Here is a 144,179-nt window from a genome sequence, read left to right as displayed (position 1 = left end):
ACACTGATGTTTTCAGTTGTTGCTAAGTGCCCTCCTAGTCCAAGGACAGCTCCCGTGCCTACTGACTGAGCTAGGTACACAAGATGGGAGGGAACATAATCAGGACAGCCAGCCCAGCTGGCCAATGGGGTATTCCATACCATGTGACGTCATGCTCAGTATATGAAGGGTAGGCGTGATCCAGGAAGTGCCGATCGCTACTTGGTTATCGGTCAGCGCGGGTGGTGAGCAATTGCATTGTGCATCACTCATTTTGTATATTCTATCATTATTTATTATCATTATTCTCCCTTTTCTGTTCTATTAAACTGTCTTTATCTCAACCCACGAGTTTTTCTCACTCTTACCCTTCCGATTCTCTCCCCGTCCCATTGGGGGGGCGGGGGGAGTGAGTGAGCGGCTGCGTGGTATTTGGCTGCCTGCCAGGTTAAACCACGACAGTGAAATGGACCTATCACCTAGCTGTGATATGGATTCCTTGTATTAAAAAACCTTCTCTGCTTTGATAGCCTGGGGGAAGACAACTTCTCACTGATTCTCCAGTTGCCCACTATTCAGTGGTTTTTCTCCAGCTGCAGCTTTTGCCTTGCTCTTTATCTCCTCTCTCAGAACATTTTTACTCACAAGAACCCAGTGTCCAGGTTTGATGGGATTATTGACAAATTATTTATCATCTGGGAGGACTGGATAAGTGAGTAAGATCATATTCACTCAGATGTCTAAGATCTTATGAGTGAAGAAACAGTACTCAATTATTTATTCAATAGCTGATTATTTAGCTAAAACTGGGTCGCATTCTTAATTGACTTTAACATTTATACACACGCGCAACAGACAGACATGCGCCATGTTAAGGAGGACCTCAACAATAATTGACTACATTCACAACTCCATGAGGTCTTTGCTTTGCTTGGTCTAGTAAAATAATCAGCTTTGGACATTTGCCTGTGTGGAATCAAGAGATAAATGCTTTACCATCATCTCTGTCATCAAGGCACAGCTGTCAGGGATTCAGCCTCTAAATAACATAATCTGACCTGGAAGAATGCATCTATAGGGTCACTGTTGGCATGAGCACCCTGTTTGACCTTTCCTGTGCAGAATGTAGCAATTTATGTAGTAATGATTTTAGTGAACAACTGATCTATGGGTTAGCTGAGGTATTCACTTACTCATCTTTTAGACTTTTGCCTGTTGGGCTAGAAATTTCCAAATGCGTATGTCAGTAACTTTTTTATCTCTGGCAAAGCCAAGATAGTTGGCATTAATATGGTGTTTTTCTTACTACTATCAATATAAAACATTTCCCTAGAACTGGAAATGGACATGGTACATTACAGTCCTAGAAAAAAACATGTTCCCTGCTCTGGGAGAGCTGGAAATCAAAGTCATGCATCACACACACACACAAAATATTTTGGCCAGTATTCGATGACTTCTCAGAGCTCTCCAGAAACACTGTTTACCAGCCTTCTGGTTACTTCTTCAAGTATCTTCCGAAGGCAACAGCAAGACTTAATTCAAGACCTGGAGACCGCATTCTTCTCTGTAGCAACGTCTTCCAATATCTGTGGCTTTCAGTCATCAGACCAAAGTCACACATCTTCTTCTGGTCATGAAACAATAGGTTCAGGATCACATGAGTACACCCTATACAACTGTACTGAAGCCACCCGTCTCAGTCTTAGGCACTCACTAGATTTTAAGTTGCTGCTTCTCCTCAGTTCTACCCTTTTGGTACCAGAAAACAAACTGTAAGATGAAAGACAAACAATTGGGCTATTTCTTTCCTATTTATTTTGAGAATCTAAGATTTGCCTGCAGTTTCTGCTTTTGACTTAGAGAACAGATTCTTCAGGCTATGAAATGGCTGCCAAATTTAACATGAATGGCATTTAGCTGGCAAAGAGTGTATTACTGACAAATGCCTAACACACTGGGCATATTGTATTTGTACCATCTGGGAGAGTAAACAGTGACAGGAAATAACCACAAACAGGTGTTAATGTTAGCCCCTTAAGGGTCATTAATGAAGTATGGCAACTGACAGCATTGAAAGAGCCCACACACAAGTCCTGGCAACTGGAAAGGAGAAGGTGGGATCCCAGTGAGTGTAAGAGTGTATTAATTTGTCACACAAAAGAATCTGTTCTTGATTGCATCTCCCCTACGTGACCTCCTTTATCCTCTTGCCATACCACATCCTTCAGCTGAGCTCCTGTTGAATACTCCTTCCTTTTCCCCTTTTTTAGGCATCAAGCTCTTTCCTTACCCCAGCCAGCCAAGACAAACACAGTCCTGAAATACTGCTGTTTCTCAGAAAGCCTATCACCCTCTGAAGACAATTGCATGCCTTCATGCATTCTTCAGAAAAGAAATCCTGTCTCAATTCCCCTCTGGAAATTTTCAGAGCAATTTCTACCTCTACTAAAATAGAAGGCTTCTGGCTTCAAGAAAGTGTGATCCAAATCGCACTACATCAGTGTTTCCCCAGTGCACCTCCAAGGTTACCTCCCCTGTCCCAGAAGAGACCTGAGAAAGGGTGTGTGACAGTGACACCACCTGCCTTTACAATAGTATCACACAAATCCAGAGTAGAGAAGGTCCAGACTACCCCAGGGAAATGCAACAGGTACCATGAGGCAGTCTCATAGGTGAATCTAGCCTGATATATAACTACTCACACTCTTTAGAAAACACCAAAGCAGAAGATATGGAGTATTGCCCTTTATCCTCACAGAAGCTCACTAAATTTCCAAAGCAAATGTTAATACTTACGCAAGGTCATCCAAAAAAGAATTAACCATTTGTGATAAACAATGAAGCAAAATAGACTGATCTCCAGCCACTTCCCTACTCTCTGTCCCATCCTATGCCAAAAGGGGAATTTTTCCAGAAGGACTGTTTTCAAACAAATGTCACCTGGCTAATATGCAATGTTAATACTGCCTCAGAGGAACCTAAGAGAGGCAGAAAAGACACACAAGGAAGAAGAGACCATGGGGCCCTTTTCTTTATAAGGGGGACACTAAACCATGAGTTTCACATTGCAGAACTTCAGACTGTCTCTAATTCAGGCTGTTAGTGTGAAAAAGAATACTGGTGGGCATGTAAATTTAGCTATTCACTAATAACAAAGCCTAATTGATGAATAGATTAAGTGTTTCCAAAGATACTCTCATTGATTCTGGCTAGTGTTTAGGAATGGGAAAGTGAGAATGTTTTAAAGGCCAGAAAATAGTTCCCTTCTTTATGTCTTTGTTAAAAATATACATAGAACACAGTCATAGATATATTTACCCAATTCAAGAGATGACCATAAAATTAAGAAACGTAACAACTGCTCACTGAGAATTGCTGTCACTGTTTAACCCTGCACAGTTATGTACACACTCCACACCTGCAATCCTTGGGCTTTGCACCAGTATTTGTCAGAGCCCCACAGGACCAGGGACACAGCCATGCCAAATTCCATTTTGAAAGGAAAGAAAGTAAAAACAGTTGGAGAGTATTTGGCTTATTCAGGGGAGTCAATGGAGTTGTGTCTGCAAAGACTGTAGCCCCAAACCTTCAGGAATTGGCCAGTGCCAAATGCCTTGTCACTTGAATTGAAACAGATGCACACTTTTTTGCACTGGCCATTTTCCAAACTTAAGTACTTACAAACAATTAGGTCCTTACCTTTCTGTAAAATTGCAGCTTACCTTTCAGTTCTTCATGAATTATAACCAGGGGAAAGAGGAAACAAAACGGAACTTATAAGAAATGAAATTTAAAGGCAGAAATCTGTTTAAATCTCACCATTCCCCCAGCTAAGAAAGCTCTGATACCTGGTTTACTTCCTCTTCCAACAGGGTAAGATTTATCCTATATCAGTGTTCTGGTTTTCTTCAGTTAATCTTACAACCTCTTCTCCCTCTCCAAAGCTATATTAAACTAAGCAAAATCAAGCACTCTGCAGTCTAAAAACTTCAGTTAGGAGCTAAGAATACTAAAAACAGTATAAGAATACTGTTTAAACCTGGCCCCTTTGTGCATATGCTATCCTGCTGTTTTTAAGTATGAGTATACCCTATTTTTCCAAACAGCCTCTGCAAAATTCTGGGTGGAGGACAGACAGTCTGGGAGCGTAGGAAAGCTATGCAGTAAATAAGGCTGCTGTCTCCAGAATCCCTGAATTATTTCTTGTAGAATCTGGAGGACTCATAGGGAATAAGGCAAGGGGAGGAATGACAGCATATCACAAACCTGGAGTGCTTAACTTTGGAGTGTTAAATTTCGTTTGATGTTATTAACTTTGCCCCTTTACTGCAAAAATAGAAATTCCAGGCTATACGGATTCTCAGTTTGGGCTAAAAGAGCACTTGCTTATGCATGTGAATTGTTAACCTTAAACTGGATAAGCCAGTGCAGGAAAATATGAAACAACGTTTCGCCAGTGGATTTCAAAGCTGTTTCTGGCCGTGGAGAAAGATACTGATTCGAAATCCCACATTCAACTCCAAGTTCTGGCAGGAAGTGTTTTCTACCTGGGGAAATGATCCTTTAACAAGCTTTTTATGCTGCTCTCCCTTTCTCCAACAGTGGTGAGGGCTTCCCTGCCGCAGTCTAGTATCTAATCTGGAAGAGGCCCTCCACATACACAGTGGCAAAGTACTGAAAAATGCCCACCATGGAAGGAAGCTGCTCTGCCATTCTGTACTGGTACACAGGGCAGCTAGAAAGGAGTGAGAGAGGATGCAGCACCCTCACCGCAAGTGAGATCTCTAAGCTAAATTTAGCTCTGTGCTCTGAAAAAGCTTTTACTGAGCACGTACAAATCAACCTTTTCCAAAAGTTCCAACCTGGCCAGACGGAGGTACATTTGTGTAGGCTAGAGAAAGCACCAGCTGGCAAAAGAGCAATCTCCCCACCACATCAAAAACTTTTCTACAAAGCATACAAGTCTCCTCAACAACAACAAAGAATTTGTTTATCCTCCTGTACATATTTCCAGAAATGGCAGAACTATTTGAGCTTAAACTTTAGATACGTATCAGCCCAAAGCAGATACGTAACACAGAATATTTCTCCTCTGAAAGCTGTGAACTTTTTGGCAACTGAAAACAGCGTCTCACAGAACAGTGGCAGGGATCTTGGAAGTATGATGTAGCTGAAGAAACTACTGTTCAAAATAAAGCTTTGTTACAACTTGCCACTGACAAAGTTTGTGTAATGTGTATTTTAATGAAATTTGTGACACACACTTTAAAATATATAGGTAAAACAGTGAAGAATTGGATACTGGAGTATATATTAAAGTAAGTTTAAGCAGAGAAAGAATGACAGAGTCAGCCTTTACAAAATTAAACCTTGTATACACTGAATGCGGAGATAAGAGATCACCAGGCTCATCGTGCATGTTAACCAAGTGTTCCATTGGCAATGCACTCTATTTTCATCAGTTTTGCAATATACTCTGTGCAGCTTTAATACATAATAGTCTTTAACACAGCTATAAAACAAGACATTTCTCCTGTAACGCAACATAGATTCTCTGTGCAGAATTTGCTCTTGATTTCTCAAACGTGGATTAACTGTCTCTGTTCTCAGCAGATCTAGTCTTCTTGTTTCACCTTGTATAAATTTTAAAGCCATTAGAAATCTTTTATCCCTTGTAGAATTGCAATTAATTTTCTTGATAAAATATATTATGAGTATATTTACACAAATATCTAGTAATTATTTTAAATCAGCTAGGTGAGTGTTGGTTAGAAACCAGATCAGAGTGATTCCCATACGACTGGCCACATCAATTGAGATCTCAAACCCAAACTGTCTGAAATCCTACCTTATAGCTAAGACAAAAAGTCTGGACTTCCTCTGTTATTTTGTAATTAGGGGAGTTTCAAGCTAGATTCACCAGTGAGGCTCAAGAAAAATCAAGAGACCTATCATTTTGTGAAGCAGCAGTTACTTCCCTCCTTTTGGGATGACAGTCAAGGAGTCAAAGTAGACAGAAGAGAGAATTCAGGAAAGCGCAGAAAGGCCTGGAAGGGCTGATTTATCGGAGAAGTTAAAAAGAACTTGACTCTTGTGATCTGTAGCTGGTGAACCAACGATTCACATAAAGGTAGCCTAATTCTCCACAATAACCAAGACAGTAGTAAATTCTAAAGGAATAAAAGTAAGTTATTTAGGGTGGTACAGAATGGCATAGATAGGAGGCACTGGCAATCGCCTCAGAAAGGCCAGGCGTTTATGGGCAGGGAACCAAAATACTCTCTTCTTCTCAGAGAGTTAAACTGTCATGGCATAATGTAGACAAGAGCATGTGGTGGCATAGTGTAGAGAAGTTTGACCCAGTATCACTTGTGTTGTTTCTGCTCAGTCATAAAGTAGAGCACAGCGGTGACTATCACACATTGCTTGGTAAGCAAGAGGTTCCTGCACTAGGCTCCCCTGTACGCAAAGCCTCACGCTGAAGAAAGCCCTTCTAGATTGGCATACTCCACAGCTGTCATCTAAAACCCTGAGGTCCCACTGCTGAGGGACAAAAGACCTGTGAAGGACAGCCAGCCCTCTCCAGTCCCAGGTCAAAGAACACTGACATTTACTTATAAACAACAACAATAACATGACATGAGCACATCTGAAAAACATGAAAACTAATCCAGATACATGAAATTGTAATTAGAACAGAACCCTTATTGTTCAGAGAGGCTGAGTGCCTGGAAGAGAAATGTAAAGCATTTTGTTTAAATTCTGTCCTTAGTTACAATGCCACCTGGATAAAAGTTTAGCTAAATTTAACAGACTAAAGAAACATCTGTATTCTGCTGCAGTACGTCCAGAATACGCCAACAGCACCACTCTGTGGATTAATAGTGATTGCTCTGTGAACTCTCAAGGCAGCTTCCCAAGCCTCAGATCAACCACACTAAAGACAGAAATGCAAATACATTTTTTATATATATATATTAGACTAAATGAGGGTATCAGTGGTATAAACCTAGCACCACTAGAAGTTAATGAACTACCTTACCTTTACAGTATAAATTGGCTTGCTCAGTTTGTGTATGTGGCATGCCCTCTATTCATTTCACATACACCATTTCTTTTAGCACCAGTGAGAGGTTACATGTGCTGAATTCAGAACAGATGCTTTACACTGCACCAAAATGGGAACTTAACTGTCTGAATCACATCTTAGATTTATACCTGTAGCTTTCATTAGTGGTAGCTGCAGCAGAATCCATGAGAGGCAGTTCAAAGTTCTGGAGGAAATCAGAAAATTTAAATACTTGAGTCAATCTTCACCTGAATTCCTTGGGTCTGCAAAACTGGCCTAGAAGGAGCTTTGCTTCCTGGTCTGGCAAGAAGTCAGGGACAAGGCCTGGATATGAAACTGCAACAACATGAGCAACTACAAAATCTTCCGTGCAGACTTAGTGTCCCCGACGTTGGACACCTCAGCCTGACAGCCAGCTGGCTGAACTCAATATTGATTTGGGCTGCAGATGTCAGCCAGTAATCCCATCTGATGGAGCTCAGTGGGATGTAAGAAATATTTCCTGCTTCCCCGTCTCTTGCTACAGCAGCTTCTAGTGGCAAGTCCATCAGAAATGAGTGCAGGGCTGCGTGCTGGCATGCTGCAGTCTCTGTGAATCCCACGGGGCCTTTTGCCCGAAAAAGAGGGGGTGGCTACAGGCATTACAAGGCTGTGCTTTTGCAGATAAATCTTACCACTTGTGCCATGCACAACTCGAGTTCAAAAGTGTCAATTACCTTAATAATCCAGGTGCAAAATAAGAGTTGTTCTGTGCCTCAAGCTTCTGGCTGTCTATCATGTGCAGGGTATAGTCGTATACCATTTGAAGTGCACTGTTACTTTCTGAGGTTTCAAGATCACAGGCAAAAATGACAGCAAGGAAAAGCCATTGTAACACTAGATCATATATGGCATTTTAGTTTCTGCTCGTAAGTTAGAAGGAAGTAGGCAAAAACCAAACCAAAAACAAAAAAACAAAACCATGTTTGATTCTGGTTTCAGTTTGGAGGAGAGTGGCCACTTCTTCTATTTCAGCTTGTCTCTGCTTCTCTGATATAAAAAATAAAAGTTACACTAGCTCTCACACCCCATAAGCATCTCTCCTGACATGATATATCTGCAAGCTTGGGTATTTCATCAAAGAAACAAAATGCCTTGCTTTGACTGAGAATATGTACAGAATATGGATAGCTCTCATCAAGGTTAGCATTTGATCCAATTTTTGTCCAAGGAATTATGACTATTTGCTTTACTCTGCACTTTGAGGTAAAAGTTGCTAAGAATTTTCCTAGGCCAGAACAATTACGAGTGATGAAGGACTGTGGGCATAAATACGTATGGGAGGAATGAAACACAGAGGAATTTTTTTGCCATCTTTATCGGCCAAGCATCTTTATCTGCTCCCTAGCCTACCTACTGTTTTCCCAAGTGCAAATACAAAGTTCACCTGTATCTCTCAGGAAAACCTGAAGGCCGCATCTTTTACGTCAGAATAGAGCAGACTGCCCTGGGCTCTGAGATGCACTGTGCAAAGGCAGTGCGTGGTTTTGCCTGGGATGCACTTTGTTACCAGCAGCTCTACCTGCTTGAGAAGATTAGCGTTCAAGCATGAAAAAGCAAAACCAGTCATGCCACCAGCTGTAAAAAAAGCAGGGGATCAGGGCCATTACCAGCCTACCCACTCCCTTTAGTCATCCTAACATGACTTTCATCTCATCCTTCCCATCTCCTTCACCAGCAACATCCTTGTGTGGCTTTACAGGGTCCCCAAAGCCCTCCGGAGGCCAGGCTGAACCCCTCACTGCTGCCAAGGGAGCGGTTTGAGAGCAAACGTTTTTTTGAGGCCGGGCCAAACTCAATCACCGATTCTTAATCAGTACACCGTTTAAATCGTAAATTACTACTGCCACGGCTGGCCCTTTCCCTGACACACAGCGATTCCCCGGCCGTGTCTGCGGCACCACAGGGACGGAGTCGCCGCTCCAGGCCCGGCCCCGGCCCCCCCTGCCCCCGCCGCCGTGAGCGCTGCCCGGCGCGCCTTTGGCAGCGGGGCAGGTGCAGGCAGCTATAGCACCCTCCCTCAGACCCCCCTTCGTGTTAGCGCAGAGTACGCCCCTGCCAGGAGGGAACGCGGGCGCCCAAGCAAGGGCGGGTTCCTCCCCGCCGCTCGCACGCCGCCATTTTAACGCCCGCGAGGTGAGCGGGGGAGGCCGCCGCCCTGTGGCAAAAGTGTCCTCACAGGAGAGGGACTGTTACCAGCTCGGTGGCTGTGATGGCCGGTTTTTTGCCCTGAGTTGTGTCTCGGCAGTTAAGGTAGAATAAAATAATGTTATTTCTTGGAGTGGCGCCTCTCCTGCTTTACTGGTTGGTCTGAAGGCTGCAGTGAGTTTTTCAAGGAAGGTTGCCTGAGGAGGGCAGCACGTCCCCCACATGTGCTGCTGTCATCTTTGGTGTTCCCTCCAGTTTTCTCAGTTTCTTAATAAAATGGGTGGCAAGGGGAAGAGCACAGGGAGGTACCAGCTTTCTGAACTTCTCCATGTAAATCACCCTGCAGGTTATTTTATAGGTCTCCTCTGAACTCCCTCCTGTTCTAAGGATCAAGACAAAAAGAAAATTCTACAAATGTAGTCAAATTCTATTCTCCTCCTCCTTCCATGAAATGCACAGCTCAGAACTAAGTTTATGTTTCTGCAGATTGTATTACAGCAATGATTTGAGTTAGACTTGGGGAGATCTATGAAGCACAGTGAGGGAGAAGATCCTTCCTGCACTCCTGAGGTAAATGGATTTTTTAATGGGGCTTCCTCACGTAGACAAGCAATAATTATATAATTACTCTAAATGCAGTGACTAGTTGTTCTTACGTATTTAAGGAAGGAGGGCTAGTAAGTCAGTGAAACCCATCTTCTCTCTGTAAAAGACTTTTTTTACCAGGAGGTTTTAGACCTGTATGACATAAATCTATACAGAAGCCATGTGGCCAAGCAAACATCAGCCCCGTGAAAATTCACAGTAAGGTCTAGACATCATCTGAGTTACAAACTTAACAAATTAAGAGCTTTGAACTTAACATTGCTATTAAAGTTTAGGAATTCTTAGCTATTAGAGAAGCACCTGTTGTGCTACTTAATACCTGCAAATGCAAGGCAGACCAGAAAACAATTTCCTGTTAGCGTACGACTTACAATGCCTGGGCTAGAAAGCTTAAGCAGGCTTACAAAAATCAGTTTCAGTGAATGGCTCAACCAAGTCATCTTGAAAACTCATCTGTTACTTCCTACTCCTATCCCTCGTCCTTTATCTTGCCCTACTGTTAAGTTTGTCCCTTGCTTTCAGTATCATAACCCCAAGTGTGTTTTATGCAGGTTTCCACACTACCATTTCTTTACAGCTGCTAATTACAGATCCCTCTGAATAAAGCCTTCTGCTTGAACAGTTAGAGTGCCCCTCTGAAAGGCCCTTTTGTGGGTGACCATCTTCTGTGGACCACAACAAAGACAAGGCACTGCTGAAAAAACAGTTTTACTTTGTAGCCACTTTGCTTCTCTCTGTCTCAAATTAAGGGAATGGATTACATTAGCACTCCTCTGTTTCCAAGTGTAGCCCTCTGGTAAGGTGAATGGAGCTCTCAGGGAGTAAAACTACAGCGCACCCTCACATCAGCCTTTACCAATGAGGCAGACTATAAAGAGTGGTCCTAAGAGGTGATAGCTGGTTAGGGGTGACGTGGAACTCAGGTGACTGGGACTATAATTCCCGTCCTCCCCACCCCAACCTCCTGAAGTACTAGCATTTCTGTTACACGTTGTTAAGAAACAGGCCCAGAGTGATCCTCGCATTGGTAGATTGTAAATCAAATACCATTAAGGTTATTTTGCCTGAAGAAAACCAACGTTCTAATCCATGTGTTTTGTTGACTTGATAATCATTTCTTGATGACTGTTCCTTGTCCTGCGTATGCTTAAACTTTCCCCTATATGCCTGGATACCTTAGCATGTGAACATCTGCATTAGTAGCAGAGAGGCCATATCTGTCTGAGTCTATGTGCTGGTGTTCATATTAAAACTGCTGAATTTTCTCCATGAATGAACTGCTCTTGAAAACAGTGCTACAGCAGTGTACAGTCAGAGGCTATACTGAAAGACTGATGAAATCCAAGACCTACATCTATAGGGTTGTACGGATCAATACCTTATGCTTGTGGCAGGAGCATCATAGAAACAAGTTGCCCTGGAGATACCCCAGCTTCTCTGACGAGTGTACACCCGTGGAGCAGCCCTTTCGGAACCCTCCTGAGAACAATTCTCTGCTTGCTGTTGCCATCGTTCTTCATGTCTTGCTCATAGAAACTAATATGGGTATAGCACAGTGAGTACTGCAGCCTTCATTCATCCCAAAGGCAATCATCTCTGTATTCTCTTTGAGTAAATCCCCGGGGATGCATAAGTTCATCATAATTTACATTTGCTCTTGAACAGCATCTCTGTAGGGTTGTTGGAATTGCATGTTATATTATTCGAGTCATCTTAGCTCTAGCTGAAGGCCGCAAAACTCAAAAGGTTGCTTCATATCAGCTCTTGGCCTTCCTGCCTTGCGTCAAATTTTGCTATTAAATATATCAATGTAAAATGACTTTTGGCTACAAGTGAATTATACTTATCATACTCAGATCTAACCAGGAACAGGAATTGACCTATGCATTTTATTGTCATGTCCTCCATGTATAAGTAACCTTTTGGACAGGAAAATTCATGCATGTGGAGTATAAACCCCTCTGGGGCCTTGTTTTTATTTTCGGTGTGAGTACCCGTGCTGCACTGATTTGATTTGAGCATATGACTGCAGGATATTGTTTCATATCATTCAAGTCAACGGGGATCCTGGAGTAAATTCAATTGTAGCAGGACCAGGCTTTGAAGAATGTCACTCTCCAGGTAAGGTGACAGAAAAAAGGCATGTTTATACAGCCAAAAGCAACCAGTGCAACACATGAGTCTGCATACTGAACAGTCACTCTGTCCCCACTGATAACAAACATTACTGGCAGAAATCAACTGGGATGTTTTTTCCGTGCAGAAAATTAATGGGAAAATCATAAGCCTGCTGACAGACAATCTGTGAAGAATGAGAATGGTGAAGCGGATCATATTAATTATTCAATGTAAACTGTTCACCCTGCTCTTCCAGCAGGCACTGTCTCCTCCCACTCTTTTTTGCTCTGCCTGCATCTGCCTCAAGTCCTGACTGCACAGCGGTGCAACTGGCTCCACCGAAACCTTTTCCAGCCACCTCTGCTTATTGCCTTCACGGCTTAATATTCAGCATACTCATAGTTCAGCAATTTTTGTGCTTATCTGGTGTCTACAAAGGCAAGATGCTGATAAGTGTAGAAAATAGAAGAGCACAACTGCGGGGCGGGGTGGGGGGGGCAAGGAGCAGGATCACCTGTAGGGCTGCAAAACCCATAGCAAGATGCAGCTGGCAAAGAATCATGGAGCCTGATCAAGCACTCCATTTAGACACATACATGTGTCCCAAGAACTTCAGCGGAATAACCTGTGTGATGATGTTTTTTCACACAATTAAGAGTGTATTGGGTTCTTAAACCTCTGTATAATCCAATAAAGAAAAAAATCAAAAGCTTTGATAAATCCCCTGCATTAGAAGAAATCCTGCAACCTAGCTGTTTGGCTCAAAAAGCTCTTTGCAGTGACTGATGCTCATGTTTCGTAAGTGTTCCCTAAAGGCCATTATTCATCAGCAGAGAATTCAGCACAGGCAGATGAGAGACTCGCAGCATGAAGCTATATTTCTGAAAAATCTTGCATGATCATTTCTCCCCTTGACCAGTTAATATAACTGACCCAGTCATCTCTCTGTTGCTGTCTGTCCTTGCCTCCTTGCCCTTCTCAGCCATGCACCACGTGGAATGATACATGAGCTGACAGCAAACCTAGATGGGTGTCACTTCAGTAGCATCATTTGAATGAGTTACTCTGGCCATGAGACTTCTGTTTCTCTGCTAGGAACAGATGAAGTAAGTATAGATACTTCCATGCTCTTACTGCACTTCGTGCTGCAATTTCATGGCCTGTGGTTAAAAATAATTTGCTTTCCTTTCTCTCCGTGAAGCCAGTCATCCCTCAGTGCTAAGCTTGCATATTGCAAGAGAAACTCTGCCTTGAATGTGATTGTTACTTGTGCCAGGAGAGATACCAGTGTACACTCTAGTTGTGAAAGTGACAGATTGCTGTGTGCTGAACAAAGTCCTACCTCCAAGTCCTACCTGCTAGTTGTACCAGGTGTATTTAAAATTACTACAAGTTAGTTTGGTTTTTATCTCAGAGGTTCTAAATCTTTGAATAAAAATAGCAGTCATAAAGTGGCCGTATTGATTTCTCAAGTGATACCACACTTTCACAAAGGGATTTCTCAGACTATTTCCCTGTTTCCAGGCAACCTTGCTGAGGAGAAAGATAAATTAAACATTGTGTTAACAGATTGACATATAAATTTGACAGCTATTTTTAACAAATGTAAATCTAAATTACTGCGCCCAACAGCTTCATTCAAAATCTGTGATCTCGGCTACTATAATACCTCTAATTTATTTCTTTTCACTTTTGCCTGAGACACACAATCCACAGAAAGCAATCCAGAACTATAATTATTGGCATGGTGATATGGGCAGGCATAGTGCTTGTTAAAAAAATACTTCTGACAGCTCCTTCCCCAAGATGCTGATAATCTGAACTATAAAGACAAATTGATTGTGCAAGTATAGACAAGTGAAGACTTGAGTGGATTCAGTCCAGAAATGCTGAAATTTAGTTCCTTTCTTCTTCTACAGACACTTTGGAGCTCAACGTCTATACAAGTGTGATCAGTCATAGGTGGAGACAAGGGAACAGCTATAAAACCAGTGTCTAGATCAAACAAAAGTCCCAATTCCCTCCAACACAGGAGGAACAAACATCAGTAGGTGATTCACTACACCCACATGATTTTGTTCCCTGGGGAGCACACCTACTTTTTCCTTCTTCCTGGACAAACAGTTTCCTTCTGCCTGCTGGCTTCTTCCCCTTGATTTTTTGCTGCGCGTACACAGCTTGCCAAATAATCCCCTAATGCCTGTTTGCAATGAGAAAGCCCTTCTGCCTGTTGCCTTAGATGGTGGTCCTATTGTTTCAGCTCTGTCCCTGTCACTGTGTAAAGTCCCGTAATTGTTCTTTGTGCTGAACTGGAAATATGAATGCTTAACATATGTTGTAACCGCGTCTGTGATTATGAGCTGACATAGGCTGTTGTTAACACTGGCCAGAAGTGTTTTTACTTTTACTTCAGATCTGAAGAGCAAACGTTTCTGGGTAACTGAGTGTGAGCCCAGTCAGCCAGCACCAGTTCCTGACCTGTCTGAGGGGCCAGGCAGGACGAAACAGGGATCAGGAACCCTAGTTGAGGCTAGGTTTCTCCCAGTGTTGATGCAACTAGAATGTCTCAAATAAAAGTATTAGCTAGTATAGTATACGGTGCTATATTAAAAATATAATAATGAAACATAATACAGTATTTTATTCTGATGAACACTTGATCCAAAACGACCATCTGGAATACTATGTATTGTACCTGAGTATGAGTCTTCAGTGCAAGCAGTTCAGCATAGGTGATCAGCACCAAAACCAGTGAGTCTGATTCTGTTCCTTCTGTACTGATGGCAAAATTCCCATGAAGTAAACCCTAGGTGACTTAATTAGCACCCGATGAAATTTTGTATCTTCTCTACCCTGATTTTCGTAACTTCTAAGTCTAGCTAAGGAACAGTAAGATAATTACTGAATGCAAATGAGCTAAAAAGGGTGCTGCTTTGGAGCAGATGTCAGTGAAGATAAACTTCACAAATCTCTCCTGATCTGTTTCTGGTAATGTCATGATACAATATTTTCTCCCCGGTTTTGGCTTGTTGTGGTGAAATCCCTGGGCTTTTCAGTGTTTAGATATCTTACCTTTACCTCAGATGTGTTAGCAGAAATCTGCCTTTGGCCTATTGAATACCACTTGTGCCCTATTGTATGTACCATGCTTTGATAGACATTAGCTGCACAGCCTCCATACTGAATAATACTTCAGAGACTAAGATAATCTCATTTCTGAATAGTTGTCTGGTCTAATCAGTGACACTGGATGACAGGAGGGTGTACAGGTCTCCTCTTCCCTCTCCTGTGATGCGACAGTTCACAGCTGCAGGTCCTGACACTCGGGTGGGTGCCTCAGTGCTAATGTGCAAGGATACTCCATTCACGAAGGTCCCTCAGCTGGTGGTAGTTGAAGCTGCTCCTGGGATCCCATCAGTGCTAATATGTTTTAGCTGAGAATCTGACTTACATTTTTTTTCCATCTCCTTTTTCTATGTTCATGAATAGCCTGTTCATAGTACCAGAGTGTGGCAACATCTTGATCTTTTTCTTCTTTGTCCCTCTACCTCATGGAAACTGATTTAATGTAATTGCTTCCAAGTAATACAATGAATGAGAGAATGTCTAATATGACCATCATTAAAAGGAACACGCTCTTCATTATTCCAAGAGGGAAACACAGAGCTATCTGTTAGCCCTGGAGAATTTAAACCACTTAAAATGAGGGTCAATTTGGTGGCTATGGAAACTATAATTATTCTACCCTCTACCCTATTCTACCCTTTTATTAAAGGGATATACCAAGCTGTCGAGTTGGCTGGATGACTGCATGCTAAGACTTACCATACTTCATTAATGAAAGCAGAACAGAAGTGTAAGCCATATGTGGGGGGATGTTCTTTGGAAGGGTCTCTTCAAAGGACAGGTTATCTAATAAGACAAGAACGGCAATACTTTTTGTGCTCTTTAATAGTACTCTTCATATAATGATCAGAACATGAATTCAGGAATGAGCACTTTTGCTTAAGTGGTAAGGGAGGATGAGCATCTGATGTCCATGAGTTATCTGGATGTGTGGCTCTCGTTAATCATGGCAGAATATTGGATGTCCTTCATAAAAAGCTATGCCCTCATGTAAGCATGGAAATATGGGGTAACGTATTTATGCTGTATATTAAATCAAAATCAGTGATGATCACATTCTTTCCCAGGTTAAAATAGAATCTGTGAATCTGTTAATTGCTTTTAATATTGGGGAAAAGGTTTTACATTTTTATGTAAAAATATAGAAGCTTTCCAAAACATTTTGAGTGCATAATAGTTCTGTTTCAGTAGTATCATTTTAATTTTCAAAACATAAAAATAACTTGTGAAGAGTTGGAAGTGCAAAAATGGGCTTTGCTACTTAATGCTTGTGCTTCCATGGACAAGAAAACATGGTCTGCAACATGCAAAACATAGCTGTAAGACATTAACACAGAGATTGCAAAGGCAAGAGAGACCTTTCCAGTCTGTGGAAATTCCTTTTCACACATTTGGTATTAGCTCATACAAGCAGGTAAGTAGAACCCAAGGCCTTTAGCATATGCAGCCTCACTTTCGATATCTGTGAAGTCAATCCACAATTAAATACCTAAACAATGGTCTTAACTTTCCAAGGCACAGGTCATTCATAGCTCCCTTTTAATGCCAGTGGGAGATATTCATCTCTCTTAAATATGAGTCCAAATATGTGGGAAGTTCAGCAGTCCAGTGGTACCCAGGGTAGATGTGATCCAGGTAGGCTGAGTGCTGGATGGCTTCTGTCCCACTCCTTGAGCAACGCTTTGTTTAGACAGACTTCTTCATTTTGTAGAAGTACAGATACCATATTGAAATGATGCTTCATTTGCTGTAAAGTTACTTCAGGTGGGCCTGTATGAAAATCCTTTTGTTCTTCCGCTACGCTGTCTCCATCAGGAATAAAGAGGCCAGTGGGTGGCAGAGCAGCACATCGCAGGGCAGGACTCAAGCAGCATGGACGAAGAACGGGCGAGCTCAGGCTGAGGCAGAAAGTCCCACGTGAAACATGATTCTTAAATGGATCTGTGTGTTCAGGATTCAGAGAAAATGATACTTTGCACTGAGTATCCAGTTTGTTTCATCATTATTCTGAACTGGCTGCCTTATTTTTAAGTAAATTAAATTTTTTTAGACGTAAGTCATGGTTTTAAAAGACTTTCTTCCTTCCATGACTTACCTGCTTAATGAGACAAAAAGATAGGCATAATAGTAGGTTTCCTGGGAATCTAAGGCAGAAAAATATTGTGAGATACTGTTTAGGCTATATCTTCCGAGTTGTTGTTGTATACGGCATAGCGTGAAGCCCTCTCTGTGTAGTCAGTCTTGTTTTTGTGTGCTGAGCAGAGCGGATTGAAGGTTTTCACAGATGTTTTCTGAAATAAATTCAATTTTTGTGTTAAACACTGAAAATACTAGTTTTTAGACGCTCTCATCTATATACCTGCAGGAGGAATATTTTTAGTGGAAATCCACATTTTTCATTGGTACAAAAAAACCCGCTCTACCTTCAAACCATAAAATATAAGAGGATCCCTTTTATCTTTACCACAGGCAGCTGACTTTCTGCACCTCCCAATTTCTGTGGAAAATATTAGCTTGAGTCATAGTCTCTGTCTTTTTTTTTTCTTCTGTTGCTTAAAGACTTTTAGTTGTTCCTCCTAATCTTCTTTATCCTGAAATATGTGGTACCTGGCAGGGTGCTTTAGTAGCAGAGAGGAAGAAGTTCAGAAGAAAGACTGAACTGGATGCATGTAGTAGTCTACAGTGCTTTTTAAGGGAGTGAGAAAAAGCACCTTGTATTTCCACAAATAAAAAAGATCATTTAACTGAGAAGTCTATTCTGTTTTGGAGGGAAATCAGTATTTAAGGAAGGAACAGAGCTACATTTCTGCGGGGTAGAGCTCTGACATTGCCCTGTACTCTTCAAAAATGTCTTCACAAGATGTGTCTGTGCAAAGACAAGAGGAAATGGCCTCAAGTTGCACCAAGGGAGGTTTAGATTGGACATTAGGAGAAATTTCTTTACTGAAAGAGTGGTCAAGCCTTGGAACAGGTTGCCCAGGGAAGTGGTTGAGTCACCATCCCTGGAAGTATTTGAAAGACGTGTAGATGAGGCGCTGAGGGACATGGTTTAGTGGGCATGACAGGGTTGAGTTGAGGGTTGGACTCGATGATCTTAGAGGTCTTTTCCAATCTTAATGATTCTATGATTCTATGATTCTAAGATGTCTGTGAAGAACAGTATCTTTACCTTACACTAGCCCTGTAGACAATTGCAGTGCACAGGCTGCAGCCCTTGAAGCAAGACTGCCCAGGTGCAAGTGGAAAATGCTACATTTGTCAACATAAATCATCAGCGAAAACATGTCTTAGTAAAATAATTTCAGTAATGCTAAGTGCCTTTTACCCAAGGTTCATTTCTTAAGGTTGTTTCAGAAGGCATTAAACAAGGATACTGGTTTTTTCTCTTTCAGTGTTGAAACATGTAAATTTCCAGTAATCCATGCATTGAGAAATCAACTTACAGAGATCATTAGGAGCAAAACAAACGAGTGTTCTTGGAAAGCAGCTGTGCCATGCAAGTATCTGTGCTATGTATTTAGGTCAAACTGTAATAGGAATTTCTAGTTTCACTGAAGTTCTTCTAAAGAATCATCATGAAATTTGGAAACAGATTTTCCTGGTTTGATATAAATAAAAATTATGTATCAGAAAGGAACCAGCAAAATAATGAGAAAAGTATTATGAAAACCTAGAGATAATAAGAAAAAAATGTGTATATATCACATCACATATCCTATCATATTATATTATATTAATTATCTGAAAGCAGACTCTGGACCATATGACGTTGCCAGCTGCGTACAGTTAGAGATGCAATGACTCAACTCAGTGATCACTGTGAGAGCAGAATTGCTATGGGAGATCCTGTACAGGGTAATACATATTAATGACCAAAAAAGGGGACAGTTTAGAAAACATTGATGTTCTTGCCTGAGCAGAAGTCTCATTGGCACTCTGACTAACAAATCAAATGCACTAAGCCATGCCATGGCTGACTCATTTCCAGGGGAAGGATGCAGTCTACAGCAAAGTTTGTATTTTGAAACCAAGAATTCCCAAGTTTGTGTAGCTACAGCTGAAGACAGCTAACTAATCCAGTAACCTGGATGTTACCTTCCAGAATTGCCATGCTTTTCACTTTAAAGAAGTTGCAATTAATGAAGCAAGACTTTGATGTTCCACTTGCGTTAAAGATTCCTATTAAAGTCCTATAAGGAGGGAGGCACAATTTATTGGTTAAAAACCTATACGGTCTGATTTGCATTTCAGCTAAAGAATTTTATGCCACCCACTTTCACACTGTAACAGCACAATTAGCATACCTTACAATGAAGCACATAAAGAAAGACTATAACATGAAGCCAGAGAAAACAACAATACTATCTGAAAATATGCATTTATTGAGGAGTGCAGGCCCATTGAAAAGACTGACATAATAGAAACGTGCCCCTCCAGTAATCTCGTGGCTTAAAAATTATTTGCATATCATCAGCCACCATTGCCAATGGCAAAGATATGTTGCCATGACATTTCAGTTGTCCTTTTTTATTCTCTTATTGCCTTTTGGCTATTTAAGGAGCCTTCAATATAACATTAAACAAAAACAAGCTTTGGCCCATATAATAGCACACTGCACTTTGAAAATGTTGCACAAATATTCTTTGATTAACCCATACAGCAGACTTCAGAAGCAAGTAATTACTTGTATCATTTGCTATTCCAGAATGTGTAGAATCTGAGCAGGACATTTTAATTCCTAGCTGAGGACTTTGGTCTCCAGTTTGCCGATTCGCAGTTGTATATCCAATTTGTCAAGGCTAGAGATGCTCATACAAGGATTCTGCACATTAAATATCAGAAACTTAAGAAATTTTGCATGTAAAGCACCAAATGAGTGTGCAAGGCTGCCTATGACTTGCTTTGAGTCTAGATTATGAAAGCCAAGTTACGAACCCCATCATTCCTATAGCATTCTTGTGTGTATTTCATTATCTTTCTGAGCTGACAAGCCTTTTAACCCGTATTTTGCAAACTGAAAAAAGAGCTCTGTCTCTGCAATAAATGGCAATTATTAGCGGTGTTTCTAAAAAGGGAAAAATATCAGCTATAAATAGTCTAAAATGCTCTTCACCTTCAATTGTAACCCTTATATCAGCACATACAGCTCTTCTTTTAACCTTCCTTGTGCTCTGTCATGTGAAGTGAATAGGATAAACAAAAGTGCCTTTATATTATGTTTCAGGAAATTTGCAGTAAGGATCCCTAAGGCTGTTGGCTAGCCAGTCTGGAATATTAAAGACAAACCACCATGTGACACACAGAACAGATTCAATAGCTTTTGTCAGCTGTGGAACAGACTGTGACTAAAATCTACTGCAGAGATCCTGTTGAGGGATTGGCAGAAAGTTTTTCCTTGGAGCTGGGCAGCAGGATTAAAAGAGGGACAACCCTGGGAGAGCAGTTTACCATTTTGGTAGCTGTTTCAAACCTGAGTTGGGTTTTACTTTGTTAAACCGAGCCTTGTTTACATCTAGCAGTACATAAAATTGGCCAGGGACCATTCTTTGGCCTTGAGGACAACAGGCATGGCTTGGCTAGAATCCTTACAGCTAAGGCCTCTTATCCTCCGGAGTAATTTGTCTTCATCTGTATGGCCCCTTGAGAACAGTTAATGTCCTATGGTTATTCCAAGGCATGCCAAGATACTGCTTTGGAGAGAGCTAGCTTTCGGTGGCCAGAACCGTGTTCTGGATCTCATCAATGTCCAGACACACATGCCCTAGCCTTGTTCTGTGTACTAAATTTGGGGTAACCTTTTTGACCCATATCCCACTCTATAAGTGAATATAGTATATAGAGCGGATGCAGTATATATAGTGAATATAATATATAGTTCTTTTTTTTATCCTTACTTTTTAAATATTTTTTAAACTGTAAGCTAAAAAGCTAAGCGTAAGAAGGAGCAACACCTACTAATCTTTGCATTTGTAACCTTTATAGTCAAACTGAACATCATAAAACCGGCAACAAGAGCTTTTCAAAATATTTCCCCAGGGTAGGAGCCATTTGGCTTTAAAGAGCAAAAGTGGATAACTTTCCCTGTTGAAAAACCTCAAGGCAATCTTGCACAATTTTGATGTACTAAACCAGAATCTTGTGGACATATACAAGCTTTCACATGGGGATATGGGTTCCTGTGTAATAAATTCCAGCCCTCTGACAATGGACATGTTTCCCTCACCTTTTGCAGATCCTTAGAAATAGTCCCTAGATCTTCAAGTTTAAATTCTTATAGAATAGAAGAGAGTAGAGTAGAGTAGAGTAGAGTAGAGTAGAATAGAATAGAATAGAATAGAATAGAATATTTCATTTGGAAGGGACCTACAATGATCATCTAGTCCAACTGCCTGACCAATTCAGGGCTGACCAAAAGTTAAAGCATATTAGGAAGAGCGTTGTCCAAATGCCTCTTAAACACTGACAGGCTTGGGGTATCGACCACCTCTCTAGGAAGCCGGTTCCAGTGTTTGATCCCCCTCTCGGTAAAGAAATGCTTCCTGATGTCCAGTCTAAGCCTCCGCTGGCACAGCTTTGAACCATTCCCACGCGTCCTATCTCTGGATCCCAGGGAGAAGAGATCGGCACCTCCCTCTCCACTTCTCCTCCTCAGGAAGCTGTAGAGAGCAATGAGGTCGCCCCTCAGCCTCCTTCTCTCCAAGCTAGACAAACCCAAAGTCCTCAGCCGCTCCTCACAGGACATGCCTTCCAGCCCTTCCACCAGCTTTGTTGCCCTTCTCTGGATGCATTCAAGGACCTTCACACCCTTCTGAAATTGTGGGGCCCAGAACTGCACACAGTGCTCCAGATGAGGCCGCACCAATGCTAAATAGAGCGGGATAATCACCTCTCTTGACCGGCTGGCTATGCTGTGTTTGATGCACCCCAGGATGCGGTTTGCCCTCCTGGCTGCCAGGGCACGCTGCTGGCTCCTGTTGAGCCTGCTGCCCACCAGCACCCCCAGATCCCTTTCTGCAGGGCTGCTCTCCAGCCACTCCTCTCCCAGTTTGTACTTGTGCCTGGTGTTACTCCATTCCAGGTGCAGAATCCAGCATTTGGACTTGTTAAATTTCATGCCATTGATGATTGCCCAATGCTCCAATCTATCTAGATCTCTCTGCAAGGCTTTTTGTCCCTCAAGGGAGTCAACAGCACCTCCCAGTTTGGTATCATCAACAAACTTGCTAACGGTGCATTCAACTCCTGCATCCAGATCGTTGATAAACATGTTGAATAGAACTGGCTGTAGAGTTGGGCCCTGAGGAACACCGCTGGTGGCTGATCACCAGCCAGGTGTAGCCCCATTCACTACAACCCATTGAGCTCTGCCATTCAGCCAGTTCTTCACCCAGCACACCATTGGTGAGTGGATGAGGAGATGAGCAGGACAACTCATCCAGAAGGATACTGTGCGGGACAGTATCAAAAACCTTACTAAAATCTAGAAAAACTGCATCCAACAATTATGATCGAACACTTATAATCAAACCATCTAGAGGGTTAGGAATATGTGACTACACTGGACTGACTTTTCAAATACATTTTTCTGAATTAGCAGAACAAAGAAACCCTCATGAATTCATCACCCATTATGGTTTTTTAGGTTTTTTTCTGACATTGTGCTGGGAGGAGGGTCTGGCAATATTTTTCCCCAAGGTGCTTAGCTTTGATGTGTTTTTTTCTCAGGGAGCTATTTAATATCTGACTGTCCTTTCTTGTTTTTCATCTATTTTATTGGCCAAACAGATGCTCTCAGCCAATCTAAACATTCAGAGAAAGTTTTTTTGTTGGTGTTGATGCTGAAAGGGGAGATGGTGTACATCTGTATGATTGAAGAACAGGCAGGAGCTGGTTTGATCTCAGGCATTAACTAAGACACTGTGAGAACTGCTGAAACACAGGACTCCAGAACACACCTCTGTAGGAAATAAAAAAGTCTTCACCCATGACATAATAGAAATGGCTTTTCAGCATCAGCAGTAGACTTCCTTCATCAGCACTTCTCCATGCTTCCTTTGCATTTCTGATCAAGCTGTCAGAAACCAGCAGGTTTCTTTCATATTTTCCTTTCAGAATAAGATTCCTGTTCTCCTATGTACTCCTCATCTGCAAAACAAATTCCCTGATTGAAGGTAGGAGATGATTAAGCTACTGATGAAAGAAGGGCTTAAAAGCATAAACAGCAGCTTTTGTTATGTCACTCTGACCAACATAGTAGAAGCTTCTGGCAATATAAATTTCAATAACATACCATAGCACCTGGTATATTCAATTATTTTTAAAAGAGCCATCATTCTCCACAGTGAAGCAGGCAGACAAAAATTTGTTTCAGAAAAGAAGTTCAAGGCATTTTTCAATGCCTTTGGGGTCTGCTCCAGAGTCCTGTTGCAAAGATTATGCTAAATAGGCCCAGTAACACCCTGAGAAAGAGAACCCAAGATCAAGCTCAGTGTTGGTACAGAAGATAATGGCAACCTGTGTCAGTGATCCAAGAAACTGTGCATGCAGTTAAAACAAGGCATTGGTCTGCTGCTGATCTGTTTTCCCTCTTTGCTGGGACTGGTATAACAGAAGCTCATGAATGTTTGAAGTATTGCTCTTTTACTAGTTTCTCCCCAGCTTTCCCTTTTTAACCTAATTCTTCTGATATTTGGGTCCTCTGTCATGAGATATGCCACATGCCTGGCGAGGAAGAGCTACATAGCAGCCCTGGCCCGGCACTTTCTAATAGGGCCCCTGTAAGCATAGCTCCTGGTAGGCTTTGCATGGCTACAAGGCAGAGTGTGATGCATCCTCTGTTGCCCTGGGTAGCCAGGCTGCCCTATCGATGGTCTACTGCATTTGGCAGCATCCATAGAACAGAAAAGAGGATGTGACCCTGCAAGTACCAGGATGACTCTGGGCAAGGCAGCAAATATTTCTATCTATCTGCAGCTTTCAAGAAATAGCTGGTATTCCTGTGGGGTACAGGGAAGCTTGTAAATCAAAAAAAAGCATGGAAATGGAGACAGCATGTATAACAGGTCTAGCTTCAGAAGTACAGAATATGGAACAGGAATAGAGGAAATGGAGAAAGAGGAGCATGCATGGTATTGGAGTCATGGTTTAGAGCAAGGCAGGAGAGTGTGACTTAGGGTATGGTGTCTGAGACCAAAGCCTTAGTTTGGGAAGACGCAGCATATGTAGTTAGGGCTGACAGATAGTATTTGCTTTTTTTCACAAATATCTGTGCAAGCTAATGCTTAGCAGCAAAGCTTGCTTGTCAGCAGGGAAGTAGCCCTTGAAAGGATTTTGCTCCCATGAGGTTTTGTCTAACCTTCCTTCTATTGTTTTGGCCAATGACCCAAATCAGGAGGACAGATGATGAGCACTGCAGCATGAAGCCCTGTAAAATCACAGCTATTTTATGAGAAAGTAGTCTACAAAATACAAAAATAGAACAGTGACAGTACAAGTAGAAAGTAAAGCTATGTCCTTTTATCTGTCAGGATATGACTTCATGCTCAAGCTACATGTTCAGCAGAAAAAGCAATTTGTACCATGTAAAGCAGAAGCACTTGTGATGAAAGCAAACTATTTGTATGGCTTTCATCTCTCTGCAACGTCAGACCTTTCTTGCACTTCTATCACCTAACTCTTCTGAATTACTTTCTGTCCAGCAGGGTTTTTCCAGAACAGATCTGCTATGATAACATTTTGTATTGACGTGTACAAAGAATTTCATTTTTGTGATAATATCTCTTGAAGGCAAAGCACGCACAATGCTGGGTTTTTTCCATTTGCCTGTGTTTTTTAGCAATGAATAAAATGCTGGGGGAAGTATGACACTGGTAGGTCTTTCAAGGGGAAATCCCTAATCCAGTGAACATCTTAGTCCTTGCATTTATCTAGTAAACAATGAATTACAAAATGAGCGGTAGCTTGTGATTGCAATTATATGTGAAAGAAAACCTTTTGTAGAATATTACGCAGAAACATCCAGGTAAAATACAGGAGCCTGTGAAGCCATAAATAATGTTTTAAAGCGATCAGGCCAAAATACCTAGCCAAGAGCCAGGCAAATGTGTGCCTGCACCAAGTGGTCACTCTAAAAGTGGAAAAGTTAAAACTGGGCTAGAATGCGGAGTTAAATGGTGATAAGGCACAGCCGTAGTTACTGTTGCCATGGTTCCTGCTCAACTCTCACGGCAAGCACTCACAAGGCTTTCACACCTCCAGACATGCTGTGTCAGGACGGTCAGGGAACTGCTACAACTCTTGGGACGCTGCCAGCCAGAAGCCTCTGCCGCCTTGGTTTCTGCTCTGTGTCTCCCATCTTGTGAAATGACACATTTCCATAAGGCCTGCTGCTGGTGTTGATATCATTAGGGCAGAAGAATCTCGAAGTGCCACGTGATGGTTGACAATGTGGTTCGCCTTCTGTCATTGTTTTGTGTGCATCTTCTGTTCTAAATTGTTCTGTGCTAAATTGTTCTTACAGCAGTTTGCAGTAACCTGGGCCAACCTCTAAAAGAAGGACAGGATTAAAAAACAAGAGCAGACCTCAGCTAGTCTTCCAGGATAAAAAGACACAGACCGGGGTTTAATTACTAATGTAAAGCTTAACCCCTGTTTTGTGAGCTGGGTGGGTGGGGACAGAGCACAATGAGGGTTCTCTGTACTAGCAGAGACCTGCATAGGGACATCCACCCAGCCAAGCACTTCTAACAGGCTTGGGAAGCACATTGCAAAAGCTGGCTTGCGTGACAAATTTCGCGTGTGGGAAGCCAGGCGTCCAGCCTGGTTTGTAGGCAGCCTGCTCAGATCTCGCTGCCCTGCCTTTCCCGTGGCTCAGGGAGGTGGGAGCAGGTTGTGGTTCCTCTGTGGTGCTCCCCCGCTCCCTGATACGTGCACAAACTCTTTTGATGGGCTGAGTTCTAGGTTTGTCTGTTTGTAATTTTGGCTTTCTTGTCTGCCAGAGAAAAGGCTGGAAGATCTGAGGTGTTGCAAAGTTATTCTGTCTCTTTGAGATTTTAAGAGAAAATTATTCCTACCTGCTGTTTTTCTTCTGGAGTCAGCAGTCTCTGGCAATATTAATGAAGTGAATACACTTCTCTTCCCACATCTTACTAAGGTCTGACTTCAAAATATGACCTTGTTACAGGCAGATGCCTTCCAGAATGAAAGCTGCTAGCAAACACAAGTTATGGCAATGGAAATCAGACCAATTTTTAGAGCCAGGGTTCCCAAACTTTGATTCATGTGGGACTGCTTCCTGGATACTATGCAGAGTGGGCACCACATAACAGAATTAATTTGTAGCACAGCACCTTTTATTTAATGATATACTTCAATGAAAATGTTCATTAGCAAGCCACATGTAAATGCTTCTTTGGATGCAAGTGAAAGGCTGAGAAGTTTATGAGGAGAATTCAGGTGGGTAGGCAGATGGAGTTTACCCAGCCAGATCGCTAATGCTGTTGCATCTCCAGAAATAGATGGGAGGGAACTGCAGGGTCTCTTTCATGGCTATTGCTAAAGCATGGCAGGAAACAGGGGATCCTCTTCTCTTATGATATTAGCATGTAAGGTTGAGTAGGTTCATTGCAAGGCAATTTTTTTTTTTCTTCTTAAATCACAACATGCTTATTTACAATATTGCAGTCTTTTTTTGCTCAGTGTAAGCAAACAGCATCCTGGAAGCAAAATAAATTTCCCCAGCATCTTGGGTGACAAAACAGACACTCCATTATAAAATGAGATCCAAAAAGGAAGTGTTTCTCTACATTTTTATTGCCACAAATACTGTTCCCAATATGGTAGTTACAATGGTCACCATTTCCTCTCTTAAAGACAGGGAAAATGAGAAAAAGAATACATTACTTGGTATCCTCCAATAAGTCTGCAGGATGCAGGATGGTGGCTGAGGAAGCAGGACATGGGACAGCGACGAATACAGCAAGAATTCTTGGAAGAGAAGGATGGCAATGGCAGCACTGGTCCTGTCCTGTCCAAACACTACATTTGTCAGCATACATTGCTGGACTAGTGGTGTCTGCGCAACTGCTGACATACTTCTCTTCTTGAGCTTGCAGAGAGAACAAACTTGGCTCTTGAACTTCTGTGAGGGTAAGAAAAATTTCTCTGTCTGCATTAATTGTGTATCTTAAAATAAGCTGATCCCTTTGATTATGGTACAGCATATTTTTTTTAGGAGGAAGAAAATAAAATGTCTTGCCTATTTTGAAACTGAAGATTTGTGATAATAAGGAAATATAAACAGCTCTTAGTGACCCCTAATGCACTATTACATTTTTTAAAAAACAACTATGTAGGAAATTCACCATCATTTTAATTGAGGGAGACTATTTTTCCTGACAGCAGCTGCACTATATGTACTTACAGGTCAAAAAATACCCATGTTTTAGTGTTAAAAGATTCTACCAGCTTCACTTTTCATACAAAGTTATCTTACCTCAACAGAAAAAAAAATATTTTCTCTCAAATATTTGTATAAAAAACTTGTGCTTTCCTGTAGAGATTTACATGCCACTAATCTTCTCAAAAAATAGAAATAAATAAGTATGCCCAAATACTAGCTCAGATACAGTACTATTCCGTTTCTAGCGTGACAATTAGAATGCCAGAATTAAAGCATTTACTTAATTTGATAGGAGTATTGACTATCAATGTAGAGTGCACAACATAGGAAACAGAAGCAGCATTTGGCTGTGTAACTCATTCTTACTCAAATATCATTCTGAAAAAAGGATTTATCAATAACTCAGGAGAGAATATCAATTGTTGAAATGTAAATTAACTCAGCCTCAGTCTCTTTTAGTTTTAGAAGCAAGTTTGACACAATTAATTAAATTTTCACGCTCCAAAGCAAGGACTTGTGAAGAGAGTTGAAGGAATGCATGTCAATGAACACTAATGGAATTCACAACATTTTCTGTGATAGAAACTGATATACCTACCATCTTTAGTGGCAGGGTTATATACAGAGACAGAATTGCATAGCTGGTACCTTATAACAGCCAAACTGAATGGCAAGGGATCAGATAACCTCCATCTGTAGGAGAGGAGCCACAAGGTGAAGAAAAGTAAAAAGCTAGCTATCTGGTGTCTTTCTAGTAACCATGCTTTCAAAGAGAAGCCTTAAGGCTGATGGTTGCACAGGCTCTTTGGACCCCAAAAGAGAACATGCGGAGGGTTGATGCTCCCCATTATTTTCTTCCCTCTAACAAACAGACAGTGTCCACAAGACAGTTAGGGACCAAAGGACCAAAGGGCTCATTCCCTTCATTCATCATACTGGAAGGAGGCAGCAAGAACTGCTTATTGGCAGCAGGCAGAAGGAGACAGAGGGAGTAGAAAATACAGTAGGTCTAGATAGAAATAGCTCTTCCACTGGTTGACAGAGTACTTTAAAGCATGGAATAAGGAGTATTGCAGACACCTGGGCTTTTGCATCCTTCTCACTTTTTAATGCATGGAGGTCAGAACACCGTTTTTTATAAAAGCAAATCCTCCATCTGCAGTGAGCTCTGATTCAGGCAAAATCTCAGAATCTTCCTACGAAAAGGATTTTCTGAATTCAAACAGTATAAAATAAATATGTTCTTATATGTACTTATATAAGAGTTTTCCAGTTTTACATTAGGTTTATTAATGAAATGTTCTATTTACCAATTGTAGCAATTATAAGGCAATAAACAAGGCAACCACTTAGTAGAGATTGGCCTGCCTTTGTCCTTATGTTTCCTTTCTATTCATTTGCCCTGACTTCACTCAGGAAAAAGTGTAAAAACTTTCTTATTTCAGGTACCCATTTTCTTCAAATTAAGTATTTATGTAGTGAAATGCATATAAATATAGTCTTTGAAGACTTAGTTACTTGTAAACAACAGTCAGTGTCTTTAGGAAGATCCCAGGTAAGCACATAATGGCCAATAATAACTGTGTAGATTATTACATTAATCTACTAAATAGTAATTCTGTCCTGACAGTAGGCAGACTATTGTATCCATTTATTTTCATTATGTAAGAGTATGACTGAAATCATACCTCAATTGAATCCTGTTTCATTGTGAACTATTTCTGTCATATTTGCCAACCCTTGCTTTAGATTTTGGAAATAAATATTCGGCATGAAATTATAGCACGGAATAATCACACAAAAGTTGCCACTTCATAATAGTTCAACCTTTTCTAACCTTTGCATCTTCAGTAATGCAGGAAATGTTTTGGACTTGCATTTATTTTTGGTGTATTTCTTGTACTTTGAGAAGAGCCGAACACCATTAACGTGTACCCTTTCATAATCCTGCACAGCAAGCCAAAGAAGAAAAAAACAGCTTTGAATCTCCAAGATAAATCCTCACTCAAGAACATCTGGGATTTGTCCTGGACACTTTGTCCATGTACTTTGCTATCCAGCTATCCCTTTTCTGCCTGTTAAGTCTACAGTGGGATCCATAGTTACCTTGCACTGCAGAGATCATTTGCTAAGAAAGGTAACACGTTCTGAGACCTGCTGAGATAGTCAGCCTTAAACCAACTGTCAGATTTGGACTCGTGAAAGAAGATTTTCTCTCTTGTCATTGACAGGACCTTTGAGGAAGGGGAACGTTAGTTACAGTGCTGTGCTTGGCTTCTTGGGCACTTTTGGGGTAACAAATGCCTCCTACCACACGACCGACTGGACATGCAGGGCAGCGGGCTTGCTGTTTGAGGCAGTCACTCCCATCCCTTCCCTCCAGGGAGGCTCAGGAGTGTCTGTTTGCAAGCATCAAGGAAACACACAGGCCAAACTTTTCACAGGAGACCTCACTGACCTAGCAGTGCAGCTCTGCTTGTCAAGGTTAACCCTAGATGATCAAATGTATCACAATTTGCAAAGAGCAAGTCTTGTTGCACGTTCATTTGTGCCCTGAGCTACTAAACAAGAACTTGTGCAGAGTTCTTTTAGACATGGAATAGTTTTTCATAAAAGGCGTGCCTCAATGTGTCAGAAGATCTTAGAAAACAGTAAGTGAGCAGTTTATTTCTGCCACCTACATAGAAGACCTGCACTCGGTGCTATGCTTTACGTTCTTTCAGACCCATACAAGCACAGTGGGGTTTTTTCTTATCAAAGGAAGCACAAATTCAACAGCAGGTTTTAAGCTGTGGGCTTTAGGCCATGGCAATTTTTGAAACATACTGTGAATTGTAACAACAAAAAAGATGATGCCTTTTCCTCCTGCAAACCTGAGTTCAAATCTTTCCTTAGGCAACAAGCAAACATGAACATGAGGCTCTGATCCTGTTTTTTCTCTTTTGCATACATCACAGAGCTGTTGCAAACCAGCATGACTTGCAACTTCTATTAAAGGGACCAAATGCCAGAAAAGACGGGCAGTTTGTAAAGGGCGGGATGCAGCTGTAGCGAAATGCCCTGGGGAAGGTAAAGTAGGCAAGGAGGGTGGAGGTACAGGGAAGGATGTAGAAAGTAATTGCTTTTTAAAAGTAAATAGTAAATGTTTAGTCCTTTTCACCAGCCTTCCACAGTAAATGTTTAGTCCTTTTCACCAGCGAATAACCAATTTCACATAGGTCATATTTTTTAATCCTTCAGTCAACATCCAAACTTGAAAAATCTGTGCTGGCAGCAAATGCTGCAAATTGTTTCGCATTACAGAAACTATAGAGAATTTCCTTCCAAATTCTGCCTGGTAGCATTTAACTACTGCAAACATGAAGTCATGTGACCTTTCTGCATCTGGACACTAAAACAAACTTGTTAGCAATTTGCCTGAGAGCATCAGTTCTTTGTCTTGTTTCCTTATGTCCTGGGCAAACTATAAGATTAGGACTCATGTCTGGCCATCCAGAAGCTACATATGCATCAAATTGGATGTGCGCTGCTTCATAAGTGACTGTAGCATTTAAAAAAGATAAGGGAAAAAGCTGCTAGATTCTTCATTCTACAATTTATTGTAGACTCTTGATTTCATGTTATGGGAAGATCTAAACTTGAGAATATACATGTAATTATTAGGCCCAATACTCAAACATTTTCAGGTTCCCATCTCCCAGCAGATTTCAGCTATGTACCTGAAATACGCTGGAATGGGAATCTGGAACCCCCAAGAGCAGAATAGTTCTGATGAGAAGTAAATGGTATTTGGTAAGGAGTAAATGGTATTTGATGGGAAGTTTAGAGGGAAGAAAAAATGCCACAATGAGCAATTTTTAGCCATCTGCCCACCACCAAAACTTTCCCTCTTACGAGAATCTTACACTCGTCAGTGGAGAACAGGCTGAGCTCATGGGAATGGCTCTTCTCCTTATTTCTTACCCATCAAGGTGGATTAAAGGCTGCTAGAAATATGTTTTGTAACATTATATTTCATTATAAGTAAGCACTGGTGTTACCACGGAAATGGTATACGACGGTAAATGAGAGTAAAAGAGATCCTTAGGTTCAGAAAGTAAAATCTCTTAGTAACATAGTATGAACAAGTTTGAAAATCATGCTGTGCCTTTCCCCATAACTACCACTTGTCTCTCTTTTCTATAAAAATGCAAAGCAACTGCAGGATTGCATCTTGTCTCAACAGCTAACAGTGAAGACAGAATATGCTAAATATTTTCTTTAAAAGGCTGTTATCCTGAACTGAGGAAACGAATCCGATGGTGTAACACTAGGATTGATTCAGAAGCAAAAGATAGAAGCAGGATGACCCAGTTTCTGGAGAAACAACCACCCTCTTCATAGTGCACAATCTCATCAAAACACATCTGGGGTATAGTTTCTTGGAAGTCAAACCAACTACTGCTCATTATAGTCCCATGGGCAGGATGGGAGTCATGTGCCCCAAACCAGCACTGACAAACCTTTGTTAGCCTGGAGGCCGACGCCATACACAAACACTTTCCTTGGGGATCTCTCCTTCCCCTGCTATTGCCACCTTGCTGCATTTAACCTGGAAAAGTATATACATAACTCAGACATAGAACAAAGTGGTATCTAGCAATACCCAGACATATACAGGGGTTTGAACAAACCTCTAAATGAAGGTGATGGATCCCACTGCCACTACAGCCTCGACAGCCAATTGTGTTCTGGTTCCCTGTCTTATTTTCCATTGCACACATTTAAAGAGGTCTTACGCTTCCCTGGTGTAGGCACTCCTCGGTCACTGATAATTTCCCGGGCAGGAAGCAAAACCTTTGTGGCATACAGAGTTATCTGTGTTTACCCAGCCACACTTAATTATTGACCACGACAGCTTTTCTTTCAAGTGATTACCTTTCTTACATGGATTCCCCTGCTCCAGCAGGATGGTGTTATGCTGTGTATTAAGAGGTCTTCTGCCAACCTGGGACATAGGACTTCTTGAGCTTGGATAGCGAGAGGCTAACGAATGGCCCACAGTTTCTTAGGGCTTCAGCTTCCTTTCCACCTCCTGAGAAGCAAATACATATGTCTCAAAGCATCTCCATGGAAGACTGTTCCGTTACCCTTTCCTACTTCTCTGCTTCTTGTATCACATAGTTTTCTTCTCAAGCTCTTTTCAGCACAGAAGGGTACGGTGCCATCCCCTGTGATTCTGTGAATTTCAGATCTATCACAAGACAACAGAGCGTGGGAAGTTTGCTGGAAATAGAAAGGCACTGAGTTCACTGCTAGTGAATAACTCTGCAGTTGTAAAGTATTTGTCCCAAAACAACAACTAAGATTAGTTTTCACAGGAGGAAAGAACAGGGTGAGTCACCGTTGAAAGGCAAAGGTACTACTAATCAAAGGCAACTTCAGCAGCCCTGAAGTGCAGCTTCCTCAGAGAGCAATGTTCTCTCCTGCTGGGAGAGAATATAGAGCCTAACTTAATCTACTTCGTTTGGAAGTGAACTGTATCTCCCAGTCTGAACTGTACAGAAAGTAGAAGAAAATACAATGTAAAAAGTGTAGTCTAGCTGAAGGGAGAAGGAAGCAGGAGTTGTGTGTTGGGTTAAAGGATCTAAGCTGTATAACTGAGCTACCTGCGGTGGTGGTTCCCCCTGTCTTGTAAGTACCCTGAATCAAATGATGAAAAGACTTTACTTATCAAGCCTAACTACAAGGAGAAGTGCTCTGTTCCAACAGCCCTGTGAACAGGCATCAGGGGTCTCTTAGCAGCAAACCTCCTACAGGCTAAAAGGCTCTCATGGACTTCCAGGTCTGGAAACAGGTAACAACCATAGTCTCATCCTGGAAAAGAAAGACCTTTCCAGCTCCATCCTTTCCGCTTCATCACCCTACCTGATGAATGAAAGCAGATACCTGTTTTGATGAGGCAAGGCTTGTCAGCTCTTTTTGTAAGTGTTGAAACAAGACTAATTGATTCTGTTACTGCAGCCATTAGCTACACTCTCCAGCAGCAACCGCTCACAACAATCAAGAAGGTCAAATGTCTGAATTAGAAAGAACTGGAGTTAGACATTACTGTGCTTTTTTCCTTACAGAAGGTCCACTGGGAGGCTCTGCTGAGGAGCATGCTGTCTAAAGGAGCCCAGAGATGAAACCTGGTAACCATGGGTACTTCTGTTACCATGTTCTTTTATCCAGAATCTATATGGGAAGGCGATTCCTCTTTTATGGTCTGCAAACTGGGACCATGTTGTGGAAACAGCAGAAGTAATCTCTTATGTCAAGAATATTGTGTTAGCCGTTGTTCTTTTCTCTTCTTATGTTGGAGGCACTAACTTCATTCTTATATGAGCGGTCACATGAAAACATGAGGCTCCATGTTCTGCTGAACTGAGATTGCTCTTTGTGTCCTTTACAACTACATCTGAGGCAAGAGATTCTTCAAAAACTCTTTTGCTGTCAAAACATATATAACCATTATGGAAATCTGCCTCATTTGATGGATTTGTTTTTGTTACCAGCTTCCTGGATACCATCTAGTTTGTTCATGAGGCAACATTTTTTCCATGGTCCCAGCTTGTTGAACATCACCATTATAAGCACCTGTTTGTCTGATATCTATTTATCTGTCAGTGGCGTTGCTCCTGTGTTTCCCTTTAGATTCATGAAGAGCCAGCTGCTACAGTGTGCCCTCAATTTGCGGTCAAGGACACCAGCTTCATATGAGGCAAACAGGTTTTCAAGAGCTGTGAACAGATTATATCTTCAGAGTGACTGTTAAATGTCAGGGGAAAAAAAGGTCAGGTATCTGGTACTGCCACGCACTGCAAGGTCACTCTAATGAGCCCTGTTAACAGAGGAAATCAGAGATCAGGAATTCATCATTGTCTTCTGGAAATAATGACTGGAACAGCAGAATTAAAATAGGAAAGGGCACAACATGCTTTGTATCAGGATTTCCACAGAAAATCCAGACAGACACCCTCAGTGTTCTTTCTAATTTCTGGATCACTGAAAAAAGGAAGAGGATCGCAGGTCAAGGCTCTGAGTTCCTTGATCCCAGACCTGATAGACTGAGGGCAGTTTCTAATAGATGGTCTAAGGCTGGAGGAAGGAAGCACAGGGCTGCACAGGGCTGCAGCTCTGCCCCTGGTCTGTGGGATCAGGCAGCTCACTGAGCCCCAGCCGCCTGGACAGAGCCCAGGTGCCGGGAAGTGGCCAAGGCAGAAAGAGCCTTTAGCAACCAAAAATAGGAGGGTATGGGAAACCGAGCAAGGTGAAGAGATACGAGGGGGATCAGCCAAACGGGGTGAAAGGGAGATAAGACGAAATATACTATAGAAATAAAAGAACAACGTTTAAAATGAAGGAGAGTTACAGAGCACTAGGCTCCTCTAGATAGTGCACCTTAATTCCAGAGTGAAGAAATCCCAGTGGAGTCAAGAAGGGCACACGTTCCTCCCTGGAAGACTTCTGCCACCTCTACCAGTTCCTCAGGATGCCCTTACCTTGTTGAGAAACAAGAAAGGTAGTTCAGACTGTAAAGAACTGCAGCTTACCTGCCACAGCTATCTACAATAGCTGAGGCAGCAGATATAACAGACACCCCCATGTAGGTAAAATTGCGTAGCAAAATGTTTCTTTAACCAGTTTCACATTGGGATGAGGGGGAAAGAACTGCTAAAAAAACAGAGCTGTCACCACACCAGAGTGCTCAGCAGTGAAGTATGTTGGTATTTCCCTGGAAGCAAAACACTCGGTTCAGGCACAATCACCGCATTACTCACATCTTTGGTCTCTCTGTTAACACCACAAATGAAAGTGTGAAGTGTGGAGGTGGCTTGCACGCTGTATAATGGCAGGACTAATGTTTAACTTCCCATAGGCCTGAAATCCTGGAACGGAGGTTAATGCATGCATACATGGAGCCACAACCTATCTCTGCACAAGAATGCATAGGGTAATCTTTCCTGTAGCACTGACAAGAACATTTACCTTTCTTTTCGGGTTCTATAGTTGTGATCTGAAATTTTTTTTTTCAACTAGAATGATATTTTATGTCTGATCTTCATCTTTACAGTTAATTTCTGAATTTCTGTGATGTAGCTCTTCTGACTGCAGTATCAAATTTAGGTTATTGTCTAAACCTTAATATTTGAATCAAGACTACAAATGTTCAAGTTCCCAGCAATGGCAAAATACTCTTCATCCAGAGGAGGATGTACAAGTATCTCTGAGGCTTTTTGATATCTACAGCACTTTTTGCCTGGTAAGATTATGTGCTTTTGTCTTTGCAGTAGTATCTATGTTGCCATATATCAGAATCAGTAACTGAAGTTTAAAAAGGCTCTACTCGTTTATGAAATTTTATAAGATATTTAAAGTAATACTCAGGATAGTCATTCAACCCCTCTGTTTTATTTTACAAAAGTCGGTATGTTTTTATTGCCCTATATAGAACTTCAAGAGTTTAATGGATGTTCTTCCTTTTCAAGCCAATACCATCTAACTGCAGTGGCTTTAAGAACTGGTTATTTTCCATTTTGAACAAATGCATGAACTAATACCAATGACAGCAGAGAAAATGAAATAAGTAGAAATTTATGGCTAGCCAGTCGTGTTCTGCTTGGTCATAGTGATGATTCACTCTTTCTCTCCTTGTTCTCCTCTCGGAGCAATACTTGACACTGTGGTAGATTATATTTTCATAGGGAAACTGTTAATGGAAGCATTTTCTCTTGCACAGAAGTTTCAGGGCCAAATGAAAACAATAGCTTGACTAAAAGTTATAAGCCCAAGGACTCACACTGCAGTTATTCTTCTACACGGTATTGTCTTTCTGTGTTCCTACACAAGAGCAAAATCCAGCACCACCTTCTTTGTGTTTACCTGCCAAAGCAGAGGGTAAAAAAACCTCACTACATCGATCTCCCCCCTTTGCTTGCTTGGTGGGCCTGGTTTGGACCCAAGTCTCTGTTCCCAAACCCTACTGTAAATGGGAGGAAGTGGAGCCGGTGGGAAGTGTGTAGACCTGAGGTTCCCTTCTCCAACCTGAGAAGACGGCAGTGAGCATAAGCAAAGCAAATCGCTTTCTGTCAGGCACTGAAGGAATTTACTTTCTCCTGAGCCACCTCCTTCTCAGTGGTGGGGGCACGGTGACCTGGTGAGCACAAAGAGGAAGGCCAGCCACACAGCATTACTCTGCACGAGCACAATAACTCCTTAAATTTTTCCTTTTTCTTAGAAAAGCACATTTGGGAAGAATTGTTTTAAGTGATATTTCCTTATTTTCTGTGCTATCGCAAAACTAAGGCTTTTTATTATTAAAACTGCAGAATTGTCAGAAAACTCAGTGGGTGCTAATGCCTGTACAGGCATCTAGCACAAAGCGGTTCCTGCCACAGAGAACTCGGTACGAAAGGAGACGGTCCATCCCCCGTGGCTCACACTGGAGCTGGTGGGACCACTTCTGCAGTCCTTCTCTTCACTGCGGTGAGGAGTGGAAGGGCAGGCCCCACTCTAGCGGTGTTTTTTATATAAACAAGTCACAGAGAAACAAAGATCGTGATTCATGGAGGTTGCTATGATACCTGAATCACATAGACTCAGCGTCATTCACGGGAGTGCAATCCCTGAATGTACAGTAGGACTTCCTTCTGCAGCTCGCAGGCAGACAAAATTCCAACACTTTACACCGCAGTATATATTAAAACCCACCAACCTAATAATATGTTCATTTGCTGACCCCTAAACACTACCCAACTCTGCAGTAGTGTAGCTATGCCATATGGTGTGGATTATATTGTTGATTTGGAGTTAAAAATAAGAATGAGGATCCCATTTCTCTTCTCCTTTCTACCAGGGTAAAGCTGCAACGAATCCCCCCCATTGCAGTGGCGGTGGTGGGTAAGTGCACCACCATAATGGAATTCAGGTTTTGGATTGCCTTGTGGTCCCAGAAGAATGACAGCTATGTAAGGCAGACTAAATGATAACTTTTAGTAGTCCTAAGAAATGGACGGTGCTTCCTAACCCTTAGGGTCTACTTCCAGTCCCAATAGCTCAAAAAACAGCATTTATGGGAAATTCCTATGGAGTTCAACAGGGAATGGCAAGCTCTCTATAGAATGCTTAGAACAACCCAGAGCAATAAGGATGTAATTCTCCATTCAAACCTATTAGCTGCTAAATTTCTATGGAACCTTACTGATTTCTTGCCTGTTCAATCCAATAAGGCTTTTGCATAGAAAAAACCTGCACCTTTAACTGCAGCCTACACAGATACAAGGCAGAGTACATCTGTATTGTTTAACAGGAGGTAAAATTGCTACTTTTCTTTTCTGTTATATACAAGGTGGGAAGTCTCTGCTGCATAAATTCCAAGCATTTGATACGCAACAAAAATCAGTTCATACTAAACACAGCTTGTTTCAAAAAAGTATCATTATAAGTTAGACTTAACTAACAGCAAACTAAAAGTGCTCCACAGTATTCACAGAGGTCTCTCCAATAACTATCAGCCTTAGAAGAACACAGAGGCTGGATTTATGCCTGCCATAAAATTATTGCTTAGTGGAGAGTAATAGCACAGATGAATTTAGCTTCTGGTGATTAGTATTTAAAAAAAAAACACCACCTTTACAAAAACATTGTGAAGTTACTGTCCAAACACACAGAAAAGCCGTGTTCCTGTGAATATCCATTAGCAACACGAAAAGGATAGAAGCAGCTGACACCCCACTGCCACTGCAGGCAGTGCCAAGGCTCCAGCTCACTTCAGAGGGGCCAGGGCTCCTGCCAGAGGGCCTGCCAGCAGGAAAACTGGTAGTGGTGTTGTGAGAACAAGAAGAGCAAATAAATATTAAAAGTAGATGCCAGGCCAAAAAGGCGCATGAGATTGCCCCTGTTCTTTATGCAGAAGAGCTCTGAGACCAATTTTCACTTCTTCAGTGTCATGAAAATATAATTCACTCACTCTCCATCCAGATACAAGTGTTGCAGTTTCTGTGAGCAGTAATTATGTGCTGGAATCTTTGTCTGCTGGACAGAGTCCTTTGATTGCAAATTCATAATTTATAGGCAAGACACTTGAGGAGAGAAGCAAAAATCAGTCTAAGAAAATTTCTCAGCACCACTGCTCCTTACAGACGGTTCTGCCAGCCAAAGACTGCCACATCTCAATATGCCCTAAGAAGACTTCCCTCTTTCCCCTATCTTCTCATCTCAGGACACCCAATACATGCTAAGGTTTGTTTGCAGCCTTGTTTGACAGCAAAGATGAGGAAGTGGCTGCTACAGAGCTGTCTGAGTAAGGTCAATGCCAACCACAGATTCCCATACGCAACAGAGGTCCCCAGCCAGCTTCCCAAAATGGGCCAAAGGTGAGCAATGACTGGCAATCTAATTTCCTATACATGTATGCTAAATATAGTGAAAGTATGGGACATCAGTATTTCAGCACCTACCAGCCTGGTAGGTTCTCCTAAACTGACTTTTAAACAGAACAGCATCCTTGTCTCGTCCTATCTGCACGTTGGAAGGAAAAGCCCTTAGGATCCCATCTCGGTGTTTACCCTTGTCTTCTATCAAAATGAGTTCCTGGTTCTCTTTTGTTTCTTCTCTGTTTCTTGTTTTAATTTTGAGTTTGGTTTGTTTGTGTTTTGTGCAAACCAGTCATACAGAGAGAAATTGCTTTGTTTGATTCAATGCCTTTTGCTGTAGGCATGCTGCCTTTCTTCACTAAATTTGTAATTTGACTATCGATGTTATTGATGTTCCCAGAGGTTTTTCTGCATGGAGCTCAGGGTATCTCACAGCAGCAGAGATCTCTTTGGCAAGTTCTATGTCAGAAACAAGGTGTGAAAAAAATCATTTTCATTTCATATGAAAAGCCTGCAGATATTGTAAAATACATGATCAATATAATGAAAAAATGTAATTATGCCTGCTGTAGAGCTAAAATAGTGTAAACATGAGTGTGTAATTGAAATGAACATCATGTCTGAACAGGGAAACAGCAAATGTGATTACCATAATGCAAGCATTAGGAAAACAGGGTGGGATGAAGCCTAAAAGAACGAAATGAAGGTATCTCGAAGGGAAACAGAGGAGCAGATCTCGGGTACAGGCTAATCCTTGGCACATCTAGCTAGTAACTCATAATTCTCATTTAAACCCTGAAGAGGGAAAAAAACTCAGAACTGGTCACTATTCCTTGTGCCAGGAGCTTGTTTCCAATGGACTCAAACTGGTGATCCCAGGGGTTTGGCAGGCGATGCTGGCATGGAGCCACGCAGTATTCATCTGGCTCCCGGATTTCTTTTTTGGCCTTGTAACAAAAGGCCTTACTTCTTCCCGTAGAGGAGTGATTAGCACTGCTCCTTCATTTAATGTTACCGCAGAGCTTAAACCTTTCTCACGCAGAAAATGTAGAAAATTGCCTCCCTGAGCACCTATTCACCAGCCCATGCCACTGCAGTTCCTGAAGTGAAACGCTGCTGGCAGAGTGTCTTGTAATGGCCATCAAAACCTACTTCAGTGGCTTTAAGTAAAAGTAATTGTTTTCATTAATCCTTTATCTATATGGAATAGAAAATGGTGCGAGCTGAGTCCTGACCTCAGTTGCATCTTTCTAAATCTGGAGGAACAGTTTAATAGCTGTAAATGGAATGTAAACTGTAAGTGGTCTGTAGACTGAACATCAAGAACACCACAAGGATTTTTGCTGTGACTTCACACCAAGTCAATAAAGCTAACACAACAATATTTTATTTCATTTAGGGGAAATGTCTATGGGCCACAAATACTTATTTTTCATGCTTACACACCTTTCAGTAATAATATAAATGAATAAAATACAAGGAAACAGGAGAAAAGGTTTGTTAAAAATCTTATTTCTGCTTTTGTGATACTTTTGTATTGAACCCTATTTTTAAAAAAAACAATCTGTTCTTTGTTGCCATAGCAATAGATTCCCAGGGTGAAATTATATCATACTGCCTTTCTCTAGGCTTCTGCAATGTGCAATCACCACCCACTCTCCTTCATTACCGTCAATAATCAGCAAACCCTCCCCACCCCCAGCCTCTATTCATCTGTATGTTTTGGGGTGGAGGACATAATAGTTATTGTTTTGACAGGTGTAGAGAAGCCAAGTGAATTCTCAGCATGCTGAGGAAGCACGGGGTGTGCTGTCTGAAATGTCTCCAGTCCGGTCCCCTCCAGCAACGCCTGTGAGCGGCCGTCCATCCGCAGTCCCTGTACCTCTTCTGCACACACGGTAACTGCCCGTGTCAGCTCTACAGCACTGCACTGTGATCTGCTGGGAGGGGTGGGAGCAAGCACCTACGCTAGCCTGGCATTGCCAAAGCAATGTCAAGTTTGAAGTAGAACCCTAATTTCCTGAGGTAAAATGCTATTGCATTAACTCAGCGTGTCACCTCACCCTTGCACCACAACTTCAAAATGAACACCTCCATAGCAGATCGACAGGCCGAGCAGAGCTTGCACAACACGCACCACAGTTTGAAGAGTAGAACAAAATGCAGTGTAATTTAGCAGACTTGTACCATTAAAAAAAAAAAAAAAATCGTGGCCTTCATGTAATTATTCTGAAAGAATGTAGAGTTACCACTCTCTCGCTGAGTATCTAGTCCTGCATTTAGCTGTATGGGTATTTCTCCAAGGTTGGATTCACACATGCTTTTGTAACTCCAAATCCCCCAAATCACAGCAAGTCATTAAGCTAAACAGTTAATTCATGTTAAACACTGACCTGGTTCCATTATTATCCTGTTAAACACTGACCTGGTTCCATTACTTCAGAGGACCGAGCCAATTTATTGTATTGATTTACATCAGCTGAAGAACTGGCCCTGGATAACTTTTTGACATTTAATATCACTGAATATTTTTCACTTTATTTGAAGTAGAGGTTAGTGTTTCCTAGTGTTTCTTCATGTTCTCACTACTTACAAAAAGCAATGCAACTGCAGATTTACCAAGAGCATTGAGGGGACATGAGCTTCCTCCTTCCTCCTCTTCCAGTCCCACTCCTTTTCCATGAGCACTGCTTTTGCTCCAGAGTCAGAGGTCCTGGTTATACAGCTGAGCCACCAGCCTACCTCCCTCGCTCAGAGGGCTTCCTCTCCCCTTGAGCAACATTCACCAGGTTTTCAATAGTAATTTCTAGTTTTTAATCTGAATATCTTGGTATGTCTTTGTTGTTCTTTCACACATCCTGACTAGATTTTTCTCTCGTTGGCCAGCTTGTAAAATATTCTTCTTTTCTAAATATTGGTATTCTTTTGCAGAATAAAAATTGTTTTTCTAATAAAAATAAAAGTTTCTACTTGGCTAAATAGAATGTACCGTTAAAAAAAAAAAAAGTGCTTTGCACGGTATAAAGCATTAGGTCTTTGCAACAGCATGATAGCTGAAAGTCAAAAGAAAAAAAGAGCTGCGTGACAGAACTCTTTCTCTTTGCCTGTCAGTTAAATTAGCTGCTAAATATGGTTTCAGGTACAAGACACATCATTGCTAATGCATGCCTTTGTTAATTCGGGAACAAGATGTTTTGAATGCTTACTGCCCATTTAGTAATTCTTTATGGATACAATAGTGTCTATTTAAGCAATATGCATGTAAATAATGTATGATTTTTGTAATGTGATTATGAATGAATGATGATGCTACTTTATGCTGACAATACTAAAATAACATTCTGTATTTTAATGGTAGACAAACCCATGCTACTCCCTATGTCTTGAAGTCAGGAGAAGACTGAATTTGAAAAGCAGCCCCTTTATTTAGGCACATAAGTAAGAATTTCACCCTTCATTCTGCAGGGTGCTGCATGCTCGGATGCTCTCCCAGGAGAGTGATTACAGACTCTCCAGCCTGTACCTACGTGAGCAGTGGCTTACTCCACTCCACCAATTCAGAGTTCACAATGCTATGTCTAGCATCTAGACCTCCAGATGCTGCTTTGCCAAATCTCGGCCACATATTCTTGCAAGAATTTTCCATCCTAATGGGCAACTGTAACAATCACTAATAAAAAATATATTGTTTTTGGCAATGACAGCAGTAACACCACTTGTCACACCTGTTCTATTTGTAGCTGACGAGCCTCTAGGGTGTGTGGAGAAGGAAGGTCCTTGGCTCAGGATGTAAAATCCTACTGGGATAGTTGAGTATGTAGCAATACGGCAGCTATTTTTCCTTTGAAAATTGCACAGAAAGACAATAATCACCAAAACATAGAACAAATAATCCATCCATCCTAGTAGCTGAACTCATTAAGTAACTGGTTCAGCTTTATCTGTGATACAATAATAAACCAATTAAAGGGATACAATGCTAAATGAATTAAAGGCATGCTGAGAGGGATTAATTCAGCTGGGGAAAATGGATTCTAACCCCCTTTTAACACACTCTGCATCATACGACATGGGAGGTGCTTGCTGCTGGCCCTCCACTCCACAGCTGCATCCTGCCTTGCTTTGGAAAATATTATTTTGGCCCTTCCTCCACCATGTTTACTCCCAGCTTACTTGCAGCAAAGAGGTGCTATCAGGGAAACAGTCATGACTCCCTGATCCTCAGCAGGCTGCCGTAGCCATCCATAGCAAGGTGGAACATACTTCGATTGCATTACCTTGAGCTAACAATGCAAATAAGGGAAATAAAAGGGATGGGGAGAGATAGGGAACCAAAATTCAGCAGGCAATGGCCGGGCATCACAACCATTACTCTGTACGCCAAGTGAAGACAGAGATCAACCTCAGAAACTGGCATTTCATCAGGACAGATTTTTTCTATACTACAGGGAACTTCAACTAATTGGATTACAGTACTTGAACAATATACAATATCTGTTAATCAGCCCGCCAAAACTAAGTGTCACTTGCACAACATGAGTCTCCTGTATTTTTTTCCTTTTTGCTTGGTGAATCCACAGTTTGCAAAAGCTTAGTTATGCTCCTACCTAGCTCTCTGCATGGCACGCACACAAAAGTACTCTGCAGGATCAGAGTGTGTCATGGGCAGTACCTGAGCGAAGGAATCACATGCAAAGGAAACTGAGTGCCAACTTCAAATTTCTCTCTTCAGAAATTACAGCAAAAATGTTTCATTGCCTGCTGTACGTGTAGGCAAGATAGGCAGATGGAATGTATGGGCATGAAACATGCCAAACGTGATTACTCTATCTCCCAAACATCTAGATGACAACTCCATGCAGACATATTTGTTGTAGATTCATGCTTAGGGATGTTTTGCTTTCGGAAACATCCAAATACACTGAGCAAATGCTGCAAAACAGTCAAACAGACTTTTTTTTATGTGCTAATGATTTCACACACAGGCATTTCACCAACAGCTGGAGAGTGCTACTCTCTTAACACTCCCCCTGCAGCCAGTCAGGATGCCAGGCAGCTGACAAGTTCCTCCCACCCCATGGTTTTCAAACTGCTGCCCTTGGTTCCCCACTATTTGGAGGAACCTGTATCACATACTAATCCAACAAAAGAAATCTCCCACACTTTTACCTTTAAATATTGCCTGCTCTATCTGTTCTGGTTTAGCGCTAGTCAAGTCTTGCGTTATGAGCTATTCTACAAAAATTGTGATAGGCACATGCAAGCACCAGTGTGAAGACAGAGTTTTGGATCAGCACACTGTACAGATTTTGAGATTCCCTTGGTAAATGTTTTTTCAGAACAGAAGACGCAATAATGCTAGCTGTAGTAAGATTCCATCTCTGTCATGCCAGACCTACTGAGACAGGAAAAATCTGGGGCAGCAGTTAGAAGCATTAATGACTTCACATCCAGATTTTCACAGTGCATCCTCAAAGGAGACACCATCACGTAGGTGTCTTGGCTCACGGGAGCTGACAGGGGCAGTCTTAGGAACTAACTGGAATAAGGAATTAAGCGTTAGGATAGCATCTTTTTTCAGTCATCATCACTCAATTCAAGTGCGGTATTGTGCAAGTCGGACTGATCCTACAGACATTCTGCATGTACAGTTTAGTCATGTTTAGCTAAAAAGAAAAAAAGAAAAATTACTTCCACCAATTAAATACACATCCATGGTTTTGGGGTTAAACCTCATATCCAGCCTGCACTTCCAATGCCTTATCTGTAAAATGATTACATTAAATACTACTCAGCATTTATTTCTAAGGATAAGGCTATGGCTGCCGTATTACCATACTATGCCAAAGGAATTTGAACCCACAAGTGGCTTTGCCAGGCAGCGAGCCAAGGCCAGGTGTCAGCAAGCACGTTTCCCTTCTAATAGCTGACATCGGCAGGAAAGTGGTGTGAGAGGTTTGGCTGACTACAGCACCAAAAGATACTGCTACAGGCACTATCCCACCGACCTCCTCTGCCCTCCACGTGCCTTTCTCTAAAGCTGGTTCTCATCCCTGGCAAGTGCAGTGAGTGCCTGTTCAGCATCTACAAGCATAATTACTTAACAACCCTTGTTGCTACAGAGGTGTGGCAAAGGATAATTAAAGCAACCAATGTTTGCAAAGCATTTGGGGAGCGTTGAATGAAAGTTGTTATATAAATTTAATTACCCTTATTAACTTTTTTTTCTTTTATATATATACTTCGATTGTCTCGTGACTGGGATTGTAGAGCCTCCCTTAGAAAAAGAAAAAAGAAGAAATAGATATAAAGACAGGACAGCAAGTGCAACCTTATCCTGTCATCCATTACTTCTGGAAGCTTAGTGATCTGGGTAAATATGTTTTCATGGTATCATATATGACTGGTAGGTCTGCTGAACTTTTACATCTCAAAGCTGAGTGGCAGGAATTGTAGTGCATATTGTGCAAGAAGCTGATGCAAAGCCCATCATTTTATGATAGTAAGTGTTATAAATTATTATTATTAAACATACATATCACAATACTGAGATGTCAGTCAAGTTCAAGGTTTATAGTGCAACATACTGTACAAATAAGGCCTTCAGTTTCTCTGTAAAATTCTTGAAGTAGTTTGAGAATTACCAAGGACTTCCAGCAAGTGCTTTCTTGATTTCTTCTTTCAAATTTGGTTTGGAGTATTCTTTGGTCTGACTGAAGAAAATTTACCAAACATGCTGTTACATATTTGATTGGTTTTGTTTTGGTAAGAAATGAAATACATTCTTTGAGCTCAGAATTAAAAAGCCAAAAATCCAAAGGACTTTCTCATGCTACTTTAGAATATACATTTTGTCTAACTGAATATGTAATCCTATATGCAACATAAAGATATATGATACTATTAAAAGTAATATTTTAACTACATGTTACAAATTACACATTTACCTTACTGAAATTACATTAACAAAATTTTTGTCAAAATGTTTTGACTTGGAGTAAATCTTCTTTTCAGAAAGAAACAGTTCTGCCAAAAATTTAATCATTTGCAGTTTGTTTTCTATCAAATAAATATACAGTAACACAGAGACCAAACCTATATGGGAGAGTAGTTACAGGAAATCTAAGTCAAAGCGATGTAATTGCTATTTAGTTCTGATTGTGGTTCGTGGTTATTCTTAGGTCATTTGTCAGAGGCTTTCATAATCTTAATTCGGCTTCAGGGAAAGATCCATCCACTGTAGATGTCAGTCTTCCTTTTTCCATTGACAGCTTGACTTTTCCAGTGGAGAAGAGCTGCCCTGTGAGGGCATCGTCACAGGAAGAATGACATAGAGCTTTGTAACCCAAACTCCAGAAGTGCTTTGCCCATGGCTCTGGGTTTGGGCTCTGATTCAGGGAGATGCTGAAACATACGCATTTGTGCCCTCAAGTAGTTCAGATAATCTGCTAGTTGCTGGTCCGAGTCACGCATTCAATTAATTGCCTTGTCAAATAGAGGCTTCGTTGGGGGATGAACATGATATGGGCCCCTGATGAATAAACACATGAATTAGCAGATCCTAGATTAGCTGTAACTCTCTTGGGAGATGAAACACATTTTTTTTCATGAGGAACTGACATAAATATCTAGAGAATATAAGAGGCACTAATCTTTCCGTGGTGCTTTCAGAAGAGTGATGCTGATAACTTTCTATGAACCTGACTTCTATGTGGCTTCCAAAACACAGCAATTAAATGAATTTTTAGCAATTTTTAACAAAATAGTGTTTTGTTTATTGATTGAAATGCTAAGGAATAATTTTTCCAGCCTGCAAAATCTACTCTGCACCACTTAGTTGAGTCCAATTACAGTACTAAAAGTATTGCCTTGTGAAGCTACAGATCCTGCCTTCTTTGTCAGCAGCTTCAGGCGTTTGTGAAAGGAATTGATGGATTCAGTCTGCTTTCTGAGGGATGTGAGCCCTAATCACAAAAGTCATTGGCACATCTGGAGCTCCTTTTGTAGGAAAAATGCTTTGGGTTTACCAAAACTGAGTGGCTCTGTGACACTAATGGTCACCCTCCCATTCCGGTGTCATCCCTGGTGTCTCTGATGGATACGGAAGAGCAACTTTCAGGGACAGTAAGTAGGTGGCCTTGTGAGAAATCAAAATAGGTATGAAAAACCTATGAATCAGCACACAGAACATCACACACAACTCAGAAAATTGCTTTTATAGTCATGTCAAAAATAAATGCTCATCTCTTAAAAAGAAAACTATACACAGAAGAAATAATAGCCAGCCTAAGTAATTTATGTTCTTTGCCGTAATTAGTATCTTACATTATTAGGAGAGACATCTTACCTGGATCACAGAAACGAATCAAACAGTGATCTTGAAAAGATTTATCCTGAAACAATACACTTAATATGCCTCCTTGTCTGTTAACTTTATGTAGAAATGGCTGTGTAGATTCAGTAGCAAAGTGGCTGAAGAGCGCTATAAATCACTTGACTTGCAGAAATAATGTAGCTTTCCTTTCACTTAACACTGCTTGGGGATACAGATGCTTTCTGCAGATTTGAATTCTTTGTAATATTTATTGAGAAACAGAACACTTGTTTTTCTACATAGCAAAATACACATGAACCATTTGACATAGTAAGCTGGCAGGCACAAATCACTCCTTTGAAAACACATTTGTTGTTATTAATCTTGCTCCTGATCCTCTTTCACACTGAAATAATCTTACCAACATTAGTATCACTCCTGATTTACAACAGTATAAGTAAGGAGTTAATCTCACTTTATTTTTTCCGTTATAAACAAAAAACCACATTGGCTTGAAATCACGGAACCATGAAATCGTGGAGATTTTGCTACTGAGTTTATTAGGGTTGGATTTCATCCAATGTGCTATTAAACCTGCAAGCGTAAACCACAATCACAATTGCTGAATTACATTTGACAGCAATTTACAATTATTGTTCCCATTTACTATGTGTCCAGTCCAATATCATTCTCATCGAAGTAGATGAGCATTTGAACGCATAGCAATGGGGCTGGGTTTTCACCTAGATTAAGTGTTCCGAGGCTGCAAGACGAGTGCCACCACGAATAGGCAAGCCCTTTCAAAATGGACTGCATCAAACACAACTGGTTGAGTATTTCTCTGAAGAAACAGGAACGGTGCTTCAGCTGGCAAACATCTTCTTTTGTACCTGTGTATACCAGGGCACGGACGTGCCGCCATGGCTGTCTTCACTCGAGTGGAGCATGACTCCTCCTCCGAGCACACGACATGGTGATGTGTGCTGTTGCTGCTGCCACAAGAGTATTCAAACACTCAGGTCCACTGAGGGGCCTGAACAACAAAATTCAGGCATCCCAGAGCTAGATGGACAGGCAACAGGAGCAAGATTTCCCCCTTTGGATACGGTTATTAAATTAAAGGGAAAGAGAAACATTTTAAGTAATTCATTTTTCTGTTGATCCTATGCATCTCAGTAATTATCTCAGTTATGGTGTATTGATTCCAATGTGTGCGTGCTCTTACTTGAATCAATAGTGAAATTTCAATTGCTTCAGTTAAAGCCGGGCTGGGTCATAAGGAGTAATACTGAATTGTGTGTTTGAGTAGCGCTTGCAATGCAAAATACATACAAGCTACAATGAACGTTACTCTTGTATGAGCTCAGGACTATCATAAAAAATCCAGAAACAGAGAAGTGAAAAACATCTGAAGATCAAGTAAGGTTAAGTGCTTCAAATTTCATGAGCTGGCTCCAGTCATTGTCCTCATTTCCAGCAAAGGAAGAATCTCTAAAACCAAAATGAACTTTTGAACCTGTATCCAGTGTTTATTAAAAGCCTTGAGCTGTGTTAAAAATCCGACAACCTAAAGTACATGAGTCATGAATTTGAAAACCTGTTAGAGATAAATACATGGAAGATGGGCTGAAGACAAGGCACAGCATCATACTCCTGCATGTCTGGCCATAAATCAAATAGTGAGGGGTGCATAGTTCTGCATCTAACTAATTTTGAGGAGACATCAACCACACTGCCCTCTTTGAAGATGGCTTTATGTAACTTCACATCCAGTGATCCATTCAAATGCCCTCCCTTCATTTCACAGATGACATCAGTGGAAGCACAAAAATTTTTCACGCTTACCCAAGGTCACGCCGTGACTCAGTCAGAACAGGGCTTCTGTACTTGTTGCCCTGTACCTGAAGAAGGCCAGGCTCTCTCAAATGCTAAATCAAGTAAGTGTAAAATTATATGACTGCATTGAACTTTTTTTCACCTTTGATGAGCAATTCTCTTTCTGAGAGATCTCAGGAGTTCAGATGGAAGTTAAAAGCTGTTCAGTTACCTGACATCATGTACTCACTCGAGGCTGAACAACAGGAACAACACAGATGGGAGGAAAATAGAGCAACTAGGAAAAAACTCGCCTCCAGATGTAAGCAGTAGTCAAAGTTCCAACTTGGCGTGGGACCAATACACTGCGGAAAACATCATGCGCTGAACCTGAGCAGCAGCAGCCCAGGCGATGATAGGAAACGCTAACAAACGCCAAATATGAGATGCAACACCCCGCAGAGACAATTGAGTATCTTTCGTATTAAAAAAATGCTCATTGTTGTTGCCTGGTGATAAAAGAACACCTCCAAACTGTACTGAAACGCTTACTTTGTGAAGCGCCTATGGGCACCGATGGCACCAGGGCCCCTGCCGCCCGCTCTGCGGCGGGCACGCTCTGTGCGAGGCCGGGACCATTCAGTGCGCCCGGGCTGAGCACGCCTGCCAGGCGGCAGCAGGCCTCCGGCCCTGCCGCGGCTGGCGGGGGCCCAGGGGAGCTCCTGCCACCGCTGACGCGGGGCCTGCGGCGAGTGCCGGTGCGGGGCGGCGGTGGCCGCGGCACACGGCGCTCCCGCAGGCGGGCAGGACGGTGCCCTCCGCGGCTCCGCCCCCCTCTGTCCTGCGTGGACGACGTTTTGACAGAGCAGGGTGCCATGGGAGGAGGGCAGAGGCCGCCGGCCCCTCGGCTGCCCCCGGCCCCGCTTCACCCTACCCGGGGAGGGGGGCGCGGCCGCGGGCTGGCGCGGCCGGCGGGAACGCACACAATGGCCGCGCCGGGAGCCGCCCGCAGGCCCGCGCCGGCGGGGGGCGGGGAGGGGGCACGGCGCCGCGGGCTCCCCCCGCCGCCGGGCCGGGCCGGGGCGGAGCGGGGCGGGGCGGGGCGGGGCGCACCTGGCCGCGGCGCCCGGCGGCGGCGGGGCAGGGGCGGGCAGGCCGCGGCGAAGGGCGGGGGGGGGGGCGGTGGGCGGCTTCCCATTGGCCGGTCGGTGGAGCCCCGCGCGCCGGCGTCGCGCGGTGCCTGTGCGCCGGCCGGGAGCGGCCGCGGCGCTGTCGCCGCCTCACAGGTCGCGGAGCGGCCGGGGCGGCGCGGCGGGAGCAGCGGGTGAGAGGCGAGCGGCGGAGCGGGCGGCGCTGCGGGCGGGGGGGACCGGCCCCGCGAGCCTCTGCTCGGCGGCGGGGTGGGGATCCCCCGCCTCGCCCAGGGTCAGGTGCGGCGATGCCCGGGGTTTCCCGCCGCAGGCCCGGCGGCACGTCCCGGTGGACCGGGAAACGGAGCCACGGAGGAATGCGGCGGGCGGCGGCTGGGCGCCGGCGGCCGCCGCCCCGGCTGGGCGGCGGTGCGGCTGCCGCTGCCGGGGAAGGGCCGGGGGGCGCCGCTTTCTTCTCCCGCCGCCCGGGCGGGGGCAGGAGACGCGCCCTCCGGCCCGCGGGTGCCGCTTCCTTCGGCGGCGGGGAGGGCGGGGGGCGGCGGCAGCCCTGCGCCCGGCGGCGGGCAGGGGCGTTCACCTCCGCGCTCTTTCGTAGGGCGCGCAGCCGAGCGCGGGGCGGCCCCGGCGGCTCCGGGGCGCTGGTGATGAGGGCGCCGAGCAGGGGCTGAAGCCGGCGGCGGCGAGGCGGCGACCATGACGGTGTTCAGGCAGGAGAACCTGGAGGAGCACTATGAGACGGGCGAGGACCTCGGCAGGTGGGTGCGGGCCGGCGGCGGGATTGGGCGGCGGGAGCCGTTGCCGCTGAGCGCGGGGGGGCGAGGGCAGGCGCAGCTCCTGCCGCTTGAAATGCCCCCGCGTTGCCTTTCCATTTCGGGCTAAGACGGGAAAGGGAGTTGGGTTTTAAGCTACGGCGTGTTTGCTTTTTTAATACGAGTCTGATGGGATTTTGGACTTGGCCAGTTCGTCATCGGCACCTTCTCAGCTTGGTGCCCAGCTGGATGTCGTGCGGGCGTACCTGCCGCCTTCGGGCCGGAGGGGCAGCGGTGAAGTTGTAAGGCTTGTTGCTGTTAGCCGGGCGGGTGACTGGAAACGTGGTGGGTTGTAGGACAGAAGTTTGCATTGTGTTGGTGGTGAAGGAGTCCGTATGTGTTGCATGTCGGTTTTGCTTTAATAACACGATTAAAGAAGTGAGAGAAGCTCTGTATTTGTATTTCGTCAATAGCACTACGGTGAAGATCGCTTTCCAGGCATCACTGATGGAGCTGGATGTCAGATCAGGGGATGTGTGGCAGAGCACTGCAGGTGAAGCACTGCCTGCTTGAACCTTGATTCTTGAATGCTGTGTAGTGATCTCCTCCTGCCACGCCGTTTGTGTAAAGAGCTCAAGCTATTAGTCAGCCTTGTTTTTTTCAGTGCTTTCCGTGTTTTAAAACTGTTAGTTTAACACTAAATTGTGTTACGCACGAGTCCTTTCATCTTCCTTCCCCCTTCTTTATGGGGGAATCTGATGGAATTTTAGCACACCAGTGTGGTAGAATCCTTTTCTAGGGTTCATCTCGGCGATTTCAAAGCTTAGGATCAGTGTTTAATTACCACAGGGTAGTGTACATGGGGCAGATGATCCCATGTCTACTTGTGTGTACCTTTCCAGTGAAGGGTCCAGTAATAGCAAATGTTGCGACCAAGGCAGGAACTTGGAAATACACCACTTCTTCTTAAAAAAAAAACAACAACCAACCAACCAAAAAGCCCCCATATTACCAGAAAGTTCATTGGACTGTATTTAAAATAAACTTCACCCCGTTTATGTACAAGCTTGATGCCTTGACTTGTACAGGTACATGATGAATGTGTACTTTTAATTTCACATTGTTCTGGGTTGACTCTTTGATACATCTAGAATGACAGGCTATGTTGGACAGCGAAGTCATATGAACTTACTGGATATCTTGTTAGAAAAACATGTTATCATGCTAAACCACAAGTTTAGGTTGTATGGTCTAAATATTTTGTTTGGACCCATAGAATTGTCTGATTTGATTTCCATTCTTTTGGGCAAGAACACATAAAGTGTTCTGAAATTCAGGTTCAGATTTCTGGACTCTTAAAATAAAACTGCTTGTGCTTACAGGGACTGGTTCATGATTTACTTTATAGAAGAAAATAAAGAGACAGATCTAGAAATTACCTATTGTGTTATCTTAAGGTTCTTCAGGGAGAAGATGTCAGTATGCTAGTTTAGAAAGTGCTAAGGTTTATGTAACCTCTCTTGTATTTATTTTAAAGAGAGAGTGTTAGCGCAATGTTTGATCCCCAATACATATTTATGAATTAGAACAATTGCCCTTAGGCCAATTACGTAAGAAATGTTTAAATATATGGGGATTTTTCCAAACACACATGCTTTGGAAGTCACATGTTAGTTCCAGAACACAGCAGTGACGACCAAGCGTTTCATTTTTACAGTACAGGGAAGTGCAAACACTGAATAATGTTTTATAGTAAAAAAAAAAACCCACAAATAGAGTTTTTCAAATTGGCAGAATATTAGGTAATGGAGTTCAGTAAAACACTGATATATTAATGTGATCAATTATAGACAAGGCATTACAATACTGAGGTTGTTTTTATTCATCTTAATGCTGTATAAGCTTGGCATGCAGTCTAAACGTATAATACTGTAACAGTTTAAAAGAATGTCAAATTCTCTTGTTTTTCCTTGAAAAAAGTAAAGAAAACGAAGAACCTCATCAGTTTTACCTACTTCTGTGAGAAAATACCAGTGGATGGCAAAATATTGTGAAATGTTTGAAAGGGCTTTTGCTTTAAAAATGGAATGCAGTTATTTAAAAGGGCCAAAGCTTTCACTTCAGCATCACTTTGAGAAACCAGGATTATTCCACTGCAATGTATTGCTATAAAACCATGAGAGTAAGCAAATCTCAGGGTAGTTGTTGTATGGTTTACTTCAGTAGTGTTTTTAACTTCTTTTTAAACTTAAATTTCGAGGGTTGTTTGTAGTACTCTCTTGTAAATCTCGTCACTTTCCATTCCTCTTTTACTCCTTAGGTAGGTTTCTCGCCGTTACATTTGCATATAAATGTAGTTGCAAATGTCAACCCTGAGGCTCAAAGCTCAGAAAGCAGTGAATATTAAAAACACCTTTGACTTTAAAATTTCTTGTGTTCATTCGGGAACCCAAATCATGATTTAATACTTGAGCTAAGCAATGATGAAAGGTTCCATTTTGCAAAATCAACTTATTTTTCCCCTTCTTAGGGAAGAATTATTTTATTTCCTCTTACTTAGCTGCAGTCATGCAGCAAACAAGGTGAATAAATGAACAGATGAATTTTTATTAACAGAGGTGTGTTTGAATGAATGGATCCTGAAGTTCCTAGGCCAACCTGCCTTTTGAGAAAGCTGAGTAAAGATGCAAATACTCAGAAATTTTAATAATCTTCACTATTTTCCCTTGTAAATTATTTACTAGTCTTTATTACCTTATAATACTTCTAACAGTAACCAGAATAAAAAAATCATTTGAGTAAGAAAGTGATCTAAGAAAGGTGTCTTGAAGAAAGTAAATGGGTTGTGTAAATGAAATTTTTGATTTAAACTAATAAAAGAGGTTTAAATATTGCTTATCATAAAACCTAGAGTTGTTGGAAACAAGGAGAAGGGATAATGGTGTGCTTGGGCTGAAAAAAAATGCACTTTCTAGTTTTCTGGTATTTCACAGTGCATTTACAGAAAAAGTTATAAACAGTCCTGTCCTTTTACCAAAATGTTTGAGTTCTGTTCCATTCTTTGGTTTGTTTTGTTTTATGCCTGGGAAGAGTAAGAAAGAAGGAACTTGGGATTGTGAATACTGACAGGATGATCATTATTTGTCTTGCTGATGCGGGATTTCTTCTGACACGTTTATGGCTGTTCAGGTTGGTTTATCTTAAGGTTTTGTACCAAAACAGTCTTGTGAGACTTGTGGATCAAATGTTGTCTTTAGGACAGAACATATAAGAAGATTGTACTCTCGATCATTGTATATGTTGCGTTGCATGCACTCTTTTTCTGTTTTACAAATTTGAAGTGATATCACTTGTATTGTTCAGATGCAGGCTACCTACAGATGTCTTAAGTAATCATCTAACCATGAAATTTCAAGGGCTGATAGAGATTATCATGAAAGAGCAACAAATTCACTAAAGCTATTTTGTTCATTTTAATTCTGCCTGCAGTTGCAGGTGGTGTGACTGTGCATTTTAAATACCCTGCTGCAGTGCTTTTACTTCAGTCCACCCAAAAGACAGGAATTCAAGTTCATCAGTATTAAAAACCTCACCATGGCGAGCATGCAAGTAAAGACCTTGAAACCAGATCAAACTAATCAAGATATTTTTTTACCCTCCTGTGAATGGCCTTACTTGGGAGTTGCTACAGTACTGTGAGAAATGCGGCATTGCTTAAATAAGTATACGGAGAGGTACCCAAACAAAGCTATGGTACAGATACATACTATGTCTATTTATGTGAATCGAAGGGATTTAGTTCCTGGTCTTAAAAACAGCTCCCTCCTCCTTCACCCCTACCCCCCATCTGTGTTTTTTTTCTTTAAACTTTTATGTGCTTCCTAAAAGAGATGCGGATTGTTGAAGTAAAGTTTTGGAATTGAAGAATGGTATTTGCGTTGCACTGTGGTTTGCAACTTTTAGATTCGTGTTGATTCAAAAAGAAGGAAGAAGTATCTAACAATTTTAAACTTCAAGCTTGTTTGGACTTGTTGGACTCACTAGGGAAACACTTGCATCTTCTTGTTGAATAAAAGCTATGATGAATCTCAGCAGTTTTGGAAACCAGTCTGTTTCTGCTTGGTAGCTCACTAAGCAGAGGCGCTAACAGTAAAACGCAGTAAACTAACCCTGCTATCTAAGGTATTGATCGCTTTATCAGTTGTGAGAGGAAAAATGCATAGGATAACATGCTAAAGATGCTGGTAAGAGAAAACAGGGAGTTGTGCAAATGTGTCTTTACAATCTGAAAAACGTTCTTTTACCTTTGAGTGTTGAGTGAAAAGAGATTTTTTTTTTTTTTTTTTTTTTACCCTGGACGCTGGAAACTGATTTCTGTAGTAAGCAGGGAGTACATAGGCAGAACATACATATTTAAAAAAAAAAAAATATATATATATGCATGTATGTTTTTTTGGTTATTCACATATCAGTTTTCAGAAATGCTGCTTTTCAGAACTGCGAAGGCTGTCCTTCATCTATCCACACACCATAACTGTAACTACATTGCACTCCTGTGTTGGGAGAAAAGTAAAAACACCAAACAAAAAGTACCTGGATGGCAACTAGAATTTGATCCTCGTGGCCCTTTTCAGGCTTGACAACCTAAACTAATCTTGCTAACTAGCCAATGTACTAAAATTGTGTGAGTATTGTCAAGCTCTGTTGTGAAATGTGTAGGATGTGAAATTCGTTGGAGGTGATACTTTCAAAATGGTCACATTTAAAACCCATGCCAAACATCTTTAATAATGTTGTAGTATAAAATTTCTTCCTGTGAATTATCAGATTAGAAAGTCATTGGGGGCGGGGGGAAGGAGCAATGTGAAACATGGTCTGGTAAGGCTAAAAGTAGTGCATGTGAGGTATAAAATTTTTAACTGTGATACATTGAAAGTTCCAGTTTCTGTTTTCTTGGATTTTCTTGCTGTAACCTCATCTCCATTGCTCCATTAAAAGTCATGTGTTAACCTTCCTTTTCATACAAAGGTAAAATGCTGAAGATGCAGAAGGTGCAAACCTCTGCGGTACTGTTTCCTCTGTTATTCATACAGGCACAACGATAAATACTGCAAGTGTGAAATTCATTGCTTCTGTAACTACATGTATGCAAATTCCAGTAGAACATGATAATTAATTACTGTAAATTGAGTGACTGTATGAGTTTTTCAGGGACAAGGACCTAGGAAGGAACCCTGAAAACGTTGGCCACAAAGCCGCTGTTTGAGCAGGAAACCTGGTTGGTTGGTTGGTGCCTTTTTTTTTTTTTTTTAAAGGGTTGAAAATTGTGAAATTCAGATTACAACAAAGAACCCTTTCTGTGCTGTTTGTGAACCATGTAAATGTTGTATCAGTGTTGTCAGCTCTCAGAGGAGAAGTTGGTTATTCCATGCTTGCCTGCAAGTCCTGGCCTTGATGGTTGCGTGGGTACTGTAAAAGAAGGTCTCTTAACTGGAAAGTGTGGTGGGAGGAATTGCTCTTCTGTGTCTCAAGTCACTTTACCTCCCAGCCATGCCTCAAAATGCCTCCTTTTTGCAAACACATAATAACCTGCGAGCTGCTGATTGCACAGGCTGCAAGAGGCTGTCACCATACAGTGCTACTGGTGACAATTACTGCCTTATAAAATGTGCTGAGAGGTTTGCTGTATGAAAAGCGCAAGAGGCACAGATGCTTTTTGGGTATAACTGCTTCGTCCTGCTTAGTTTATTTCTCGCTCTCGGGGAGAATAATGCCTGCTTTGTAGGTCTTTTAAAACGAAGCGCAATTAAAACTAGAGCTTGCTGACTACTCTGTGCCTTCAGTTTAAATGCACAAATCTTTGTAAATCTAAACTCATCAGGAAGCAGATAAAAATGCTTGTCTTTGATTTCTCTTCTAGCCAGGCTCAGTGAGGCACGATCAGTACCAGAGCTGGTATGTTAGGGGTGTGCTGAAACTTTTCATTTCGTCTTTCTGGGCTTTCCTTTTCTGTCCTTCTGTGTTTGTGGGGGTTTTTTGGTGTTTGTTTTTTTTCCTCCTCATTATCTCCCTTTACAGATGTTTGAGTATGTCACTTCCTCTGCTGGAGCTGTGCGTACCTAACAGAAATCGGCCCCTTTAGTTTAGGAAAAGGGAGGCTGAGGCTGCGTTTTCGTGAGAGCTGTGTGCCAAGCACAGTCCACACTGCCAGTGGCTGAAAGGAGCAGTATTGCTTTCCTTTGCTGTGTGTTTCTGTGTGGGCTTTTGTTTTTTTTTTGATGCAGCAGTGCTGTCAAAGCGGAAAAAAAACCCTTTAATTTATGGTAGCAGTGCATACTCAGATCAGCTGACAGCACTGTGAAATCTCAGCCTGCGTGCAGTTGTGATTGCCGCCATAAATCTACCTCGAGCTAAATATGTAGGAGGGACAGAGATAAAGAGTCACCTTACTACAAAGGCAGAAGAACATAAACCGACGACAAGGAAGTTAAGGTGGAAATTAGGAGAACGACAGATGGTGCAGTGGTTCTGGAGTAACCTCGATGAATGGTTGTTGCAGTTGGTCAGAGGTATTCAAAGGTGTATCAGTTTTTGGAGGAAGTTGCATGTTTCCTGCGAGACCCACAGCTGGGCTTAATGGCCTTCTGTTTTTAACTGGCTTGGTTAGTAAGCCAGTGCAACAATTTTATATTCTGAAGAAAAGGTGCCAGTTAAAGCAGTGGCTCAGTGGTTTCTGTTTCCTGGATGGTAGCGGCTTGCATAGGAGCTCTGTCTCTAAGACGACTATTATTTCTCAAACTCTATTTTGACCCCATTGCAGGAAGATAGGTGACGCAAAGGAAGATTATCCAATAAACCTGAAAAGCGTTCATAGACTTACTGTGCAGTATAGTAGATCCTACTTAACCATCATTAGTTCATGGCTGAGCTAGGTCAAAGCTGAAAGAAGTGTGGACAGAACCTAAAGATCTTCAAGCCTAAACTATTTTGTTGCATGTCTTTGTTACGCAGTGAATTTTGGAGTAACATAAATGGTGTGAAATTCAGTAGAACTGGGTACAAAGGCCTGTGCCAAGCAGTCTAATATAGGTAATATAACTCTGAGATCTCATCGCCTCGGTACAGAAAGAGTGGAGTCTGCCTGTTTTGGTCAGTTGTTGGGTGACATTCCCGTTGGTTTTGGTGTAGTTATGGAACAGGCTAATACCAGCGATTAACTGTAGAGCCAGCTATTTCCCCATATCCTTGTGCAATACCTTGCTATGTCCTCCTCTACATGGTACTCACAGCTCTCGTCCCCCCATTTCAAAGAGATTGCTGCTGTTCTGTTCTAAAATGAAGAAGAGATGCCAAGGTGGTGAAGCTGTGGGAAGAAGCATCTTAAGAGAGGAGACCTAAGACTTTGGTACATTTAGCCTTGCACCACAAAGCTTGGGGTGGTATGATTTTTGAATACTCTGGAAGAACAAAAATGCTTGGGGAAGCAAAGAAACTTTAGAAACTAGATTTACATTTACAGTGTTTTGTAAATCTGCAGGCTGGAAATTGAAAGGCTGCTTGCTTCCAGGAGAGTGAACTTTGGGACTTGTCTTTGAAATGAAGCCAATGTGAACAGGGAACGTAAATTGTATTAAGGTTGAGCTTGTAAAATTAAAGGAAAGGATTGCATGATACTGTCCTGGGGAAGGAGGAGGCTGGTAAGGACACAGTCATTGTGGATATCTTAGATCAGTTTTAACACTGTCTTTCAAAGTTTCCAGGCATATTGTAGTTTTTAAGGATGTTGTCCTTTTGTGTTAGCGTGTTGGAGTTTGGTGGGTTTTTTTGGTTGTGGCACACATTGATGATGGGGAGAATGTCTTGTAGTAGGTGCTTTTCGCCCAGATGGAGTTCACATGGTTTAGGATCGGTGTAAAACACCACACTGAGTATTCCACATGATGGTCTGCAACCTTATTCTCTTGATTTTAATGTTTTATTCCCTTCCCTTTATTCCCTCCTGATGACACAAGCAAGCGTGGCAGACAATTTCCACTTTAAGAGGCAATACTGTTAAGGAGGAAGCATCATTGCACGGCTGCCCAGAGCACATGCGTGCATTGACCACCAGCAGCAGGGACCTTGCAGTGCGGTGGTGTACCATTCTTTACTAGAGCAAGTCTTCCCCAGTGTCGTCTGCCTGCAGGTGCAAGTCTGTTTGTTAGGAAGCTTAGATGGCCTTGCCTGTACTAAACCTAAAGAAAAATATCTCTTACTGGGTGGTCACAAACGTAAGGGGACATATCCAAAGCTTGGAAGAGTTCACCGTCAGTGTACATTACAACTGTGCGTACAACCTGATTGAAAGGTATAGTTTAATTTCATTTTCTGCTGAAGGATGCGGAGGAGTGAGCCTTTGGAAAGGAAAAAATTTGCTTTGGGCAGTAGCCTTCTGTCTGTGCACTTCTTGCTTAAACAGGATGCGAAGTTAGCCTGTAATTGAACTGATGTACTGGAAATATTTTATTTCCACTGTGTCTTTATTTGTGAGCAATTAATACTGTGTTTCTAAGTTTTCACAAGTTACTCGAGGAGCCCTACTTTCTGTCTGGTATGTAAATTGGCTTCTGGGCTCTTGTCCCTTTCCTCAGTTTTCTCTCAAGTATTGGTAAGTAGTCATTGTAAGACTTGAGGTGCTGGGTGGATGTGCCTGTAGAAGTGTTGACTTAGAGTACCTGCTCATGTGCCATGGGAGCTGATGGCAGAGGGACATTTTCCCCATCTCACAAAGTCTGTTGAAGCTGTGGTGTTTTGAAGTTGTTACTCTTACAGGACAGAGAAAGGGTGTTCATTTTTTGGAGTCTTTGGTGACTTAAACTGTCTTGTGATGGTATGGGGCCTCTCATCTATTCTCTTGTTTCTCTGTTTTCTGAAATTTATAGTCTCGCTGGCCATTGCAGGATTGCAATACAGCTTAAGAGGATTGGACTTCATTGCTGAGATGGTCTTCTGTAATCCTGTATTTCTAAATGAGGCTAAGAAAGCCAATGCTTAAAACTTAAAATCATGTGTACTCTGTGTGGTGTTATTCGGTACTGCACTTACTTCGCTTAGTTATGTAGGTACAACTAGATGGAGCTAACTTTTATGTTAATTGATAATATTGTATTCTGTTCAGCATGGTTTACAATTAAATTATTCTGCCAAGTTTAACAGAGATTGAGGTATGGGTTTTTTCCCCTTTATCCACAGAGGAGAATAATATTAGTGGGTATTTTACTTGGTCTAACAACATTGTGGCCAAGAACTCAGCACTTTCAATAGTTTCATCAACAAAACTGACAGTTTATTATTTCCTAAGAAAAAACAGTACATGGGAGTCTTGGATGGTAATAAATTTTAGCTTTCTTTTGATACCTTTCTTCTTGCTGACTCTGGGACACTTGGCTCCTGCTACCTTTGAAGAAGATGATGCAGATGTATTCCCAGAGATGGGTATTTCACGTTGTCTCCTTCCGCTTTCTTTATCTTTTGGGGGGGGTGCGGGGGGAGGGGTGTGTTGGTTTTTGTGTTTGTTTGGGTTTTTTTTCTGCAAGCATAGACTTCAAAGATTTTGGTATGGAAGTTAGGACTTTTTTGGTATATTATCTGTCTGGCAGTATTTTCTAATCTCCATGAGCAGGGCCATCTGCACAGAATTGCTGTTGATTCCCTAGGAAAGGAAAGCACATCAGGGAACGGCTTGGTTCCTTATGTCTCATCTTTTCTCATTGCTTTTTATTTGAAAGGGCCTTCTGATACTACTTACTTCACATTCCTGCCTAAAAGAAGGATCGCTTTTCCTGCTTTTGTGGCCAGTTATAACATTAACTGGAGAACAAACCATTCCAGATTATATCTTACAAAGCTGGTGCACTTCTGCTGCCCCTTTTGTTCCTTTAAAAACAAACCTTTACATTACTGTCCCTCCTAAGGGTGTGTTAGTTCCTGGTCAGCGCTGCCCTACCTGCCTGCTGGCCTGCCTGGGTGTTTTTACAGGGTGGCTAAACCAGCCTAATGAGAGGGCCAGTGAATGGGACGATCCTGTTCCTCACCCGCTGAGCTGCATTCTCTTGCTGCTTCTCCTGTGCTGGCACTGGCACCATCCCGAGCGCAGCCTGGAAGCAGGAGGGGATTACAGATTGAGCTCCCTGAACTGGGTCACCATGGGCACGTCGAGCAAATATCAGTGCCAGCCGCCGGCACAGCATAGGAATGCATGGCCAGAGGGATGGGGAAGCCTCCGGTTGCAGTGGATGCTGGCTCCGTCTACTAACCCACACCCCGTGTACTCTGCGTCAGTGCTGTGCAGGTGTGGCCAGCCAAGACCGCGTGGAAGAGCTGCTCTGAACTGGGAAGCAAAACCTGACTGTCGATTAACCCTGGACAACGAGATCGGTGACTGCACAGTCTGAGTATGTTTTCCCGTGGCAGCAGCCGTAGGGTAGCCAGACAAGCCCTCCTTTGCACGGAGGTCAGAGGGGCCAACTTGGAATATATTTTTTAAATGTTCTAAATTCCTAAGTGCCTAAGCTTGTCTGCTGCTGAGAGTGAGTAGTTGTGAATAAAGGCTGAAGAGCTGGGGAAGCGGTCAATTATTTGGCTGTAAATAGCAGCTCATAAAACCATAAGGTACATGGACAGTTACTAAGGCACTTGGTATGAGATTTGTGTATGTGACACAAACTGTGCTTTGTTTGTAATGCCGTGTCTTCTTAAAAAGCTGTCTTCAGTCAAGGAAAAGCAGTATTTTCATCTTTGGCTTAAATTTTTTGGCTTAAATGATGTGTTTATAGATTGTATTGCTTGGTGAGTTCCTTATATATTTGGCTAACATCAAATTAATAATTGGAGCAGAAAAACCAGAAATTTTCCTGTGCAAAAAATGACTCTGCCATCTTCTGTGGAGTACAAGCTTGAGGTTTTGTGTTTCTCCTTGTGCTCTGGTACTGAAAGGTTAGTAAGATACCTGTGGATTTTACAGTGATTCTTCGTACCTGATGGGAAGTAATGAAATGTGGCAAAATCTATTCCGCACCTTTAACTCTTATCGTTTCTTGGGAAAGCTGAGTCTTAACCTGTTTGTGGCTTTGCAGTCCATCCTCACTTCTGCTTTCAGTGATTAGATTTTACCCTTTTTCTAGCAAGTGTTTGGTGAATGATCCATACCCTATCACCGTATTAAATGATTTTTCAAATATACCAAAAAAGCAATATTTTCTTACATTAGCATCGTTTAATGTATCTAACAAGTGCAGCTGTGCTGCGAATGTCATGCATTTGTGTATTTTTATTTGTGGCCATTCAATGTAGATATCTTCCAGAGTCAAAATCTGCATAGAAATGCTGCTTAGAGACACATGGTTATTGCTCATTAAGATCATAGGTCATATGCTGTAAACCAGGGAGGTTCTGAAAAAGGTGAGATAAAGGGAAGCTGCTCATTGTGATGAAAGAGTGGGTGGCATAACTGAGAACTGGTAAGCATTATCACTAGACTCTTCTCCCCAAGCTGAAGGACAGACACTCACTTCAGGCGTGCTTCAGAACCCATTGCTACAGAAGAGAAGCAGGAAACTCAAAACACTTTATTTATAAGAGCTGCAACAACAGTCTTTAGCATCACCAAAATCAAACGTGTGTTCCGCTCATGTGTTTTAATACTCAGCCCAAGCACCTGGTTTAAGAATTTCTGGGCAAGTGATGACTGAGCTTTTATGTTCAGTTCTGAGTCAAATGTACGTCACGTACTTCTTTTAACATTTAGCAAGACTAACTTATGATTTAATGTTAATTGCTGAGCTGGTTTACAGATTTCATGAAAAGTCCAAATGAAGGGGAAAATGAAGTACTAAAGAACAATAGAAACATTAAGACTCAAACTCTCGCGTTAAGTACTGGCACAGTATATTATGTTCTTTATTTATATGGGTATGTACTTAGGCATTGATCCTTTAAGTACCTGTATGTGCATGCTCCTTTTTAATACTGTAAATGGCAGTGAGGGTAGCACTTTGCTTGAAAATCTGTGCATTTCTCTGCATTCTCCCACCTTCTTTCTGGCTTTCTCCTTTCCATCGTATTATTACTTGAACTGTTTAGAAGTGTGAGTACTCTGCTTTTCATACTATAACACAATTTCTGAAAAGGCTTTCGCAGTTGTACATGCATTCAGACCAAATGGGTTTCAGCCAGCTCCAGCGCAAGCATCATTAATAGGAAATGGCTGACATCCAGCTGCCTTGGAAGTTTTACAGCCATACATATTCCCCCAGCTTATACATTAAATACCAGTACATCTCAGCATGGACTTCACATTGGTATTTTAAACCACCGTGGCTATAAGGAGACTTCTGTCTGAAGCATTTTCTTGAGTCCTTGCTTTCGTAAATAAGATAATACCTAGTTCTTCGCATTCTGTAGTTTGATAATCACATAGGTGTAAGTGCTTGTGTTAAGGGACTTGAGGCATGAGACCTTCTCACATTTTCACTTTTTTTTGTTTTTACCACCTCCAAGTTTTACAAGAATGATACATCATGTTTAGACTGAGTTCACTTTCATACTGGTTGCGTACATCTTCTTATATTTGTCATGTGACATAACCGACACCACATTTAGTGAATTTTTTTTTTCCACTGCATATTGACAGAGGACCAGCTCCAAAGTTCTCTAGAACAGGTCACTACTTTTTCCCTTTTGCTATAGTGTTATCAATACATACGTCAAAGATCAGTGACTTGGAAGTGTTCGTTGGGAGAAGACCATAGAATACCAAGATTCAGTCAATCTGACACTATGCTTATGTTTTGTGAACTGTAGAGTACAAATGAGAGAGACAGTGAGAATGTGAAAGTGTGGTTTAGCACTGCTGCCATCTGTATACTAGGAAGCTAAGAGCTCTTGAGCTCTGTGGTATGGCTTAGTCTCATATTAAAAATAAAAATTAAAGGGATTGAGCATACCTTGGAGAAGACTGTTTAAAAACTAACTCTAAAGTTTTCAAACTGTATGTATAATACGGTACGTATAATACCTGTGCACCTAGGCCATCTCACGTTGAACAAAGATGAAATTTAAAAGCAAAAAGTAATTGTATGGTAAAATGAACTCCCAACAAGGAGACATGAAAAATTATTTCTCTCTTGAGCAGTGAGAAGTTTTTCAGCTCCTAAAGAGAGCAAATCACAGCATTTAACTATTGCTTTTGCCTACAAAGGAATAACCAACAACTTGATTTCCCCACCCCACCCCACCCCGATAATGTTGTAATTGCTATTCCTGCCTAGGCAATAACTGGATCAGAAAGCAGAAAAAAAACAGTGTCTGGCCATTGCTCAGCATGTTGTATAAAGTTTCAGTGATGTTGATAACTTGCATTTCTTGTCTCGTCTGCTGGCACAGTGACAAGCACGCATGTCTGGTGTTACAAGTGAATGTTGGATAGATAATATGAAACTGAAGACAGAGCTGAATTGTTTATATACATACAGGAAGCAGGGAAGATTTTGTCTGTGCCTGTCTGGTGTTTGCCTCTCACCCACCTATTCTAACTGTTCAAAGCACTATAAAAAGCAGGAAAGAGAATTTAGACTTACTTTGACTACTTTCAGACTTATTTTTCAGTGAACTTCTTACAGCAATCTGTAAAGTTGTTAGTATGTCTTTGTTTTGTATCTGCAGTAATTATGGGTTTCCAGGAGGACAGAATCATCAAACCTTCAGTAATGCTTCCAGCTTTTTCAGTGTGCCTTCTCTTCTGAACATCTGCTGCCAATGTAGACCCAGAGTAGTTTATTCATTCAAATTTGCATTCCAAAACCCAAATGTGGATAGAAAAAAAATCTGCCATCCGAATTCCTGCTCATGCAAGAGAATCTGTTTTAAAAAAACAGAATTACAGAACTCCATAAAAGCATGTAATATCTCTTTTTTCTGGTTAACAGGAACAAAAATCTGCTTATTTACCTGACAATTAAGCCACATCAATCCATTGACAAGAGTGTAATTTAGAATGAACAAGACAGTACTGGTGAGCACACTGAGGTTAAAGGAGTTCCTTTTTGTTTCTGTGTACAGCTTCTAACTTGGAACAACACTTTTTCTATTAGTACACAGATGCCAGTTTTTCAGTGCCAAGAATGTTCCTTTCATACACTATAAAGTCCTATCAACAGTGCAGCTCCTCTTTCTGGCAAGGGCTTTGTACGTGCTTGAGAGTTAAAATAAATCTTTCTACTCCTTTTCTGCCTCATCTCCTCCCCTGCACGCTTTTATTCCTTGACCTTCAGCTGTGCTAAACTAATTTTCAAGAGCACGGTTTGACCTAATTGCTTAGCAGAGTATGATCATGGAGAAATCCCATATATTGTCTGCTAACCCTGTGGTCATAACTTCTTTAAAGTCATGTGCTGCTTTGAAAGAAGACGACCACATTGATGGGAGGGAGGGCTGTGTGCTGGCGCTATCTGTGGAGGATTTAGCAGCTGCAAGATCTCTTTGTTTCTTTCATTGTCTGAAATACCATTGTCAGTGCCACCTTTTCTTCTTATCCTTAATGCTGCGTGGCACTTAAGAAAGAGACAAACTCTTGAATCTGTGCCTGATTGAATCATGAATCTGTACTTTCTTTTTCCATCCAAATGAAAAATACTTGGGCGTGTGTTCCTGCATGTTGTTCCTTAAAAGGCCTATGTGCAGGCATAGCGTAATAGCTCTGATATTTTGGAAACAGATAAATAATAAGAGACCGGGTGACAAAGTAAAGCAGCAGATTCAATGATAGCTATTAGCCCCCTTGTTCTGAAAACCTTCGAAGTGCAGCAGCAAGCAAACGTGGTGGGAAGAGAGGGAGTGCGACTGGCTTTTGTCTGGGTGCTCACACCCAGGGAGCCTGCAGTGCCTTCCTTATCTGCACCTCGCTGCAAACCTTCAGCCTTCTTTTCAATACTGGTGGTACTTTCTATCTAGCTCATCTGGACCACCTCTCAAAAACCTGAAGCTGTAGGCTGCTGCAGAGTGAATCCTCCATCTGTTGAAACTCGTGCTTCCTGTCGTCATTCGTCACAGCGATGAATGCAGGGATATGCTGTGAAAACTCGATTAACACACTTCTGGTTTAAGCTGTGCATAATGGTAACATAAATGAGAGTCAAATGAAGAAATGTTTTCTCTGGCTCCTTTGTGAGGCAGATGGAAATTATTTCTGAGTTCTGAGTATGTCTATCTGTACTAAAACAAGTCCCAAATCAAGTGGGGGTGCAGGAGTTTTTCTAGCCTACAGAGTAGCGTAGTGACAGAAAAATCCGCTTGGTAATAAGTAAGACCTTCAGTGTCAAGTGTGAAGTTTTTAAGGGTTATTGATGTTAACGGTCTGCAAAGAATTGTGCAAGGAAAAACATCAGTGTTTCCTAGCTGCTGTTGGATTCATTAGCTAAATAAATTAGTTGTGAGCTATTAATTTTTGTCTTTTTCTGGAGGACTGATTGTGCCTCTGTAGGAGACTTCTCTATCATTGTGCAACTCCTACTGAATTCAAAGCTCGTCTGATGTAGCACTTAGTAGTATCCTTCATACTGTCATCACGGCCCTGTTTTTTGAGGGGAGAAAGAAAGCTGAGGTGGGAGAGCTCTTGTGACTGCCACCTTCAGTTGAAAATTAGAATGCAAACTACACTGATAACTAACATCAGTATTAGTTATCCCATTTTTCTGTCTTTTTTCATAACTTCTTTAAAAAAAAAATGGAAAAAAAGTGACTGCCCTTTCAAATGTCACATGTGTACTGTATGCCATGTGTTGTCAAAGGTGTCTTTTCAAATTAATACTATTCTTTTTGTGCAATTCCATTGGTCTGTAGTTTATACTGTAAAGTTTTACAGCCCAAGGTCCTTGACCATACAACCTTAAGTTCTCCTGCAGTAGGTCATTTGGAGGTAATGAGAGGTAAAGGCAAATGAGAATATATTTGTGAGGCAGCTTACTCGCTTTTTTCTTAAAAACAAGGGTGGAGGGGAAAAGGAAAAAGACTTTGTGTGCCTGTTTGTGGGCACATACAGGATGTATGGTATTTGGGTTTCTGTGCTTGTTTTTTCTTCCATTTTTACCCCACACATAGGTTGTATTGTAACTGGCATGTTTTGAGAGGTCCTGTGTTTAGTTAGTTGCATAAAATGGCTTAATAATAAAGTTCTGTTCTCTCACCTAATTCTCTTGCTCATTTTGGGGGATTATGAATTTTTAAAAGCCTTTTAAGCTGTCTCCTTTGAACGCAGCTTTCTTATATCTACTAAGTAATGTTATCTTTAATAGTGTTTATGTGCTGGTGGTTTTTCATACCTTCTCAAGAATGACAGACTCTGCTGACATAGAGAAAAAGGGGTATCTTACAGAAACAATTTCTCAGCTACAGTTAGAGCTGAAACACTGGAAAAAGCAAGATAATGTAATGTAATGGTTCTTGAACTGAGAGTTGAATCCATCTTTCAGGGAAAGGGACGAGCTTTATGGATATGGTTAGTATCACTCTGTCGGTGGTTATAAAATGTGCATGCCTGTGTTTGGGTGGCAGGTACCTGCATGGAGGTAGTAGATAATGCACATGTATCAGATGCACCATGTAGCCTTATGCTGGAGTGAGAGCAGGTTTACTCTAGTTTTACAGTAGGTAAATGTAGTGGCTGTGTCCTTGTGCGATGTGGAACAGGGTGCTTACTCTAACAAAAGTGAAGCAGAGCTGCAAGTGTTGGGTGCTGACTGGAGGGGTGCTGCTCACCTTATCTTTTCAGTAGTTTCCCTATGTTTCAAGGTTGCACAGAGAGAGGCTGGTTAATCTTTGTAAAGTCAGACCAGGTTGTTAAGTACATTTGACAGCTTGTTTATGTGTGTAGCTTTGTTTAGATCAATTGTTTTCTACTCTTTCTTCTCCCTTCTCTTTCTTCCTCCTTGTATCAAGGTTCACTTGTTTCTGTATACCATCAGAAACAACACATCATTACGTTCTGGTCTATGTCTTGGGTGTTATCTTTGTTTACATTTGCTTTTTGTCCTTTGCACTTTGCCAGCTGTTCAATCTCAACATGATATTTGCTTCCTGCTCCTGGATTTTTTCCTTGACTTTATTTCCGAGTGTCAAAATGCACCATGCTATTAATTGCTTAATAAACACCCAGAAGTTGGGATTTTTCAGGATGTTCATAGTCATGAGAGGATGGCAGCATCTTCAATTTTAGTCTGAAAGCATCTCCGTTGTTTGTGATGTGCTCTTAGCCGATCTTTGTCCAGCATCCTGACTGTACCTTCTGCCTCAGAAAGTTGTCTTGTGTGGTGACAAGTTCGCCTTGATACATGGTGAATTCTCACTGGTTGATTTTCGTAGGGTTTTTTTGTGCAGTCATAGCTATTTTAAATGAAAGTTACTAGAATACTGTTACTTCAGCTTAAAAAGCAGTCATAAAACAATGGTGAAGCTGGGATCATCAGTATTAGAAGACATCTTACACTGAATTCTTGCATCCATCTTAATTACATTGCTCATTATTAATATTTATCTTGCTTATGCATATGTAACTGATGAAAAGTTTCATTGCTCTTTATAGCCATTTAGAATTTTTATTCTGAAAATTGTAAGGTAACTGTGTTTTTACATAGGGTAGAAAGATGTTGAGAAAAGAATTAGTGTAAATGTCTTAACGTTTTTCCCCTTCAAGTGCTTTTGAGAGGCTTCTAAAGGTCAATTTCCTGTCTCTTCCTTGCCATTTGCAGTAGCTGCACTGCTTTTAAACTCTTTTTTTAGGTGTTTAGGATGTGCAGTCTTTTGCATTTTAGGTTAGAAGAGGTTGCCCTGAACCTATATGAAGAACTGTTTCAGAGATGGGGCTATAATGTGGCCTTTTTATCTGCTCATAGGGAAGCAACAGTTGAATTAATAACTGTTTTTCTTTGGAGACACCAAAACTGGTCCTACATACGACCTCACTTGTCCATACAAACCTTTGTGCTGAAATTCCCAAGCATCCAAACTGCACACCAATACTTCTGTGGGATGAGGAGACTGCATAGTGAAGGAGTATTGTTATACATTTCTACTGGATTTTAGGTTACAGGGCCAACTGTGGGTTTTGACCATTCTGCTCACTTGAGGTGGCCTCCACAACCATTGCAATGTGACCCTTTTGTTTGTTTTCTGTGGAATTTGGGTGTAGTTTGCCAGCAGTGAAAGCTGCTGAAAACGTTTGGCGTTAACTTTGCACTTTTTAACATAGATGGTTTGATGCTGGGCTGGAAAGTTAGTGTAACCAAAGTGTAATCTTTTTGATTCTGTCCTCTCAACTTCATAATTCAGGGAAGAAATCATCTACAGGGAAAATTTTCTGACCCGTTTTGCATTTTCTGTCTGTATTAATTCAAAACAGTGAGCTTATACTTCATTTTAGGTAATCCCTCTCTGTAACTGCCCTATATAAAAATCAAATTTGATGTTTCCAGAATAGTATCCTAAATGTAGTGAACTAGCTGTAATTTATTTCAGTTTTGTTTCTTAACCAGACAATAATTAATTTTCTGTAGTTGGAAGAAACTGAGTACTGTGGAAAAGTACTGGAGGTTTTGACTGAACCCAACAGAAGTCCTAGCAAATCTCTGCTTAGGCACATCATACTGCATGACAAATAACCTTATCTTTGTCTTTGGTGGAGCATCTTACAGGATTTGAAATTTCAGAAGATTATGCTGAAGAACTACTAGTTGCTGAGAAGCAAAAAAAAAAAAAAAGGCTGTCATATGCCACCCCTGACTTCTCTGACTAATGTTAATGATTGGGATATGGCTGGCCAAGCAGAAGACTTGTGTGAGAGGTTTTGCTATCACAAGTGAAAACTGAGGGAGTAGAATATGAGAACTCCATAAGTATTTGCAAACAACCTTTTCTTATTCAAAAAAAAAAGTAGTATAAAAGAAGTTGAAAACAATCTCCTATATTCATGTTCTAGCCTACTTTTTCGAAGGTCTCTCCTGCCTCTTTTAGAGAACTGTCTTTCCAAGTCTAGTTGCAGGATACAGGGCAACATTGGCCTGAAGAATTTCAGCTCATTGCCATTTCATCCTAGGACATGTGGTAGCACTTTCCTCCATGGCTTGTGTGAATACTTTTTTTTTTTTAAATTATCTTTTAAACTGGGTCATTGAGCATTAATGCTTAAAAGTAAATTTTTATTTGTGAGATCAGTTGAAGAAGAGGTGTGACAACAGCAGCAAGTAGTTGGGCTGCAGGAGGGTAGGTAAGGCGTACGCAGACATTTTTGAACCAGCTTCACTTTGAGACAGAGGAGGTGTTAGAGACCCTTTCTGCAGTGCCATATGCTGCAGAATTGGCACCATGATAGCAATCCAGCCCAACAAACGTGTAAAGAATATGATGTTAATGTGAAAATTAGTTAAACTGAATTATTGAAAAATACTATTTTGGGAAGACTATGAGTGGAGAAAATTATAAATTGGTAATAAATTGCATAGGCAAGTCTCCTGTTGTTCTTGTTCATAGTACTGCTTTTTAAACTAATTTGATGCGCTGTCCTGATTTACTTAAGGTGTTTGTTTAATGTGTGACCTACGTAGGCTTTAACTTTGGAGCAGAGCTTTAAAATTCAAAAAAGCTACTACCTTCCCTGCTTTCATTTTTAGAGTTCCACAAAAAGTTGGCCTTTTTTGTGCTACCCTGGTGGCGTTGATGGAAAGTTATTTCTTCTGCTAGTCATGTGGCGGATAGGGAAAAGAGTTTCAGCATTATAGCATGAAAAATCATGTGAGGCCAGAAAAAGAGTGACTACTTCTTCATGGTGGTCTGGTTTCCATGTGGTTGTGGGTTTTCTGTGACGTTTTCGGAAGAGGGCAGTGTCCATTCTGCTCACTGTAATTCCAGTATACCGCCTGTACTCGTGGTCATGAGAAAGCTGTGTTTGTGCTTAGGTAGCGCTAGCGGTAGCGTCTACAGTCCGCTCAGCAGAGATCATGTTATGTTTCTTGTGGGTGCTGCTTCAAGCCATTCTGTCATCTAGTTTCATCTTACCATCACGTTCCCATCTCTGATAAACCGTCTTCTTTCAGCACCATGGTGAAATGGTTGTGTGCAGGGTTGTTCACAGCTGCACGGTAACTTTTCTTTTTCCTGTGCAACTGCCACTGCATTACATCTTCCAAAAGGATGTGGATCTTTGAGGAACCTTTGTTGGGAGGAATTTGTACTCACTGTGAAGACAGCTTATATTTGCATCCCTGTCAAAGGTTATGTCTGGCAGCTTGCAGCAATGCCTGTACTTACCCTGTTCACAACCTAGAGGAAGCCTGAACCCACACACCTATCAGGATTTCCGCTTATTTACTCAAATGTTCTTTGAGACAAAGCTTGAGATAAACTTTCTCTGATGCTGAAGGTTTTTTTTTATTTCCATACTTTGAGAAAGCTTTCGAAAAGAGCAATAAATATCTTAAGTTGTACCTAGTAAGTGCATTAAGAATGACAGTGTATTTAAGCCTGAGAGGTGTTACAAAAGAGCTAAGGCTCACTGGTGCATCTGTTGTTGTTGCCAAGATAATGAAAAGTAATTCAGAAGTTTTTTGGATTCTTCGGGTGTGAAGACGGGAAGGTGTTCGGGGAATCCCCGTTCCATTTGACAGATTTCCATGTCAAGCCTACAAGTTGCTTGCTACAGCTACTGCCAACCCGGCTGTAGTTACTGCGCGCTGTGGCAGCTGAGCTCTGCTCTCTTTCTCTGTCACCACCAACACACTATCACTTCAGCGATGTTTCTGCTGGCTAGACAGTCTTGTGGTTACACTTGGAGTAACACCTATGCAAACTCATTAATTGCTAGAGAAATTTCACTGATGTCACTGTAGGAAATAGGACGGGAGCTGTCTTTATCTGGTGACCTAGCGCTTTTCCACTTCTGGCAATCCTTTTTGGTTTTTTGTTCTTCTTTTCCTTCCGGCATATTGTTGGCATTCAGCCGTGAGGAAGCTGTGAGGCCGAAGCGGCTCTTGCTGTGAATATGAGAGAAAACCTGATCTGCGAGGGAGGGGGTGTTTGACACTCGGCTGTTGCTCTGCAGATGCAAACTCGGGTGCCACCATGTTTTCTGGACAGGCTACCAAGATCACGAGTGGCGTTCGTTAATTTTTTTGTGACTGCTGAGGCGTGCGCCACATACAGTTGCTCATAGCTGGTCACAGCAGATGTACCCCACAGGTTGCCATAACAAAACAGTCTTTCCTGCAGTGACAGACAGTCCGTCGAGAATGCTGTTCGCTCACCAGCACGCTTGCCTTCCTGACATGTTGTGAGATGCTTCGCCTCCACGCGCGAGGCAGGCGAGTGCAGTGGAAGAAACCAAGATGTTTTGGGAACCCAGGCTTGCTCTCTTTGGGCAAATGGGATTTGATTTTTGGCCGCATACTCTCAAACTACATAGCAATAGAGACATTCCCCCTGTTCTGGGAGGTGCGTGCTGCCCTGGTGCCGAAGGCCGCGCTCTCACTGGGACGGCAGTGCCTGCACAGGGCTGCCTGTTGGACACTCGCCTCTCGCCGGCCAGACGCGGGGTCATGTTCCTCGGTGCATGCCGGGCTCTCTGCGGTCGCCCCGGCGGGAGGGAGTGGTTCGGAGGTGGTACCGACCCCATCTGTGCGTCGTCTGCCGCCTGCCAGCAGAGGGGCCTGCCTCGGGACTCCCCCCTCTGCCAAGGACACGGGCTCCACCAGCTCCTGATCAGCGCCGAAAACAGGCAACGTTTTCTGGCACCCAGCCTTTCAGTACTTGGTGAAATTGACTGAGCAGCTGAAATAGTTTCAGAAATGGGGTAGAGGGATAGCAGGACTCTGATCTGAAAGGAAGAGTTTTGCACACTGAGCAACCGAGAAGCAGAAGCACGAGGTGGCCTTGAGCCAGGTTACTGAGACGCCGTGAATAGGGAGGGAGCCATCCTTCGAAACACTGGGCTGTCCCCTGGCTTCACGGAGCTGCGTTCGGGTGCTGACCTCCTAAGGAGCAGCCGTTGCTGCCTTCCCTGGCTGGGCGTGAGACCTTAACGGGAGGTGAGACAAGAAAATGCTGCTTGCCAGACTCTGCCTCTGGCACCACAAGTTTTCTTACCGAGTACAAGTCCTCCTTAAAAGACCCCTTTCCGCAGAATGAAAAGGGACAATTAAAATTTGTTGCTCTTCATCAAACTATTCCGCAAGGTCAGTTGTGGCAAATGCACTACCACGCTGATCTCTTGCTCTGTTGTAGTTCCTCATTGACATTTTTCCCCTGTGTAAAGAGCCGAGAGAAACCCCCCATCAGAGCGATTTTTCTTTGTCTGACACTTTAACATGAAAAAGAACAAAATGAAGCATGACACTGGGGGAGAGCACATTGTGCTGGCCTCCCTGAGACAATTTGTATTGAGCTGAAAAGCTCGGTAGCAGTAGGAAAGCCAGGCCGCTTACTGTTTCACTGGCACGGGGGGTGCGTGCGGAAAGCTGTCAAAAGGCACATGGTCATCCGACGTAACGGGTTTTGTTAGAGATTTGTGCTTCTGTGAAAGAAACAACAGCAGTCCCTGCTAAGAGAAACTTTGCTCCAGGTAATGTTCCAAGTAGATGCAACTCAAGCAGATGAATGCTTCTCTATGACAGAAAAAGGAAGTAAATGCATAAATGGAATTTGTGTTCTTGAGACCAAAATAAAATGCCTCTGTGAACTGGAATTGTAACAAAAAATGCAGCAAAAATTAGTTACAGTTTTGCTTGCACTACTGGAGCTTGAGTCATTTCTGTCCATTTCCTCAGGGAATACACCTTTGTCAAGAAGGCAATAGATACAAGAAAATATCAGGAATTAGTGCTGTTTAATATTTGAAATCTTTGCTTGAAAAGTCTGTATCTAGAAAATCAAAGATCAAAGTAGGCTGTGGCTTGTGCAGTAAAATACTTCAGGATTGTTTGTCATTTATTTCCGCGTGCAAAAATACGTAGTAACTAGAACAAATACATCTTCCATAAGGCACGCTGTCACTTGTGGGCAACTTTTTTTTATTAGAGTACCATGTATAAACAGAAACATCTGACCAAAACTTTCCAAAGAGAGCTTCACTGCAGAGTTAAAATTAACGGAAAGCCCTTTGTACCCTTCCAGCATGTCCAGACTACTCCTCCCTAAGCCTCTAAAATCTAATACATAAAGAGTTAATGCTTTTAGGAAGTGAATTTCTTACGTTATTTTTGAGGAAGTCATGACAGCAAAGGGGGTACAGTAAAATACCTCTTGAAGAGTGGAGGGGGAAGTGATGTGCAGAGAAAGTTTATTGGAAATACTGAAATGCCACTGGCCGACTGGTTCTGCTTTTTTTCCAGGGCCCTGCCCATCTTCAGTTGGGATGCAGGGAGGCCCCGAGTAGAGGCAAGATGAGGAACTGAATCTAGGGAGCGCACTGCTGGTGGTAGCAATGGGGAAGAAGCATAAACCCCCGTCATTGCTCGTTTGTAACTCTCTGGAGTGGAGCATGGCTGAGGGATGGACTCGGATACTGCTTTCTGTAGGGGTACTACTCTCTCGTTTGCCAGCTCTAACTGGAGAATACCAGCTTTCTGGAAAAATACTCTTGTTAAAGCTCTCTTGTTCACACACCCATTTGTGAATCCAAAATCATTGCTTTATTTTGGAACTGTGGTAAGACACACTTCATCGCTTAACCAAGTGTCTCCAAGTTAGCCCGCTTCTTTTATCTCTGGTGTAGTATTGCATATCCATAATATATAAAGCAAGAGGGTGGAGGGAGGCAAGGCCAGGTTACGTCTGACAGTTTCCAATTCTGCAGTGCAAAAGTCTGCAGAAGTGCCCCTTGATTAAGACCATAATTTCCAAAATGTTTCCTGTAGTTTGTGCACCCCTTTGCTCTCAGCCCTTGTAATAGGGGAAGAAAGGATTTCAATTGCAACTTGCAGTGACTGTTACGCTGATGTCCATGTGACTGCATTTTTATTCTGATGTCTAACTCTTCATCTGAGTGGAAAGAGCTGCAGCATTGAAAGCTGGAATTGATATGTGTGAGTCTTTTGTAGGCTGGCTGAATTACTGTAAAAAGTGAAACTTCTGCTGCAACATTAGTGATTATAAATACACAGCTGTTTTGAATGACAAATCTCCTGGCATCCTGTTAGTCAAAACCAAACTTAGAAAAAGGTTCTCTGTTTTGGCACAGAAACTGAATTTTAGGAAACAACTCTTTTTAGTAATGCTGATATGGACTTGTGACTCTTTTTTTTAGTTGTATTTTTGCTCACTGTTGATATTCATTGAGCATACTGCTTGTATTAATGAAAGTATATGCATTGCTTACAACAGCCTCTGGCCTTTCCTTCAACGTAATAGTTTTCATTGCTTTCATAAAGGTCATCGAAGTAGGCATGTGGACTTTGGACTGCTTGAAAATACCGATTGTTGAAGTAAAAAATTGAGGTCTTGTTAGGTCAAAGCTTACAGGAGAGAGTTTCTGTGCACAACATCCACTTGCAGAAGTGCAGCTGGAGTAGAGGAGGTGTTGCGTGACCACAGATCACCGAGAGACAGCTGCTGCTTCGAACAGACGGCTGCCTGCGCACGTGCTGCCTTGCAGCGTAGCCCCAGTCCTGCTGTGCATAAGCAAGTTGCTTTCTCTAGCAAGTTTAAGCTTAGGAGCTATGCAGTAGATTAATCTTTCATCCCAATTACAACTTAGAGTGAAAATAAGGCACCACTTGCCACTCAAGGAACTTAGCCCTTAAGTAGGTTGCATTAATGTTGGAATCCCAGATCATGGGATTCAGGTAAGTTCTGGATGTTGCAGAGTGCTGCTGTCTCCAGAGATCTTTTTGTTCAAATGACCTTAAATCTGAATCACTGCATCTTCCCTAAACTTTCTTAAGGCACAGTGTTGTCGTTTAACTCCAGCTGGCAACTAAGCCCCACACAGCGGCTTGCTTACTTCCCCCCACTGGGATGGGGGGAAGAGAGTCGGGAGGGTAAAAGTGAGAAAACTCGTGGGCTGAGTTAAAGACAGTTTAATAGGCAAAGCAAAAGCCGCACGCGCAAGCAGAGCAAAACAAGGAATTCATTCACTACTTCCCATCGGCAGGCAGGTGTTCAGCCATCGCCAGGAAAGCAGGGCTCCATCATGCGTAAGGGTGACTTGGGAAGACAAACGCCATCATTCCGAACACCCCCTCTTCCGTCTTCCCCCAGCTTTATATGCTGAGCATGACGTCATATGGTATGGAATATCCCTTTGGTCAGCTGGGGTCAGCTGTCCCAGCTGTGTCCCCTCCCAATTCCTTGTGCACCCCTCCTCGTTGGTGGGGTGGGGTGAGAGGCAGAAAAGGCCTTGACGCTGTGCAAGCCCTGCTCAGCAGTAACGGGAACATCCCTGTGTTATCAACACTGTTTTCAGCACAAATCCAAAATATAGCCCCTACTGGCTACTGTGAAGAAAATTAACTCTATCCCAGCCAAAACCAGCACACACAGTAATTTTTCTACCTACATTGAGTACAGATTTAGAACATTTGGAAAAACATGCATTTTTAACAATGAGCTGGTTTATATAAAGTATAAAGCTAGAACAGATATATCTCTAGAAATCACTTAATCCATTTCTCTGCTTCAAAAGCAGATTAACTCAACTGCCTGTTAGAAAAAATGTTCATGGTATTCTCTGCAGCACTAACACTGAAAAATGAAGCTTTGAATGCTCTTTTCTTAAATGCATATTGCAATATCAAATGCATATTGCTGGCTTTTTTATGATGGGTCAAAGTAAGTGCTTATAGGCAGAAAGCATGTTAAAAACCGTGCAAGGAAAATTAGATGTTTTTTGAGAGGAAGCGGATATACCATTAAGAATCTGGAAGACAAATAGGTGGAATCCCAAAGGATGGTGGTGGTGTTACTATTTTATTTCAGACAATTCTCTTATTAATTTGATATAAGCTTTTTAATTTTCAGTGATCTGCTGTTATTTCTCATTTTTAAGTTCTGAAAATGTTAGCCAATCAGCCCCCAAAGACTTGACTTTTTCCCCCTCTTCTCAAATTCCATCTGGAAGTCTAACTGGAAACCTCATTCTTGTTCCACAAGGAGCACTCATGCGAATAAAATGCACGCTTAACCTGAGCCCATGTAATTATTCAGCAGTCGTGCTCCAAATTTGCCGTCTCTCTAGTGCTGTACAACAGCACTTTCAAATCCTACCAAAGGAAGAGAACGCTGTGTTTTTAATGAAGGGAGCAAAGTGCCTGCTTTTGGCACCAGCGGTTTTCATCCATTAGTTTCACAAGTACAGTGTGATTGTTGTTGTAGCACAAAGTCCTATAAAGAAATATTTCCATGTGAAACAAAACCAATACCAAAGTAACAAAGAGCGGCGATCTTCAGTTCAGCATGTTTCAATATTTTTATGTTTCAACACAGAAATGCGTAGATTGAGTTGCTAGGTCACAGGCACTATTTTCCCTGGAAGGAAGGGTATTGGAGAGATGTGGTATGTTGAAGTTACAGCGGTTTGGGTAGAAATGGTTAAAAAAAAAAAAAAAAAAAAGCTTGTCACTGTCTTCTCCGTCCCTTCCCTCCAGCTATTGAATCTGTACTATGCACTCAGACTGGAGAGCATACAAATGCCCCAGCCCTTTCTGTCTTTGGAGTAGCTTTTAAAAAATATTTAGATGCTGCAAGTTAGAGCTATATGCAGTAAGGCAAAGAAAAATTAATTTGCTGTGTTTTCGAATAATTGTTCCATTTAGTTCGGTTATGGTGAGACTGTTGATACCAATACTTAAAATAATCGAGAGTGGGAGAGAAAGGAGGTAAAAAACCTAAAGCAAACCAGTAGAAATTATGTTTACATCTTTGGGAGAATAGTGGATTGTAATTAGAAGAGAGATGTGAATCCTCAGACGTAACAGAATTCCTGGAAGTGAAACATCTTGGTAAATACAGGAATTTCAGATGGTTTGCACTTTAAATGGGGCAGTACTTAAAAATGGACTGCCCTGGGCCCAAAAGCAAATGGAAAGGTAAACGTCCAAGAATTTCTTACTGAAATACCATTGCTTAAGGAACAGGATTTTTTTTTGTGCACGTGAGATGGGGAGGAGGGGAGAATATGGAGGAGGGGGTGGAAGGCAGATACTTTCTATATTGATGCTGGTTATGCAGCAGGATTTGTAGATTAATCCTTTTGCCAATGCTGCAGATTGGTGGGTAACCACATGATGTGCCATCTGCCACTTAGCCTTTAAGTTAAATTTAGACTTTGTAAATATATGTTTTTATTTTTTATTTATTCCTTCAAACACTTGTTACAAGAGTTATTCAGCTATCTAAATAAGAGAGTAAATAACTTTGAAAGTAGTAGATTTGTATTTTTTTAATATAAGGTATGTGGAAGCTTATATTATTAACTTACAGTTTATTTAGATTTAAACTTACTGTTTATTTAGATTATAGTAAAGAATTTGTTTAAGACTATGTATTTTAACTTGAACATGCTATGAGTCCACCTGTTTCGTACATCCATAGTTGAGAACTTAATAGGTTCTGACTAATTGTTTCTTTCTATGTAATAAATAACCTCTAGTGTAATAAATAACCTGAGTGTTAAAGGTGCTGGGAAAGTGTGAGTGCCATGGTTGGGGTGCAGGACTCTGTTTAATCCAAGGAGGAAGTATAATTGTCAGGGTGGTTTGGTTTTTTTCCAGGTATGGTTCTTTGGTGTGCTTTGCCAGTTTATTGCGAAAGTAAGCTAGGCAAGTTGGAAGGAAGCCAGGTGTTGTGCTCAAGACATACTCTGTGCAGCAAGAGGGTGATTTGGAGAAAGGCACCTCTCCTGGGAGGGACTTTGTGGGGACTACTGATTCATTTCTTGTGAATTGTGCCTCAGGAAGAGACCTGAGTACCTGGCCATCCCCCTGGAGTCAGGTGAATGTGTAAGCACAGGGAAAAGCAATAAGAAAGAGAGCAGAGTTGGAAGGAGTGAGGAGGAATTTGTAATTTTTTCAAGTCTCGGGCACCATGGCTTAAATGCCTAGATCTAGTGAGGTACAGGAGAGGTGGACTCAAGAATGCTGAAGTTGGAGGGGAAGGTGGAGATCATAAAGATCTGGAATTAAGAGGGCTTAGCGAGGAGAATAAATACAGTGGGCTGACAGTTGTGAAAATAATGAGAAGAAAACATTTAAGTTATATTAAAAGAGCACGGCAAATGGGACGAAGAGGACTGAAGGTGGTAAATACCAGAGATAAACAGCCTATGAAACCATGCAGCTTACTCAAAAATTAGTTTCAAAAAAGGTGAAAGGCAAACAAGCGGTGTTTCATTTGTGTTGCAAAACTTTGACCAAGAAAGACTACTAGCAATGCAGCAAAATGAGTGGTGCACGTTGCACAGTGTCTCATCACATTGCCATAGTGGGCCACCTGGTGACAGCAAGCCTTGTTTATCGGATGTATTGCAACCAGAAAATAAATTCACGATTGTAGTGGAAGAAGGGAAGGGAGAGTGAGTAGTAGGAGGTGCCATGCTCCAAACTCTCTTAAATCTTGGATTTGTCAGTTTTGTTGCCCCTGCCATTATTTGTAACCAGAAAGGTAGAGTAAACTCATGAGACAGTTGCAGCTGTATGTTTAAAGCAATAAAACATTTTATTCAAAGGTCTTCACTGGAAAGCAGACGCAGTATTACATTTAACAGATGGGAGCTATTTCCAGGAATCTTGAAGTGCTTCCCAAAATGATTCCGTTGTGTTGGTGCTGAAAAGAGAAATAATTCCCAGAGAAATAGTTTGAAACCTTCTGTGTGAATGCTTAAATCTTCTGAAGTATCCATCAGTACTAAGTCTTACACATTTACGGAACATTTTGAATGAGGTGGTTCTGTGTCATGTCTCGATCATAAAGTAATGATTTAATGTGTGGGGTTTTTTCACTTATTTTGCATCTGAATTGTATAAATCCTTGTCTTACTGGCTATGAAAAAGGTTTGTTTTTAATGCTATAAGAAATTTGAAGACAACCTGGGAAAACAGAACTTAAATTTATTTTACAGTTGTCTAAATTGAGGTAAATTGAGTCATAGGAAATTTTTCTTTCCCTTAAAAAGATGAAAAATCAATAAAAATATTAAGCTAGATTTAAGACTAAGTAATGTATATAGAAACACACAACATGGGCAGCTTCAGAGGTTAAGCTTAAGGACTTTGCAGAGGCTTTGAGATACATCTATCTTGCAAAGCATTTTCTTCTGAGTAGGCAGCTTTTGAAGGACTTACTGAAATCTATTACGCTATTGAGTTGTTATCTGCCAATTTGAGTTTATGGAGTTTAACTCTTATGTAAAGTCCTAGGTAAACTTCGTTATTTAATATTTTTAAACAATGATGAAATGCCTTGGTAAGCCTTGACTGTGTTTCACAATTACATGCTTTGTGTGGTAGTTCAGTTTAGATAATAAATATTTGTTGAAGTATTGTCTATACAAAAGGCTCTTACTTGGTTTGTACAGAGATTTCCATTCTTTAACTCCTGTATTCTTCTTCCTCGTTATTTTGAACTAAGACCAATGGTATCTTTAAATAGAGGCAAATTTGTGTTCAATGCAGACAAAGTCTTCAGAGGTGATGTACTTCATGTGACTTGTTTATATTAAATTTGCTGTACATCTTTCTGTTTTAATGCTTGGTTATAATTTAATATCTTTGCCTTTGTTTTGGGTAATTAAAATGTTCTTGAACACCATTTACTTTTTCCTATACTGTAATGTGTGATGCATTGTGACTCAAGTACTTATCTAAACATCCCTTTAAAGTGGTGAAGTAAACCACAGTTCAGTCACATCTAATTAAATATCGAGGAGGTGGACTACATAAGGAAAATACAAATGGCCTCTGTTTCAAACAGAACCTATGCTGCTATTTTTTTCAAGTGTTTTCATGGCTGTTTTCACATTGAATCACACAATAAAGCATCTCTAACTTTGCTTTTCGTAATTCCTTCCGCTCTTCTCCCCACTCCGAGATCATAAGCCAGCGCTCAGGAGTTGTGCAGAGCAGAATATTTGCAACTTCGTGGGGAGATCTGGTGTTACCCGGTCAGAACACATTTTGCACACTGAAATCCTGTTCAGTTTAGAGCCCTGACTTGAAACAAAGCGTTCCTTAAAGGGAAAAAATGTGAAGGCGCTCTCCTCGGATAGAGGAGATGACTGCGCTCTCATTTGGTTACATAGCAGCCATACTTGGCAAGGGCAGTGCATTAGCCTTCAGGCAAAGTACATCAGCAGGATGCAAATGTTGCAGGCTTTTTGACTCTTTTAATTTCTTTTTCAAGGTGCTATGCTTCTAATTAAAACCCTTTTCAAGGGCAGTAACTCAGTTACTGCTTACAAAGATAGAATATATCAAATATCTGTCTATTCACTCCACAGTATAGTATGTATAAAATAAACTATAAACAAAATATCATGCAGTCATATTTTATTTTGTATCCAGTTTTTACAATGTTCTTGTCGTGATGTGTAGAGAGATATTGACATATTTATATGTACACAGAGAGTGGGTGAAAGCATTTACATATATTGCATGTAAACAGGAGGGAGAGAGCTGGATTGGTTTTTTTAACTCGTCCTTTGTTCCACTTCACAAAACTAAGCCTAATCATCACGAGATTACATTTTTTTTTCTAAACTTCTTGTTTCTAAATGTGAACAATTCTTCAGTCATCTGCAATTGAAGCTTACTGTCAAATTGCTGATACGTAGGATCCACTTTCCATCATCTCTGCGTGATGGACTGTACTAGTTAATAAATGCTTTCAGCTCAGCAAATGTATGCACAGGTGTGTGCATGCGTGCACGCTCCAACAGTTTAACTTGTTTGGCATTAACTACGTTGGAAAAACTTTGTCATAGTTCTGTGAGTAGAATGAGAAAATCCCAAGCAGATCAGCCCCTTTCCTTTAGGTGAGGGTGTTGGGGAAGGGCTATGGGAAGGTGTACTGGTATGCTTGGTCTTACTTTCAATGTGAGGGTAAAGTACTAAAAATGTTCCAAATCTAGCTCTCTTTCTTCATCCCCTTTCCTCTGAGCCAGCCAGAGCCATCTGATTAATCTGCTTGTGCTTAACAGTAATTACTATTCTGGGGAGCTGTGATCAGTGAGATGCGATCTTGACCGAATCTGTGCATGGATAACCATCTGCGTAGTGAGCCTTGACAATGCCAGTCACACCCTTGATCACTTGCCTTTTTAAATGTGTGGCCCAGAAAGTGATGTAATACTATGATAAACTGGTATCGTGAAGACGCTTTGTAGCATAGTCTTCCATTCAGTACTGGATACACATGCATACATGTACAGAGACACAGAAGTAGTCGTCTGAATTTCCATCTCTCTCTCTCCCCCTACCTCCCCCCCTCCCCATGTAATTATTCCTCTAAAATTTTTCATACACAACTCAGAACAATATAAAGCACATAAGAAATAATAATAAACAGTAAAGAACGTGGTATTTTTCTTGGGCTCTGTTAGGTAGATAAAGTTCTTTATCATGCTGTTATGTGCTCCCTTAGGACTAGCGGCTCCTCTGGGTTTCTACAAAAACAATGAAGAGACTGAAAAATCACTTTTCTGTAAGCTTAGTAAAGATCTTGAGAAGTCCGTTAGCAGCCAAGTGAAATTGCAGAAAGCAGGAGAGCAACAGAGACCTCCAGTTTTATCAGTGTAATGTGCTGAGGCTGACAGCACAAGAGGATTTCTGCAGGAGATAAATATTTAGCTGAAATGCACGATGAGTTGCTTTTAAGATAACCAAACCTCAAAAATATAAGGCATGAGCTTATAAAATGCTGGAGAAAAGAACAGATTGGACAAATTCCCTAGTTCTGTGATTCCTCACTTCGTGGTCCATCTTGCAACCTGACTTCCATTATACAAAGTTATGGTGGGTAGTTTAGTCTATGGATATGCTTAAAAAGGTAACTTAGCCCACCTGCTTCTTACAGTGTTTGAAACCTCAAATTCTGTCTGCCTCATCTTGTGATACCATCTGTTATAGATACTATTGGAGTGTTTCTCTTTCTATTAATTTCATTAATAAGTTTACAGTTACGGTGTTCAAACTGTATTTGAATAGGTAGTATAGCAGAGATTTCAGTTATTTATACAGGCAAAAAATGGTATCTGATAATGGAATGTTTTTTCTGACTGGAAGTATTTCATAGAGTAATAATACAGATTACTTTGAAAGTTCGGGTTTGTTTGGTTTTTTTGCTTAAAATATTACATCAAGGAAGAAGTCCTTTTCATACCTTGGATGTTTTGGTAAAATAAATGAAATATTTGATGGATTCATACTGAAAGATAATCAAGCTATTTTATTACCACATATATTGAGTCACTATATTGGGATCAGGGTACGTCTGAAACTTGGTAAACTTGACACCAAAAGATACTCTTAAGTCAGAGATTAGGAAAGAGAATTTAAGAGACACTTACAGAGTTCATAAGCGTATAAACACATCTATGCGTAAGAAGGAACTCAGAAGATAGGTAATACCAGTTGTCAGTACATTTGTATGTCTTTGCTTTGTAAATCTGTCTGATTTTCCCCTCTGCTTTTCCTTCCTTGCTGTCCTTGCTCTTTTTGCCTTGCTGCTTTTCCAAAATATTTCTAAGGAAAGTGTATTAGCATCCATTTTGCTTAAGGGTATAAATTACAACGTGATATAAACTCCATACATGTTGCAAATGTACTGCACAATTGCATAACGTGTGTTACTCTTCCGCAGCACTCTACTATTTATAGTCAAGTTTAATTAAGTCCTTGTATTTGCTTTTCTCTATTAGTACTAGTTGGAAAAGACCAGTCTGAACAATGATCTCTGTGGTGCACCACCAGATTTCAGCTGGCTTATTCTCCTGCTTAGTCACTCATATAGCATTTGAGGAGTATTTTCTCTTCAGCTGAAATGCTGTATCACATTTAGCTCCTCTTTCACCTCTTTTCTTTAGGGCTGCTTTTCTCGTGTGTCTCCCAAAGTTACTACTTCTATTGTGCTATGGCCAGTGTGCCCTTTCCTATAACAAGTGTTTATGTGCAGCTGAAACATGTTTACAGTGATCGATAGGCTTCAAATGCTTGCGGCTTTCTTCTACCAAGTAATTAGGTGCTGTTCCTTCACATTACAGAGTGGTCAAGTACTTTGAGTGCTGCTACTTAGACTGACTGTGGACTATGAAAATGTATTTCTCTGCCATGGACACAAAGCAGACAACTCCACTGAGAGATGTGTGTCTGTGTCAGCACTTGAAGTGTAAACTTGTTACTTACATTGAAAACTGTTTTGCCAGAGCTGTTTAAAAAAAAAAAAAGATAAATACACCTTTCAGATACACCTTTCCTGTGATATTCTCATCTTCATGTTGTTTGCCATTTCTTTTCAAAGCTCTCCAGTACTTGGAGGGCTTGCAGCTAAACAATATTTCTGGCATTCTGTCAGCACCTGTGCTAGAGAATTAAACATTGCAGGGCAAGGGAAGGAGCACAAAAATTGGTGAGCACTGTACAAGTATTTCCGACTTTAGAGCTTAAACAAATATGGTACGAGCTTATCAGTCAGTCCTGCATTCATTCCCTATCTGCCTGTACTCTTTGGTTGGCTGCAAAATTAAAATGATTTGGGGAACGGGCCCTTGTGTTCCCTAACATGCCCTCTGCGGGGAAAAGAAAAGATGTGCATGCACACTTAGAGAAACTCTACCTGGCAAGATACCTTGTTTTAAAGTATCCCAGTTTCTTTATCTGTCAAGATCAACGAGGATTTTTCCTTGCAGGCGTAATGCTGGTAGCTAGCACTAAAACTGCTGTTCCATGAAACAGGTTGTCTTTTCAATGTGGTACACAGGAAACACTACCGCTTCCCAATCACATCTGCTTGGAGTGCTCTATTAACCTATTAACCATGGCTTACCCCACCCTGCTAATGCTGAGAATAGGTTATCTCCTCAATAGGGTAAGTGTAATGCTTTGTGCTACTGACTCTCAGCTGCAGTACTGTAAGCATTATACATGCAAGAGAGGCTCTCAAGTGCCTCATTAAGTTTACTATCTTTTGCAAGACCATAAAGAGGGAGAGGGAAAGGAAGGGAAAGAGATTGCCTGCGATTTGGCATTGCAGCTGAACTGAAAATGTTGTTTTGCGTGATTTAGAAGGTGGAGAGGGACTTAATATAGCTATAACCCTTCACAGTTTGTGGAGAAGTCTTCCTTTCCTTTGGAAAAGACTCAGTTAAGTACTGCTGCCTCACTGAAGAGTTTTGTGAGAGTTAACCTTATTAGCAGAAGCAGCTCAGATGTCCCTGATGACAGGCAGTGGTACGTGGGTGGCAGTGGTGATTGATGGAGCTGACTGATGCTGAGATGCTTCTGAGGGTGGAAATCACCTGCTCAGTGGGCCTTCCCTGCTGCAGATCTCTAAGGAAAGACAGAGGTGTCCGCAGTCAGCTAGTAACTGTTTTATTGGGGAAAATGAATGGCTTTATGGTTGAGTTGCAGTTGCTTTCATGGGCTAATCTAATAGTATTATGTAAGACCCTTTCTGTTGAATTAGTATAATTCTAAAAAGGAAAGTAAACAAATAGTAAAAGCAGTTGGATCTTAATATATGACATTTTCAATATTGAGTAGTGAATACTAGATTTTTTAAATCGCAAAAAAAGTGCCTAAGTGTCAGAAATATACCAAGATGCTTTCTTACTCTGATGTCAGCACCTTTTCCTTATTCCTATCCCCTGCTCTCATTAAACTTGGTCTTTTGAATGCAGTCCTCAGAAGATGGCATGGAGAATTCCTCCAAGCTTGCCCTATTGTGGCAATAAATACTAGAAAATTGGTCCCTGGGGGTTACTTGATCATCTCTGTGTCCAGCTTGGACCTCTTTTGGAGGGTTCTTGGGGCAAGAGTTTCACTCCTCACAGAAGGAACTAGCTGAGAAGAGCTGGTGCAGAAGGCTGGGAGTGGGGAGGAATACAGGGTGTCTGTCACCCTTAATCACTGTCATCATTCTTCTGGAAAAAATGAAGGGACTTTGTTTTTTCGCTTTGATTCTAAAACATCCGTCTCTGTAATTAAAACTCCATAATTCATGCTAATGAGTAGTTGTTTTGTGATCCCGCTAAGCTAGGACCAATAAAGGGTGGAGTTACAGAGGCTTTATTGGTGAGTCCATCACCTCTCTGCATAACGTTTGCATATATACGTATGTATGTATGAAATGTAATGGTTAGGTAATGGGATAAGTACTTGTTCTGAAGCGGGTCTGAAAAATTACTGGATGTGGAGATGATATGCCAAGTGTCCCAAAAAGAGTGGATTTAGGATAGTAATTAACTGCCGGTTGAGTAAGAATTATAAGATCACAAAACAAATTACTGTTATTAGCAGAAGTATTTGTTCTCATGTCAACCTGTCATCCTGCTTCACTCTTTAACCAAATTCTGCTACATGGAAAAAAAATTATGTCAGATACTTTATGAAGTATGAGTTTGTGGTTTACTTGTGTATTTTTTTTTCAGTGTAATTGTCTCCTAAAATGGCAATCATTTTTTGGCCCCGCCCACTTTAAATCAAACCTACAAAAGCAGTGGAACTTAAAAAACTAAAGAGCTCTTCTGGCTTTGAAGACGCTGTGTGAATGAATGCTGGATCTGTGGAAGAATATTACTGGATATAAATGTGTTAGCCCATACAGAGCTGTCTTACAACATCTTGTTGCTGCAGTTCTACGGGTTAAAGCCCAGTAAATACCTTTTGATTTACACCTCTCTTCAGCTTTTAAAACAGGAGTTTAGAGGGAGTTGTAAAATGGTGTGGCTTAGGGATCCCAGGCATGAAATAGCCCCTTTGATTGCAGCTTCAGTGTGATCTGCATGTACAGCACATAACCTCACAATTAGTTGTTTGTTATTATGTGCTGAATACCACAACAGCAACAATAAGAAGGTTATTTGGTGTAAAACTGGCACTTATTCTAGATACCTGTTAGTTGATAACTTTCTTGCAGTCTTGAGCAATGGCAAAGATTTCTGAACCTGACAGGAGTCGCCTCCAGAGGCTGAGGACTTGTGCCCCTTGTCCAATTGCTTTGTCAATGCCCCCTTCCCTAGAAAGGGATCCCAGCTGCTTGGCTTCCCTACCCTCTAATTCCAGGCTACTGCCCCCGTTATCCCAGCATCAGAGCAGCCAGGTGACAACGTGCTCGCCTGGACGAGGGCTGAAGTCTTTTCGCATATCTCGCAGCTCACCCAGAGATAGGGATCGGGCGGTCACCATCTCATTTACGGGTTCTGCCTCCTCCTCCTCCTGTTCTCGTGATGGCCCTGGTTCATCTTCATCCCTTAGTAAACGAGCTGATTTTCTTGTGCATTTTCTTTTTCGTACAGAGACGACTGATACCAGCATGGGTTGGTTCCCTGTCGCAGGGGGCAGAGTAGCTGCCGTGCCTGCTGTGGGGGGTGGGGTAGCCGCTGTGCTTGCCGTGGGGGGTGGGGTAGCCACAGGGCCTGTTGCTTTGTCATCAGCTGCAGAGACGTTTCCTTCCCCTTGGGGGTTCTGAGTGGTGTTAAACAGGGCTCGGTAGGCGTGGGCCAGGCCCCAGCACACTGTGTCTCCCTAGAGTGGCCAGGGTGACAGCATACTTTTTCCAAACATTCTACTAATTTTTCAGGATTCTGCACTTGTCAGGGGTGAATTTCCAGAACACTGGGGGTGCCCACCGTCCTAGGCATTTGCCCATGCTATCCCACTCGCCCTGGCACTCATAACTATCCAGCCTTGGGGCAGATCTCTGGATGACATTCTTGAATTGCTTACTAACCTTGGATAAAACCACAACAATATTCCCCCCCCCCCCCCCATGTTTTTGTATACTGAGCATGATGTCACATGGTATAGAATACCCCATTGGCCAGCTGGGTCCACCACCCCGGCTGTGCTCCCACCGGTGCAAGCACCACCCAGCAACAGCCAAAGCATCAATGGGCCATCAACGGGCCTTTCACACCAAACCCAAAACACAGCACACCCCCAAGCTACAGGGAAGAAAGTTAACTCTGTCCCAGCCGGAACCAGGACAGAAACTTAGATAACTCTTAATCCCAGTCAACTTTTATAATTAAATATTCTTGGATATCAAAATGTATTTTATGTCCATGTACTTCAGAGTTACTTTTCAGTCCCAGCCTCTCCAGAGCTGATGTTAGCAGTAATTTTGTTTTTCAGTCTTTTGGGTTTTGTTATTGTTGTTATTGGGTTTGTGTGGTTTGCCTTGTGGGGTTTTTTGGGGTTTTTTTTGGTTTTTTGTTCTTTTTTAAATGAAACAGTAGCTTTTGCCAAACTTACAAGGTGTGCATTGATAAGAAGGTGGTCAGCCACATAGCATTCAAGCCTATGGATGAATGATGAGCAGAAATATTTTTCTTCCTCTATCAAGACAGTTTAGGCTTCTAGCCTGAAGGCCAGCCAGGTAGCCAAAAGGCAAGCAATGGCTTTTTACTTCCTTCTAGTCTGTGAGCTTGAGTAGCCGTTCAGAGTTGTGGTGATGCCTACATTTGTCTACTGCCCGACTTTGCAGTTTCTCTGGAACTGTGAACTTTCTGCAAAGCCGATTGCTTTTTGAATAAAGCTGAATATCTCTGTGGGGATGTGCATGTTGTGGGGGAGAGCAAGAGAATCCCTGCTTCCCTCCCCCATAAGCCAAGACCAGAAGACTGCGGTTCTCTGCAGCTGTGCAAATACCTGGGTGCATGCTCCACTCTGGCTGGCTGTCCCACAGTGCAAAATTGCTCAGACTTTGGAGATCAAACCCAGAGCTACTGTGCAGGAAGAGTTGTGGAGTTGAACTGAACCAAGCAGAGAGGGTTGATGTACCTGAGGGTACCCTGTCTAGCCCTTTGCTGCCGGTTTAGGGTGACACAGATCTTCCAGAGGTCCTGTGCCTTATCAGCCAATCCGATAATGAATGTCTTAAGTGTCCAAGAGCATCTCAGATAGCACTAGCTGACCAAGTCTAGGTAAGTGAAGCAGGTCTTCCAGCCTACAGGTAATGGGGAAGAGGATATGCTCTGTCCGTTGTGGTTTGTAATAATGTGTTGGGCCCTGTCTGGTGAACCTGGCCCTTCACAACTTCGTGCAGAATTGGGGCGGGGTGGGAGCGGGATTTAAGGCAAAGAATAATGACATAAAGCCGTCTCAGAAGTTCATAAACTGATGTCATGAAAATAATGAAGAATGAAACTTGAATGGTGATCATAACATTGAAATCAAACCTCAGAACTTGAAAAACTGTTGACTGCTTCTCTCAGAATTTACTTCTCTCACTGCCTGTTGCTGCATTCAAAGGTTTCCCAGCTGGTGATGGGTACTCTAGAGTCCCTTTCTAGGAGTTCATAGGAGAGGATCCATCTCTGCCCTGCAGGTGACAGTCATTTAGCCTTGCCCAACTGTGTGTCCCAGTTCAAGACAATGAGTCACTCCGGGTTCTGTATGGGGTCAGCATAGTAATGGTGGCAGTGGTGACCCAGCAACGTAAATTATTCTCAGCTGATCATCCCTCTAAATTCAAAAATCCTGAGTGTGATTTTCCCTTACAGCATTTTATTATCTTCATTTATTGCATAACACTGAGGCAGATCAGTTATCATCTTCTATTTTCTATCTGTCATGCATTTCTTAATTGCTTAATTACTTTGTCCATGTATTTGGCACATGTTCGTTCTCCAGTAATAAAGTAGTATTGTGCATTGAGTTCATGCTTGAGATGTGTAGCTTTGAGTGATTCCCACTTGGCACTTTGTCATTATGTGATGCCCTTTTTGCGGCTGATGCATCTTCCTAGAGATCTCTGTCAGCTGTGATTAATTAACCACTAATACAAGTTAGCTCGTCTTCCAGGTACTGGGTGGAATTGTACATGCCTACATGTTACATCACTGTGTAGATAGTCGAGCCTACTAGGCTTAGCTTTGGTTTAACCGCTGTTCTAAGTCTACTTTAGGGGACACCACTTCTTCAGTTAATAGGGTAGGCTGACTTCAGAAAATTTTCTCATTGGTATCGTTCTGTAATTCTGTGAATTTTTCGTACAGTGAAATAAACCAAGAACAGAATGCTAGGGAATCCTCAGCAAGAGATTAAGAAAACTTAAAAGGAAAACTCAGCAGTATTAGAAGTCCTGTTGTTGCTTTAACTCAGCATTAGGTTCCTGGAGATTTCTGATTTGAATGTGTGTACATCTAGCAGCAACAGGCTTATATGTCAACGATACCGTACTGGAGTCAGCAGCTTCCTGGAGTTTCTTCTGGTTTGTAATGCAATCACAGGTTTTTGTTCCTCAGTGCCTCGGTACTTTTCTCACCTTCAAAATCTTCCTACTTAACAAGATGATACAATAACTGTAATTCTTGATATTACTGTATTTAGTCAGTGCTTTCAAAACTAAAAACCAAAGCAGTGTCCTGAAACCCAGTATTGTTTTTAAAACTTTTAAAAAAACAAACTTGAGGATAGAATAAAGTGAATATTGACAGATCATATAGATTGGAAGAAACACTGTCTCTCTTGCAGAACAAAAAAAAAAATCCTCAACCTGCATATCAAAGGAGAAATCCAGAAACAGTTACTTTTCCCCAGTAGTCCCTGACGCACATTATTTGTCAAAAATCCAATGGTCTACAGGTGTTGTCTTTTACGTACAGATATGCTGAAATGTGTAGGTGTGTATGTTTGTGTGATATAAAAGCCGTATCTTAACTTACCTTTTTTGCCGCCTCTAGGGGTTTTTTTGGGGTATTATTCTAGCTTGCACAAAAAGCAGTAATGTACTTTAGTCGAGTTGGTAATTCAGGGGTACAGCTGTTTTCCCCCACTGTGGTAAATAGAGAATAGAGGCTGTTCTTAACTCTAAACTTCTTTTAATCAAATGCTCATCTTCATTCTTTCCCTCTTTTTTTTTTTTTTAGTGGGCAGTTTGCTGTAGTGAAAAAATGCCGTGAGAAAAGCACTGGTGAGCAGTTTGCAGCAAAATTCATCAAGAAACGGAGAACGAAATCCAGCCGGCGTGGAGTGAGCCGGGAAGATATCGAGCGAGAAGTCGGCATACTAAAAGAGATTCAGCATCCTAATGTGATCACGCTGCATGATGTTTATGAGAACAAAACAGACGTCATTCTTATTCTGGAACTGTAAGTAGCTCTCTAGAGACCTAGGGAGGAGTAACAGAATATTTGTCTTTTTCTTTTAAAAAAATAGACGCTTTCTCTGAGAATCGCAGTGATTTAATGGATGTTCCTTACCACCCCAAAAGAAGACAGGTAATAGCCTGAGAATTCTTCATTTTTGAGTCAGAGTTGTAGCTTCTTGATTTCTACACATATTTTTCACTGTAAACGTACTACAAAGGTTAAAAAAAATCCAGCATATTTAGGAATTTTTTCTGCTTGTTACTTTAATCATTGTTGATGTTATGGATTCAGAAGAATAGCTCAGAGCTAAATAAACTGATTTGAAGATAAGATCAGAGGAAAACAGAGATTCTAAGGGGAGGTTAGTTTAGCAAATTCCACTGTGTTTTATGTTAGTGTTCAGTAAAGTGGTATCACTGAATGCTTTCTGTCTTTTTTTAACCCACGTGACAGAGAACAGAATTTTCCCAGTTCTGTCCTGTTGAAATGTAAACTGAACTTTCATATCCTTATTTTAGTTCCCATTTTTCATCCAAGGTTATTGCTAACGGATTGAGGTAAATATGTCGGCAGAGAATACTTCTGCATTGTTTCAAGTCTGGCTTGAAGTTCCTCAAAGATTGAAAGTTTAGAAGTTAAGCATTACTCACCCGTTAACAATTCGGCAGTGTCTGCTGGTGGGATGTGCATGTCTTTACATAGTTTGCATTCCTGACACTGTATTATTGCCATACTTGCTCTGTATCAGTTAAATGTGCTTTAGAATAAGTATTTCGTGCAAGCAAATTATTTGGTAACAGAATCTTGGGCAGCACAGCAGTCTTTTCCTTGACTGTTCGTGTGATTTTTTTACGTAGGTTATGTCTTTCTGTTTACAAGATTTGGTAAATTATATTTCCACTTACCTTATAAGTATCCCTTAGTGCTTTCAGTAATGTGTAGATTTACAGTATAGATTTAAAAAGAAAACTGGGAAGTAGCTTTTGGAGTTTCATCTTTTCTATGGTATATACATGCATGATAATGCTTTGTAATGTTAGAACATACTTTTACACTTCTAGTCCAGCATGTGATGGTTTACTGAATACTTGTTGTAGTCTGGGTTGTTTTTTTAGTTCCAGAAGTATACCCTTGCATTAGTTTGTCAACTTTGGATAAATTAGGCAAGTATTTTTTTTAAAAAGCTGAATTATCATCCTGTGTGAAGTAAAACTTGCTTATATTCCTGTCAGAGTATCTACAACTCCTGGTTTTTGTTCTGAACTCTTTAAATGTGTCATGAATACACAGCAAAATTAGTGTGATGCTTCTTCCTCTCCCCACTTGATACTAGCTCTCACATTCTTCCTGTCTATAACCTTACTGTCAGTGTATCGCTGCTTCTGCAGTGCTTTCTTTCTGCTCTGTAATCTGTCCAGACGAAATGAGGCCAGTGTCTGGACTTGAAAGCTCTGATGAAGACTCGGTAATCATGGACAGTGGTAGGAGGAATGGGGCCGTTCTGCGCCCCCCCTTTCTACATGGGATAGGAGCTATTTTGGCAGCAACGTTGTTATGTGTGTCTCTGTGTACCCACTAATGTCATTGAATGTTGCTTCTGACAGTGTGTGTTAATATTTCGTAAGCTGTGTGAAGCTCAGCAAACTATTTGCATTGCGATTTAGCTTACTGTTTTGCCTGGTTAACAATCCCCATATAGTTTCAGTTGGAGACTTTTTTTTTCACTTTTCCAAACTGTTCTGAGGGTCTTTCAAGTTGAAGAAGTGCTATTTGAGGTATCACAAAGGTAATGCATTTATTTAGTTAGAGGGTTGAAGGGGAAAAGATGGCACGTTAGCGATCCCTTTGTAAACTGAATATACTAATTGTTGTAAAGTTTTGTAATTCTCAAAATCACTATGATATTATGTAAAGCTATTGAAAAGGCAAAAGATTGTCATTTTAATCACTTGCTTAGACACTTAAATATGTAATCCCTTTCTTCCAATGTTCTAATATTCGTATTTTGCCTAGGGACCTACTCCCCTGACATTCTTTTTCTTACAGAACAATTTCAAACAAACAGAAGTAAAGCCGAAAGCTCATTAAATAACCTGTTTTACTGTCCTCAGATTCCATCCTCAGTGACCATTCTCCCGTTTGATTAGAACGTGGCATTTTTCTTGGTACTTGCGTTCCTTTGACTACAACATGAGACAGTATACCACACACAGACAGGATTTTGTGTCACTTAATTTTTCTAGAATTTAGAGAGAAACTAAAAATCAACATTCCGGCTATGAATGAGGAATTCATAACAAAACAAAAACCCGGAAGAAACACTGATTTTGTATTGGTGAGCAAGTGTAGTAATGCGAGCAGTGGTGAGGAAAAGTATCTCTGGTTTCCGTTCCTGGTAGAAGCTGCAGCCCACAGACATCAAGCTACTGCAGCTGCTCTTTTGGTGGCTGCCAATAGATGTTAACGTGCACAGTCTCAGGGCAACAGCATCTGTTGCCTGTTCACTATTGATTTTTATCTCCTGGTTCAGCAAGAGGTTTGCGGTGTTGTGTGCAGCCTCCTAAATATTTTTCTGCATTATCCATCAGCTGTTTCTCGGAGGTGAGTGACTGACTGTGGAAATTTTCATTTCATTCCCTCACAGCAAATAACTACATCAGCCAGCAAAGTGTTCAAGGTGGCAATTTGTATGCAGAAATATGTGGGCAGTTCATTAATTATTGCACTGGCAAGGTCCTCATAACACTGAATGCAAAACAGACCTGCATATCAAAAACTTTATCGACATAGGTGTTTTTCTCTCAACTACCTTATGTCAGGAAACTGACCTACAAAAAAAAAATTTACAAAACATTTAATTTCTGAAACTTTTAAAATCAAATGCTTCCTTAAAAGATTCAGCAGTCACACACAAGCATGAGATATCCTTGAAAAGCCTTACTTTATTACAGTCTTTTGGTATATTTAGAGAAATTGGGCATATTTTCATATTTCTAGGTCTTACTTAGTGACAAGTATCTCCTTGATTTGGAAATAACCTTTGCAATGCCCACTCTGTGGACTCTTTTCATCATCTTGCAAGGAATGCTGTGCATATTGCATATGAACTGGAAGACACTGTCTTCCTTATCTAACTTAAAACTGTAATAGTTTTTTTGTGTTCTATCACACAAATAATTGAATTAGTCAGAATTTTATAGTACTTTTTTCTGTCCAGCTGCAGCAACTAGTCTGTGTTATATGTTAGTGATACTGAGCTATTTCCAGTGAGCTCTGCTGAAGCCATCATTTTGTCAGACTTCACAGAATAGAAAACACGGATGCCTCTGTTGCACCGTGATAATTATTTTGTTTCCTCAAGCAAAAAAACATACCTTCATTTCTGAATTAGAAATCTTAATTTAAAACTGTTAGCTCTTGTACCATAGTTCTGAGTGGTGAATACCTGTTTTTAAAATTCAGAAAAGGAGGAGAAGAAACCTTTGAAAGTCTTAGCTCAGAAAGAGAGGAATGACATTAACTTACAAGTGATTGTGCATTAAATACTACGTTTTATGCTTTTTTAAAAGTTAGTTCCTGTATACTTTCTCTAAAATTTAGTCCTATGCATCTCAGTGTCTCAGGAAGAGTTGCCACCTTATTGGTGCCTTCATAATATTAACCAAAACAGAACAGAGCAAGGAGAGGATGATAGATCAGAGTATAAAAATTCTGGTGATGTCATGAGTTGCTCATTGAAGAGTAAATAAGAGCAAATAACGATGAACTCCTTAAATTCCTCTTCTATCTTATTGGGGAGTTAATTTAACTTGTTATATTTATAATAACTTGGCTTCCAGAGAAGCTTGAAGTCTCTATAGAGTTTCTTTACTTTTTAGTTGTCTTTTGATAGAAATAGCTCAGAGGTTTTTGTTACTTTTACCTGTAAGTCATAAGAAAGTTGTTCTCAAGTGGCCTTGTACTGAATTTTGAGAGGAGGATTGAATCTTTGGTGCTTACTGGTATGTAACAGCAGGTAAGCAAGCTCTGCACTGCTGATTTGTAGATGTTTTGCCACCTTTTGACTTCAAAATCCTGAATTGTAGGCCCACAGATAGATGCACAGAGGACATGTAGACAGGTAAGAACAAAGGCTTGACAGGGCAGGAAAGACAGGAGCTAGAGCCAGTGTGACTCTGCAATGCACCGAGCGCATCTCGGAGGGAGAGCGCTTGGCTTCTGGGCTCTGCAGTCCTTGAGCAAAATGCACACGCTCTTGTATGCTAAACCTGAATGCTTTTCATACGTTAAATTTGAATGTCTGAGGCGCGATCAAAATACTATGGCACTCTGAAGTGCGTTATTCAGACTCTGAACACTTAGGGAACTTAAGTGATGAAAACCTAAATAGCAGCCGTGTTCGGGGGCAGGAAAGATTCACAGGAGTGTTCAGTCTCCCTCGTAGTGGGACTTAACTGGTTAAATCTTAGTCCAGGTTTTGGTGCCTATGTTCTTCTGGCTGGCCATTCTCAGGCCAATGCTTCTTGTTCAATATAATTAAGGAATTTAGGCACACTAAAGAGAGGATTTCATGACAGTTGGTGTCTCTAATAGGAAAACATGAACATGGACAAATGAAAATGACAAGGTGTCATGATGCAGTAACATGCCTTGATTGTTCTGGTAGGTAGTTAAAGAAAAAACTAAGTACAATGTTGTTCAGTGGGTAGGTAACGTAACAAGCTGGCAGCCCTGTTCTGCTCTTTCCAAATATTTGGTATTTTGTACTTTTGAGGAGTGGGTTGGCAACTGCACAATTCATAAAGGTTGTGAAATGAAGTGGATGTAAAACCCTTAACTTCAAATAAAACAGAACTAGCAATATTTCAGTCTAGTCCTGGGCTGACAACTTCCGTTTCGAAATAATGCAGGGAGTCATACAAGAGACATTTGACCACAGAATCCTTAGGGAAAACATTTCTTCTGCAAGTTGACAGAAAACATTTTTGGATTAGAGAAGAATTCAGCTAATTTATCAGATTGAATCTGCTTTAAAAAATGGAATAAATTGGTTCTAGAATTTTTCTTTAACTTTACTAGTGTATGTTGTTTTGAAATCTAAGCAAAGTAAATTAAACCTTGTAAGCTTCAACTTACTAGGTTAAGTTTCTTCAAACGAGGGGTTTGGACTTAGATTTTGGGGTTCATTTGTAGTTTTTTAACTTCATCAGAAATCCTTAAATAATCATTAATTATCATTTAGGTGCTATTACAATATGAGCGATGTGATCAGCATGGCATGTGACTGAGTCATTACGAGGTGACCACCCTGACTTTGAAGGTTAATTGGTTTTAAGTTCCCTGTGTAGGTTCCCGTAATGACTTCCTCTAAGATCTTGTGATCAGTTCCGTTTCATAGTTAAGAAAGCTTGGCAACTTGCAGAAGCACTACCCAGAAATCCTTTTTCCACAGGTGTGATGTATTTTCTTTCTCAAAGGGAGATACATGGGTTGCAAACACATCTGTCAGCCTTCCTTAGGGAATGCTGGGAAATGCTTTTGCTACTATTGCATTTTATAAGAAAGAATGCAGTTGACCCGAAGCTCTATTTTACTTGTATCAGTTCGGGAAACCTAGCACCTCTACCTAGAAATACCGGGGAAGCCACACATACCAGCTTTGCTCTTAGTGAAAATGTTTATACAAAATATTTCTAAAAACACGTGCTCCGCTGCTCAGAAGCAATATAAAATGTAGACATGTTATAACAGTGAAAATAGATTTACTCAGCCCTTATGGCTTTCTGTGTTATAACATGGTCAGTAATATAACCTGTCCTTTAGAATTAAGATGTGACCTTCATCAATCACCTCCATCCTCAACAATGATGCTCAACAATATTGAGCAAAATATTTGAACAACGTATTATGACTGCAAAACTGTGACTTAGTTTAAAGGTTTTATATAGGTACATTAAAGAATTAATGCTTTAAAGGAAAACAGTATGTGAAGGTGAACATAGAGGCTTTGCAGCCGTAAAGGGATTTAGCTGTGACTTGACCATAATCAAGGTCCTCTGTTAATCTGAAGGGGTATAGGTTGTTGCTCATCAGTTACTTGCTAGCACTTTGGAGATCAGAGTTGAGTTATGGCACAGATGAACTGTTCAGAAAACTGTCTGGTAGTTCCTACCAGCAAACAGAGAAGTTGAACGGAAAGGAGCCCTGCACTTCCAGAGGATGCTAGGTACAGATGTGCTCTGCAGGAAGAAACACTAGTGTCTGTCTGAAGTGCTCTGCAGGAAGAAACACTAGTGCTTGGTGAACCTCTTGCCTCTCCTCTCTTCAGGAAGCGATCTTTACCCAGCCGGTGGCTGGCACAGTCTGGTAGACGCTGGCTGCACGGGCCCCTCTGCAGAGCCCCAAAGGCAGGCTGGGAGTCAGTTTGCGCGGCTCAGGACACCTGCGCAATGATCTGGTTTTGGCCAGATTTCAACAGGGTGTTTGTGCACCAGCAATCCCAAAGCTAACTTAGAAACAAGGCTGGGGCATTGCAATGGAGGTGGAACCAGTGTACTTCTTGGGAGAAGCTGACATTCAAAAAGATCAGACGTAGGGACTGATGTATGGAGTTGTCTGCCCCTTCTCCTTTAGATTAAGACTGCCTCTGTGCATGACAGGTACATTGGTGGGATGGGGCTTTCTGCTTGGCTTCTGGCTCCACCTCTGAAGATGACCCTGGGATAGTAAAATGTGCGGTGTTTATTTACCATGGGACTGCGTTATCCTGGCTGAGGCACAGGGCTAGACTTGAAAACCCAACAGCATTTTAGGAGGTTTATGGAGACTGCAATAGCTTACATAGCTGGTGTCTTTACTGGCTTGTTGTAACCCATTTCTTGATCTGTGACATCTGGAAGTCCAGTCAGGATCAACTAGTGATTCTAGGTAACTAATTTGGTTACGAAATCTGTGAAAGCAGACTCTGCTGATAGACCTGGAGGCACTATAATCCAGTGAATTAATTGTGGAAGTGAAACTTGTAAAGGATGTTGAGTGTGGACCTGTATTAACCCTCTGTGACTTGCTTGAAGTAGTTGGCTTGCAGTGATACTGTGGTTTTCTGTATACCTGTGGTGGTACAGCTTAGTATCAGACCTGCCAGAGTCAGCAGGGAAGTAGGGAATAAGCAGTCTTGTGACGAGCCTGAAGAAGAAGCTAAGAAACACAATCTGCGTTACTCAGCTCCTGTGGGGACGTGGGTTGGAGCCCTTCACATATGGGAAGGGCCCCTGGAGGCCACCTGAAGCAGAGGGACCTTTCTGAGAAGCTGGGCTTTTCTGAGCTTCCAGGTCGTCTCGTGTGTGCTAGTTTAACATTTTACTCATCGTTGCTATAAAACCCCATTTCTCTCACACCTTATGTCCCTGCCAGTAAAAGTAAGCAGCAGGAGAAGCTGACTGGGCACTGTGCTTGCCAGCAGTGGCAGCGCCCAAAGGGAGAAGATGGGGTACTGAGCTCGCCCCCCCTCAGCTGAGGAGTTACCAACAGGAGAAGTCGCAGTGGCCCGCTTTCTGAGGTGAACCTGTGTAAGATCTCACCCTAGGCATTAAGGGTGAGGTGCATAACGCGAAGGAGCACACTAAAATCCTGCAGACCAGAGGTACAGCCTCTTCTGGAACAAAGCTTTGAGTGCGTTACATCCAGTCCCTCCTCACTCACCTACTCCTTAAGCAAGGGCTGCCGAGTCACTTAGGGTGACAGTACTTAAGCATCTAAAGAAGCACACAACACTTTGGAAAAATCTAACACTTTTGCTAATTAACTTCCAATTTTAAGAAAAAAGAAATTGTAAATTATTTTTAACCTGTTAGCTTCTCTGGACCTCAATTTGAAGACTTACAAGCACTAGGTATATTACCTGTGCGCTATTATAAGGCCTATGATATAATCATAAAAGAAATGTCACTACAACCAACCTGTGGCAAAGACAGGAGGAGAGTACTCAGCAGTGTTAGAGAAGAGCTGTATGCGATCTCATGCAATTAACTATTCACAAGTGTGGTATCTCTGAGATGTGTAAAAACGCATGTGCATCAAACTTCTAATTTCATGCAGTCTAAACTTTCAGGGTATGAAATTGTTCAAAATGGAATGATTGCAGCTAAGAAAAAGCTGAAGATGAAGAGGCTCTTTCCATTTTACACAAATACAGTTATGTTTCTTTGTCAGGTATCTCGAAAATAAGTAAACCTTGGGAATTAAATCTTTCTTTTGGATCTAAAAGGAAAATGTATCATCAATGCTGCTGTTCATAGATGACTAGTAAGTTTCACAGAGACTGTGTATCTTTAAAATGCCAACAAGCAAGCTGTAACAGCTGTAAAACATACCCATACCTGTGTGACGCTGTCATAGTCTGTTTTAGACTGCAGCGTGGGCAGCACAGTGTTGCAGGTTGGCATTGCTGACAATGCATGGTCTGAGTACTTCTGTTGCATTTGTGATGGCTGGTGAATGCTTTAAGCATCAGCAGGCACCTTCCCTCTTTCACAAGGCGGGTGATCTACGGGAAAAGCAGACCAGATAACCACGTGTTTGGTGCAGTTTTTCACCCTCTTCCCCAGCCGAGGGTCCGGCTCCACCGGCTCACCAAACTGTGTGACCGTTAGGCCGGTGCCAAACCATGCTGAGTGCATAAAGGTGCTGGGTTTTGCTATGACTGCTACCACGGCTGGGGAAGTAGCCACAGTGAGTCTGCCTGCTCCGCGTGGCGTGGCTGTGCTCCGATTAACAGCAAACATCCACTTGGAAACATGTGGAAACAAGTTCCATGGGATGTGCAAGTCCCTTAGCCCAATAGTTGGAAACAAAGAGAAATGCCAGCACTGTGTCACCGTCCGGGTTTCTGTTCATCATCACAAAGTACTGCAGAGGTACAGACCTTCGCCTGAAAACCTTTTGCTATTTTTTCAGTCAGAAGCAAAGAATGAGAGAATATGTGTATCCATTTGTAAGGTGTTTCTGACTAGCCTCTGTAAAATAAAGAACTGTATTTAATCTTTAGAAATTTCATTTTAATGTCTCTACCACAAAAAAAAGATTATTAAAATGGCCTCTCTTCCTTCCAGTCTATAATTCTTATATTTAATGGCACTTTGTTTCAGTAATTTCTTTCATGCAGCAAATACTACAACACAAATAATACCGAAAACAATACTCACATTGTCGTCTAGGCAGCTCAATGAAAGCTCCAAGAACTCATTAAAATACACTTTTCATCCAATTTGCATTACAATAATGCAGATTAAGTCTCTTGAAAAGTAGACATGATAAAGAAGTCAAATGTATTTCCAGAAATTTGCTCAGAGTGTTTAGCTATTGTTATATGTTAATTCCATTATTTTTCATAATCAGAACTTTAAATTGTGAACAGATTATTTTTTCCCCTACAGAAAGGCAACATAAATTAGGGTGTACTTTCTGGATTTTTTTAATATCAATACAATGCAAAATATAGGGGATAATATGACCGTCTTTGCAGTCTTTAAGACATTTCTAGGTAATAATGCTGGTTTTATAAACAGGAGGAACAGTTTGCCACAGTGGACAGTCATCTCAGTTTATGTCCTTACCTGAAAGAAGATGGGCAGTTTTTTAAGAATAGTGGAGTTCGTGTTTCCTATTCACTTCAGTATCTCTTTTTCTGTTGACAATTATCATCACTCCTGCCAGACTGCTGACTGAGCTGAGAAGAGAGTCATCTTCAGTTTATTCCTCTCCCTCAAATGCAAAAATCTATGTGCTTATGAATCCTCCTTACTTCTTACCTCTCTTCTTTCTGCCTGTGCAGCTAAAAAACTTGCTAGAAGTAGTGTTAAGGGCAGTAGTGGCCATTCCTTGTAGGAAAGGTGTGGTAATGTTAGAGTACAAATACAACAGACGTGCTGAATGTAATACACTATTTCAAAGAATAAAATATGTTTTCAAAGAGTTGAATGCTTTGAGGAGTTTAGAAACTGAGTAGTAGGACAGCTACCAGTAGCTATTTCAAAGTAAGCTTTGACTTTTATATTTTTCAATGGAGGTTAGAAATCTGATGTTTTACTGTTAGTATGAGCCAATTCATGTTTTATTTTCTAGATGTCCTGTTACATTAGTATGTTTTGAGTATACTTACTTCACATTTAATTTTATTCTTTTAAATGTGCATACAAGAGAGTAGGTGCGCTTTACTTCGTTTAAATTTAGATATAGCTGACCATGTTTGTTTGGTTTTTAAAACCTTTTTTTGTTTGAAAATATGACTCTATATTGTATTTTTTTCAAGGGGAGGAGGGGTAGTTACTAACTATTTTGGGTATTGAATTAAGTAATTTTCATCTCCTTTTTTGATATTGATAACATTTAAAGCATCTGGATCCTTTTCAAGGCTGGTCTGAGAACAGCTACACTAAAAGGAACCTGTTGGTTAAAGCAAGCTCATCAATAACTTTGCTTCTGCTCTCCAAGTGTTGCAGGTGGAGAGCTCTTCGACTTCTTGGCTGAGAAAGAATCTCTCACGGAGGAGGAAGCTACAGAATTTCTCAAACAGATACTTAATGGTGTTCAGTATCTCCACTCTCTGCAAATTGCCCACTTTGATCTTAAGGTGTGTTGAGCAGATAAAAACTTCAACAACTGTGAGCAGTATCCATTAAAAGTCCATTGTACACCAGCCACAACTCTGCCATCGTGCAGATCTTGGCCGTAGTTTGCTAGTTTATGTAGACAGGGGAAAGCTCAGCCACTGAAAAGAAATTACTAAACCGTAAATAGTTTCCGTCTGTTTTTAATGTAAGATTCTTCACAGAAAATGGCAACTTCCGACGAAATTAAACCATTCTGAGGAAACAATCTTGAAATAAAAATGATGATTATGATTCTGCAGAATACGAATGGGATCTGGATGAAACGTTCTGAACAGAATGCTTTTTTCCCCAACTTTTTTTTTTTGCTGTTGTATACATTTTATGTTCACATGAACATTATTTATAGTTACTAAATTGAAATAGTACAGAGTTAAGTACAAAGATTCTTCTGGAGCAGACAGAGCAGATAATTTCCTCTTTTTGCTTTTGGGTCTTTTTTGTTTGTTTTTAGAAAAACTGTTAATTGCATCCTTTTGGTAAAGAAAAGAGGGCTTTTATATCTAAATTCAGTTACTGCTTTTTTTAATGTTTCAATTTCAGAATGTTTTCCTCTGTAAGATTTTTTTTTTTTTTTGGAGACAGGCAGCTGAACATCCCCTGAAGTCTGCTTAAGTCAGCAGCTATGTCTATAATAGGAAAAGGAGGCATAATTATTATATTGCAGTGCAGTTCTGAAAGGGGTGCTGTGTTCTGGCGATGAGGTAGGCAAGGGAATGGTTTTCAGGGTAAGCATACCTATTCCAGTCTCATCCTCATTACCTACAGTAATGTATTTGGTCTTTGTGTGACAGTCAGCAAGAGAAAGAATTGTGAATCTAGTAAGAAATACATTTCTTACAGTATGACATGTAAATTTTTGCCAATGTGCTTGTAATAAAACAAAGCAACCTTACACTGGATACCAAGAATATGAGAATTAAAGTATGCAGCAAGAATTAAAGTATGCAGAACAATAAAAGCATGCAATAGAAATGTAGGGAGGGAGGGAAGAAAAGTACATTTGTACATATCAGCCTCTGTAATTGGTGAAGAGAGGTAAAACAAGGGTGATGATGAAGAGGGGTCCTTAATGAATCCAGAAGTCCTTAATAATGTGAGCAGGATGGATGTAGCTCCAGGAACTTTTCAGAGCACTCCAGCTTATGAACGTGATAGGATATGTAGACTAAGCAGCTGGTTGCGTATGCTACTTGTGATGGAGTGCAGAAGCAGGTTCCTTTGATGATAACCTTGACATTTCATCTAACTTTGTTCTATTTTTGCATATCTTTGTTGTAAAATAATCCAAAGTCCATATTTTAAAATACAGCTAGAAAAGACATGAGAACCTGCTCTTCATCCTTTTTTGTAAGTATGTTGAGCCTTAAAATCCGGGAGGGGGACCACTGCTAAAATTTCTCTTGTAGATCCAAAGGCAACAAGGTATACCTCCCTGATTGCTTGTGCAGTGTGAAAGAAACCTCTTTCAGGGAGAAATGTTAACCAAGCCCAAATACTCGTCCATAGGGCTTTGTTTCTTGCAAGCTCCCAGCACTGCTCAAATGGCCATAGCGTAGGGGCTGTGGTCTTAATTGAAGACAGCGTGTTTCACTTAGGGTCAATCCACGTGAAAACTGCAACTGTTGCATCTACAAGAGGTAAAATCTTGGCCCTGTGGAAATCATAGCACTCTGTCATCAACATGAAATCCTAACTTACTATAGTTAATTTTTAGCATGTGTTAGATCGTAATAGGAAAAGGCGGGATTTTTCTGCTGAAGACACAATTCAAGAGGCTGAAGGAGGTAAAGGGAAGTGTTCAGTGCTGAAGAATGGTAGTATGTGTCAGACATTTCCTACCTATGTATCTCTTTCTCTCCCCCTTCTTCCTTCTCAAAGCCTGAAAACATAATGTTGTTGGACAAGAATGTATCAAAGCCTCGAATCAAGATTATTGACTTTGGTTTAGCACACAAAATTGACTTTGGAAATGAATTCAAAAATATCTTCGGAACGCCAGAGTTTGTTGGTAAGAAAACTGTTGTTTCTTCAAACTATTCTTTCTCAGTCTATGAAACAGTGTATGTGGCTTAGCTTGGTTTGGCTCATTATGTAATTTGTGTGTAATTCATGACATTTTGAAATTTAAATAAGCAATTTGTAGCATTCAGTTCCGACTTAGACTTGCATTAAGGTGTTTTTATCTATCAGCATCTTAGCTTATTATCTCTGGCATATATAGGCTCAGAGTGACATAGATCTGTTCTTTGACTAGGTACTGATCTTCCTGCTTTCTCCTTTAGCTCCTGAAATAGTAAATTATGAGCCTCTTGGTCTTGAAGCAGATATGTGGTAAGTTATTGGATCTTACTTGAAATAAATCTCTCATGATTATTCTTATGTTCTAACCTTTTTTTTTTTTCTCTCCTCTCTCTCCCTCCATCTGTTTCTCTCCCCTCTGCCTCATCTTTTTCTGGTTTTTTTTTTTCTTCCTTCACTCCAGGAGCATTGGTGTAATAACTTATATTCTGTAAGTACCAAAATCTATGGGTGGTTCTTGCAAATGCTAGTTTTTTTAATTCTGATTCTGTCCTCTGGGTTGGTGTCTATACAAGTCAAACCATTTTGATTGCACATCATGATTCAAGTTGAATGATCATAAAAGCAATAGTGTAATTACTGAAAGAATGGCCATTAATCGACATTGAGATAGCGTAGGAAGCTGTCTTCAAATCTGTAGGTGATTTTCCACAGCAGCTTTATCTTAATCAATATTCTCTGAAATTACAGCAAAACTTTTTGCCCTGCTAGATCACATCTTCCTGAAAGTATGTTTGCAGTCTTAAAGCAGAAAACAAAAATGTTCGCTTTCTGCTATTATTTGATCTCAGAGGGTTGAAACAGCAATGTTACAACATGTAATGACAGGAATGTTCTGTCTTTCTTGCAGTCTAAGTGGTGCATCACCATTTCTTGGAGAAACCAAACAGGAAACGTTAGCAAATGTGTCTGCTGTGAATTATGAATTTGAAGAAGAGTTCTTCAGTAATACAAGTGCCCTAGCTAAAGATTTTATACGAAGACTTCTAGTCAAGGATCCAAAGTGAGTTGTTTCTCTTGTGTATGTACTGTTGCAGCCTATGTCTCTGGTATTTCAAATTACATTATATTTTGAGATCGGTAACTTAGTTTAATAAACATACAGAAGTATGTATTTTTTACTATCTGAAACAGCTTTCTTTTATTCTATTAAAGGAAGAGAATGACTATTCAAGATAGTTTGCTGCATCCTTGGATCAAGGTTAGCATGTAATTCATTCTCTGTTGTCCTGTTTTTAATCATTCCCCGTTTCATACTTTGCTTTCACTTTTCAAGTTCCTTAACAAGGAAAATTGGCATAATTGTTTAATATAACACTGTTTTGGAAAGCTGTCTGTATGAAAACTACTATGTGCAGAAGGTGGACTTCATTAACATATCCTCTATATAAGTTAGCAACAGGGAAGTAGCCCACTATTGAGATTAAAATCATGCTGAGGCAGAGAAGCTAGTCTTCAGGGAGCATTGCACTGACAAAGATACAATCTCTGAATCCAGTCCAATTTCCTCTCACATTTTTCATCTTCTAATCTCCTTATTTAGATTAGGCAAAAAAGGGTCATCTCTCTTCTGTCCTTCCTCTTTAGACTGAAGAAAGCAGTTGATGTGGGGCGGTGGTCCACTTCTTTCAGTGTTCCACAGTGTTTGGTTTGGGTCAGGCAGTTGTGGTGTTGCTAGGTTGAGAGGGAGAAAATGGGACCTACCATTGTTCTTAGTGTGTGTAGTAATACCTGCCACTTAATTTTTTCAGTTCTGTATCACATTCTGTTGGCTGTTGGCTTCTTCTGTTTCAAAGGAAAAAAAAAATCTTAGTATTGCATGAAATATTCTTAGATCTGGATTTCCTTTACGGCATTTTCTCAAGAAATTCCATTTGCATGCCCCGCTAGGCTGTGGATGTTAAAATAATGTGCTTACAATTACTTTATTATTACAGTATGATTGCAGTATTGTTATAATTCATCACTGAAGAACAGAGTCTTACATACAGGAAGGTGCTTTATGAAAGTCCTGGTTGTAGTTGTAGGATATTTTACAATAGCTTTGTTTTCCGTTTGCACATAGCCTAAAGACACCCAGCAAGCACTTAGTAGAAAAGCATCTGCAGTGAATATGGAGAAATTCAAAAAGTTTGCAGCACGACGGAAATGGAAAGTAAGTCATTTAATAAATCTTCAAAATGTTGGTGACACCCACATGCAGTAGCGTTCCCTGTCCCAGGGAAACATCAGTGCTTTTAAGAGTGGAGAAGAAGGAAGAAGAAACCTGTTCCTTTGTCATTTGGAATAAATTAGGTGCTTGAGTATGGCATATGGAAGAAGACTTCTTTGTTAATGATCTGCATACAAATGCTTGTGTGTGGATTGTTTGTTTTATGCATCTAGCTGTACGCTGTCATGATCTGTCTTGGTCGTGGTTTCAGAGGAAGGGCACTTCTAAGTGTAGGTACATGTTTTTGTGACAGTAATCCCAGTAAATCAAACATCCCTCAAGCAGGCCTCACGGATTTAATTATTCCAGTAGTTATGCCAACACTTAACAGAGTAGGAAGGAAAAACTAGTCTCTCTTGCAAAGGATTTTTGGTCTGAGACTGCCAACCTGTTTAGAAGGTTGGCATGACTTAATCTTTCCAGAAGCGGGGCGAGATATTAGCTGAAAGCGTTGATCTGTGCAAGGAGCACATCAAGACAGTTGTCCCTCCTCCTTCAGCGTGCACATTGGAGAATTCACACTGGTACTAAGCGAGGGCAGGACTGTTGTACGAGGAATATGTTTATCATGAGGAGAGATGAAACGTGGGACAACAGAGGTCGCTAGTATTAGAAAAGGAGTTTTATTCATTGTCACAAAGGCCAAGAAGTAGGATGATTTTGTGAAGTACGAAAGGCACAAAATATCCAGCTATGCACTACAATTTTTTTGCCGCAATTTAGTATCTGTGTTAGGTGAACATCTACGGTGTTTATAAAATTTAAGTACTAGTCTGCTGCCCTAGAATGAAATGGTGGGTCTAGCAATATGTTAAACTGTTTTGTAATATGGCGTTTAAAGGAATGCTGTCAGCTAATCTAGACTCAGTTTAGATTTTCTGTGTGTACATACTTTAAAATATGTACATGTAAATGTTTGCAATGTGAACAAGAGTATGTAATACAAATCTGTATTGCTTTACATTTGAACAGCTGGGTGAAATAGTAGCAATCCAAAAATACTATGTAGCTTTGCTTAGTGCATATGAATAGCCTCTTTGGATTATAAATGTCAAAATAAATTGAAGGTTCAAATGCAATATAAAAAGGAAATGGGGAGTGTTGAAGTCAAACTCCAGTTTGTTTTGCTAATACGACAGTATTCCTTTAAAATCTCTGCAATAGCATCTTATCACAAGTTTTCTGTTTTGATTTTTTTTTTACATATAGCTTTTTTCTTCTTATTTTTAAAAAGCAATCAGTGCGATTAATATCCTTGTGCCAAAGATTATCAAGATCTTTCTTGTCCAGAAGTAATATGAGTGTCGCTAGGAGTGATGATACTCTGGTAAGTGTGTACTTACATGCTTAGAATGCTTTACTACGTCTGAAACTTAACATTTTCTGAAATGATTCTAACAGAAATATTGGGCTGTTGAAAATGTGCATAATGAATCTGTCTCATGTAGGAAGAAATAGATTTTAAGGCTACAGAGGTCAGTTATCCATAGTCTGATCTTCTGCATGACACAAACCTTGAAATTTAATTTATTAATTACCATGGTGAGGCTGATAGCTAGTGCCAGAAATTCATCTATCTTGGTTTTGAAGTTTGATTCAGGAGGATTTTTTGTACTATAGCAATTATAATGTGAAAAAGTTGCCTCTGAATTTTTCATGCACTGTACAGAGTAAAATGATATTGCATTTTTTTAACAGAATATTCAAAATCATTGAGACCCTCTTAGATCCAATGAATGCTAGACAGCAGTAGCACAAGAAGCAGTTATTTAAGGAGGAAATTTTGAAGTTGGCCAGCATTCAGTTTGTGGTATTATATACATCTACTAGAATTAAGTAGTCAGGAGCAATCTGTATGCTGTGTAATTACAAATGCTTGTAAATCCAAAGAGATTCTTATTTAGGTTACTCTCCAGGTTTTAATACACATTTCACAAATACCCTGCGATCAGCAAAGTATGTATGTTAGTATGTTCAGAGCTGGGTAACCTCGTCTTTTCTGTGCATTAATAGAATCAAACTCCAAAAATTCTGCAAAGACCTTTTTATCCATTTTCTCTTCCCTGTGTCCTTCCTGTGCAACTCTGCACTTTTGTTTCCACTTTTCCTCCTCTTACCTTTCTGCTTCCATGCTCTTTGTTGTCTCGGTCTTGCTCTCCTTTCCCTCCCTCTACCACCTTAGCTATCTGTATGCCTTTTAACACTGGATCAGCATTTCACACGTGTGTTGCAGCATAAAGGATTGTAGCCTAATGCTAGTGTTCTAAAAAATCTGAAACCTCAGGAGGGAGGAGGTAAGAGTGATGCAAATACTGGGCTCAGTGAATTTCAGTTCTTTGATATTTTAGTGCATGGGAGAAAAATAAAGTTACATCTGCAGAGGTATGTAGGCTCATTCCTTATGTTCTAGATTTTTAACTGGTCCGCTTTAGTAGATGAAAGCTAGGTCCAAAGTACCTCTCCTGTATCATATTCCTGGATGGCGCAAAACTTGATACTCCAGTTTGTATTTTTGTACCTCTTTGATTTTTTTAATGTGCACATATATGCATGGAATTAGTTTCATTTCATGCAAGCATTGCATCTATTGAAAGTCCTAGGAGGAAAAAGAAAATACACCTAATGAAAGAAACCTGTTTGGAATCTCAATGAGTCACAGGTTCATGTGTGAAGAAGAGGGAAGGATATTGTACTAGAAAAAGGGAGGGGGGAAGGGGGGTTGGTGTGGGTTTTCAAATAACATGCGTACATATTAGCTATATGCTTCATGAAGGATTACAACTTGCAGTTGAAGCACTCAACTTTGAAAATTTTACTGTTTCAAATTTTTTTAGATGTTTTGGCAGCTATTGAGGTAGGGATTTTTTTCCTTGAAGCTAAGAATTTTTCTTCTTTCTCATTTAATTACAAGGATGAGGAAGATTCTTTTGTGATGAAAGCTATTATTCATGCCATCAATGATGACAATGTTCCTGGATTACAGCACCTTCTGGGATCTCTGACAAATTATGATGTCAATCAACCCAACAAGGTAGTGTGGGTCTGTGTTGAGGTGCGTGGGGGACTAGCAATCACCCTGTTGAATAGAGCAACGTGGTTGTAAAATAGAAATATAACACCTGAAACGAAAAGGAGAAGACAAGTGAATGCAAAATAATTCTGCCTTTCTTTAGAAGAAATTTTAACGTGTTCTGTGTTCAGTCTTCTCCAACTACCTGAAAATGGAGCCCAAAATGGTTTTTTTGCCTAGGCCTTTGAAAAAGTGTTAATCAAATTTATTGTCAAGAGCTGTGGTATATCAGATATCAGCCTTTGCTTTTGTTTGCAGTTGCTGTTTCTTGTGGCAGATGAAGATGGCAAAATATGTAGGAATAACCAGACTGCCAAAACTGACTTTGCAAAGCACTGTTAGAAACAAAAGTCCCATTACTGCAGAAACTGGTTATGTGAATGTAATGTTAGATGGTGTCGTTCATTTTCAGAAATGAAATTACTTGCCTACTACAGTATTTCAGTGTGCTGCTGCTGTACTAATGGGATTATTGGAACTGAGACCAAGAGACCAAAGTTCTGTTGCTGACTCTGCTGCTTAACCTTGGATAAATCATCTCTGCTATAATTTTCACTTTTTTGAATGGTTATAGTGACCTTCATTATAAAATACTTTGAGAAATATTCTTGAAGAGCGCAGATATAAGAGTATGTGTTATTTTACTGTGATGGGGTCTTGAACATTTCAAGAAATCACTGTATTTTTTGTTTTAATGGTGCAGCCCCATTTAACTTTCCCATATGTTGCCAGTGGCTTGTGTCTTTGAGGTGGTGTAACAAACACTTTAGGTAATCTGGCTTAAAATGTAGATATAAAGAAGTTGCAAATGGGAATATTCTTGCCAAATTAGGCTAATGAGAGCTTAACATTAATGTTCCTAATTTGAAAAGCATGCCTTTAATGTGTGGTGTATCATTTAGTAAATGTGAATTCATCCCAAAAATATGGAAGATTGCTGTGCGATAAATTTCTTTGGACAAAGGGACAAAGTATTTTCTATACAGTATTCCCTGAAGACTTAATTTGAAACTGGAAATCCAGAGATGCCATTCAATGCCTGCCTTCTATTCCATTCTCTTTTCTTAATCCTTCAAAAATTAAATATATCGTTCTTGCTTGTATTTCATTGTTAGCATGGAACACCTCCGCTATTGATTGCTGCTGGCTGTGGAAACATTCAGATGCTTCAGTTGCTTTTAAAGCGTGGATCCCGTATTGATGTTCAAGATAAGGTCAGGGGTCTGCTTTGTCACCATTCTGTATAATTTTTTCAGTACAGTTAGGAAGGGACAAGCAGTTCAGACCAAGTTGTATTGGAAATGACAAAATCTGGGCTGTAGAGCCTGTTTTTCTGTCTGCCACAGCAAAAAGATAAAAGCAAATCTTTAATGATTTCATTTATTACTAGTGCATATCCTCAGATTTTGATCACTTTATTAGCTGAAGTAATTTGAATGATACTGATCCTAAAATGTAGTTCGTGCTTACACAATTGCCTCAATTAGTTCAAATTAGTGAATGCCCTAAAACGCAATGGTGAACTTTATTTAATATGGAATGATAAATGTACATTCTAGCGATAAGGAATATTGCAACTAAAACTTGTATGTGATAGAGGGTATGCTTTGCAACAAGCTTTTTTTCAAAATGTGTTGTAACGATCTGGAGTTCATTTAAAGCAAACTTGAAGCGTTGTCTGCTTCTCTATCTAATCTATCTAATAGATGGTAAAGTAAGCAGCAGAAAAGTTTTTATCTCATGACTGTTCTTTCCAAAAAACTCCCTTACAAGGGGGAAGAGGATTATCCTTGCAAACAGTTAGTGATCCTGTTAATGATCCTTGCATAGAGGAGTTTTTCTTGTCATTGTTGGTATGTGGGGTTGTTGAACCAATTTGAAGATTTTTTTTTTTAAAGAAGTAAATATGTTCATATAAGCTTGAATAGCTGTTCAATATATCTGTGTACATCTAAGTGCATGTATACCTCAGTTGAAAATCTAGAATTAGGATTCTAAATTGATCAATAACGTCTAATCAAATATTTTTGACAGGCTGGATCTAATGCAATCTATTGGGCTTCTCGGCATGGTCATGTAGAAACGCTGAAATTTCTCAATGATAATAAATGTCCTTTGGATGTTAAGGATAAGGTAAGAAAAAAATTATTTTCATTTTTCATGCAGAGAGCCTTTTTTTTTATAACTTTATCTTATCAAAGAGAGAGGTCTTTCAATTGGAATGATTTTCAGCTGTGCCATAATTCCAAGAATGTGACTGGCTTTTTTAGTGTGGTTTTATAAGCTGACATATAGGGCTGTGATAACACAGCTTTAAAGTAGCTGGATGTACTGCTTATTTTCCTGACAAATGTTAACCAAGTGTGCATATTAAATATGGTGAGTACATGGTGGGTAGGTGGGGAAGTACAAACCTAAATTATTTTTCGCTTGAAGACTAGATTTCTCATTGGAACTCAGGGTAAAATCGTGATTCTGTTTTTCATTCCTCTTGATTAAAAATCACTTTTGTCTGACAAGTAAATTTGACTGTTATTAAGTTGAGTATAATGAAGCCTAACAATTTATAGCTGATGAGCACTTACCTTGTCTCCAGCAGTGTTACTTGAGCAACATTTGCCCTAGAAACTAGTTGCTGTTAAAATCTCATACCGTAGCGATGTTTTTATACTAGCTAAAGCTCCAGTACAGAGGCAATTATACTTGTGAAACAGTTCGCTTTGTTGAGGGAACTAGTGCAAGGCAGGGCACTTAGCAAAACTAGTGTTCAACTCTTGATAGGGCTACTAGGAAAGAGGTTACTCTCTTAATAAAAATACCATTTCTTTTTCGTATCATTTCCACAAAAGGTTGCAAATAATTACATGTAATGACCAAAATACACCAGGATATACCAAGGTGTTAGGATACAACAAATGTATATATAGGGCGAAGGGGGACTTATGGAAATAGTATGAATAGAAATAGGACGTCTCTTTCCACACCAATTGCACACACAGCTGCCTCCTCATACTGCTCAGAAATCCCATTGTGGCTGTGACCTGGAACAAACTAACTAGGAAAATAAGTTCTGAAAAAGGAAGGCGTTTGAACAAATAACCTGTCAGGTGGTGGTGTATCTGTTACGTACAACTACAGTTTGTAAGCGGGAGATCTCTGCTGACCGCAGCTGTGCCGCTGGATTATGGGGAGGGAGGAGTACCCCATGCAGCGTATGGGCATTCAAGCTGTACACAGCAGTGTATATCTAGGGGTGACATATGAAATTACACCAGCATGTTCTTCTGTAATTGCAGTCTGGGGAGACCGCTCTCCACGTTGCAGCTCGGTACGGGCATGTGGACGTGGTTCAGTTTCTCTGTGGCATTGGATCCAATCCAAACTTTCAAGACAAGGTGAGTCATGGATACTGTCTGTTTTTCTTCAACCAATAAGGCTTTAGTATGAGTGGTCAAAACTCTTAGCCTTGCCTTGCAGCCTCTGGCATGTTTGCATTTGAAAAAAATAACACAATTATAGAGGTTTCGATACTTCTTAATAGATGAAGACTATGCAAAAAAGAGTGTGTGTGAACCAACTACTGTTATAAAACACATGTTCTCTCGAAAGCTTAAAGATGGAGAAACTCAACATCACAAAGTATGGGTGATGGTGTGTGCTCTGTGAGTTCAACTAAAGCTTTCTATTTTTTGCTTTGACTTCAGCTTGGTTTTAGCCGTCATGGGACTTTTCTGAAGTGTCAAGCACTTATTTTTGAAAATGAGAGAAGGGCTCAGGAGGGCTTTTTTAGAGCTCTGAACTCTTGTGAGAAAACAGGAAAGAAAAGGCTTAATAGAAAAAACATCAATTTGACCAAAATTTAACTGTGTGTGGGAGTTCCACAAGCCTCCCCAAGTGCTGCATCCTCTAGGATTACCTTTATATTGTTTAAGCAGCAGCAGGCCAAGGGACCACAGGACGTGCTGTTCGACTTATTTCTTCTTCCTCAGATTTTTACAGAAACCATGAATACAGTCCAAGTCCTCTAATATTATCAGCATCGATTGTCTCCTCATTGATATTTGCCAGGTACAGAAAGGATATCCCATTTCTTAGAATTTGATAGAATGACTTTGTCCTGGTTTTTGGTGGGTTTTAATTCTCCCTGCTTTTCAGTGGGCTACTTTCAATAGCATATTTTTGTAAAACATTTGAGCTTCTTAATGATGTTCCACATAACTGGTATGAAGTGCAAGGAGATTGAAGGTCAATATTTTGAAGCTTCCTGGGTTCAAGCAAAAAGCAAGTTAGAACTTCAGTCACAACTGAACTCAAAATGCCTACAGTTTGAAAAGGCTGTTGTGATGTGTGTTTAAACGACTCAGGTTTCTAAGTACCCAAGTCACCGCCTACACTCCTGAATCATTAGGATGTGTTTTTTGAACATGGTAAGCAGAGTCATCTGCCTCAAACTGCAAGTCTAGTGGGATTTGCATCTCCTTGGTGAGCGATCTGTTTTAAACACTAGATTAGTCCCTCAGCACACAGGATGTAGAAGTTACTTATGAATGAAGATCAGTTTTCAAGTGAGAGAACCAAGATAGTTAGCTTCAGGAGCATGGAAACATCTAAACTAAGATTGCTGACATGCAAGGTGTTGTCAGTAGATAGTTTTATGGTGAGAAGTACGGACACTCAGAATCCAGGTAATGATGAAAATCTAGTGCATTACCATAATCACTTGGTATGTCAGCAGGAGTTATTCTTCCTTTGAGAATGTCAGCATTAGAAATTACAACATCTTTTTATAGGGCTTACTTAGTAGACTGTCTTTTTTCTTTCATGTCATCTTCCTGTCTTTCTGAGTTAAGCTGGGGAACTGTTCCTCCTGGCATTTGGTTCAGCTCTGTTGGTTTTTTTATTTTCCGTGTTGATAGGAAGAAGAAACCCCACTGCATTGTGCTGCTTGGCATGGCTACTACTCTGTTGCCAAAGCACTCTGTGAAGCAGGTTGTGATGTGAACATTAAAAACAAAGAAGGGGAGACTCCACTCCTGACAGCATCTGCTAGGGGTTACCATGATATTGTGGAATGCTTGGCAGAACATGGGGCTGACCTTGATGCAACAGACAAGGTAAGTTTGAGTTGCTTTTGATCAGGAATTACATCCAGAGATCACAGGCATCACAGAGTTGTATCTCTGAATTGGTCAGGAATTACGTCCAGAGATCACAGGTGTCACAGAGCTGTATCTCTGAATTGCTTCATTTGAATGCTGGAAGCCAGCATTGTTTCCATGACGTGGGTTTTCTGAGCGGTTCACACAGAGACTATTGATGACTGCAGTAGTCTTTAAAGTTACCTACTGATTATTTTTCCACTATTGGGTTTTGCTGATTCATTATTACCTTATCAATTATCACCTTATGAGTAACACTTTGTGAAAAACGGCAGGAATATTGGGTTCTGTAATTGGCAACAAACTATTAACTTAAGAGAAAGAAGATGGATTACTGTTTGATTCCTATGGGTTGGATAAATCACACCTATTTCCAATAAGCTAAATTCTGACTATTTAAAAATACAAATCTATTTTTTCTTTCATGGTGTAATCCCAACAAATAAATTTTGCATTTCATTGTTTGTACTTCTGGTATGCTTGTCCTTTTAGCTACCTTTATTGCTGATAGTTACTAAGTAGTTATTAAAGCAAGTTCAGAAGAACGCTTTTGCTTCTAGAAGAATTAAATTGTTTTTTCCAGTCACATTGTCTCTTTAAGTTGTTCACAGAGAGAGAAGGCTCTGTCTCAAAAGTTACTGATCACTAAGCAGATTGCATGACTTTTGCATCACTAACTTCTGTCAGTGAACACTAGAGTGGTTTACAGTATTCAGCTGGTTGTTACAGTTGGTCACTCTCCCACCTCCTGGGGAAGTTGTCAGTAGAGAATGTGTATTTGCATTTTATCCATTCCACTTCAAAGCCCAGTGGGTTAACAGAAATTTGCTTTCATCCCTTAGCTGATTTGTTCTGACAGATACTGTACATCTCCCTGCCTCCACTCTCAAGATAAAAAGAAAAACCATTGTGATTCTTGAGGCAAGGAGATGCACCCAGTTACCTGAAATGATTGTGACTCTGCAAAATGCTTTGATTTTTAGCATTATTAAATCTCACTTACAAGCTGTCTTGTGGTTTCAGGATGATCATATAGCCCTACACCTTGCTGTGAGAAGATGTCAAATAGAAGTCGTTAAAACTCTCATCAGTCAAGGATGTTTTGTAGATTTCCAAGACAGACATGGCAACACACCTTTGCATGTGGCCTGCAAAGACGGAAATGTTCCTATTGTGATGGCACTCTGTGAAGCAAGTTGTAATTTGGATGTGACTAATAAGGTAAATGGAAGACTGGTACTCAAGTACTTTGTTTAATAGCTCACCTGTTGCATTAGATGACCTTTTCCAGGTCTCTGATATGAAAAATATTTTTCCTTTTTTTTTTTTAATCTCTTAAAGTGGCCAAATGCAAAGCATTAAATTACTTGCCTTGCAAATTTACCTAAGTTTGTTTCAGTTGAATAGGTGACTGAAGACCCATGAAGAAAGACCCCAAGTGAATTATCACAGTGTATTTTGCCACTCAACTCTAATGTTGAAGTATATGCCTACCTTCTTCCCTGGCTGTATAGTTCTGCTTTGTGCACATTACATCTAGGTGCTGAAGAACAGACTAAATGCATTGCTGCTGGCCTTGATTTGATGTCATTTAATAACAGTAATTTATATACAGAATTAAAAACTGGTACATTTTTATGAAAAATCTGCTTTGAATTCTCCAAATTACATTAAAAGATCTGCACTGTTGTCTAACAAGGGATTTAACTCAACTGCAGATTCTATTCCCAGTTATAAAAATAAGCATCATATTGGCTGGTTTATGTTTTTCTGCATTGAGTTGAGTTATTAAAATAAATCCTAATCAAACATTTATCGTAGAATAGAATAGCTTTAATTTATCTATTAAACAAATTGTCACTGGCAGGGTATAGGAAATCTCAGAATTAAAATGTTAAACGTAAAATTATTTTCAAAAGTTGAAGTCAGCAGTCTGAGTGAGGTGCTTTTTGGGAACTTTTCTTATTGATCATTGTTTCACAAATGTAACAATTGCAGAAGCACATGGTAAATGTTATAACCCTAAAAATGTTGATTCCAGTGCATATCACTGGATTAGTGCCAGCTAAAAATGTGAACGGTCCATAATTGTTGTAAGCACTTTCCAAAGAGAATGTTTAATAGTCTGTAAACTTTGAGATATAGTGCCTTGTTTGCTTCTTCTGTTGTGCTAGTGCTGCAGTGTATGGGGTAACTGAATGTGATACTTTACAGATTTAATATTCTGGCTTTCCTCCTAGAGATCTTTAAGAGAAAAGTAAGCTGTTTCATTAGTTTGAATAGGTTAAAGTCAGCCATTGGACTCTGCTGACAGGCTATGGGGCTTAGGCCTTGATTTTTAGCTCTGAACATCTTTTTCTGCCCTATTTAATTTTTGTATGCCACAAAGATTAAAGGTTATTCATAGGAGTCTTTAGGTTGGTATCTGCAATTTGTTTGATTCAGGTGTTGCAGTTTCTTTGTTTTTCTGGAAAAGTACATATTCTGGCAATAACATTTTGCTAGTTAAGGCTTCCATTCATTACCAAAGCACTGACCTTCTCTGTATTAGCCAGCTAAAGAAACCCTTTTGGCTTGAGGGTTGTCCAGTGCAATCACTTTTGGTTTTAATAATTAAAATTATCAGCTACCAAGTGAAAAAACTTACAATAATGAGCTCGCCAGTCCTGCCTCTGAGCTTAAACCTGATTGACTAGGTAATTAAATCCAGATCCACAGCTGAGAACACATTTTGGGGAAGGTGAGCTAATGCAGCACAAGGCTGGTTTAGCACCTCTTTTCATAATGGAGAATGCTGAGCTGGCATCAGTGGCCTGGCCGCAAGCACGCTGTGGAAAAAATAATCAGTCTTCAAGGGTTCAGTGGGGGTGGGATCATGGCTGCAGAAGCTGTGGTTAAAGTTTGTGTCCTGTTATTCTTCTAGGAGTCATGTGATTTTTAGAGTGCTCTTTGTCTGAAAGGGTGGGTTTGGGTCTTAACAAACAGAAAATCTTTATTTCTACTGGTCGTCTTCAGCAGCGAGCCCTGTAATGGGGGTGCATTAGCATAATGTCTGTTTATCCTTGGTCTTCACATCTGGCATTGTCCCACATGTACGTAATACCGATTGAAGGCACCGTTTGTTTCTTCCACACACTATGTGCAGTAGAACATCATACGCATTTATTTAGAGTCATAGAATCACAGAATCATTTAGGTTGGAAAAGACCTTTAGGATCATCAAGTCCAACGGTTAACCTAACACTGCCAAGTCCACTACTAAACCATGTCTCTTAAATGCCACGTCTACACGTCTTTTAAATACCTCCAAGGATGATGACTCAACCCCTTCCCTGGGCAGCCTGTTGTAATGCTTGGTAACCCTTTCAGTGAAGAAATTTTTCCTAATATCTAGTCTAAACCTCCTCTGGCACAACTTGAGGCCATTTCCTCTTGTCCTATCACTTGTTACTTGGGAGAAGAGACCAACACCCATCTCACTACAACCTCCTTTTGGATGGTTGTAGTGAGCGATAAGGTCTCCCCTCAGCCTCCTCTTCTCCAGACCAAACAGTCCCAGTTCCTTCAGCCGCTCCTCATAAGACTTGTGCTCCAGGCCCTTCACCAGCTTCGTTGCCCTTCTCTGGACACGCTCCAGCACCTCAATGTCCTTCTTGTAGTGAGCAGCCCAAAACTGAACACAGGATTCGAGGTGTGGCCTCACCAGTGCCAAGTACAGGGGCACAATCACCTCCCTGCTCCTGCTGGCCACACTATTTCTGATACAGGCCAGGATGCTATTTGAGTTGAGGTGTAGGGTTTTGAGGAGCCGAGCATCTTTTCAGTTTCCAGTTGTCAGAAAGTTAGCTGTGCTTTCAAATACTCTTTCGTGAAGTAATTTTCTGAGTTTGTTTCTGAGTGTAGGGTTGAAACAGGGAGAACAGTATTGAAAGCATAAAAATTTGTGAAGTAATAGTAAAAGTGGTTACAAGCAGAGAATATATGGTAGTGATATTTATAACAGTAGCTCTGAACATGAAAGACCAGAAGCGGATGTCATGAGGACCTGTTGTCAATGGAGAGATTCAGGGGGGGAAGCAAAAACTGGGGAAGCAATACTTACAGCACTTTGTCACTGAAAGCACAAATTCCTTCAGGCTGACTTCTTGCATTCATCCCTGTTATTCCTTTGGGTGGAAGGGGGGAGACTGCAGGTATGTAATCTTCAATAATACTTGGATTGAGATGGAATCCAGAGCTTTAAAGGTTAAGGACTTAGTGTTGCTTAACTGGTTCATATTTAATTAAGCAAAATGCAATTAAGTTTGCTGGGAATTAGAAAGACATTCTCAAATATAGCCAAAAAACTCTAAAGGATTCCTCCACAGTTGTGGGACATTTAGCTATAAAATTGTTGCCCATTTTTTAAGTAGTCAATCTAGCCTTTTTTTTTAATTGAGCTTTAAGCAGTTGTGCTTAATCTGTAATCAAAAGTACTTTTTCTTACAGTTTTTGCAAGACCTTTGCTGTGTATCAGTATGTGTAATTGTACAATATGTTTGATTATTAATCATGAAATTTGGAGTGAAGTTCTTTGACTAAACATAATGACACTTTTTTCCCCGTGTTAGTATGGAAGAACACCTTTACATCTGGCAGCAAACAACGGCATTCTTGATGTTGTCCGGTTCCTGTGTCTTACTGGTGCCAACGTAGAAGCTTTAACCTCTGTATGTATTGAGAGATACTGTTATGCTTCTTGCTTCTTTTATGTATGATAATAGGAAACAAATTCATCTCTTGGGGCGGGGGGGGAAGGACAATGGTCTAATATAATTACATTTTGAAATTTTAAAAAAAAAAAAGTTAGGCTGTTATATGTCCACAGCTTGAAAAGCATTCTCTGTTGTCTACTTGTTCTCTTCTTACAACTGAATTTGAAACTGATTAGGGTACAGTATAGCTACCACTTCATCTACACCTAAGAATTTCTTCACCTAAGAATTACTTACAGCATTGTGTTTTCTGTAAGCATAGTGGGCCACTGTCATTAAGATGTACATCATTTCACATCACATACAGTTATCATACAAATGTATTGTATATATCTTAAATATTTTTCTTGCTTTCGGCAGATTAAAAAGTTTTATTTTCATAGTGGGAGATGTGTGGGTGCATGGATGAGTGAACTAGCATGCAACTATCCTTGTAAAGCAAATCGTTTATGTCAGATCAGTCAGCACCACTGCTTCCGGTTAGCACCACTGAAGGTATTTTTCATTCTCACTAACTTCAGAAACGTCCTCCTAGCTGACATATCCACACCAGGAATGAAGTGTCCTTCATCAAGAATGCCTCATACACACGTGGTACATTATAGGCATCGTACACGCCATCACCTATGTTTTGAACAAACTAACCATGTTTTATTTTCAGACGTATTAGATCAGTTTACATTGCTACTTGTCCTAACCAATGCATTCTGCTCAGAAATAGTTATTGCTGTGTATATTGAAATCACATTGTGATTAGATTTTAGTTGAGTCCATGTTTTTGAAAGTTGTTCTCCTTATGAAGTATCCCTGAGACGGCTGAAATGGAGGGGAAAAAGGAGAAAACTTCTGTTTCATTTGCTTTACCCATTTGGTAGAAGATATAAACGTGATTGTTGTTTTCCTGAACATTTAGCACTGTGGTTTTTCTCGTCTAAGCATGTATCTCATGCGGCAGGAGGAAGCCTTCAAAAAGCAGTCATTAAAACCAATGAACTTGTAATTGTGGCTTAAACAAGTTTAACATCTAAAAATGACTTTTTGATAACTACTAGATTGTAGATTGCCATGTCTGCTATTAATCAATAATAATGAAATGTGCATGCAGTGGACTTTGTGGGGTGTTCTGCAGATTTTCCTTTGTCACCTGTTTTTGTCCCTTTTTTTTTTTTTTTTTAAAAAAAAAAATGTCCCATTGTGTATCTGTATTTTCAGTACTACATACTGTAGAGGTAAGATATATAACAAAAAGATGATGGGGGGATTCTTGAGCTGTATCACTTCATTTATGTCATGACAGCTGTGTTGGTATAATTGCCAGTGTGGACGCTGTCCTTCCAAGATAAAAGCACTTTTTATCTCTCTAGTTAAATCAGTTTGAAGGAGATAACAAAGTAAATAGTGCTGATACTAAATCTGGCAGGAGAGGCAGACTGAACATACGTAACTATCCATTATTCCAGCAGAGTTGTGGCAGAGAGAAGGGAAAAGGAGGACAGGGAGGGAGGAAGTGCATGTGGTGATTTTGATAGTATTTCAGTTTTGCCTTAGTTTGCTAGGTGGATGTTAAACTGTTCTGAAAAGTCTTACTAACAGCTCTTGCCAAGCCAGTGCAGTAGAATTAATTACCTTTTTCTTTTCTCAGAATGCCGGTTCTGAGGAGTTAACTTTTTCAGCACTGTTAAGTAACTGGGCTGCAGTATGATTTCCCTGCCTCTTCCCCAGGCTAAAGCCCATTTTAGGACTAGTTTGATTTTGAATTTGATTGCATGTAAATGACCTTAGAAAACCGTATGCTCCTGGAGTATACAATCATTTCCAATGTTTGAATATCCCCCCAAAAAATTTGGTGTGTGCTCACATGCTAGCTGGCACCATGTTCTTGGCTTCTCCTCACAGAAGTTTCTAAAATTGTACCAAGTTTAAAATTGTCAGATTGCTTAAAAACTTTGAATGATGATGCTTGCAAATGGCCAGTTAAACGCAGGACCAGCTCTTGCAGGCGTAGCTGTCTGATTTGCCCGTCAGCAATTGCAATGAAATATTACCACCAGGTGTGAAATATGCTTTTGTGGATCCTGTAACCAAGCCCTTTTCAGATGCCAGCTTTGCTTACACATTGCTATTCCAGTGTATAGATACCCTGTGCTTTTCAAGAAAGCTTGTATAGGAAAACCGGCTTGCTATTTTGCTTGTATATGTATTTTCTAATTCTTGTTGTGCTCTACAGTTCATCCTGCAGTAGACTTCCAGAGAATTAAACAGCCTTATTTTGTTCACAGTTTGGACAAAAAAGGGAACTTTGTTCTGTTTCTTTCTTTTTCATGGAAGCAAATGCTTTTTCCACCTGTTATCTTAGTCAATAAATTGAGCTTCCAGATCTGAGTCTAAATTTTCAACAGACATGTAAACTGAACTGCTGGCATCTGTCAATGTAAACATCTCAAAATGCTTTTTTGGGGTAAATTTGACCTAGAGTTCTTTCTGTTGTACTTGGTGCTTGTTGCCAATGCTCTGGGTATCCTTCCCCTACTCCACAGGCCTTTTTGCCTGTTGTGTTTACTGTGTGGACTGATGACCATGGACTTCAACAATGATGCTTGTCAGGCAATGCCCTTGCTAAGGCATTGATCCATAAGGGAAGGTGAGCTAGGAGCCAAGAGTAAACAACAAGGCAAGCAGGGACAGTGTCGTCACCAACAAGGGCCCAGTCCCACAATCCCCAAGCGAGGCAAGCAGAGCAGTCCAGTGATGGCAACCAGCTTCAGCCAAGAGTCTAGGTTGCCAGACAAGTCTGTAACAATGAGACAGGTCTGAGGTTAAGTCAAGGTCAGGAACTGGGCTTGGTGACCGTGGTCAGCCAAGGGTCTGGTGATCGCCAGGCAAGTCCGTAGTGAAGGGACAGATTCAAGGTCAAACCTAGAAGTCAGGGGCTGGGTCAGTGGGATACCTGGCCACACACAGGCATATAGCTGTAGTGTTGCTCAGGTGAGGACCAAGGGCAAAAGCCTCAGCCTAGGAGCAACGCCTGAGCAAAAGGTAGTGCGAAGGCCCCTGATAGGGCTTCTTTTCAGCTCTTCTTCTTTCACAACAGTCTGAACCAAGATTAGACAGCTGTATCAGACAGGTCTTGATCTAATGAACCTGTTAGGAAACGGGGAAGGAGCTCTGGGTCATGACAGTGCCATCCCACTGTTAATGGGTAGGCTTGCTTTGTGCACACATCTGCTTAGACTTTTAGCAATTTGAACCGTTCCTCTTGCCATTTTTCCAGTTTTGGGAGCAGTCACCTCCATCCCATTATAACGATGCTCACCAGTCAGGCTCTGGTTGAGCACTGCCATCCACACTCCTTGCCAAATACTCACCAGATGGCTATTTCCTTTGTATTCATGCCCAAAAAGCTGTTACTGAGCTAAACAAATGATATATCAGAGTACAGCTGTTTAGCCAAAGCCAGGCTTGAAGCCACAATAAACCCCCATGGAGCAATGAGACACAGCAGCAAGGGTATCAAGTTACCCAAGCCATGCCACAGCAGTTGTGGCATACTCATCCAGAGATGTGGGACCTGCTCTGATTCAAAGGGACAACGCCAATGCAGGGGTCTGTCGCTGCATATGTGCTGAGTGCTGGAGTTTGCCAGGCTATCTCCAACCTTACGTTGCAACGGGAACATACTGCGCTCTGGAAGAGTGCAGGGCCAGGCTGTAGCAGTCCTGCTTTGGACTTAAGAGGAGGCCAAAGGTTGGAGGAATCCGGATAAAATTCACGCTTTAGGTTGGTGAAGGCAGCACCCTTTTACCACAGGGATTCTCAGAAAGGGGATCAAGGTTCCCCCTTTATTTGAAGGTTTTGGATTCCCCTGGATGTGCCCAAGACTGGAAACTTAGGAAGCACCAGAGGTATTGAAGCAGTTCTCCTGATGGCAGTCTAGCTGCCCAGCCACTAAACTGATTCTTCCTCTCATACAGCAGGCACTCGGGACTCACTGGGATTTGGGAGGATAGGGTCAGCACAGACAGAGATTCTTCCCCTTTGATACCTCTTCTCTAAGGAAAATTAATTTAAAAAAATACATTCAGATGTTTCGTCACTGAAGTTGCAATTACATGTCAACTATAGAAGGAATTTAAGGGTATGGTATTGGTTCAAATCTAGTCAATTCACGCCATCAGCTACAGTTTTGTCTGTTTCTTGCTAATGTTTTGTTCCTGTTCTATCTGAATTATCTGAAGTTCTGGAGTGCGTAATAACTTTTATGGAAGCCTGAAAATGGCTTCTGTAGGTGGACACTCAGTTGTCAAAGATGTTTATTTTTTATGTAGGGATAATAATTACAGTAACCTCAGAAACTACTTAAGACAATGACCTGCACATGAAAAACTAGTAAGATCAAAGATAGAAACCCAAGAAAGAGAACTTAGTTTTCCAGTACTACTTCTTAATAATTGAAAGCTCTTATCTGAGAGTGTAAGAAGCAAATCCTCATATATTAGTTACTTCTTACCAAAATTTGAAACAGCACAATAGCATTAATGTAGTTGTAAGAGTGAAAGTAGTGAGCAATTTTTCTTTCAGCCTATTTAATATTAAACTGCTGACCTGTGAAACATGGGTAATTAAATGGCAAGACCAAAATGCTGAAGGCAGCTTTGCTTCTCCTTTTAAATTTGCTGATGCATTTTAAACCACATCCCTTAGGATGTTCTTGCTTTCTGGAAACCTCCAGTGACTGATATGCCACTGTCATTCTTTATCCATTAGTAAACAAAATTCACCTGCTATTCATGTGAGTGAATATGCTGATGTGTCCCCTACCTCTCTGTAAACTGTTTAAACTTTAGATATGTTCAGTATGTAATATCTAGAAATTGCTGTCATCCTCTAAGTGGTGAGAAGAGAAGAGGAATTCAGACGGGGAGTATTGGCATTGCTTTCAGGCTCTGAATTCAAAATATCTTGTTACAGTGGCATCCAGATGCCAATTTATAAAAGAAGCGCCATTGTTCTGCATTGTACCGTATTTTTTTTTGGACATTTTGAAAAAACAGGCATTCTGGTGGGGGGTAATTGTTACTGGTTGGTTTTGTTGGGTTTTTTTTTTTCTTCTCACTATTTCATTTGCATCTGACAGCAATTCTGTTACTGCCTTGAGCAGCTGAGCTATGTTGCACGTGATTTTTTTTATTGTGGGCAAAAGGAAGAAACTGCTGCTAATAATTTGTCTTTTAACAGGATGGGAAAACAGCAGAAGATCTCGCCAGAGCAGAGCAGCATGAACATGTAGCCAGTCTGCTTGCAAGACTTAAAAAGGTTGGGAATACATCAATTTTAACTGAGTTTTTCATGTTTTTAAGATACCAAGAAAAGTTTGACTATGAGAAATCATACAATAAGATATTCATCAAAGCCATTCTGAAAAGCTGTTGCAAAAATCCGTACTGGAATGGTGTCTTGTTCCCCCCACCCTGCCCTCCTTCATTTTTAATTTGAAATGATGCCTTCAGTTAAAGCTAGTATGTACATATTAAGAAAAATGGCTAAGCTAGTCTGCACCACTGATCTATTTTATCCTGTCTCTGACAATGCCTAGCAAAGCATTTAAGGTGTTTAGAAGAAACTGGAAAATAAACTATTAAGAATTAGCACATCCCACAAGAGGACTTATTTCCCCACCATCACCATTTTAGTTACATTAGGGTTATGAAATACGAGGGGTTTGTGCCTGTTCTGGAAACTCTAATACCATGTGGAATTCTCAGTGTCTTTTTATAATTCTGCAAATTCAGTATCTCCAAATCCCCTGGCAACTAGAACGCAAAGCTGATCTGTGCTTGTTGTAAGGCAGTTAAGTCTGACACATCTTACATGCATTGATTATTCTGGATAGGCAGCATCACTCATGCTGTCAAGGTTCAGGGACCACTTGCCTGGAGATTCCAGGCAACAGCCAGACCAATTAAAACAGTCCGGATGGGTCTGTGGAAAACGGAAATAAATGACCATTTCAGAGTAGGAATAGAATATGGTGTGTACCAGGCATTGCCAGGGTGGAAGTAGAATCATGTCCCTTAGTCCTGCCAGTAAATCTATACTTGCTAGGATTATAAAATATATCAGTGAAGATGTCAGAAAGTGCCAAAGTTCAGGCTTCCTTCACAATGATAGCTTTTTTTTGTAAACGTTTGTTGTAACAGGATCCATTTTGCATAGTTGTATCCCCACACCGAACCCTTGCCTGTTCCTGCACGCAGGTGGATAAATTTGTGTTTTAGTCATGATGTAAATATGGAACTGATACGAATTGACTTAGAACAAAAGGGAGAAGATCAGATAAATCTTTTCTGAAGGAGATGTTAGCAGCTGTAACTCTCTTCTTGATAGCAGAGTATACTTAATTATCGAAGGCCTGCCTATATATATGGGGACAATGTATGATAATTATATACTTCATCAGAGTATACTTTGCCAGAGAATCTGATCAACTGAAATTAATAAACTACATCAACCTCTGAAAATATTCTAGTGCTACACTCAGAATGGTCAATATCATCTAGTAGAGAGCGTACCTGACATTTTATTTTCAGTGCCTGTGGAGGGTTTTGTCCCTAATAGCACACACGTGAAGAACCTACTGTCATAGTGGCTCTTGCAGAGGATTCAGTATTAGCTATGAAGGAGTGCATTATTTGCATTGTGACTTATCTAATAAATGCCTGTTAGCGAGGAAGGAACTAAATTATATGCACTACTATTTCTGTCAAATTCCTCAGCTTAATTGCTGCATGCTTATAATTTTGGGGGGCTGTAGGTGCTCATTTAATGACTCATCGTACATGTTGAACTCAGTACAAATGCAGAACAGAGCTGCTCTCTCGGCTCCAAAGGGGGGGAATGAAGGAAGGGAGGATGAAGCTAGTTACTTTGTCCTTCCACCTCTCCGCTGTCTCCCTGTTTCCTTAAAACAGGTCTTTCTGTGGCGAGAGACACTTCATAGCTTGCTGACCTGCACTGCATCCCCTTGTTGAGTTGATTTTTTTCAAGCTCAGCTTGTGTGGAAGATAGAGGATCCGTGTCTCGTTGCCTCTTGCTGGTGTCATGCTTTAACCCCAGGCAGCAGCTAAACACCACACAGCTGCTCACTCACTTCCCCCACCCCAGTGGGATGGGGGAGAGAATCGGAGAAAAAAAGTAAAATTCATGGATTAAGATAAAGACAGTTTAATAGAACAGAAAAGGAAGGGAAAAATAATAATAACAATAATAATAATATTGATAGAGTATACAAAATAAGTGATGCACAATACAATCGCTCACCACCCACCAACTGGTGCCCAGCCAGTTCCCGAGCAGCGGTCACTTCTTCTTGGCCAGTTCCCCCCGACTTACATACTGAGCGTGACATCATACAGTATGGTATATGCCTTTGGCCAGTTGGGTTAGCTGTTCTGCCTGTGCCCCCTCCCAGCTTCTTGGGCATCTGGCAGAGCATGGGAAGCTGAAAAGTCCTTGACTAGCATAAACACTACTTAGCAACAACTAAAACATCAGTGTGTTATCAACATTATTCTCACACTAAATCCAAAACACAGCACTATATCAGCTGCTAGGAAGAGAATTAACTCTATACCAGCCAAAACCAGGACAGCTGGGCAAAGAGAAAAGACAGATTTGATCTGTTCATTCTCAGCTCTGTCTTCGGCAGGAACAGGGGGAGTATCCTTCAGATACTACAAGACAAGATGGGTAATGGGAGAGCTCAAGGTGGAAGGCTCTTCTCTAGGAGATGTGACTGGGTTTGAGGAAGGCCTGTGTAGAAGGATGAGATTGCAGCTGTGGAAGGGACAGTGAATGCACACAGCGGGTAAACTGTGAGAGGAGAACTAAGCAGGGAGGCAGATCTATTGAGGTCTGGGAGTAAAGAGGGGAACCAGTCTGGAGGATGTACACTTGCAGTAGAGGGGTAGAAAAATGGAAGGTGAATAGTATGCAAGAGGTCTTTTAAGGTAAAGAAGAATAAGCCTGTGGGGAAAGGAGAGATGAGAGTGGTCTGGGAAAAGCAATATTTACCTTGCAAAGAACCGAAGTGGAAATAAACAGAGAAGGGGGGGGGCGCAGAGAGTGGGAAGAGGAGAATTCTCCCAAATACGAGAAGTACAGAAGAAGTTGCTGTAAAGAAGAGGGGAAATGCACACCGAGTTTTCCGATTGCTCGGGTGGTAGCTGTCACTGCAAAGTTCTTCAATGCTGCATGTATATTATATAACATTATGGATATTGGTTATGCTACTGAGACTGACAGGTAAGGAGAATGGGTACGGAAAGAGGCTAGTTTTATCTCCTTTGCCCTCTCCATCAGACATCAAAATGATCCCATTTACTGATGTTGAGCCTGAAGTCATGTGTGATTTTCATGGAGACTCAAGGTGGCTGTTGATAGCAAGCAGTCAGCTGTGCCTCTCTACCTGTCCCTGCCCTTCTGCCAGTAACTGGTCACTTGCATGATGAAGCAGATGGAGGAACTGATACAGATGAACACCAGCCTGGCAAGAAAGTGTTATCTAAACCCTGTGTTTTGAGTTTGTTGGGAGGCAGAAGTTCCCTGCCACACATTCTGATTTCTTCTTTATGTTGAATTTTAGGATACGCACCGGGGGCTTTTTATCCAGCAGCTGCGGCACACACAGAATCCGCAGCCCCGGATCAAACTGAAGCTGTTTGGACACTCTGGTGCTGGGAAAACAACCCTCGTGGAGTCTCTCAAGTGCGGCCTGATACGAAGCTTTTTCCGAAGACGTAGGCCTAGACTCTCCTCCACAAACTCAACCAGATTCCCCCCATCTCCTTTGTCTTCCAAACCTTCAGGTATGGCTTCAAAGATGTAACGTTTGAATGAGAAAACGTTTTCCTCTTAGTCTGTGGTAGCTCCTAAGGAGGAACTGTTGGCTGCACTGCAAAAGACAGGACAGGCTAAGTGTAGAAGAAACTGAAGCAAAGCGGAGAGAGGGTGTTGACTTATCTGTGTGCAGGCTCCTACCTAAAGTAAGAGCGAAGAGGAGCAGTGGGCGTGGAGGGTGTAGGAGTAGAACAGGTTTTGTTTACTCACATGCTGCATAAGTGAACTTGGAGAGTGGAGGACAGGACTTGTGAACACTGACATTTATTTTTCACAAGAAGTCCTAGGCTACGAATGCCAATGTCTTGACCAGATTCCACCATCGTGGTTTTGGGGATTATGTTTTGTCAGCCTTTTTGTTTGAGTAGCTTCAATAAACTGTGTGCAAAATTGAAACAGTTGCTACATCTTTGTGTGATCTTTAAGTAATAATACAGGATTCAGAAATGCCTCTGATGCTTTGGAGTGCTTTTCTGTAAGGTACAGGAGTGGATTAGCCCAGTTAGAGGTGTCTAAAATTGTCTCCAAACAAGGTGAAAATGGAGGTTTTCTAAACTGAAGTAAATGTGTGCAAATAATGGGGAAACTTTGCCCATATAGCACCAGTTGCCCTGTGTAAAGTGGGAAGAGCTGCAGGATGTGGAGGAACTAGCTAGGTTTACACTTCAACATGTGCCCAGCTTTGGAAGAACCCACAGTTGTGGCAGTAGGACACTGGAAAGAGTAGTGAACTCTTTGTCCAGGTCTCTTTTCTAACACTAAGAGGCTGCACAATGTATACAAGCTAAGCAGGCACTTTGAGGAGCTCAAGTTTAAGTTGATGTTTAGAAATAGTCTTACTACTAAGTTTTAGATGGGGTCAGAGTTGCCTTTTTCTATCAGAAGTTCTTGATTTATTTATCTTAATTTACTGTGTCATACAAGGGGAAATAAGTCGCTCAAGGAATATCAGTTCCTGGAGGCAGTGCAGGAAGATTGTGGCTGAAGACAGATTTTTTTTTGATTTTCTTTTTAATGTTGGGTGGTACCAGAACCAGAGGATAGCTGTTATGTGCTCACACTGTCATAAAATCAGACAAGACTGCCAGTCATATTGGCAAATCAATACAGAAATAATGGTGAATTTGAAGCATGCCCTTGAAAATAGCTCACCTAGATATAAAGCCAGAAAGTTGTGCAGTGCTATTGCACACTTGAAACTTGTGCAGTTCTATGCAAACAAAGCTACATTACAAACAAAGGCATTGTTTTAATGTTTGGATTTTTGGTTTTTGCTCGTTTCAGTATCTGTTCTTTTTGGATGACAATAATTATGTAATATGTAAATAATGTTACAGGTTGAGTGACATAATCAGATAAACCCGTACGGTTTAGTCTATACTTGATCATGTGCTTAGATTTGTTTAAATTCTGTAAGTGTGTGAATTCACCATGTATGTGTTTACAGGAGTCTAAAGATTTAAATACTACACTAGAAGATCAAACATGAAAGTATAGTTTTACAGCTGACATGTAGTTTCTTTCTATATTAAAACCCAAGTATTAGAATTCAGCATCTAGTGGAGGAAAGAAATCTTTACTTTCTCCACTAGATGGTGCAAGTCAATTAAAAAGCCCATTAGTTGCTCATTTACTTTTAGGGAATCTGAATTAAGCATGAACTAAACAAATTGCTTATTAGTAAAATAATTTTGGTTAAGGGCCTGCTTTTCTCCCCCACCTCCCCAGAAACAGTTTTTACACAGTGATATTTTTATCCTTACTTACAAGAATCAAGTATAGAATATGTAACATTTTCATGCCAATAAACATGGACCATGCTATGAAATTGCAGCCCTTAGCTAAGAAAGCAGTATATCTTTGCAACATGGAAGAACTTGAGCTATTGAAACCTTTAATTCCCAAATCATTCAGGTTTTTTCTATGCTTCCCACCCAGCAGTATATCTGCTAAAGGGCAATAAGTGCTATATGGGATCATTGTAATATTTTGCTTTTCATCATTCAGAATAAGGTTGTAGTTGTGTATGCTCACAGCTTGGTCGTCATCTCCTTTCTTTGAAGAGCAGTTTGGGTTTTGTAATCAGCTTTTATGCCATGCATACTTATTTTGAAGTGATATGGTTGTGATTTTCACATGGTTTGTAATCTCATTTTCCTTTCCCTGACCCAGTTTCGGTAAGCATTACAAATCTTTATCCTGGTTGTGAGAATGTCAGCGTGAGAAGCCGTAGTATGATGTTTGAGCCGGGCCTGACCAAAGGGGTGTTGGAAGCTTTCGTTTCACCTGCTCATCACTCTCACTTCTCTGCTGATGACCAGTCCACCAAGGCCATTGACATTCAAAATGCCTGCTTGCATGGTAAGCAAAGCCCTGGGCTGGCATGCCTTAATGCTGTGGGATGGTTAATGCCATGTTGCTTGTTTTTAAAAATAAAAAGGGAAAAAAAAAAAATCTGACTTAGTATGGTAGTGACTGTCGTTGAGAATCCAACACTGGTGGGGTTTGGTTTGTTTAAACAGAAAGTAAATCTGCATGAGGTTCTCTACCTGTAATATACATAGTAATCAAATATGTCAGATTCTTGTAGCGTCACATAAAAATGTTTTTGAGATGAATAAGTGGAGCAGGAGGAAGGAGGGATTTGGTGTAGTGGGAGTGGGTTGGCAGACTGGGTACTGGTGTGAAGGCTGCTTCACCTATATTGTATGTCATTTGGGGATTTTATCAGATTTAATCTGGTCCCATAGACCCAAGTGTCCTCACCATGTAAGTGGTTCCCAGCTGTATGATGGACCTACCATTCTCGCCCCATGACAGGACTGGAGTATGTTTGGTGAGTCCTGGAGCTCACCAAACATAGTGAGCGGAGTTTCTGATTTCATTTTTTTTTGAAAGGAAGCTAAATGCTCTGCAGTTGAAACCATTTAGCAGTAACAGGGGTCAGTCAGAGAAGTTGTTCTAAGTACATATGTGGCTTTTGACTGTAAAGACCATACAAATGGTGCATATACACCACCAGCCGTACTAATCGTTATATCGGTGGTAAGATCGCTTCCAGTAGGATCCCTTCTTAAGGTATGCAAAACATTTTCCTTATTAGCAGCTGCAATTTTGAGGCCGAGTTAGGATTAATCAAGATTTTGTTTTGGAGAGAGAGACCTATTTATGAATGCAGTATATGCACACTAATACATGCAGTGACAAAACATTTGTCCTAGGTACTGAAGAGTTTGGCATGTAGCTAAAGCTTGCTCTTTGTCCAGGCTAATTTCCTCTTTCAGTGTAATTTGAAACCAAGTCAAATTCTGCAGTGAAATAGAGTTGTACAACAGACTATCAGAAGGGTGGTTTTTTTTTCTCTGTGCTGTCCTGATATAGAAGGAAAGAGTGCACATGGGTGAACTCTGAATAGCTGTACTCATAACAGCAGATTTGAGGTTTCTGGCTTCTTTTCTTGTAGAAGTTTGAGGTGCATCTTAATCAGTATTTATTTAAATAGAGGTAGTACAAGTGCGGCAGACTTCACCTTCATCAGATGGTGAGTCTGGGAGGTGCCATACGGTGCAATACACTAATACTTTTCTCACCTGAAGCTGAAGGAGATGGCAAAAAGAAGCACGGTGCTGTGGGATCCTTAACATGGTGATCCTTCAGTCCTCTCCTAACAACATGATGTGACTAGTACAATTCTGTAAAGCAAAGTGGCTTCTCTGAGAATGTCCTTCAGCTGTTTTTAATACCAGTGGTGGCATGTTAAGAAGAAAAATTATTAAAAATGTTGAGCTTTTTGGGCTGAGCAGGAAAAGAATGGGAGCTGTTATTCTTGTTTTTCAAGAGAATTACAAGATGTGTTGCTGTTGTGCAAGACAAAGGCCAATTTAATGTGTAAGACTGCATGTGTTTAACACACAGGTGCTTCCACTTGGCATCCAGCTGACCCGTCCTAGAGAAGTGAATGTGAGAGAGGAACAGATTGAGGACACAACTTCTCAGCCTCTGAGACTGACTGAAACCTGTTCCCTTTGTTCATGATTGCATTTGCAGTCTTGCTTTCTCACATGCATATGGTCTATCTTTGTGAAAGTTGAAATCAGATTAACAGTCCTTTGTTTGTCTTTCCGTGGCTGAAAGATGCTTTGTGCTTACTGACAAAGTGTGATCTCTTCATCTGTTTGTCTGTTTTTCAGGAGTTGGCGATTTCAGCATCTGGGAATTCTCTGGGAATCCTGTGTATTTCTGCTGTTACGATTTTTTTGCTGCGAATGATCCTACTGCAATTCACATAGTGCTTTTTAGTCTCGAGGAGCCTTATGAAATCCAGCTAAACCAAGTGACCTTTTGGCTCAGTTTCCTGAAATCATTAGTCCCGGTTGAGGAGCCAATAGGTATGCTCTTCTGCCTGTTAGTGAAATATTAAGGGATTATAAGATAAAGCTTCTAGTGTTTCTCTGCAACTTTGACATCCTCTGTGTTGAGTGCTCTTATGTGTCTTCACCCCCATGTATTCAAACAAACTTTACACAAGGTTTCTTAGAGAAAGGAAATTTTATCTGTCAAAGAAGTGTGAAGAATTGTACACACCACCTAGTCCAAATAAGAAGGGTCATGAGGTACAGTGCAGCCTCTTGTGGCACTGGGATTTACATCTGTAAATGGCAGTTAAGTTTTATGTCAGATAAGCTGCATGGAAAAGTGTGTCAGAGGGTTGGAACATTTAAAACCAGTTTTAGATGCATTGTTTAAATTCTACTTGTATCTAACCCCAATTAACAGTGTTTCCAGCATAAATTGGTCTTGTCAGCAAGAACAGGACAGAACGACATTGTGGAGTGGCGTTATGTCTCAATACATGCCACTTTAACATATTTAACTAGAGTTGTATTTGGACTTCAAATATGTTAACCTTTGGTGCATCAGGGTGTATAGAAACCAGAATTTCTAGTGAATTTCACTTCACATATTCTCAGACTTTGCACAGGTCTTAAGTAAGTTTACTTGGTTTACATTCAGGCTTTTTAACAAACTGAAAGTTACTTGGCAGGCAAACAAATTAACTTAAATAACTTTTTTTTTTTTTTCCTTAAAAGGTCTGTAGGTCTAGGTATATATGCCATATAACTTGTTTGTGTTTGTACCTGAGCGTTGGTCTGCAGACTTGTGACAGTTTCATGGACGAACCAAGCTCTGACATGTGTCTTGGTTCTATGAACCGAAATGCTATTCATTCATCCAGCCCATGGATCTAAATCAGCGCTCATGGACATTTATAGGGCTGCTAGGGACTCACCAGACAAGCATATGTGCAAAGGGTATTTCCCCTCTCCTTGTTTCCTGCTCGATTCTGTATGCATTATCTCAGCCAGATAATGATAATGATGAGCCAAGGCAGACCTTCAGTTTTCAGTCCAGGCATCTGCATGTCTTTCATTTTCCATTTTAGGTCAAATCACAGGTTAACAATTTGAGCATTTGGATCTAATCAACATGAAATTACTTGTGGAAGTAAAAGCTCAGAAATTTGTGGTAAAGTATCAAAACTGAAAATACAGTTAATTTGCAGTTGCTGAAAGCTTTTCACTGCTCCCGCAGTCTAGTGAGGAAACTTAGTTCTTGGTTTGACGAAGTTAGAATTTGAGTTAGTCGTTTCTTCTTGCTGATCTGATTATCAGCGTTATTTGGATACTTTGCTTAAATCAGTGTTTATACTGGTCAGCTCAATTTGGGTACCCATGCATTTTTGTACTATTACAACTCTCTCAAGTAACGTGTATTAACTGGTGTTAGCAGAAAACTTAAACTTTTGAAATTACTTTCCAGTTATTTTGTTTAAGTCCTTCAACTGCCAAAAAAAAAAAAAAATTTACAATTACAAAATACTGACCTTGAAGTTCTATGCAGAGATTTGGGAAAATGTGGCTTTTTATGAATGAATCAAAATTCATTCATAATGAATGTAGCTCTTCATTCTGTAGCTCTTAGTTGATGAAAACTGAGCAGTGATGTAAGCATATTTCTCCCATGCGTAGTTTTGTCAGACTAAAACAGCAGGATTGGATGTACTATCTTTTTTAAAAATAGTCTAATGATGTCTCCTCTTTTCTGGAAGATCAGTTTCAGAAAAGATTGAAAACTGTGCGTTCCATACTGTCACCTCATTCACGCCATTTGTATCTTTCTTTCTTTCTTATTCTTTTTCATGGTTTCTGCCAGACTTTCCTACTTAACTCTCACCTAAGTGAGAGGCCATTGTCTGTGTAAGTACTGCAAAATAGCATTCATACCAATGTATGAATGTTGTAGACATTTTGTGTTCTGCTTACAATCCTCTACTCTGCACCTGTAGTATTAAGGACCATCGAAAGATTATGAGAAACCCTTTCAAGAAGCTGTTATTTTTAATTATTTTTCCTCACACTATTATAGTCTAGTTAATAGATATAACATTAGTGTTATTGATGAATGTTTTTATTAAATCAATAAAGTCATGTAATATCAATGTATCTGATGTTACTCAGAGTGTCTAGCTATTCAGATTGGACATTATATAGATAATCCTATGGGATTATCCGATCTATATCCTATAGATAACAGCCAGAGCACTAGTGGTGTAAGAACAGTGTGGCTATGCTTAGAGTTGGTAAATCCACTGCAAAAGTGATTGATATGAAGAATATAAAATGTATTGCTACTTTCCCAGCTCAGTAAGACAGCCATCTCCATAGGCATGTCTCATAGTGAGGGAGTGCTCTTGTTTCTCTTCTAGCCTTTGGTGGAAAGCTGAAAAGTCCCCTGTGTGTTGTTTTGGTCGCCACACATGCTGACATAGTGAATCTTCCTCGGCCTGTTGGGGGAGAGTTTTGGTATGACAAAGACATGTCGTTGTTGAAAGAAATCAGGAACAGGTAAGTGGGGAGTGTATTTATATGTAGTGTTTAAACACGTCAATTGGAAAGAAAAAATGCTCAAATGCATAGGAATACGTAAAAGGTTTTTATGTGGTTTAAGTTTTATGATATTACCATATTTTGAGTATGTTCAGGAGGCTTATGTTGTGCAAAAATTGAAACATTTACCGATATTACAGTGAGTGAGCTGCCTTGAGTGAGTTAAAATAAGCCAAGTGGTGGAAAAATGAGTTGAGGCTCAGGAAGTCTCACCCTGTAAACACCGGGATACATCCAAAGGCCTGTATCAGCCATCTGTTTAATGTCTTGGTCGTCAGGTTTTGCACCAATCTCAGAAAAGTGGGCAGTTCTCAGCTACAAATTCTGGGTGCAAAAGAGGAATCTTCAGAGGAGAGCCACCCTTTGCTCTGAAGTGATTTAGGATGGGTAGGAAGAAAACTTAAACCAGGCCTGGAGGTACGCCATACACAGTTTGTGAAGAGCTGGACATTGTGGAGTCACACAGGTGACAAGGTCATCCAAGAGGTACCTAGAAGTTAGGGAAACTTCTAGCCTTCTTCAGCAAATGTTTGGAGAGCGTGCTAATTGTAGACGGAAATAGGGAATTCTTCACGAACATACTATTGTATAAAGTAGCAATAATTTATATCTCTAGTGAGCACATAAGTGGGTAACACCTGGTACGAGGAGCCACCATCCATACCTGTGAGCGTAGACACTTGTCTGGCCTGTACAAGAAACAGATGCAGGAATTCCAGCGCAATAGTGGCAGGGTAGTATCTTAATCAATTGAAATAAACTAACAGAAAATACCTGGGTGTAATCTTTGATGTTGGAATCCTTTTAAATGCAAATCGGCCCAGAGCTAGAAAAACAAATGTGTACAGTTGAAAAGTCAAAACAAAGTGAGAAAGAGAGCTGGTGTCAATAGCAATGACAACTGAATTATTTAAAGTGAGAAGAAAGAAAACAACAAATATAAAGACCTTGAAAAGAATTAATTCCTGCTATCCCTTTTCTAGTAAAATGTTTGGGTTTGTAATTACAAGTCCTGTGATGCAGTTATAATTTTCTTACACATCTTCAGCCTTCTTCCTTAGGAAAGACAACTATTTTCTCTCAATATCTTTATTTTCAAGAAAATTAGAGAGCAGGTATACTGTCTGAGCTTATAAAATATCTTAGCATAACCAGTACTTAAACTTTTTCATCATTCCTTGAAGAAAAATAACTCTTGTGTAATTTAAGACTGACGTACAATTGGATTAAGAAATAAAACTGGATTTGGGACTAAGTGAATAATTGGTCGCTTTTTCTCTTTTAGATTTGGAAATGATCTGCAAATTTCAGACAAGTTATTTGTGTTGGATGCTGGAGCATCTGGGTCTAAAGATATGAAGCTTCTCCGAAATCACTTGCAAGAAATAAGAAGCCAGATAATTTCTGTAAGTAATGTCTAATGGTCTGGGTTGGGGCAGCCAAAATGTGAAAATCTTGTGTAATAATTTACTGTAAATTTAGTACTTACATTATGAAACTTAAAGAAACGAGTGCTGTTTCCATTTTTTAGCAGCATGCATGATAGACCTGGTGATAAACAAACTCCTGGCATCAAAGATTCAGTCAGCATTTTCAAAATTGTAGGTGTTTTGTGCAGGTCACCAAAATGATCTCTCTTGAAAGGAAATTATTTGAGATTTTCAGTTCCAAGTTACAGTTTCATATTTTGAATTGACAGTGATTGGATTCCAGCGTTGACCCTTCTTTTTTGTTTGTTTGTTTTTAATCTTTTTTTTTATAAGCGTAGTATTACAGAGAAACAGAATATATTTCAGGCAAATACATTTTTCGTAAAAAAAACCCTACCAGAGTAGAACGGTTTCCTCAACTGTTAGAAAGATAATTCCCCATATAGATATGTGAACTGAATATGCATTAACTTTTTATCGCACTTTTCTACTGAAAAATATGTGCTTGCAGTTGTGTATATATATGCGTAGGTCTATGTATATGAGACTAAAGGTAAAATAGCCATGGTTTGATGTCATCGCCATGAATCCACAGAGACTTCCACACTGAGGGTGACCAAGTCGTTATGTAGCCTGTGCTAAATGGATGTAAATTTCTTCATAGCAAAGGCCCTCTTACTTGTGTGACACACCAACAAGGCTTTCTGCAGCTACTTCTAATAGGTATTTTTTTAAAAATTAATTAAAAGTGAATGTTATTACTGAGTTCATTCTGTAAGTCAACGAAAATGTTTGGTTTTATGCAAAATTCAGCCTATTTTATATTCCAATGGTCTCTTGATTTAATAAACTTTTCTCCTCTGACAAAACTTTATCGTAGCCATAGTCACTAGCTTGAAATCTGGAGGGCTTTGCTGCATAAGAAGTGCGTGCTGTGGCTTGAGAGTAGGGTGAAGGTATCAGTGATGTCCAGGACAATCAGTAGATAAAAGCACCATCTTTTACTTCTTATCTGGTACTCTGCTCTCTCACCTGTTGAACTAAATCGGTCCTATACAGATATTGATGAGTACAGAATTTAATTGAATATGGACAATTTCTGAAATAAAGATTAACTTCTAGATGCGTGAAGGCAGTTGATACATTTTGAAGTCACTGTTTCATGTCGTCAGCGCATTTGACAGAGCAGGACTATATAAATCAAAATTTGTTCTACGTGTCATGATTCCCTTTGTAATCATGGTGATGTTTGGAAAATTTGCTTATTTCAGCAAAAAAGTTGTTTCTGGAATTCACTTTATTAGGAAAAGTTAGATTTGTGGCAAGTGAATGCCAGATGGAAGAATAAGGGTCCATCACAAGGGGAACTCTTTAGGCGTGAATATATGTCATGAATGCATTAGACCTTGTAAACTCCGTTTAAAAAAAAAAAAAAAAAAACAACAACAAAAAAAACGATAGTACTGTTATTCTCAGCAGAGCAGAATTACAAATGGATGTTTTCTGTGCTTTTGTAAGACTTGCCCACCTATGACTCATCTGTGTGAAAAAATAATCTCCACACTGCCTTCATGGAGAAAAATGAATGGACCCAACCAGCTGATGTCCTTGCAGCAGTTTGTATACGATGTGCAGGAACAGCTTAATCCCCTAGCAAGTGAAGATGACCTACGGCATATTGCACAGCAGTTACATAGCATAGGAGAAGTAAGTGTTTTTATCTAAATCACATATCTTTATTAGCAAGGTACTGCTCTGGTAGAATATTGCTTAATGGGATATAAGCAAATATCTATAGTTTGTTGGTGGTTTTTTTTCCCTCCCTCTTAAGACATCATAAGAACTAGAGACTGGTTAATAATGCTTTTTGTTATTGTTATTGTCTTGTGGCTCCTATGTCATTCAACGTTATTTCTTTGAGACAGGAAGAATTACAGTTTATTGCTGTAGTTGTAAGAAGATAAAATACACAGAAATTATAAGTGTGCTATCATCTTAAATGAGGTAGTGCTTAGTGTCTTCACTGCATGTGAGAAATTTATGTGTGTCCATTAGAAGTTGAATTGTAGGATAACACCTTTGCATAAATAGCTAGCAGGGCATGGCTAGGCTTTGCTGCTGTTGGGCTCTAATGGCTTTGTGACTAGTGGAAATCAAGAACAAGATCTGTTCTTTGTTCTGAATACTTGCAAGAAATTAAAGTGCACTGTTTGTTTTTCTCCCGTCAGCGGTGTTAATTAAATGGTTGGGTCAGTAAGTTAGGAAGGAGAGAACGTGGGGTATCCTCTTGTACTTCACAAGATGTAAATAGTAACTTTCATATTTATAAACAGATTAACATTATGCAGAGTGAAACTGTCCAAGATGTTGTGCTTCTGGATCCTCGCTGGCTCTGTTCAAATGTCCTTGGAAAAATCCTGTCAGTGGAGAACCCAAAAGCCCTCCATCACTATAGAGGTCGGTACACTATAGAGGACATCCAGCGTCTGGTGACAGATAGTGATGTGGAAGAACTGATACAGGTTTTGGATGCCATGGATATTTGTGCAAGGGACCTTAGCAGTGGAGCAATGGTGGATATTCCTGCTCTCATAAAGACTGACAATCTCCACAGGTCTTGGACAGATGAGGAGGATGAGGTGCTGATTTATGGTGGTGTTAGAATCGTTCCTGTGGAACATCTTACCCCATTTCCTTGTGGAATTTTTCATAAAGTTCAGGTGAATCTCTGCAGGTGGATTCATCAGCAAAGCGCAGAGGGAGATGCTGATATACGTCTGTGGGTAAACGGATCAAAGATTATGAATCGTGGAGCTGAGCTTTTAGTGCTGTTGGTCAACCATGGTCAGGGTATAGAGGTTCAAGTTAGAGGACTGGAAACAGAAAAGATCAAGTGCTGTTTACTCCTGGATTCTGTATGCAGCACCATTGATAATTTAATGGCCACAACCTTACCAGGCCTTCTGACCGGGAAATACTACCTTAGTCCTCAGCAGCTGAGGGAACATCATGAACCAGTAATGGTCTACCAGCCTAGAGACTTTTTCCGTGCACAGAGTCAAAAGGAGACATCACTAACTAACACTATGGGGGGATATAAAGAGAGCTTTAGCAGTATACTGTGTTTTGGGTGTCTTGATGTCTACTCCCAGGGAAGCCTAGGAATGGATATTCATGTTTCTGATCTGAATCTACTTACCAGGAGAAAACTAAGTCGACTTTTGGATCCACCTGATCCTATGGGCAAAGATTGGTGCCTTCTGGCCATGAACCTGGGCCTCCCTGATCTTGTTGCAAAGTACAATACAAATAATGGAACACAAAATGACTTTCTCTCAAGCCCAGTCCATGCCCTTCTGCAGGAGTGGAGTAATGCTCCTGAGAGCACTGTAGGTATCCTAATGTCTAAACTGAGGGAATTAGGTCGCAGAGATGCAGCAGACTTTTTACTGAAGGCATCTTCTGTATTCAAAATAAATTTAGATGCTAATGGTCAGGAGGCTTATGCTTCCAGTTGCAACAGTGGCACATCTTATAACTCGATTAGCTCTGTAGTGTCACGGTAAGAGCAGGTGTTTTGCATGGACATCTTTTCAAACTGCAGAAAGGATAAAAGATACAAGAGTTTCTGTGCATTTTCATTTATGAGGTTTTACATCAAAGGATCTTTATCCTTCTCCAGCACCACCTTTTTGTGCATAAACTTTCTACTTCTAACTGTGAATTGTTGCTCTTTATCTATTAAAAAGGCTGGTGTTTTAAAATTATTCCTGATACATAATGTGCTGCTTAATACTGCCATTTTAACTGGAAAGTCTTAACTTTTGGATTACATACTGCAACTGTTTTATAAAATATTTCGATTCTCCCCATAAAAGGTAGGGGGAGAGGAATAGCACATATTACCCGAAATGTGTATTTCTTGCACCCATTTTTTTTTTCTTTTCATTGTGTCCTCTGCTTAACATTTTTTTATATTTGTAAGGAGAGAAGTCCACCATTTGTGGTCAATCTGACTGAATTTAAAACCACATTGTTTATAGCTGAAAAAGCGAGTGCCTTTTGCAGAAGGGAGGGTGCAGTTGATTTGAATGACCCTGCTGGAGTTACAAGAACATGCTACCTCTGTTTCACTTAAGTTGTCTGCATGCTTATCATTGCAAGTGGTGCTTGCCTTTTAATTTTTTCTGCACTTCTAAGACATTGGTGATGACTCACGCAGAGCATTCTTGTGCCAGTACTATGGGTATAGACATGTGATACCTAATCAACTTCAATTACAGTCAAATCATAATGTGAAAATCTCTTAAACTTGCCAATTATCATGCTTCGTTATTTCCATGCACCTCAGGTAAAAGTTCATATCATTATAAAGTTCAAAAAACACAAGTGTTGGATACTGCAGAATAATATTGTATAGCTGTCAGTTGTAATTTGTGTATAACAAAGGTTTTCTACTATTAGATCCTGCATTACTTACTTCCTGTACTTGAAAACTTTGATGGGGATAAAAACAAAAAGGAAGCAAGGTTTCTTGCAGTGATAACTTTAAAATTGATATGAGGGAATATGACCCATTCTCTGTTCTAAAAAGCATGTAATTTTAATGGTGCGATGTGTGTTTGTTTATATATATTGTATGTACATATATTAATACTATTTTTTCCTTAATCTTACAATGTAGTAAAATTTTAAAGGATTTTTCTACAAATAAACTGTTGCTTGTTGCATCCTTGTCGTTCATATTCTGTAGCTGAAAGGGACCAAAACTTCTCTTTTCCTTACAGTCGCAATCCTGGACAGGCAATGCCTGGCTTCTGAAGTTCTGGGAACCTCCTGTTTCACTGCAGGGAGATTTCTCAGTACGCTGCAGGAATATCTTTTTATTTGTTTACTGCAGAGGTGGTCCCTCTGCAGCAGAAGGATTTGCATTCATTTTGACAAATGGCAAGCAAAGCAGCTTGCTACATAGCTTTTCCTTTGTGTTTTTTTAACAATGAAAAACAAAACATCAGATGCGAGTCTGTCATCGGGAATCCTCCAGATTATGCTGTGTTGCAAAGGGGGAGAACACTGTGTTAGAGCCTGTGCTGCAGTGATGGTCCTTTACATTAAGAATCCCCTCATCACACGAGGGACTGTGCGGCTGCCGCTTATTTAAACTCTCAGCATCACTCGCTGATAGCTGCACAGTCTCTGTACGGCTCTCTATGCAGGCAGCTCTGCACAATACCTCCTCCCTGTGTATGCTGCAACGGAATTAAGTGGACTCTTCTTAAAACGCTAGTTGCCATTTCCCACTGCCTTCCTTTGCATATTTTACCCTTGATATATTAAATCCTTCCCGGAGCATCGCTGGGCTCCTTTGTTAAATATTTTTTAGAAGTCTAGTCCTCAGTGAGAAGTATGGTTAATGAGCAGTCCTACGCTGAGGTGTCTCTGCTCTGATGCTCTGCCTCTGACAAGTTCAGCATCTCCCACCACTGCTTAAAGTCGCTCAGTGAAGAGCCCAGCTTTCCGCAGCCCGTACTTGCCTGTGTTACTTCGTGGCCACCACCACGCTTCACCTTCCAGCTGTGGACATGTTCAGCACTTCTGTCAGATTCTGGTATGTAGAGGGGTCTTTCTCATACGACTTTCTGGTTTTCTAGCTGGTTTCTTTAGGCGTGTTCCTCGGGCATCAAACTTGGAGTTACCTTCACTGAGTCTGTGTGACTGCGGAGAAGTGGGACTTGATACCACAAGTCCTGTGAGAGCAGAGACTACTGTGAGATGCTTTTCCCACGCAGGGCTGTCAGTGGTGTCTGTGAGTTTGGGATTTCATTCACCACTGTACTGCTTGTGGCCTGGCAAGACTTCGAGGTACCAGCCAGCTCCTCCCCTGTCTGCCTCCCCAGATGCTTTTTGTGCACTCAAGACGTGTGGTCAGCTTACCAACATCGATGCAGTGGTCTTTTTCTTTTTTCTTTTTTTTTTCCTTCTCCCAACAGCATGTTCCTGACAACTCTCTGCTTCCATTTACTGTAAAACGCAGCCCTGGAAGTATAAATTACTTAGCGATGCTATGATGGAACTTTAGCAATAACAGCCTATTGCATCATTTACAGTTTTCATGGCAATAGGTTCAGGAAAGTGAATCACAGTCATAGGATAGCTTTGGATTGCTTTCCTATAAATCATGTGCCACTGCCATTAAAAAAAAAAAAAAAAAAAAGGCAACATTGTTGTCCTAAATGACAATTTTGACAAAAAAAGGTTAGCAAAGTGATACAAGTGGGCATCCCTTCCGTTGCTTCACTTTTACTGATTTCCTCTTTTGTTCTGTGAATGCAACTAGCAGAAGAGCTTCATTCCACCATTTTTAGAACTGCGTTTAGAATGCACTGGTCCTTCCTGACTCACTCCAGAAATGGAGGAAATGCAAGTCTTTGCAAAATCAAAAAAGTTTAGCCATGAATGTAAGTTATGTATAGTTTGTGCAAGGCACGTGCTAAGCTCAGCTCCTGCCGGTGAGATAAATGAAGCTGTATACTAACCATTAGGAGGCTCTCTTCCTTGCACTTCTTTGTAGCTTCAGAGCAGAGCTTCTGAAACACAATTTTGCAGATAAAGCAGATTAGCTCCAATGTTCGTTTTGTGTTCGAAATCCGTAATATAGACAAACTTTCAAGCTTGCAACACAGTTGCTCAAGGCCAAGATGCATTACAGGTGATCTTGCAGTTTAGAAACTTGTGTTACTGACTTCTGGACTCAAATTCAAAGAGATTTTCTGAAGAAGAAGAAGATAGCGAGGAAGCAAGCATTTTAGTACGAACCATTTTTCCAAGTAGGCTCTTCTCTCTGGCATGCAGCAGCCTGCGTAGGGTAGGAAAGTGGTTCATACTGTTATTTGTATTAGGGACTGGTTTTACTCCCTGTGGGAGTTCTGCTGCTGACCTGACTGGCGAGTTTGGAAAGCCACAGGAGTTCAGTGGCTACATGCAGATGATTTTGAGGGTGGGACAAGAAGGGCATCCAGAAGTGACCTTGGGTGGAGGTGGATATGTATGATTCTTCTCGCCTTAAGAGAATGTAAACTGGAGACAGCCACAGGTTTTAGAATCCTTGTGATTCAAATGATTGAGAAAGAGTTATGAAACTACAGGGGTTTAGCAACTCTCAAGTGTCAGAGATTGACAGAGCCGGGAGGCTCAGAACGGAGCCAGAACAGAGTTTCCCAAATGGTCAGGTCTCTAGAGAGAGCAGCAGTGAAGCTGTAGCAGCTGGCTGTGCTGGAGCCAATTCCAGGTCCTAAACCTCTGCTGGCTGCATGCCCTCTCCAAGGAGAAGTTGCCTGTTAGTTCATTGAAACTTTTGTTTTCCAAAGATGTGTTGCAGCATCATTGTTTAAAATGGATGCCTCGATTTAAATCACATCACTTTTTCAGCTTTGCCGATGAAATGGAGGAGCAATGCCCAAGTTGTAACTCCAAAGTAAATTAAGTGTGCTGTTGGCTGAAACCTCTCTTCAGGTCAGACGAGATGGAGCAGTGAGTATCTTCTTTGAAGATGGCCTGAAAGCACTATGTACAATATTAAAATTTATTTCTATTTGACTTTCCATTCGTTAAACTCAGTCCAGTGAGTCACAAAAAACATTAAACAGGACCGCACATTCACTCCCGTATCTTTTCAGTCTTCGTCTGACTTGGAAGGCAAGATAGGGGCTAGAAAAGAGAAAGAAAATCAGTT

The 144,179-nt window shown here is 40.8% G+C and overlaps 1 protein-coding gene across 2 annotated transcripts; it reads left to right on the top strand.

Annotated features, from left to right (window-relative positions):
* The first annotated feature begins 50,305 nt into the window (after positions 1-50,305).
* DAPK1 (death associated protein kinase 1) lies at positions 50,306-141,177 on the top strand. Of its 2 annotated transcripts, XM_075138133.1 has the most exons (26): positions 50,306-50,337; positions 50,760-50,919; positions 91,010-91,231; positions 101,723-101,861; positions 103,780-103,909; positions 104,184-104,232; positions 104,384-104,410; positions 104,831-104,983; positions 105,136-105,181; positions 106,046-106,135; positions 107,427-107,519; positions 109,104-109,223; positions 110,378-110,476; positions 111,297-111,395; positions 112,559-112,657; positions 114,179-114,376; positions 115,445-115,642; positions 119,032-119,130; positions 124,411-124,488; positions 127,817-128,039; positions 130,243-130,431; positions 132,261-132,458; positions 134,837-134,975; positions 136,303-136,423; positions 137,966-138,154; positions 138,781-141,177. In XM_075138133.1, the coding sequence occupies exons 2-26, from the start codon at positions 50,858-50,860 to the stop codon at positions 140,011-140,013; spliced, it is 4,293 nt and encodes a 1,430-aa protein (XP_074994234.1). In that variant the 5' UTR covers positions 50,306-50,337; positions 50,760-50,857; the 3' UTR covers positions 140,014-141,177. The 2 variants fall into 2 exon arrangements, with proteins under 2 accessions (XP_074994234.1, XP_074994233.1); XM_075138132.1 differs by lacking the exon at positions 50,306-50,337 and having other exon boundaries at positions 50,748-50,919.
* The last annotated feature ends 3,002 nt before the right edge of the window (positions 141,178-144,179 follow it).

This window comes from Calonectris borealis, chromosome Z, assembly GCF_964195595.1.
Source record: "Calonectris borealis chromosome Z, bCalBor7.hap1.2, whole genome shotgun sequence".
NCBI classification, from domain to species: domain Eukaryota; kingdom Metazoa; phylum Chordata; class Aves; order Procellariiformes; family Procellariidae; genus Calonectris; species Calonectris borealis.
The sequence above is the reverse complement of the archived record's forward strand: the minus strand, read 5'-3'. Positions and strand labels throughout refer to the sequence as shown.

Coding starts and splice junctions, on each gene's coding strand:
- DAPK1 (XM_075138133.1), top strand. CDS start 50,858: ATGACGGTGTTCAGGCAGGAGAACCTGGAGGAGCACTATGAGACGGGC. Junction 109,224..110,377: donor ATGTCAATCAACCCAACAAG/GTAGTGTGGGTC, acceptor TTTCATTGTTAG/CATGGAACACCTCCGCTATT. Junction 111,396..112,558: donor CTTTGGATGTTAAGGATAAG/GTAAGAAAAAAA, acceptor CTGTAATTGCAG/TCTGGGGAGACCGCTCTCCA.